The sequence below is a fragment of the Hyalella azteca genome, unplaced genomic scaffold, assembly GCF_000764305.2.
Source record: "Hyalella azteca isolate HAZT.00-mixed unplaced genomic scaffold, Hazt_2.0.2 contig9036, whole genome shotgun sequence".
Lineage (NCBI taxonomy): Eukaryota > Metazoa > Arthropoda > Malacostraca > Amphipoda > Hyalellidae > Hyalella > Hyalella azteca.
In genome coordinates, this window is record NW_025939116.1 from 6,825 (window position 1) to 151,003 (window position 144,179).

The 144,179-nt window shown below is 36.4% G+C and overlaps 2 protein-coding genes across 2 annotated transcripts; both read right to left on the reverse strand.

Moving 5' to 3' along the window:
* Nucleotides 1-11,694: 11,694 nt before the first annotated feature.
* LOC108682427 (transient receptor potential cation channel subfamily A member 1) lies at nucleotides 11,695-40,890 on the reverse strand. The gene is made up of 23 exons (XM_047881874.1): nucleotides 40,734-40,890; nucleotides 40,455-40,488; nucleotides 35,933-36,002; nucleotides 34,130-34,255; nucleotides 33,332-33,541; nucleotides 30,277-30,411; nucleotides 28,917-29,018; nucleotides 27,979-28,161; nucleotides 26,505-26,677; nucleotides 26,056-26,168; nucleotides 25,775-25,941; nucleotides 22,849-23,018; nucleotides 21,106-21,250; nucleotides 20,537-20,644; nucleotides 19,759-20,037; nucleotides 18,984-19,088; nucleotides 17,139-17,302; nucleotides 16,578-16,676; nucleotides 16,012-16,211; nucleotides 15,126-15,247; nucleotides 14,470-14,638; nucleotides 13,414-13,544; nucleotides 11,695-11,778 (listed from the first exon to the last, which is right to left on the reverse strand). The coding sequence occupies exons 1-23, from the start codon at nucleotides 40,888-40,890 to the stop codon at nucleotides 11,695-11,697; spliced, it is 3,246 nt and encodes a 1,081-aa protein (XP_047737830.1).
* Nucleotides 40,891-59,895: 19,005 nt separating this feature from the next.
* On the reverse strand, nucleotides 59,896-119,373 carry LOC108682429 (otoferlin). The gene is made up of 40 exons (XM_018171587.2): nucleotides 119,295-119,373; nucleotides 117,165-117,223; nucleotides 116,512-116,700; nucleotides 113,085-113,953; nucleotides 109,615-109,890; nucleotides 104,354-104,411; nucleotides 102,784-102,915; nucleotides 102,398-102,460; nucleotides 101,214-101,329; nucleotides 99,589-99,618; nucleotides 94,001-94,187; nucleotides 93,085-93,271; nucleotides 92,575-92,789; nucleotides 91,892-92,078; nucleotides 91,482-91,545; nucleotides 91,217-91,337; nucleotides 90,207-90,407; nucleotides 89,700-89,816; nucleotides 88,336-88,488; nucleotides 87,429-87,629; nucleotides 86,886-87,002; nucleotides 85,983-86,117; nucleotides 84,966-85,115; nucleotides 84,051-84,188; nucleotides 83,184-83,345; nucleotides 82,480-82,648; nucleotides 81,452-81,621; nucleotides 79,989-80,150; nucleotides 79,120-79,389; nucleotides 77,503-77,631; nucleotides 76,460-76,549; nucleotides 71,306-71,487; nucleotides 70,528-70,698; nucleotides 70,003-70,007; nucleotides 68,858-68,988; nucleotides 67,860-68,047; nucleotides 66,951-67,149; nucleotides 66,152-66,370; nucleotides 65,485-65,585; nucleotides 59,896-64,341 (listed from the first exon to the last, which is right to left on the reverse strand). The coding sequence occupies exons 1-40, from the start codon at nucleotides 119,371-119,373 to the stop codon at nucleotides 64,161-64,163; spliced, it is 6,573 nt and encodes a 2,190-aa protein (XP_018027076.1). The 3' UTR covers nucleotides 59,896-64,160.
* Between the last annotated feature and the right edge of the window lie 24,806 nt (nucleotides 119,374-144,179).

Sequence of the window (144,179 nt, forward strand, 5' to 3'; positions counted from 1 at the left end):
GTAAGCGATAAATTTTAAAGTCTAAATAAATCAGTCTGTAAATGGGCGTAAAATTCAACCGATTGATTGTAAGATTGCTTTTCAATTTTAACTACATATGTAAAGTGGTTCGCAATATTAGGGCAACATGGGGCAGCGCGCCCTCCCCCCCTTTTTAAACTAAATTTTTGATGAAGTTTTAATTGATACGAGGTGGTTGTTTGTTTTGTTTAAAAGTACAACTAATGAGGAATGTATGATGTGAATTAGACGCCCATAGAGTTATTCAATTTTTAATTAAACACTATTTTGTAAAAAGGGTGAAAATGGGCCCATTGCCTCACCCCTGGGGCAATGGGCCCATGGGCTTGGGTCAAGGCGCCCACCCTTGGTCCCTTTACCACAAATGCATATTTTTTGTTTAAAAATGAAAAAAAACAATACTTTACACTTAAAAATAAGAAAATGTAATAAAAAATATGACATTCACTCATTCATTGACAACTCAAGAACTCATATACTTAACTTGAAAAAATATAATCTTGGCTTAAAAAATCTATCACTGACGCGAAGAAAAATATTTCATTGACATAAAAATATATATCCTTGACTTGAAAAATATATCCTTGCGATAAAAAATTCGTCCTTGACATATGTCTCAAGTTCAAGATCAGTGTGATTATATGTTGCATTTATGCGAACATGCTACCTTGCACGGAGAAATATGTACGGGATATGCAAAACATTCAATATAGAACAAGCGTCTGTCCTCCCCAGCGATCAGATCGGCAAGGTGCTCAGGTGCCCAATGTACTTCACTTCAATAAAATTCCAACAAATTTGTAAAACCATGAATTCAAATGCATTCGCAATTCCTCTAGAGGTTCCGAACGGAACGAATGAAAGTAACGTAGCCTTCACAACATTGAGTTGCATCTTGATACTCGACAAGCACATGGAAACTGCATTGCTTAGCGCTGTGCAACGGTTGTATTCTGTATCCATGGTTGAATTGATACATGGTTGTATTATTTCAACCATGTCTGTACCTATTACTGCACGGAAGCATGACAAACCGATGCGGTACATTTGATCGTTCGTCGACAGAGTGCTGGTTGCTTATTCAAGACCGTAATTGAGAATTAGGGATGAATTAAAAGCCAAATATATATTCTAAAATCGAAAATTAATTGAAAAATAATGAGTGGTGGAAAGTGGTTATTGAGGAGTCAGCTTGATCTCAATATTTAATAGATTTGAGAAAACAGCTCATAAAATACCTACTCGAAAATTATGGATTTCCAATTGCGAAATCTGATGCACATTACCTACTGCATGATGATGTTTGTTATGTTTGCATGTTTGTTAACAAATAACACTGGAGAATGTTAGAGACAAATTTCCGACTCATGAAGAAACACGCACCTCTTGCTCAATATGCGCATTTGTCTGGTATAAACGCTGAAATTTAAATATGACGCAATGAGTAAAAAAACGTGCACATAACGAGTATTAAAAAATCAGTATTTTTTCACATTATAGTCGGCCAAAATTTACCTGTATCTAATTGAGCATATCAGCGCCATTGTATTAATATATACAGGCATCAATGATCCATTTTAAGGAATGATTACATTTTGGAATTTGGAGTCGATCTGAAATTCACATCAGTCGGGAATTGTAGGAAAAAACTGCATTGCTATTCTCTGCGTTGGCGTTTGCACTGAAAAATGAACTCGTTTGCACATTGATGTTCGACGGGCAAAATAGCAGCGAGAGGTTGGCTTCGTTCTATACCCATGTCCGCAGAGCAGCTTCTGCGAACATGGATGCTTTTTAGAGTGGAAAATACCTTCACAGGGATGGGGAATTGGGACTTTGGTTCGAAAACAAAAGTTTGTATATTCATTTAGTGGAACAAACGACTTCAAATACTATTTTTCAATTCAGGTATTAGAAATATCAACTAAATTAGAGCGATGAGAAAGGATTAAAACGTATCAGATTATTAGGAAAATTTGAGACATTCGCAGAAATTCTACATTTCTAATGTATTGTTTTAAATATTTTTAACAATTCATCGTAGTTGGGTTCTTGACTAACCGCAAACTTGATTGAGCTGTGAGATCAACTTTGGAAGAAATCACCTGTATTCTGTATGCATTCCAACTGAAGTATGGACACGAAGGCGGAAGTGTAAATTTACGACGAAGTAAAATCATTTAGCGAGAAATCTCTGGAAAGCAGATGAACCAAGGCTACAATGGTTTGAATTTCAAATTAATAAATACTAAGCTATAGATTCCGTAATAAGAATTCAGGGTTGAAATAAAAAGAGTTTTTAGGGATGAAAAAAAAATTAGACCTCGAAATGAAAGCGTTTATGGACATTGCATGCAGCCTATTTTTCATATGTAAACAACTGAAACTTTGGAATAAATTCAGCATTCAAATATATTTCCGGGGACAAGATATTATGAAAATAAGATTAACAAAGACTGAACGTGATGTGCTTATGGATCCAACCATTAACGATTCCATAATTATTCAGCAATCTTTGATTGATTATTATTATTCAGAACAAACCCTATATGTAGAGGATAAAATCAGGGTGTCTTATAGACTTTTTTACAGATTATAAATTTAGGTACTTTCACATCCTTAAACGAAATATTTTTGAATAAAAATTTAGCATGCGAGCCCACCGAAGTCCCCAAACAAGAATTGTGGAGCATTCTTGGTCTCGTATATACGTACTACATAAAGGCAAAACGTTTAGTTCTCAACATCGAAAATATAACCGCAGCGTGAGCGTTCAATCGGTTCAAAAATTCGTTATAGCCTTGAGAAGCAATTAATTGCTCATGGTGATGCCTCGAATATATCGTTGTTCGCTATATATCGCTACTCTACATTACAACCAAAAATTTACTGCCGGACCTCTGCTCGAACCTTGAATAACATATCGGTTTTTCTGTGACTGGATAATTCAGCCTAAATTATACTGGTGAAAAGAATTTTAAAACGGGCTTCGAAAAGATCCGAGACACTGCAGCACAGTGAGAACAGCATGTAGGCGACGAGGTTCAAATACAGTCAATTGATTCAAAAGAGTCACTGTATGGTTCCATTTCAGGAGGAATATTCTATTAGAATGAAGTCATGCACTGTACGGAGTAGAGTTATTATTTTATGCAAAGCCTTCTTTGCGAGTTTCAGCAAGTGTTTCAGCCTTAAGTTTCAGCCTTAACATAAAACACAAGGCTTTGAGGGAAGAAATTTTTCATATTTAAATATTGGAATCATTAGCAAGACTATAGAACTAAAGTTGATTACTGAGAACGCCTAGAATATAAGGGAACATGTAGTATTTAAGTTAGTCAATAATATCAAGAAGTTTCACCCCAATGATCAATAACTTGTTCGCAGATACATGCGGACTATTTGTTGCGAAACTATAGTCTCAATAATCCAGTATAAATACATAATCAATACCCACTATAGAAAAATATAACTCAGTACTCACGGCAGTGAGTGACAGAGACAGCATTTTCTCATCGACGAAAACGTGAAGGCACGGACGGACAAACAGACTGACGGACGGACAGACGGACATGGCGAGCACAAGAGCGCCTTTTTCCATAAATGAGAAAATGCGCTAAAGAGGATAAATTCCATCTAAATTTTTTTCCCATCAGATATTGAAAAATATCTGCGGATGATTGCCGGCCTCTTATCAACATTGTCAGCTAAGCTGCTAATTGAAGCCAGATTTTTATCTGTGACAAATTTGACTCAGTACATGTTGCGAAACGAAATGGGTCAAAGTTTTTGCTGATTAGAATCAATTAAAATAAAATTATTCAATCTGAAAAATAATTGCTTAGAGATTATCCCTACCCCATTATAAAAGCAACGTAGAAAATCGACGACCAACAGAACAACAGATGTGCCGAATAATTTTGAAGTCATCCCTATATATAACCACAGATTCAGTGTGAACGAAGTTGGTGATGCTGTGTAATAAAATACCTCCTATTTTATTGCCGAACGTTATATCTGCTGCTGAAAGTTATCAGAAGTAGTGAAAAATTAAAATTTGTACTACGACTGTTAATTAGCGTTACTTAAATTGTTCGAGTCTTTGGCGTGCTACACCTCCGCATGACGGTGGCTCTGAAAATTCCATGCAGAGCAATTTGCCTGTAATGAGCACGCTAAATTTTATCACTTCGCACAGTTGAAGAAATGAAAACGCATGAGTTTCGTTGGAATTAATTGTATCGTAAATATATTCATCCCGAGCACGAAATACATACCTCGATGTTTTATTTAGTAAGTAGTAAAGTACTAGTATTTAATTTATTAGTTATTTAATTTATTTATTATTAGTAAATTGTTTAACCTATATTATATTTGTTGAAGTTTGTTTGCAAATGTTTGTGTGCTTGAAGCCCGGGTGAGGATAATGTAGACCCAAATAAACATCGTTATTGGGCATAAACGGGCTGGTTTGTTAGATGCCATGCTTGTGATAGATAATTTGATTGTTGCCACGATAATTACGGGTTGAAAGACTGCTACACGAGACATTTTAAGAATTGAACATAGAATTGATGAGACTCTAATGAGAATTTATTCATGTGCATGTGAAACTTGCTATCGTCTTGACAGCATATGAGCTATTTGAGCAACTTGAATATTGTAATAAACTCGAAAAATTTTTATTTCGAACTATGAAGGTTGCATATCATTTGAAGTGTTAGATCAATCCGGAAATCTTTTAATTTTTCGATGAGTGGCGATATTTTACTCTCTGATCACGTACACACTGCGGCCATGCAGTGCGAGAATCTTAAACTTCCAAGCAATTTTTGTTGAATGAAGAATTTAGGCAGGGATGTAAAAAATGGCAGTGAAAATGCGCAAATTGGCTTTGTGGTAAACTTGCTCTATTGTTTTCCATCCATGTTGCATAAAATACAGAACAACTGACAGCTAGACGGGAGGGAAGATTTCACCTATTTTTTGTCAGTTGATTTCCATTCCAAATTGTTGTCCCTGAATAAACTTGCGAGTTATATAAGGTTAGTAGGAGAAGATAATTAGGAAGAAAAATTATCATAAAAGAACTGAGGCATAATATGCAGTTGCAAGCGTCCAAAGACCAGGTTAACATATACTATGTATTAGGCTATTTTGGTCTGTGGAGGCGTACACAAACATTGACTTGCGAAGATGACAATATTTATCAAGCGAGTATTTATTGACGAATTCAACGCTTTTGTTGTTCTTGGTTTTGAGCCCCAATTGCACGTGGACTGAGTAAGCTTGATTGAATTTTAAGACGACAGAATATATGTCAATATTATCCCAGGTCATCAATCAAACAGTGTCATTACAATGATATTTAAATTCTTAAGGGTGCTTGCGGATACGATGATTATATCATTGGGAGACTGTTCCGAAAGGATGGGTGATACCGAAGCCCCTGCATTAGATGACAATGTAAAAGTATTCATACTTAAACTGTGGACAAGGCATTATACCTGACGAGCTCGAAATTTTAATGTTTCACCTGATAACTTAGCATAACTTTCATAAACATCTCGCCTCATCTCGCATCTCTGTTTTTCGCACAAGTAAACTTGAATAGAACGCAAAATTCTACCAGAGAAAAAGCGGAAAAAGTTAGACGAAATGAGGACGAGAAGTTTCCTGACGTGCGCACCATCACTCCCTTTACTTTTGCCCCTTCTTATGAGCTGTTAATGTTACCCAAAAGTTTTCTGTGCGCGGCGAGCGTCAACTTCTACGAAGCCAATGCCATCTGATTTAATTGTTTACGCAGATTTAACTGCTGCGGCGCAGATGTCAACAAAAATACCTTCACATATAAATAAAATAAAAATTAGAATAGCGAAGCTGAAAATTAAAAATAAAACAAATGTAGAACTTACTGCGTAGCTCCTTTGCTAGTAAACTCAGGGCGCGATAGTAATCTTCAAATTGAAAATTGATTTGACTTCTTAATTGAAAGTTGTCGCCAAAAATTTACCATCGAAAAATTGATAGAAAAATGCTTTTCCGCCAGTATCATAACTGATGAAAGGTACCTATTAGAGGCAAAAAATATATTTATAGCAAGCCAGTAATGTCTTAATTGAATCAATGGTCTCTAACACAAGACGTACTGTACATCACACCAGCGTAACGGCCTCTCAATTGAGGACCGAAGGCAAAAACGAAAAAATTATCGCGACTGAAACATCACCGTTAGGTCTTAATGAATGCATGTGCAAAGTTTCATCGAGCTGCGTTCATTAGTTTGGGAGATATTCTATGTTCACTGAATCCTGGAGACCGTGTGGTGCCCAAGTGGCAACACTGGCAACAGGCAACACTGCATCACATCAAGAGAACCGCTAGCGCTATCTAGACTGAGATTGTAAGACTAGTCGTCACCGGGGTCGGACTTAAGGCCGCCTCCTAGTAGTAGCGTAGCGGTCTTTCAATGTTGTTTGTGCAGGTAATTATTCTGATAGTTATTTATTCTTTTTGTTACAGATTCTGTTTATTGATAGGAAAATTCCCCGATAAAGTCGGTATAGACCTCATCTGAGGTGAGTTCCGTTATCTCCACTTGTTAAAATGCGATTGTTAGCAAACTGATATATTATAATAAGACATCTTTATTTATTTTTAATAAAACTTGTATCCTCTACAGGTCTAAGAAGTAGGAGGAGTAATTAAAACGCAAATAAAAAAATTGTTTCCGTTCTACTCAGAATTCGGTTTAACAGGACTGGAGGCCTTCTCATTTAATTTTTTTCCTCTCTGACCAGCCATCATAAAATGCAAGAGCCAAAGAAAAAACACAATTTAAAACTGAAACAAGTTAAGTAAAAATTGTAAAGTTTCAAAGGGCTGTAAAAACTTTATTTGTTGATTTAGTTTTTAATACCTGCAATGTAAATCTTCGTTTACTAACTGATTGTCCTTCTGTTCTACGATTTAATACTGACGATGGAGCTGGAAGAAACGACGAATCATGATTTAACATGATGTTAAACTTGATCAAAATATTAAATTAATGTTATGTTTTCAGAGCAGTGCATTTTTTCTTTCGAGAACCATTTACCAAGCTACGGTTTATTCGCGTCATGTTCCGATTAGTGGTCCAGACTGAATTGCTGCATGGGACATTTTCCTGTAAATTTTATTATTTGCGCCTTTTTTCAACAGCGTTGGCCGTCAAAAACTGCGTTTACCTGGAAATTTCGGATTTTTTAATGTATAAAAACCTTGACATGTTGGATTATTGCGCTTCATTTGAGTTTTCATTATTGGGAGCAAATAGCAGCAGTTGATTAAACTACTGCAAACCTAATAAAAAAGTTTAAATCCAATGCTCATGAAGTTGGCCAAGACTGGCTTTCCCATCTTGCTCTACTTCAGTGATTCGTATTGGTTGGTCCTACTCCAAAGACTTGCCTTCATTGGACAGTGACCGCCTTGAACCTTTCCATACAAGCAGGTTTTGGATGAGCTGGCAATTATAGCTGTAGTATGTCAAGAGATAGTAATAGCTCTTGTTTTTTTTTAATTTCACAATGTTATTTAGGCAATACAGGGATGAAGATGTTGCATGTTGTCCATCGCAAATAAAAGCCAAGCCTAGTATAGTATGTGTAACGTGTGTTATTTCCAACTCTCATTTTCATTCTTAATAGAAATATAAGTACTTGAAAAATTGATGCAGCTTACGAGAATTTACCGCCATTTTTAGAAAATATTTTCATTTTCTATAACTATTATTGACGATGATTATAGATTCACTGAATGCTTGTTGTGACATTTTCATAGTCGTGTAGCTGTTTTATCTGACTTTGTTTTCTTTTTAGCGCATTTTCTCATTTATGGAAACAATGCATTATTGTGCTAGCCTTGTCCGTCCGTCTGTCCGTCCGTGACTTCACGTTTTCGTCGACGAGAAAATGCGCTCTCTGTCACTCATTGAGTTATATTTTTTAGGAAGTTTCCCCGCATTCGTTATTTTAATGGTCATATATCATTTACAACTTTAGAACTATTGCATATTAGTACTATTGTGCTTTCATTGGTATGTGTATTAAGAGGCATGTTTTTTAAGTAAGGACCGTTATAGAATTGAAAAATGTAGATCAGTACTCACTGCAGTGAGTGACAGAGAGCGCATTTTCTCGTCGACGAAAACGTGAAGTCACGGACGGATAGACGGACGGACGGACATGGCGAGCACAATAGTGCATTTTTTTTCATAAATGAGAAAATACGCTAAAAAGACGTACAAAGATATCGCAGGATTTCTATTTTTACAAGAAAGCCTGTACCTTCATCTACTTTTCTACATCATTTTCGTTAATATTTAGGCACTTGTCATAACGTGGCACCAGTTTTTGAATACCCTCCTGATAAAATTCTGCCGCCTGACTTGGGGGTGAAATTCTGCTGAAATTCAGAATTCTGCCGAAATGAGGTGAAATTCTGCTGAAAAACGTCTGAAATTTCTTCTCCCTGACGAGTCTGGCGGCAGAATTTCAGGCGTTTTTTCAGCAGAATTTCACCTCCATTTCAGCAGAATTCAGAATTTCGGCAGAATTTCACCTCCAAGTCATTTTATCAGGAGGGTATTTAAAAACTGGTGCCACGTTATGACAAGTACCTCAATATTCATGGAAATTATGTAGAGAAGTAGATTAAAGTACAGGCTTTCATGAAAAAATATAATTATTGCGATATCTTTGCACGTCTTTTTTAAATCCCAAAACGGTCCTTACTAAAAAAAACATGCCACGTACAAGGCTACTAAGTCTTGGCCTTCCATTTGGTGTACCTGACTTCCGAATACAGTTATCATGCGTCAGTCCTTGCCCAATGCCCAGTTGCCCTACCTGCTACTAAGCCTAGACTATGAAGCAATTTTAGAGGAAACAGTGGCAGCGGTGTTTACGGATGAAACTATTGGGTACTACCTACAGCCGTAAAATATAAGTTGATCAAAATATCAGTCGCCGCATTCTATTTTCGCAATGTTATTTGCCAACTCATCTGCAATCGATTAGTGTTTGATTGAACATTCGTTTCAGTTTAGTTAACCTTAAAAACTCTTTCTTTTGTTTTTCCATCAGAGAGTTTGAGTCACAGGGCAAACTATGGCAGTTGTTATGCGGAGACTTGAGTCCTGTCTCTTGAGGCATTATACTGTAACTTACAGCCGCACAATACACAATTACTGCGAAATTCACCTAAAGTATACATATTTCTTTCACCTGCATGAATGTATTTGGATATTGAACATTGTTTCAAATTCTGTGTTTAGAGTATTTATATCTGTTGAAGTGTCGTTTGAATCACAGATTACATGTATGTAATCTGTCCTGTCGTTTGAATTACATTACAACATGTTTGAATTACAGATTACATGTATTTAGTTTGAATTACTGATGAATGTAACAATATTAGAAATTATCTTGCACTTTAGTGAGCATTAGAAACATTTATATCGGATTTGTAATCTCGTAATTAGTAAAACGGGGGATCTTCTACACATAAACACTTCTCACTCTCAGGCACCATATTCGCCTTAACCCACGCTGGCCGCTGCCTAGCCAACTTTATTCCAAGCGTTAACTTCAGAACTCTGGCGTGTGCACTCGACTATAAATAACGCTTTGTCTCAAATGTTAACGGCCAAAATTTATCTATCCAATGCTTAGATATCTGATAGGACGTTAGAACGGTGAGATTAATTAAGTAAGAAATTTGAATTTTTATTCATAAGCTCTATCATGCCAAAGTTATCCTATTAAAATAATTTGACTGAGGCCGGATGTTTTGGATGAATTTTGATTAGTGACTGGAAGGTATCATGGTTTCGTCGTGATCAAATCTCGCACTAATGCTCAGGCTTTTGTGAATAATCCAATAAATATTTATGCTTGTAAGCGTGAACTGCATCAAGCGTGAGGTAACAATATTTTATTTTTGATCTCTAAGCAAATTGATCATAATTACTCATTATTTGAAAGAATTAATTGATTTTAATTGCACTTGCCAAAACCATGATAAGCGTTAACACGGTACAAGTTACGTCAGTTCTCGTGTTCATCCATTCAACCAAAAGCTTTTCAATGCGTTTAATTAAACGCATCAAAGTTAATGGGCAAAAAAATGCATCCACCTCAAAACTAATAAATTTATTCGAAAACTATTGATGAAATAAAATCTAAGGCCCTCACGCTTCTGTTAACTCTTTTTTTTAGTATTTGGTGTTGAACTCTGTAGTCAGGAGAAAATTAATTCATGTTAGTTACTAAAATTGATCTACAAAATTTTAAAAGTGACTCTTTTCAGTATTTTTGACAAAAAATGCAGGTAGAACAAATTGGAAAACCAAAAATCACCAAGCAGTTTAGATAAATTAAAATAAAATACAAATTTCACTCAATCAAGTCTACTAAGAAATGAAAAATTTCATATCTCTTATCGATGCCATAAATTATTAGATACTATACAGCGACGGACGTAATCGCTGCCTAAAATAATCTGATTTTCATGTTTGACAATAAATCTAACTTTACAAAATCACATTAGGTGAGTAATTCCAAACATATATTTAACCAAAATACTAGATTCATGTTAAAATTCGCCCACGGTTCAAATAAATTTTTACTATACGATAAAACAACTACAGTTATTTAAGAGATAATAATAATTTTGTGTCATACGAGTTGGAAATTTTTCCAATTTCTAATTTATGAAGACAAATTCTCCCGCTGGTCCACAGAACGATTAAAATAATGAAATTCGCTATTAAAATTCCATTGCTGTTACCACTATTTTTAAATATCTTCCTCGTAAATTCGAGCGATATTTATCTCGATAATCCAGGGCGTGAATCCGGAGCAATTTTACATTCTTATTCTTGGACGCAAAAAAAAAAAAATGTTGTCACGTTTATACAATTTTTTGCCAAGAGGAATCGTCGCGACTGCTAACGTCATATGTTAAGGTAATACCACTCTTAGAATAGGAACAGAGATCTTTCAGTCTCCTTATGAGATCAATGCAAAGAAGTCATTAGTATTATGTAATTATTATCATTAGTATTATGTAAAGGTTATTGTGCTCCTTGTTGACGATCGAAGAAATTTCTATTAGTCGATGTTGTGCCGAGGCTCATAGCCCACGCGGTGCAGATAAATAACCTAAACGCATTGCTGCCGCCCAACTAATTTTACAAAATATTGCTGCAGTGCCGAAGTAAGCTTATTCATTGCCATGCTGGTTCCAACTTTTATATAACTAAGTTTTGTCTAGAAATTGTTGCTATTTCATTCCTCGCATCCAATTCAAAACTCGATGCAGATAAGAGATCTCAATTCTTCTAAATGCTGAACAAGCTCTTGCTACACCTCAGCATAGCGCAAAAAATATCGATACTCTTTGACCCTAAGCAGATTTATCGCTACTTGTCGATGATTAGCAACATTTCCTCACTATTTCTCGTTGGTGAGCCGAGATCTCGCTAGTTTTAGATCCTGATCACGATTTAGCTACTCCTCGATAGTGATTAGTCATACTCAGCTCGCTAGTCTCGCTTCTCCTTGATGCTGAACAGAGATCTTGCTACTCCTCAATTCTGAGTATAGGTATAGCTTTTGATTTTAATACTCAATACTGAACAAAGAAGTCCCTTCTTCTCGATGCTGAGCAATTATCGTCTGTCTCGATCGCTTCGCTGTTGATCTCCATTTTCTGTTTAGCGTCAAAATGCAACATGTTAAAAAACTTCGCTGCTTATTTTTAGCGCATTTTCTAATGTATGAAAAAAAGGCGCTAATGTGCTCGCCATGTCCGTCCGTCCGTCTGTCCGTCTGTCTGTCAGTCCGTGATTTCACGTTTTCGTCGACGAGAAAATGCGCTCTCTGTCACTCACTGCAGTGAGTACTGAGTTATATATATTTTTTGAAGTTGACATTGCATTTTTCCGGCAGCAAATGCGACAGTGATCAAATAATTTTCGATTATTTTGACTTTTATTTAATTTAAAGTTTTTCGAACTTTGGTGGTTCATTGTGAAGGCTACATTTACGATTTTTTAGATAAGTATGATAGAGAGTTTATGAACATAAGACGTATTCAATAAATAGTTTCTGTTCGCTAAATTAATTCAGAATTTATATAATACTTTTTCGGCAGCATTTTATCTGGGCCAAAATTCTCATTGGTCATTATATCACACAAATTTTACAGAGAAAAGCAAAAATGGTTAGGACGTATAAGTGGAAAATGTAAACCATAAAAATATTCTCTACCAAAAATTTCGTTCTACATAGAACAAGGTTCACTGAACTCAAATGAAAAAAGAACATAAATATAATTGGAAAATGATTATTTTTCTAAGTTATTATAGTAAAGGCATTGCAGAAAATACTCTGACCCTTTGCGCTGTATAGGAAATATACCTACTTATAATAAGAACTCTGAACTCGGTGATGCTCAAGAGCATACTTCTCCAACTCGACGAACAAAATTAGGCTTTAAAACCCTAATTATTAAGCAAGTGCCGAATTTCATTTATTCCATTAGGGTAATTCTATCACTATCATTTAGACTTTTTTTCACACAAAGTACTGTGTATAACACCTTCACGGTCGTTTTAAACTAATGTAGGTAGCCTTCGCACCCAATGCGATATACATGCGAAAATAATCAGTTGCTGAGCAGAGGCTAATGAAATAAATAATTCTATACCAGAGTGCCCAATGATGCTCATTCGGAACGATTGAAGCCTAGCACTCTCTTCATGGCCAATATTAACCTGACTGGTAAGAAATTCACTACATATTAAGGTAACCCTAGATAAATCAGCAACGGGAAAACTAAATTTCATTCAACACTCCATAAATGTCAAATGCCTAGCACCATATCTAACCCGTGGAAGTCTAGTAGCTACTTCAAACTATCGTGAGGATCCGGACACGATTTTAGATCTTCCGTGAACAAGGCACGAAAAGAAAAAGAATCGGCGACAGACCACATCACAGGTCTACACTTCAGCGCCGAGATCACTATGTTATGTTATGTTATGTTATGTTATGTTATGTTATGTTATGTTATGTTATGTTATGTTATGTTATGTTAAGACGGACATGGCGAGCACAATAGTGCATTTTTTCCATAAATGAGAAAATGCGCTAATAATTATATTCCAGAGTGCTTAATGATGATCATTGATTACGATTGAAACCTAGTACTCACTTCGTGTCCAATGCTAACCTGATTGGTAATAAATTCACTACATATTAGGTAGCCCTGGATAAATCGGCTACAGGTAAAACTAAATTTCATTAAACACTCAACAAATGTCTAGAAGAAGCGCTGACGCACCTGCATGATGAGCTTGAGTAGCTTGGTCTGCTGGTCGAGCTGCGCCGCGATGGAACGGAAGCGCAGCTGGTGCGACTCCAGCTCCTCCCAGATGTACTCCTCCGAGCAAGAGGGTTCCAGGACATCAAGCTCTGCACAACGAGGATCAGGGTTATTTTAACTCATACTTGGTCGATCACTGTATGATTGAAGGCTGGTTATCTCATAGTTGAACTAGTATAAGGTTGACCCATGGGATGCTCATTTTTGCGGATGTAGTTCGTTGTTCGTCTGTGACGTCAGTGATCTCAGTGACGTCACGGGCATTGACCAATCACCGAAATGCGATGAAACCAGTCAACTAATCCGTCGTGGGAATGACGGGATTGTTTACGTTTCTCGATCTCAGTGACGTAACAGTTAAGCTGAACTGAAAGACGGATGTCCTCGTGGGTCAACCTTATATAGTTCAACCATGGGTTATTTATTGCAGACGGTCTAAACGTTGGATGACCACAAATGCCATGCCGGATTGATTGATGTGTTCGGTTATGGGTGATGAATGCTGGATTGATCTATGATCACTGCCCTGTTTTTGCGACCACAGCCCGATTGATGTGCTGCAAGAGAAACTTTCCAAAACCTAACCAAATAGATTGATTATAAACAACCCGAACAACAAACTTCCATTATATTTTTAAATTCTAGATAAAAATATGCATAGCATAAGGTAGATTTAGAAGTCACTCAGAAATTATTTGGTATTCATCTGAACTGTTTCTTTACCTGCTTATTCTCAATTTCGGTTTTTGTTTATATATAAGTTTTCTAGAGCTACTTCCACACAAATACACGTCACAAGAACACTTCAATTCATCTAAGTACAGGTCCTTAGAACCATTTTTTTTGCTATGGAGACACTGGCAGTTAAAAATTTACCAGTAATTTTATGCATTATCTGAATTGTTATGTTTTAAGCCCATGTTACTCGTGAGCTCTTATCATTCACGTAAGAAAAATTAACCTACAAAACGTAAAACTAATCTGCAAAATTATCTTTATGTGGTTGAAGCAAACCTGCAGAAGTGTCCTTATATGGCATGCAGAAGTTGAGGGCTTGAACAAGGCCTTGCAGGAAGGAAGTTTTGACGCTGTCGTCGTTAGGGTAGACGACGATCTCTTGTTTGTTGACGCGGGATATGAGAAGAGATGGCAGCTTATTTTCTAGGCCGGTGTGCAAATGAACCTGAAGAGGGGGAAACGTCACATTAGTTTTTAGTGGTTGACGCAACTAATCGGGTTTGAAGACTTAGGGAGAAAGGACACTAAACCCTAAACTTGGAAGAATTGATACAAATGAATTTAAACTTAATATGGATCAATGATGAAAGAAAATAAAAGAAAGTAGAAGGGAAAAGTGAAATATAAAATAAAAGATGAAAATATTTTGGAAATCATCGCATAAAGAAGATTTGTAGTACATGATAAACATTACGGTTTCTCAGATGTTAGAAAAATTACCGTTAACGGTATTACCTGCGTTTCTCTTAGCCAATTAAGAGAGTAATGTTTAATTCTTTCAAGGAGACTGAGTGAACATGAACTAGAATGATGTATTTCCCCTTCATTAAATTTAGTAGACATTTAATAGTAAAAAGCCTAAATGATTTTGTTGTTATTATTAAACTGACGAGCAAAATTTAATCTAACAAGTAAAGGTTGACGGCTCTTACTTGCATCGCCACGCGCTTGAGCTGTGCATTCTTTTTGACGCTCTCGATGTCGCCAACCGCCAGACCGATGAGCAGATTCATCAGCAGGATTGGCATGAGGATCATGAACACCACCAGAATCGCTGAAACATAGAAAAATGTTTGAGTTACCAACCCTAGATGACAGCATCCCAAAATATGTTCAGTTTTGAAAGGACTAGCACCATACCTAACCCGGTGGAAGTCTAGTAGCTATTTCAAACTATCGTCAGTCGTGAAAATATCTGGTCAAATAACACGATTTTAGATCTTCTATGAACAAGTCACGAAAAGTTCAAGATTCGGCGACAGGCCACATAAGGCCTACTCTTTAGCGCCGACATCACTATGTTATGTTATGTTAACAACCCTTGAATTCAATAATAAACTAATGAAATATATTTTACTAATTTCGATGATAACTAATGCTGGTTTCCCGCGCCAGGTGCTCTATAGGATCGAGGTAACTAGATTGGACTGGGAATTATTATAATAACAATTATATTAGTCATAAACAGGCATGAATATTGGCTGTCTTATAGCAACAGTTTTTTTTACAAATTTGAAAGTTTAACAGCCATGTTAGGAAGATCAGGTAACATAGCAGCAATTCTGCACACATAAAACTGAAAGTGCATTCCTATAATGATTTTTTTTAAACTAAGCTGGAGCACATTACGAACGAAAACCATTTAGAAGTACCGAATGATGTTACTTTTTGATTACGTAGACTATGGCACTGAACTAAATAAACGAGAAATGCAGGATTGTTTACTTAACGAACCGCCAAGATTTGAAAATCAAACATGATTTTGGTTTGCAAAGAAATTGATACGTAAATTTAGGAAAGCCCGTTTAATTTCCTCACTGAATGTGGTGTTGGGGAAAGGCAGCGATCGCTCGATGTTTGGCTGGGCGCTGGCTTCAAAATACGGGTACACGAATGTGTTAAGGAAGTCGATCTCGCCAAGCATCATTGAGAAGGTCCTCAACATCGACATGGGCACGCTCGAGTACGCCATGTGGTTGCCCTGCAATTCAGCAAAATGAATGGAAAAAAAATTTAAAAAAGAACATAATTTCCCGGGTCGGGTGATTTTTCATCGAGGTGTTGAGTTATTGATGTTCGAACTGTCAGACGTACTTCAATATATGGTGTGGAGGAAACAATTATCACAGGGTCTTGTGATATAAAAGTTTGACATAATCTAAAATTTGGATATAATAGATTTTCATTCATCACAGAGCTAATTGTTAACTGTCGCAATGAATTAAGCATTCTGTTATCGAGCAGTCAAGAAATCTGCTATCACTTTTCCCTTGGATCAAACTTCAACCCTCCATATTACACACCACAGTGTGTAATATTATACATTATCGACTAATTTTTTTCTCCAATTTTTTTTAATGGCCTAAGACTAGAGTAAAAACTAGCCGAATGCAATAATGAGAACTGAGAACACCGCCAGGACCTTCAGCAGAGTGCGCAGGATCTCCAGGAACATCACGATGTAAATTCCGATTCGGTCGAACCTACAAGCGTTGTGAATTGGAGACAAGTTATGAAATAAGACGTTGGAAAATGCAACAGGCGTCAGCTATTAAGATGACTTTACGATGGAAAGTTCATGATGTGAAATAAGTAATTTCTTAAAATACAGTGCACGCAGTGCAGAGAAATCGGAAATTTTATAAATACAAAGTAACACGAGCATATATTGGTGCCACAAGCCAGGCATATATTACGACAAGACATGAGCGTTTGGAAATAAGATTATAATTTAGAAATAGATAGTAAGATATAAAATTATTTGTGGGAAATAAAGTAGATCACGAGTTGAGAATGGTTAGAAACTAAATTGTTGGGGATATTTTAAAAATGATGCTTACACATACCTTAGTACGCATCATTTATTACTTGTGCATCGTTTCGAGTCCAATTTGAGTGTATCTGGATGCGTCATTTACATTGGAAAAGATGCAAGTAATACGTACCTTTGAAAGTAAAGGAGCAGAGTGAACCAGGCAGTGAAGACAGCCATGGCCGCAGAGTTGTATTGATGTGCTCGCCACTCTGTGCCCACGAAGACCGGCAGCACCATACAGATAGCGGACAGGTACAGTATCCACTCGATTAGGTTCATCCCGTCTGCCAGATACTGAAATTTTGATGGAAAAATTTCAGCATGAAACTGCTTGGAGTGTGATTACTTTTTAGCCTTCGAATGGCAAGAGAAGGAACATTTTTTCTTCTTCAACCTAATAACAATACAGCATGTAAAAATACAATACAGCATTACAATAAACAATATACAGCATGTAAAAAGTTGTATAGTTATTTATAAAATTTCAGACAACAGTTAGTTTGCTGGAATATGGGAAATTATATTCAACTCCACAAAAATAATGACTGATTTCCCTTTTCTAAAACGCATACTCATCGCGGTTTACTTTCATTGAAAACATTTTGGTTTGCTAACTATTATTCGGTTGTGATGAAAAGAAGTGATAAATTTTTCAAGATGAACTATATAGGGTGCTGTACTAGGTATTGTGAAACACTAACAATTCTCCGTGAGTAAACAGACGTTTTCACGGCGTTTCAAATGTATTTTAATTAAACTTGGGTTGCATCTCGTCTCTAACACAATCGACGCGTAGGAAGTGATTCGCGTAATAAGAAGAATATTAACTTAATGGAAAACCTCTTTACTCGATGGCATCTCCTGTAAGTGTGCATAGACCATAGACGTCCGCAAGTGACCATAGACGTCCGCAACACTCATTAGTCTCCAGAAAGTTTGCTTAAATGTTGCGATGCCACTAGGAAGTTAGGAACGTGTGGAAAAGAACAAGGAGTGGGCCTGAGTCACCAAAAACAGGAAGGAAAAGTGGAAAGATAGTCGGTGATGTAATGGGAGCATAGCGCGTAAATAGACTGATTGGGGTTGGGGCGGAAGGTGTCGGGAGGCATGGTGGTTTATTACTTACATTTTTTGTATAATAAAAAAAATCTCATTTCTACCCTCTTTATCTTTATTCATTAGGTTTTTTCTTGTAGTTTTTATTGCTCTCTTTGTTTTTAAGGATATGGTAAAGGCGATGTCGCAGTCTGTTGACGACGGTGAGCGAATCACTCGAGACTCAGTTGTAGGTTTGAGGAGTCGGTTGTTGGGTTAATGCTGCTAATATGTTGGGTGATCAGTCTCGCAGATCTCCCATAGTGTATGTGGTTGGGGAGTGTGGGGTTAGTGATTACGTGTACAGGGGTGGAGGTGGGGGTCTTATTGTGCGAGTGATATGGAGACTGAATTCTTAAAAACTGGTGTTGTCTTTTCTTTCTGTGGTTTTTGGGGGGAATATGAGTTGATTGAAGAGCTGTTAAATGGTACACGGAGCAGATATCCATCACTTACTTCCATCATCTGGTAGTGCGCGCGAAATAAGCTACTTCCACCGCATCTTTTGCTTCCATCTTCTTGTAGTGCGCGCGAAATAAACTACCTCCACCGCATCACTTACTTCCATCTTCTGGTAGTGCGCGCAAAATAAGCTACCTCTACCGCATCACTTACTTCCATCTTCTGGTAGTGCGCGCAAAATAAGCTACCTCTACCGCATCACTTACTTCCATGTTCTGGTAGTGCGCGTGAAATAAGCTACCTCCACCGCATCACTTACTTCCATCTTCTGGTAGTGCGCGCAAAATAAGCTACCTCTACCGCATCACTTACTTCCATCTTCTGGTAGTGCGCGCAAAATATGCTACCTCTACCGCATCACTTACTTCCATGTTCTGGTAGTGCGCGTGAAATAAGCTACCTCTACCGCATCACTTACTTCCATCTTCTGGTAGTGTGCATGGAATATTTCTTTAATCAGACCACAGCCGCTGAAGAAGGCAATTAGGATGGCTAGCAGATACCCAAATGTTCCGAACTGATGCTGAAAAAGTTTTTTATTAGTGAAGAAAATGTCCCTGAATTTAACAGTTTAGGGGCATTTAGGACCAAGCTAATGATATATCTAACTCAACAATAAATTGGATTATTATAGATTCTAATATTTTCATTCTCCACTTTCAAAGACAGAAGTGATGAACTTGACTTCTTCACAGTAAAGAATACGCTCAAATATTACACAATAATTTCCGAAAAATCTCTCCTCTCCTGAATATTGAATTACATTAGTGACATCATAACTTCATAAGACTTTCGTTCCTGACGGAGCATCAAAAAAATGCTTTTTATGCAATTTGGAGTGATAATTTCTGAATAAATACTCAACTTAGAGAAGACTTTTAGAGTTTTGTTGAGCTAAATCAAATTTTAAATTGTATGAAATTATGTAACAATCAATACTGTGATTCGTGGAAACTTCCTGTTTTGTATATAGCGCCAAGCAGCCATATGTTGTAGAAAAAGGGCGGGGATATGAGAAATGTTAGTCTGAGGGATTGTCTGAAAAGCATCTTGCAATATCAGTGAACGACACTCTAAAAGTATTGTTGACTGGCTCTACTAAAAAATTGCATCTACATCGATGTAATGAACAAATATTTATTATGTTACAGTTCTCAACACAAATTAATTTTTTTGTGTATGAAACAAAAAACCTTAATTTGTAGACCAGTAGCGATTGCTTCGGCAGGCCCGTCTGTGTGGTTGAGATATCGCGTTGAAGTGGAGGTTGGGTTGAGAGCTTCCAGCAGCTGCTCTTGACACTTTCCTCCTAAGATTCCAGAAGCGAAGATCGTGACAGAAGTCAAGAAAGTGATGTAGATCAGCAGGTAGATCATGTTCACATACATACCGTACGCCTGCCACTTCATTTGCAAGAATTTCTGCGTCAGAGGATGCATTAATAGCTCCACGCGACGACTGTTCACCATTGCCTGTTGATATATAAACCCTCTAGTATACATTATAAAAATGCTACTTTCTTTAGGAAATATGGACAATTGTGTATGAGGAGCCGGTGGTATATATTTATTATACTATATTTTACAATCGTTTGTTAATAAAAAAAACTTCACTGTGTATCATCAGTAATATCAAACTTGAACATTTTTGTTTTATTATAGTAAATTAATTGGTGAGCTAGAACATACTTTCTATTTTTTTCGTTTCTCCCTTTCATTTTATACCTCGCATGAATCAGGATATTCGTTTAGATAATATTATTGTTTTCAGCAAATGAATCGCTTTCGGCATTTTCTTGCTCATTTTCCTGCGCACACATAATTTAGAAAAAATATACATAAACAATAACGCCTATTATACATTTCTTAAATCAAAATATGTATCCAGTGAAAATTCTCCTGCAGAAAAATCTCTAAAACATTCAACAAATATGGGGTCGAGGGCGAAGCTAAAGCCATTATTTGAACTCACGTTGCAGGCAAACAGGGGAGGAGGTCGCCAGTCGGTATCTTTTTTAACCGACCGCATTTGATCGATCTGACCGCAATTGAGTTGCAACGGAGAAAAATTGTAGGTTATCTGAAAATTGGAGAAAAAATATCATCGTCAGCAAATATATCAATGTATCATCAAATATCAATATGGAAAGATAAAAGTCGATTTAATTATGGTAACAAATTTTGATTCAACTACAATTTTTGTTAAATATTTTGTGACCGATAAAAATGTAGCGAGTAATTTCTTCTTTATTTAGAAATGGCTCTGATTTGAGTTTGATTAAAGAAAAATCATATTCGTAAATCGACTCATAAAATCTCTAAAACTCGCAACTAAATTAATAATAATGTTTTTAGCTTGAGAAATAGTAACTGTTATATACCCTCAAGGAAGCATTTCTCATCCAAAGCATTCAAGCCAGAGAGATGATGTGTCTCCTTGAAATTTCATTGCAAGCAAGCAACGCTTAGTCTGATGTCCATTCAGTCACCTGAAGACACAGAAAATTGAACAAATAATATAAAATATCCTGATTAGCTCACGTAGTATCGTTTGGAGTCTTCCTTGAAGTTTGATTTTGTGATGGCTTGGTTCAGCGCAGCTTCGAAGACTTTAGGGAGGGACCTGATCAGCTCCATACTCACGCAGCCGTGAATCTTGCTTCCCATCGGTAAAACCTCCGTAGGTCTTGGAGAAATAAAAAATTTTTACTCTAGAATTGGAATAGATTAGGCAAATAACGGCCCACAAAAAACTTGAGTTGTTGGTAATGTATACAGATTTATTCAACTATAGCTGATCACGCAGCAGTAAATTTTGTTTCCCATCGGTAAAACCTACGTGGGTCTTGGAGAAATGAAATAAAAAATTTGCTCTAAAATTGGAATAGATGAGGCAAATAACGGCCCAAATGAAACTTGAGTTAGGTAAGGTATAGAGATTTATTCGACTATAGCTGACGTGCCGTTTTTACAACTTAATTGAGCGATATTTTCAGAAACGTAAATAAAATGAGCCACCAAAATACTTTCAACCAATATTAATGGATTTTTAAGGTTTGTATGTTTTAAAAATAAATTTGAAATACACATAAACAAAAGTTGAAATAAACACAGAAGACTGAATTGAAGTCATAAAACATATTAAGAGTTTCGATAACCGACATGTTTTCTTCGAGTAGATTAAAATATGAGCAATTCGTGTAATGAAAAAAATTAGCACATATAAAAAATGATTATATTAAAATCAAAACATTCACATTAATTCATTGTCCTCATTATTTTTTTTTTTTCAAGCCTCGAAATTCGGAGTAATTTAAAAGCGAATGAGTTATTTACAGCAAAATAAATATTTCTTTGTTGCACATAGAAACTTTGATGTTTTACTCGAAACCTCAATTATTTAAATCATTAAATTATTAATTTCTAATGAGAAACTGAGAAGTTTGTTAGAGGGAATTTAGAATTTTAAATTAATTTATGATATTGTGATTACGTCCATGATTGAAAGTGTATTCAATAGGAGAACTTTTGCTACATAACAACATTCATCGCTTCCGTTGTAAAGAAGAATTTGGCTGAATATTTTAAATCCTCAATTTAATTTTTTCGAACATCTTGTCTACAAAATCATAGTTATGATAAGATATCGAATACGTAGAACAAACTTAAACGTTCTATTTATTTGAAAAAAAAAACGGTTGTATGGCATTACTTTCTAGAATTGCTTGAATATCAATTAAGTAAGCGCACTAAATTTTCCATCTATAAACCCAATAGGGCAAGAACCTCGCAATCGGCGAAGCAATTATATACCTTCAGTAACGGCATTATTGACCTCAGGACCTGACAAATTGTGAATTATGTGAATTGTAAAATTTTTCTCATAATGGTTAAAGTATAAGTGGCCTTATTTGCAAGGGTTCAGACCGAGCTATCTCGCGCCAGATTAAACTATAAGGCGTTCTGTCGTGATTCTCTAGACTGAAAGATCTAAACGATAGGAAGTTCATGTTAATATATACTGCGAGTAATTTTATGCAGGCAATTTTAATAGAGATTAGGTAATATAATAAAAACTTAATGAATTGTTATCGAAACTTAAAGGATGTTGTTCAGCCTCATATATTGGCAGTCAAAATGGATACTTTACAGGAAGTTTAAAATAGAATCAAAATCCAAGATTATTTTCTAGGTATGGAGTAACTCCTTATATAACAAAAAAGATTATCGTCCGGCATTTTATTTTTATTATATTAATATTTGTAAAAGATAAGAAACACCTACCCGCGCTCATGGGTGACCATCGCGATGGCGACTTCTTCAAGCTTGTACGTGATGGCCACATCGATGGCCGTGGCGCCTTTCTTGTTCTCGTTGAGCAAGCAGCCCAGCGACATGAGCATTGACACGGTTTCCGCTCGACCTTCACGCACTGCCATGTGCAGTGCTGAGTTCTGAACGCCGGTTAAAACGGAGGAGAACATTCTTTAATGTGTCTCTCAATTTGTTAACAGGTTTTCTGAAAGCAAATATGGCTGATATTTTGCGCGTAGACAAGTGAAATGATGGTTACACGAAAGAATCTCTACGAAAATTGAATCTTAAGTCTTTTTAGATTAGTCTTCTAAACAGGTCAGTGGGAAGAAGAATACGAGTTATATTGTCAGTGATCTCTTAGAACATTTTCTTTCCGGAAAGAGGGAATCTAAAAAGTCATTGCTTATAAAATGAAGAAGCCCAGCCCCATTGCTATTGAATAGCAGCACATGCTCAAGCAAATCTCAATTCTAGGATTTCCATAAATTTCACTTTATTGTTTATTGAATAATGTGCATTGGAAACCTCGTATTATTATAATTAAATGCCATTTTAAAACCTTATATTCGAATTTTCAAATCATACAACAAGTCTTAGTCGTAAAAATGAGAAGAACAATAAAAATTAATAATAAGAAATATTCTCTATTTTTCATAAAAAATGCATAAAATAATGAATTCTGCCTAATACACCGATTTCATGTAATTCCTAGAATCTCCTTTTATTTAGACATTCACATGAAAAAGTTAATACGAAGTAACTGAGTATATCATTTATTTTGTCCTGCTGAGTGTTGCTGTGCTCCGTTTACTCTCTATAAAACTTGCGCCAGTGTTAAAATATGATACCCCTCGTGTTCAAAACTCTGTCGCAAATCTTCATAAGCAAGTTATTTCGAGAGAACTACTAAGAGAACTACGCTATAAGGATCTTCCGACGTTGAATGCTGTACCTTTAAATCTGACTGGCGACCGTCACAGTTCAAACCGCTCGGCCCTAGATCTGTGTTTAAAACGACGCCGCGAATCTTTATATATATAAGCAAGTACTTCTGACTATGAGGACTACGCTTTTTACGATCGTCTGACGTTGATTGCTGTGCCTTTAAATCTGATTGTGTGCGACTGTTACTGTTCCGACACCGATCGGCCATCTTGGCTTGTTCGGCCCCTCTTGGTTTGAATCTTAAGGTGGCTGGAGCGGTCGTATCGCCAGGCTCTGTCTTAGCTGGTTTTTCTCGCCACTCACGGGGCTTAATTGACGCAAACTAGTCTAAGTGTGTTTTAGAATGAGAGGACTAAATTGTGAGTATTCGTTTGACGTTCGCTATATTCGGCTTTAAGCTGACTGTAGACGTGCTTCACTGTTTTATGACCAAAGCTGAATCTGGCTGCTATACACGGCATCGTCGGCTACTCGACGAAGCGACTGCTACCCTGCGGTCAGCTGCTGCATTTCTTGATCCATCCGTCAGTGAGAGAGTAGATTTACACATCGTGCCGTCCACCACGCCTTGTATGTCTTATTGTGGATGACGTGCCGTCCGAAATAGACGTCCTGCTGCCACTTATCGAGCAGTTCGCGAAAACGGTGTGCTCTTCATCACTAGTAATAGGCCGTTGCTATGGCGGCAATCATTTGCGCTGAACTCGACGCCTGCGAATGCTGCTGCTGGGCATCGGGCTGTGTTGACCCGTATGCCTCAAAACCTGATTGGCGTTTGTGTTGATCGCGAATGTGTGCAGCCTTTTCGTTTTTTATCGTTTGGCTGCCTCAACCTACGTTCGCTGAATAACAAAAGTGATGAGTTTCTTCACATCTGCCGCTCGCGGTCACTAGATGTCATCTGTCGTCTCCCTGACCGAGACCTGGCACGACGCTGACTAGGCTTGAACCGCGCGTCTTCGCGCTGAAGGACTCCAGGTAGTCGAGAGCGAGCGGACCTGCATGACACCCGACGCACATGCGACAAATTACAGCGGAGTAGCTACCGTAGCCAAAAGGGGCGAGTGCCTTGCCATTCTTGACATGACGCCCGACCCACCACCCTTGAGCTGCTATATGCCATGGCACTCGCGTCTCGTTCACGGGCGTTGGTGCAGTCACCATTTATCGTCCCGAATCGGTCGCTGTGGCGCGTGATTTTCTCCTCGAATTGAGGAAAATTAGTTTACTTGAAATTAACTGCAACTGAAGCTTTACCGATCAGTATTAATGCATCAGTCATATTTAGTCCAGTTATGAACTGGAATGAAGAATGAGATGTCTTTTTTCACAATCGGATTTTTCGTTCAATACAATTATTCCACGATTCAAAATTCGTCGGTTGATTGAACGTGTAATAGCAATTGAGAATCTACGACCACCGCACTACAGTTTGTTTTCTTCCATGGTTTGTAGGACATAATCATAATAGAATTTAAAATTTACGATAATTTTTAATTGTTTGGGGCTTGAATTTTCATTAAACGAATAGAGATTTGGAGCGATTTATTCACACCACGGTGAAGCCAATTTGACATATTCAAATTCTTTGCGTGTGACAATTTTAAAGAAATTCAATAAGTCAAACAAGGCTTTTGTGGAGCACGAGTTAATGCCACATTCTTATTAATCTGATCATAACGAACTTGTTTATGAGCTCTTAACATTTTTCAAGCAACCGGAAGTTGAGCAACTAATAACTTGTAATCCTATGAGTTCTGCATGTCAAAACATTCATAAGAAAATATAACTCAGTACTCACTGCGCTGAGTGACAGAGAGCGCATTTTCTCGGCGACGAAAACTTGTGGTCACGGACGGACGGACAGACAGACATACAGACAGACGGACATGGCGAGCACAATAGTGCATTTTTTTCCATAAATGAGAAAAAGCGCTAAAAATCTCACCCCTTCCCGGTCGGTCTGGTCGAGCATGTGGCCGTGCACCGCCAAGAGGATGTTGATGGTCTCGATGTGCCCTCTCGAGGCGCTTAAATGCAAGGGCGTCCGTCCCTGGTGGTCGCGGTGAAGTAAAGCGCCTTTGCTGATTAGCAACTGCACCAACCTGCTGTGTCCTGCCAATTAGCGAGAGATGAAAGGTTAATATGAAGCTCAAGACAGAATAATTTTTCTACATTTTTTTAATCTACATCGAGTCATGTAATGAAAAGTAGTTAAGGTTGACTTGCCTTCTTCGCTGGCAATGTGCAGAGCAGTCTTGCCGTCTCCGTTGCTTTCGTTAAGAATCAAAAAGCCCTTCGTGGACTCCAGTAGTTGACGCACAGTATTGTAACGCCCGTATCTGATGGGGTAGTTCCTTATTCATAAATTATATTCTTGTATGTCGTATACATAATTTCCGCATCTATGACTTATGTCACCTATCTCTCGAAATGCCATGTTTTTGAATGTTATCCTCAATAAATGTTTTATTTTATGTATTTTAAATATCCTCAACGCATACCATTGAGAAATATTGAGCAGCCAGTTATCCGTATATATACATTTTTCATGCGTTGAACTTCTTTTCTTATTCCATCCCCATTTACAATCATTCTCGATTCTGCTTCTCCAATGACAAATCAAAGTGTAAAAAGCCTTCCTTCACGCCATCAAACACCCCAAGTTCACAACTCACTTGGCGGCGAAATGCAAAGGACTTTCATTTCTGTGGTTTTTGGTGCGCACGGAAGCGCCGAGTTGAATGAGGGACTCCAAAGACTTAATTTGTCCGCTCTTGGAGGCGTAGTGTAGAGGAGAGCAGCCCGATATGTCCTGGTCGTTCAGCAGTTGAGCCAATTTCATGGGGCTCTGAAATTTTCGCATCCATATTAATGATCTTCAATTCTAGATTTTCATACTAGCAAAATGATCTAATTGCGTCTATAATTATTTTCTTAATTCGAATTTGTTCAAGTTTGTGGTTGTCAGGTTAACAAGGATTCTCAGGTGTCTTGGTGAAAATTTCCAGCCTGGTACATAAAGCTGCGACTACCGTGAATATATTCGGGTTTCACGTTTGTTGACTTTGCCATCCAGATTGAAGTGTTACAATGGATAGCTCATGAAGTTCTACACTTCATGATAATTTTTTGAACGAAAAGAAGCCTACAAGCTTCTTGATGGATCCAATTTGATAAATTCGTATTTATTTATGTGTAAATTAAAATTAATAATTTATACACCAATAGAAAGAGAAAGATTAATTTCTTAATCTATTCAAACCTATTCATACTTAACGCTATTAGCATTTTGATGTCCGAAACTTTTTAAATCAATCACCTCATGAGCGTTGGATAGGACGCGGAGGAAATGAAGTTCTGGCTCTACACGACTGGCCCCCGAGATCACCTGATCTCACCCCGTGTTTCTTATGGGGCTACGTCAAGAAAGCTGCTTACGTCCCGCCTCTACCAGCAACTCTGTTTACGTCCCGCCTCTACCAGCAACTCTGTTTACGTCCCGCCTCTACCAGCAACTCTGTTTACGTCCCGCCTCTACCAGCAACTCTGGTTGATCTGAAGAACCGTATCAGTGCTACGGTGCACCCAGTAACAGAAGATATGCTTTCTCGTGTGTGGGACGAGATTGGCTACCGTAAGTGTTTGGCCGTGCAGCACAAGGGGGACATGTTGAACACTTATGAATATGTAAAATATGTTCTCTTTCCTTGGTGTTTGAATTATTCATTTGAATTGATACTTAAATAATTACTAATTTAATATATTGGGTCCATCATTTAGAATAACCATGTATTATGACCTACTTAAGGCAAAAATCTAATTTGTTTGCTAATTAATCACTCGTATCTTTTATAAGGTAAACTTAATTCAAAATTTCATAGAAAAAATTATCCCGCAACAAAATCCGTTTTCGGTACTAGGTTATACAGGGTCCTTCAAAAAAAAGTCCCTGATTTCAATAGGCTTTTGCAAAACTCATACGACACATAAAGAACAATTAATTTCATTTGTGAATAGCTTATTTGATGCCATTTTATATCATTTAGTACACTTTACTTGGTTTTGAAAATTATGTTTGATAAATGATGTCCCCCATTGTTAAGACATTCACGAAGTCTTTCCCTGAAGTTGCCCATAACGGAGTGAAACAATGTCATTGATTGATCCGCCATTCATCACGATGATGTGGAGAATATTTTTGCAGGAGTTATCCCTGATGCCGGGGTCTGCCCCCAACTGCAGCAGCGCCTCCACGGACCTCCAACAGCGCTGCCCGGCGGCGAGGAGTAGAGGAGTTCTGCTCTCGCAGTCGCCGGTGTTGAGGGAAGCGCCCTATACAGAAGAGAACGGAATCTGTGTAATACTCCATCTGAAGTTATTTGTTATTTACAAGGAAGTTTTGACATGACTGGGCAGGGTGGCCCAGTGGTTAAAGTTCAGAGTACTAGGATTGGAGCAGAGCGGCGCTGGTTCGATCCCAGCTCTGTGCGTCAGTTTCTGGTCAGATTCGGCGAGGAGGCAGGGCGGTTAAGCAAAACAAAATTTAAGCAGTGAGTTGCGAGTTCAAGCCCGCAACAAGCTGTGGAGGTTCTGCAATGTTAAGAATCGGCGACAGGCCTCCGGCCTAATAAACGCTGACACCGCTAAATATGACATCAACGATTTGCCTCGGTTTCCCCGCCATTAAGATCGTATAGATTCTAAAAGCAGCGCGACAGTTTCTGCGCAAAGTTTTCATTAGTGATGTCGAATTCGTTTCTCTTTAGCTGAACCGATATTTGCATTATGATTACACATAATAAATAAAATTACACAAGTTAAACTTTCAAAATTAAGAACAGTATATATTTTACAATGTTGGTTTATATATCGGTAGTGGGTGGAAATCGATTCACGATTGGTCACAATCCATTAACGACAATCCATTCATTAAGGAAATCGAAACTTGTTTCAAACGAATGATTTTAAATGATTCAGCACCGGAAACACTTATTATTGCAATTTGATGTACTTGATTTAAACAAAGAACTCATATTTAGGAAAACAGAGTAAGTATTTTGATCAGATGTGATTTTTTAGAATCTCACCTCCATGACGAGATAGCGCACCAAGTCTGGATGGTCGAACATGGCTGAGCAGTGCAAAGGCGTCATGCCACGAGCATCCTTAGTGTTCAGAACTTCAAGTTTCTACAAGATAGTAAACGCAGAGAATTTATTAATGTGTGACCTCTAAAGTAGCAATGACCAAAAATAAGAAAATGGACAACCATGTAGCTGTATTTAAAACTAATGAGATAATTTGCGTTCAAATTTTGAAAAAAATATAACTCGGTACTCACTGCAGTGAATGACAGAGAGCGCATTTTCTCGTCGACGAAAACGTGAAGTCACGGACGGACGGACAGACAGACAGACAGACGGACGGACAGACGGACATGGCGAGCAAAATAGCGCCTTTTTTCCCATAACTGAGAAAATTCACTAAAAACACGAATTGTAATAACTAAATGCTTCTGTCCGAATTAGTTAGAATTTTAATAAGATAAAGCATGTGCATCTTTGATTGAAGTCTTTGCGTGGCAGTTTTTTCGTAAATTTACCATAGTCGGTCTGCCAGCTGGCGACCGCATTTGAATTTTTGTACTGTTTTGTCCTCATTATGTTGCATACAACTGTGAGGCAAAAATTTAAGTTCAGCGGAAACTCTGTTGCACAAAATGAATCGTTCAGAGGTTAATGTGGCTTGTAGGTTAATCTCTGGAATATCCCACAGATAAAGAAATACGTTCAAATGAAACTTGGAACCCTCAATTTTGAACTCAGCCTTGAAAAAGAAAATAATAGATTAACTTGACGAGCGGTTTGAAATGATTTCACTTTTTTACCAACCGGTTGATAAAACAGCTTTGGCCTAGCTTTTGACGAGACAAAAATGAGCGGCTAATTAGCGTAGATTTGCGTAGCTAATCTGTTTCACTTCAAATACATATCTATGATCATATACAGTTATTATGCGAGCGAAGTATTTTAACGTTATTAGAATTAGCATTTCGACATTATGCTTATGGCATGATTAGATTTCAATACTGCTTGCCAAAACTGAATGAACAATAATGAAAATATTCACCATATACTTACAATAACCATATCCATTCACCATATACATTCAGCATATTCCTTCACCATATACCCTTACCATAAACCTTCACCATATACATTCACCATATACATTCACCATATACATTCACCATATACCTTCACCGTAAACCACCATGCACCTTCACCATATACATTTACCATATATGTACCTTCACCATATACCTTCACCATATACCTTCACCATATACGCATTCACCATATACGCATTCACCATATACGCATTCACCATATACATATTCACCATATACACATTCATCATATACACACACCACGTACACCATCTAACCTGTTGTGGCTGCATTGTGAACATGAGCTTGACGATGTCTAGGGCCCCCTGAGCGCAGGCCAAATGCACGGGTGTGTTGCGGTCGTGCTGCTGCATCGAAATGTTAGCTCCGTTCTTCAGGCAGATCTCCACAGCCTTGGAAGAAGTGATTATAAAACTGCAATTATATAAAATTCATATATCGCACTTCAGATGTAGGTTTTAGCCTTCGCGAGAAGGTTTCGCATGACCTAGATGAAAGAACGATAAAAATTTTTGAAAAATTCAAATTTGTCAAATTCAAAAGTTCACATCTAAATTCACAAGATTTTTTGTAGATTAGGTTTCGTTTCATTTTCAGTAAGCATTTACAACATTTTCCATAGACTGAAAAAAGTTCTCAGGAAAAGAACCTTCGTATATGATGGAACCAGGAAAGAAGTTGATGCCGTATTTGAAGAAATCGTCATCTAATTAGGAATTTTTTAGAGCCTCAGCCAGTTAGATTTAACACAAAGTATTATTTGAATAGTATTTGAACACGAAGATCAACTTAAGGTATCTAAGGATACCGTCCAAATTATTGATAAGCATGGAACATATCGTAATGTATAGCCAACATTTCGAGAACATTTCGTCTCGCGAGTCACTATATAATTAAGGTGTAGAGCTGACATGGTGCAGAGCTATTCCATGCGGACAACGTGGAATAGCACCTGTACAACATGTTGTGTAGTTAGTGTATTTAGGAATTTATTTGTAAAACTATCATCTTAAATTTTGTTATCCAATAATCTTGATTCTAATTTATCCGTGTTATTTTGTTATTCATGCGCGTACGAGCGGAATAACTGTCCTCTCTTCTTCGTCACGTAATGCTTACGCTAAACTGTTTCTCACTGCTATGATTAGATTCATCACTATGAGGTTGTTTCTAAATAAAAGTAAGGATTGCGTGAATTGTGACTGAACCAATGGCATCATTCTTATAAAGAAAAACTAAAGTTTGTTGAAGTAAAATGTAAATAATTCGATGTAGTAATTCTCTCGATAATGCAATTTCTCATAAAATTACCAGGAATACCGGCAAAGTTTAACTGCGTCAAAAAAATTAACATGTAGCTCATCGACCAAAGAGAAATTCTGTGTGAAATGAGAAAGACGCCTAATTTTGCTCAATAAAAAATTAACTCGAACAGATAGACAAGAGGGAAAGTTTTAAATTCAATTATTTCTTTTCCCGACTGGACTAAACTTCAATCATAAACTCAAGAAATTAATTCAATTCTACCTTACGAGACAGTTAATTTCTTTCCTAATCTAAACCCATCAAGAAGATTTTAATATATTTCGAGTTTTCTCATCATAAATAATTAAAAAATGAATAATGGAGCAAGACCGTGTCCTTCCTCTTTGTGTTACGTCAGAATATGAAAATGCAGAGTTCCATATTAGAGTTTGCTGCTGTAATAAGTGCTGTAGTTGTTCCGTTTTCGTTCGATGTTCGAGACTGTAAGTTTATAATCACAACCTGAGCTGGTGACAAGCCAGCAACGTGTCAAGTTTAATTGCCAGTTATAGCGATGCTTCGCAAATAACGCGTTAACTTGGTCTGATTGGACCTTAATTGGCATCGATCTAAGAGTTTCTTCCTAACTTTACCTGCAAAAAATGTGCAGAAGCTTCAACGTGAGAAAAATATAGGCAGGTTCAGAAATTTCCAGTTGTGACTAAACTCTTGTATTTTCATTAGTTACCTCACATTCCGAGTGCTCAAAGTGAGAGCACCATGCATCAATGACGCAAATATTCGTTTAGCAATATTACGTATCAATGAATAAATAATATATTTTTGTACCTGAGTTATAAGTTGAAAAGGACTCGAATTGATTTATAACTTTTGACATATCAGGAAAATCGTATTTACCCAATTTATTTATGAGTATGAATTTGTGCAAGAAAGGGTTTTGCAAATTAGCTTGCTGAAAACTTAATTAGTAGTTATTTTACTCCCTATAAAGGACCATATATGACATCACTTTTAAAGTTTTTTCTTCCAAAACTCTTGAACCTTTTTGTTAATATATTTATTCATATCTTATTTGCCAATTTGCTCTTTCGTTAATACGAAGAAAACAGGCATCCTTTAATTTCAATGATGGTTCTCAAAAGTCTTACCTCTAACATATGAAGGTACAACTTGGCTTTGTCGTAATTTTTCTAAAATTAAAATGTCCTCATCTCTACGGAGAAGACTTTAGGTCTTCTTCAAACTTTAAATTAACTTACCTCGAAGTCTTTCCAGTCCTCAACTTCAAACCTTCTTATGTGCAAAAAATGAAAATGGCTGGCTTCGTAAATTCAAGTTTGACTTTAAAAATGCATTTGACAATGATTCTTACAGTGGGATAATTTCATTTGCTGTAATTTATACAACAGTAACTTTCTTTATGATGCATGTTGCTCAGGTATAAGAAACCCGCTTTGGAGCTACTGGGGTGTACGAATGGATAACTTAAATAAATTATGAGCTCATTACATCGATGCATTAAAATTCGTGCGGCATCACTAGAAACGTTCAGCTAGATGCGTAATGGCATTTACTGCTGATATGCGGCAGTGCTGAGGTGTTATGATTTGCCTAAAAACAGAAATGCTGACCTTGAAGACTGAAGTTTGAGTAAATAAATTGACTTCTAGAGCACGTAAATAGATACAAGTTTTTTGTTGTTAGTTCTATGAAATAAATTTCTTCATGTATTACGTGGGCTAAAGGAATATTTTAATAAGCTGTCAGGTCAAAGTTTTTGGGCATAAATATAATTTGTTATTTTCAAAAAGCCGTTGCTTTTGCGGCTCGCCCCATTTCGCTTCCTTAATGCATCACCACTATATTACCTTTACAAGCTTTCATTATATAATCTTATGTATGTTATGTTATGTAATATTATATTGTATTATATTACATAATGTTATACTATATTATGTTATGTTATATAAATTATATTATATTATATTATATTATATTATATTATATTATATTATATTATATTACTTTGATTGTAAGTCAACCCACCTTTATTTCACCTCCATGGACCGCGAGATGTAGAGGCACGTTGCCCTCCAGGTCCGGTAAGATGATCATGTTGGCGCGTTCACATCCTCTTTTTTCCGCCCACGACAGCAGCACCTCAAGCACCTTCACGGATGCATTTTTAGCCGCCAGATGGATTGGGTAGAAGCCGTTGTTGCAAGGCTGGTTGGGACACACCGTGTAGCTTTCGATCTGTCAAGTTTTTGAGATGTTCTTCCTACATTTGTCAATGCGATTTTAAATGCGTTTTAATCCATAAAATGGATAAATAATTTTATTGCTTTCTTATTCAAAGTGAATCAGTATGTGTAATTTTATGGACTATTTGAATAATAACAACAAATTGAAGGGATCCGGAAAAGTTTGGATTTATTTTGCAAATTCCCGTCATACTCATTTGGCAATGCAACACATCTAGGGTATAAGATCAGACTATTCATTTATTTTTTTTCGTTGCATCACAATCCAGCCGGTCACTCAAAAGTCAATACACGATTCATTTGAAAAAATTCTTGATTTAAGGAACATTATATTAACATGATCATTTAGGGAACTTGAGATAATATCTTTTATATAAACTCGTTTTACTTACTTGATGACCTTTAAGTTGATTATTCACGAATGCTCAACTAAATTAAAAAACTCTAGAGTTGCTTATTAGAAGGTAATACATAGTTTCTTTGGCCACTATCTATGAAGATTCTTCAGCTTAATTCTAGCAAAATCTTTACACGAAATTTCTTTGAACTGAATTGCATTAAATAAGGAAATGTCACTAACAAGAATGAGGGCGGCCTCGTCGTGGTCCCTCAGCGCCGTGTGGTGCAGCGCAGTCAAGCCGTTCTCGTCGCCCTTCGTCAGGTCGATCTTATCACGGTGCTTCACGAGCGCCCTCAGCACGTTCACCTGGTCAAAATAAATCCACCAGGATGAATTTAATCCTCGTTTCAACTTGATTTTTTATTTATTTTTTTTATCAAGACCTCGTTCCAACTTGATTGGTCTTGTCCGCCACGATGAATTTAATCCTCGTTTCAACTTGATTTTTTTTATCAAGTCCTCGTTTCAACTTGATTGGTCTTGTCCGCCACGATGAATTTAATCCACGTTTGGTGGATTAAATCTCAACACGTTCACCTGGTCAAAACAAATCCGCCAGGATTACTTTAATCCACGTTTGATGGATTAAATCTCAGCACGTTCACCTGGACAAAAAAAAATCCACCAGGATTAATTTAATCCACGTTTGGTGGATTAAATCTCAACACGTTCACCTGGTCAAAACAAATCCGCCAGGATTAATTTAATCCACGTTTGATGGATTAAATCTCAGCACGTTCCTGGACAAAAGAAATCCACTACGATGAATATTATCTACGTTTGGTGGATTAAATCTCAGCACGTTCACCTGGTCAATAAAAATCCGTCACGATGAATTTTATCCACGTTTGGTGGATTAAATTTAAGACCAACTCGATTGGTCTTGATCAGTTAAAGTTAGTATTGATATTTGAAAAGTTTCTTGCGTTATGTATAAGTTTCAGTAAGCAGGTAAGAAGAAAAATTCTAAACAAATTTAAAAGAGGCTGAAAAAATATGATAATTTTTTTAAGACACAAATAGAGGTATGTGTTAATAAATATTTCATAAGTATTGTAAAAAATTTTAATTTCCTGAAAATAAGGCATGTACGAGCATTGAGACTAGTTAAATGTTGCCTGATTTTTTGATTTGTTGATTTTTTTTGCTAACAACACGATTATTTGATTTGTTGTTAGCAAAAGACTTGATGAAGTTGATATCTCTAGTAAACAACAACATGAAATCAGTGGAGAACCAAGAATATACAGTAAATAACGTTTACGGTATGCTTGAAATGTGCAATTTATACTTTATATTCTGATTCCGTAAGAAAAGATGTAGCAGGATCAACTGAGGGCTCTGAATGCGAGTATTGACACCGTGTTTGAATGAAGCTTTGTAACCGATATAAAGCCGCAAGCAGCCAAGCATAAAAGATCTCTGCAAACCCTGGCACGAGAATATTAACTGCCGACACTAGACAGCAGCCGCCATATTAATCTGTACAGCCGATGCAATGTCGAGGGTCATAACAAACGCCATGTCAATTGACGCTACCAACGCCATATAGAGTCAAGTTACTGGGACACTAAAAAATTGCTTCACCGACGAAATCGTCTTTAACAAAGAAAAATACACTGATATTACGGACGCAATTTCCCAGTCTCAGTGGAATCTCTACGACAATATCGAAGTGATACAACCAGTGCAGTATCACAGAGATATCACCGATGTAGCGTCATAATGTCATCATCCTTGCTGTATTAAAATGCCATCATCATCGCAATAAGAGAATTGACATCACAACCGTAGTATCTGAGTGGCATCAATGCTTTAATACAACAGTGTCATCACCAAGGCAATGACGCAGTGCATGGCATGTGGGGCACTGCGATGTCATGTTAGTGACACAACCGAGCCCTTGTTAAGATCCTTAAGTCCAGGGTTGAATTAATACATTACAATTAATACAATTGGTTCAACTATGGTTAAGTCCGTCACCTTATCGTGGATCACGGAGAGGTGCAGAGGAGTTCTGCTAGAGCCATCGGCTGCATTCACGTCAGCGCCGCTGCCCAGACAACAGAAGGGAATTGTCAGTATATAAATGAAGACTAAAAAAAGACTGCGATCGCGTGAAATGGAAAATTTAGAGACACGATAAGCAAGAATTGAGAAATAAATATAATGTGAAGATACGTAAAAATAAGCAAATTAATAAAAGATTTGAGCTTGGATAAATTACTTATAGCAAATACAACGGGATTCTTAGTTAAGAGAGAAAGTAGGGAGAAATTAAAATCTAAAAAAAGGACAAAAATACGCGTCAGACGAAACTTTGCACTACGTAAAAAAACGAGAAACTGCAAGCGAATAAATAATTTAAAATCAAAATCCTTTTTTAACTTTAAGGATAACCTTTGAACACTGGACCCCTATTTTTCCGAGAGTAGGGAAGCAATTAGATTGAAAAAATTCGTACTCATGGCGTGGGTAACGGAAGATACGAAGCGGGTTCATTTTGATCGAATTACAGCTACATTAAAAAATCGTTAGGTCAGGACGATGTGAAACACTGAACAATGTTCGCTGGTGGAAAAATCGCTAATATTTTGTCCCGGTTTCAGTAAAATATATAATTTGAAATGAAACAGGTTAAACAGCTTTATTAACAGCTGCACATATTGCGATGAAACAGAATTTTCAAGGTTTGCGATTTTACTGGTAATTTAACAGGAAAGTTTCTCTCACTGTGCAGTGTATACGAAAGAAAATTAATTGAAAGATTGAGGACTGAATAGCATCTGCATTTGTAGATGTTATAGTTATTTGCTCGTTTTCGATAACCCGAAACTACCAATATTGAGCCAATTTAAATGCAGTATAATGAACTCTTGACGGAGATCAAGCAATTTTTTCGTTCATTAACTTGATACCACATCTTATTTTAATCACTTCATGTACGTACATTATTGATGGGCTTCCGATAATTTTGAGAGTATTTTATTCTGTCTCGACTCAAACTGGGTTACTCTTTACCAAAAATTTGTCAATAATTTTCAAAATCTTAGTGGCAGGTTAATTGTTTACATTTTGAATAAGTTTTGTGGAAATTTCCTCTATCGTCGATCCGCTAATTCCTTTTCAATGGAATTATTCTAAATATAGTCCGAAATTGGTAACTAATTCATTGGTCGTGAATTTGAACGCTTGCCATCGTAAAACGATATTGATATGATGTTATATAGATTTTTTCTAATTCGCTGAATATAATTCAATCAGAATTTAGATTGAAGAAATATTATAATGGTCACCAATTTTTTCTTCACTTGCGTAAAGCAAGGTGCATAAAGATCTTTTTCAATAACGCAACTTTGAAAAAAATGCTTCTTTTGTTGACAATTGCAGTATAGAGATAGCATTTTTAAATTGTTTAATTTGTACAGTTCTTATTTTATATAAACTAGGTCATCTCCGTGAATGATACACGAATCGCTTCAACACTGAAAGCTACTATGTTTACAGCGGAAAATTTATTTCATGGCGGATGGATTTGTATTGAACTTTTATTACATTGCGTCGTGACCGTAATAATCAAGGTTCGAATCCTGGTCATGGCACCAAAGATATTTTGCGGATGGATATGAATTACGAAGCTTTGAAGATGGTCGCACAAACCAGCACAAACCGCAGATTATGGCACAAACCCGTATGTCAACGTCGGGACTGCGCTACGTTACCGACATCTTGAGACGCTGGCACGAAACCAATGAAGGAATAGACCAAAGTATAAACGCCTCGTTTCCATTGCAATTACGACTGTCAAGCAAAGTTGATTCCGTTCGATCACTGCGGTGTGAGGTCTCTCGATTTGATCCATCACCCCAGTTATATTATACAGTGTGTTCGTTTCTTCATAAATTTTGAAATTTATAAACTGCTTTATACGCTTTTCTCCGCCTGCTGACTCACGCGGACTTATATTGAGTTAGAGTTAGCGACCAATGCGCAAAGCAAAGACGAAAGTCCTCCAATTGCATGAAACACGAGCAGTGTTAAAAAATAGGTTGCTCAAGGACAGGGTTGCTAGCACTGCGTCTATTCATTAGCTTAAACTTCTTGAAAAGCGAACGGCGCACCTACAATAATTCACTTCCTTACGTTCCCGACCAACGATCAGTGCAGCATCAATTAATCGGTTAATTAAAACAGTGAGCAGGGCATTACGTCAAAATACCATGAAATTATTACACCTGCCAAGTATTCATGGGAGCAAGTCATATTTTTCTAATTCAAATTTGAGGACTTCCATCGGGAGGAGACGTGTTAGAAAATTGTACAATCACTTTAAGTCGTGTTCAAATACCGACCGCGATATACTGTAGTATAACGGAAGGCATCGTTTATCAGGAAATTAAAATTTTCGGTCATTCGGATTCCGTTAAAAATCAGCTAATGCAACTGATGCAGTTTTTTACTTTTTTAATGTATAGAAGGTGGTGGTTCTTTCTTCTTTGTACAACACTTCACTTCTTGTTGTTTGTTTGTCTGCTACAAATCTTATAATCGATATTTAAAACACTTCTACCTTTCTATTCAATCTGAAAGTTTGCACTTCTGCGTAAAGTCATAGAAAATGCATGAATCAATTGACAGAATTAAAAAAATGGAAAATTATTTTTTCATTATTAAAAAAAGTGAACAAATAATTTTGTCCGCTACAAATATAATAATCGATATTAAACACACTTCAAGTTGCCCAATCGATTTGAAATTTTGCAAACTTGCGTAAATTCGGAGACAATGCATGAATCAATTGTTAGAATAAAGAATTTTTAACATTTAATTTTTCTCTTTTAAAGGTATGTAAATAAAATTAGAAATTTATTTTACATGTGTAACATCGGAGACGCTGGATTCTTTTGAAGTGTTGTCTTTAAAAATCAATTTTTAAAAGCACGTTATTCACTTTGTTCCGGGCTGCCTGCTCTAGAACTTCAAACGATTACACCTTTGGACACGCTCTAAACTAATTATAAATTTCCCTAGAGGAAAGCTCGCGTAGGGAGTAAGTTTTCGCAGGTGCTTATGTACTCAACATAAAATGTCAATCGCTTAACAACTAAATCGTTTGGGTCCATGGGAGAGACTGTTGCGAGTCAGTTATTGTTTTAATGCCAGGTGGATCTGGCTAGCGAGTACCAAGTGGATTAAGAATCTGGTCCTTAATTCCAATACTTCTCTGCATTAAATATTGAATTTTCTCGTGCAAACAACTAATTGCGATTACATTCAACCGATTAAAAATAGAAACTAGAGAAATTTATATAAAATTTAAAGTCTCTGATTACAAATTTCAATTCCGAGTATCGCCATATATTTACGATAAAACGCGCACACTCTTTCTGAACGTTCGCATTCATAAGGACTTCAGCGGTTGATAATGTGCCTCCATGGAATAGGATTTTTATTTCTTAAGAAGATAAAATTGCGGATTGTTTGGCTCGAGATTAACTTCTTTACTAGATTAGATATACGAGCAAGTCAAAATTATCGGCTATTTGTATGCTAAATGTCAAGCGCGGCTTTGAAGAATATAATATACTCTCTGGGGGTGAAAAAGACGAACGTGTATTTTGACTTGCCACTTTAATGGTCGGGTATTGTGACGAAAACATTTATTAATTAAATGACTGATGCGTTGAAAATTAAACAAAATCTCAAAATGCTAAAAAAATTGTTGCCTGCGTACCCAACTTGTGAACGCGCAAATGTAAATCATAACGAATAAAAAAACTTACCAGAACGTAACGGATGAACAATGAAATGCTACTTCAACGTAATCGATTCTACTTGATGCTCATCCGAATTAAGAGGCGCAGTTACTGAGTAAATATGCTGTAACCATCATCTGTCTAAACAGTAGATATAGCTTTTCTGGTTCTACGTACTAAATAGCTGAGCCCAAGCTGGCTCATTGAATGCATTATTTTAAATATGTTGTAGTGAGCACATGTGACAACTTTTCGTCGTACATTTTAAAAGAAAAGGTAATGTAAAGATGAACTGATAAACTATTTGATCGAAAAATATATCAGATTTCATTAGAATTTATGTTTTCAAAAAATATTTTCTTAATTTTAATTTGAAATATATGTTTGAACTGTTACTTTTTAATTTTTATAATATCTGCTCTATCAGCTTGTAGATCACTGGCATAAAATGATAGTTGTAAATTATTTTTATTCTTCCAAGCAAAAAAACATGTGCCTAAATTAAAATATTAAAACTAAAAAAACTATTCGATTTCAAAAATAATGTAATACTGCTCCTGGCTACGCGAAAATTTTCAACATATTTGGTTGATAATTGTCTTTACTCTAAACTCTCTTATGCGTCATTTATAACAATTGTTGCTATCGGTTAAATGCAACCGTGAAAAATAGGTTCCTCGTGTACGCGATATATAAAAGTAAGTCACGCCTAACTTAACTTAACCTAACCTAACCAAACCTTTCCGAACCTAACCTTGTCGGGCCTGTCAGCTGCCGCATCAGCTGAGGCACCGCATATAGGCCTATAGTGATCGTTCTTTAGTAAAATACTTTTTCCAACAACCTAACCTAATCTAACCTAACCTAAACAAACATAACCTACCCTAACCTTACCTAACCTAACCTAACGTAACCTAACCTACCCTTACGAAACCTAACCTAACCTAACCTACTCAGTTTGTTGGATTTTACGGGTCCATGCAGAGCGCGCACCGCAGCTACATCGACTTCTCTATTTCGCAACTCACCCGCACCGCGGTTGCAGAGGAAGGCTATGGCCTCCTGCTGGCCATAGGCGGCCGCGTGGTGTAGGGGCGTCCACTCCTTTGGGTCCTTGAAGGACACGAGCGATGGGTCCTTTTGATATAAAGTTTCCAGCTCCTCGACCATCCCCATAGCAGCCATCTTTGTTCAGATGATTTAAAGGTTCTACATCAGCTTACCATATTCTTGGATTATATATCAATACATTCAATAAACTTTATTAAAAGAGATGGAGAAGTAGCGTCTTGAGCCCGCGAGTCATTTCTCCATCTTTTATGACTGTACACAATACGAGTGCTGAAAAGAAAGTCACTAATAATTCAATTGTAATATTGAATAAGAAATTGTAAAGTAATAGATAATACGAACCCAATGAATTTTTAACGTTGCTGAAACGGTAAAATTAAAATATTTAGTGTTAGTAGCAAAAACCTTTGAAGCGAGCATTTCCACGGGCAACAATGGTGATGGTGGGTGAAGTTTTAAATTTACGGCCGTGTATAATTTTTTGAAGCGAGCAGTTCCACGGTATAATGCCGTGTATTTTCCACGTGTATAATGCCCATTTTATGGGTATAGCGGCGGGACCTTTGAAGCGAGCAGTTCCACGGGCAGCAATGGCGATGTTGGTAAAATTTCAAATTTACGGCCGTGTATAATTTACGTGTTCCAACTTAACTTATATGTGACAGATGACAAAGAAAGACAGCTACCCATTGTTGAACTTCAGTTGCATCAGCGATCAACACAAAGAACACAGAGTAAACATGGCGTAATTCAAACTTAAATACGTGATTATTATACAACCAAGGTCCATTGCCATCAGATAAGTGCTTTGGTTGAACAATGAACTCAACAGTCACGCGCAATTTTATTTATGGCGTATTGATCGGATAGGCTATGAGGATCAATGGCCAAAAGAAATCCCTGGAAATTCACGACTGGCATTCTAAATATTACAACATATGAAATGATTGAGTTAGCGAAACAGCTTTGAATGATAGGAGATTCCTGCTGCGATTCTTACCTAAAGATTCATGCACTCAATTTTAAATTTCATAATATTAGTTCCATTGTTTAATTCTCACGGTATCAGATGAAATTACTGTCAACAATCTGTCATGACGGAAATAAAATGTGAAAAGTTTGCAAGTAAAAGACACACGGTTAGTACATTAATTAAAATTTATATTTTTATTTCCAGAACTCGTAGTGCATTAATATTAATTTAGAAAAGTTAGTTGTGTCAAAAATAGGCAAGAAAACTGTGCGAATCAATGGATGAGAAATAGTTATGTAATTTTAGTGGTCGAAAAATGTGCGGGAAGAGTAATGTAATGACTGCTGGTAAGAAAAACGGAGGAAAAGGGAGAGTTGAAGAAAATAAGAGAGGAAGTCAACCGTCAAAAATAGTTATTGAAAATAATGATGCAAGAAAGATAGGATGATAGTGAGAAAGTTAACAAAGAACCGATGAGGGAAGAGCAGCAATAACTTCGTCCCAAACGGTGATGCTGAAACCCTGGAATATTCTTCATCGTCTTATTTATTAAAGAAGTTGCACAAAATTATTGCTGCGGCTAAAGAGAGAAGCACGAATAGGAAACAAATAAAACGATATAGAGTTCATTATTTCAGAACACCAGAATTCTAGCTGAACACTTGAATTTAGTTTGTTATGCTTAAAACACTTTCTGTTCCTAACCATTCCGCTTTTGAAAATTAATCAAATAGTTGTTAATTATCGTTAAAAACAGTATCAGTTGATTGAAACAGAACAAATTAGAAATCATAGTGATGTCGGCGCTGAAGAATAGGCCTGATGTGGCATGAGCTTAGAAAGCCAAAACTTTCTAAGTGAGCGTAAAGCTGTCATAATTTCCTCCTCGGTACCTGGAACCAACTCAACTCCCTTATAAATGCAGAATTAAGAAAAAAAGGAGAGAAAGCGGCCTCATTTTATTCCGAATTTGTTCCAGGATCCTGATTGGCTTCTCTTACTTTGGCTAAAAGAAGTTCTGGACAGGAACTGAGGAGAAAGAAATTTAAAAGTTTAACAGAAAAGTTTATGACTTACCTTGTGCATCCTATAAGGGCTGTCGACCATGAGACACACTTCGGCTTCTGGGGGCTCTGACTCCACAGATTTGTTGGATTTCTTTTCGCTGACGTCATCTCCTGCATCCAATGGTTGCTGGAATATTAACATTATTGTTAGTTTCTTAAAGTATCTATACATTCTGATGTGGTAGAGAATGTTTTTAGTGTGATGTAATGGTCTGTGGTTCGTGATATTCGCATAGAGCGCGTCGGATCTCTGCAATCAAAGACATTTACATGGAGAAAATACAACAAAGTTAACCCTAAAATGTGAAAGTAATCGTGGTACAAAAAACTACAATAAATTTTCATGCTTATTAATTGTCTGAAAAATATTAAATCTAATACTCATCGCAGATTCATAGGCTTTTGCTATGTTTGTTTGCCAATTTAACATAAACACGTGCTTGAGACGTCAAATGGTTGGAAAAAATTACGAGATTGATTAATGAGAGGCAAAAAAAGAAGGCCATCGTTAGCTTCCTCCCAACGGCATTTCAATTTCAAAGCGGCATCATCAGGCTGACTGCATATCACGTCCTCGGGGGCCTAAATCCCACGTACCGGAGCAAAATATGTTCCAGGGTTGCCCAACACGCGAATTTTTGGAGAAAAACAAGCAACGAATGTTCAAATTCATTTGTGTATTTCATTCATTGTGTGTATTTTACTTGGTTTATTTACAATTACACAGTTTGTTAAAAGATCAAACAAATGTTGTGCAGTATGTCTCCTAGAGTGAATCGTAAATTATCTTATCCCTTTTATTATATACTCATAAAATCTGAGCGTGAATTTACTATTTTGGTTTGTTTATGTGAAAGGCCGCAAGTTTTTGTGTTTTGTGTTATGCCGTAAGTTTTTTAAAGCAATTCTGGAAAGTTTTCATCGAAGTTAAGGCTGCATTTGAGATTCAAATTTATATGACTAACATCTTATGATTTCGACACTGGAAGATCACATTTCAAATGAAAAAATTATGAGTAAGATGTGGTTGAGGTTTTATTACGAGAAACTAAGTGTCAAGGTAAACGCTTACATTTTTCAGTGTGACCCGTTTTAATTTATTTGTCGAACGGGAGATGAAAACAAATAAACAAAGCATAAGAATTATCAACAAAGTAAAAGAAAATTTTAGATGATAATATTATCGTTCAGATCAATGTGGTAGATATATGAAACTGGAGTTCACTAGTTTCATTCCATTGTTCAATTCAAACTAAACCATCGAAATTGCCCCAAAGTAAACCAAGTTCAGCATCAACACTCAAACATTGCAATTCAGCCAAAATGCAATGATAGATTGCGAGCTGAGAGTGAGAACGTCCCAAAACAAAATCAATTGACATATGTCGTGTATCTCTTGTGGGCGATCAATTCTTCAACGTTCAGCTAGCACCGTTCTGACTACAACAAAGATTATATAGACTTGACTTTGCTAAAGCTGGATCTCAATCTTATATACGTTGTTGTCGCAGGCAAATAAATGAAACGAGTGTGAACTCCTTTAATAATTGCGATGACGCTAACGATACAGAAGGGAAAGGATTCAAGGTCGCTAATTTTTTATCAACTAGGCGATAAATAAAAATGTTGATACAATTTTTTAAGCTGTAATAGCTTGCGTGGCTTCAGATGTCGCAGACAAATTTTCTGCTTACCCCGTTGCAGTGAAGAGTTTTTCTGGTGGCCCAAGCAGTAATTGGAGATCTCAATCTTATATACGTTGTTGTCGCAGGCAAATAAATGAAACGAGTGTGAACTCCTTTAAGCTGTAATAGCTTGCGCGGCTTCAGATGTCGCAGACAATTTTTGTGCTTACCCCGTTGCAGTGAAGAGTTTTTCTGGTGGCCCAAGCAGTAATTGGAGTTTTAAAAGAATGACTTTGATTGTCAGAAGTTAATTTCCTTAGAACATCTTCGATGCTATTAATTTTAAGGAGAACTGGATTCCATTTTGAGGGCATTTTTTCATGTGCAGGCGATTGCACCTGTTGTTATAATAACGTTTTGGACGTACCCTATTCCTAGAAACAAAACCACACTGTATTATTAAAACTAAATGGAACCGTATTGTCCAACACTGTTTGAAGGCATGCCTTCAGACGACAAACTATAAATGTTTAAATAATGTTTTTTTAAAGATACGCGGTTATAGGATATATTTCTTTTAATTTTAACTTTGTATGCGACGTTGCCACACTAAGAGAATATTACAGAGTTCCTTCTTCATTAGTCTGCTATTTGTGACTATGGAGAGCGTAACTTCCATTAGAAGCCATTGAACGTTCTCAATGGGTCTAAATTACTAATGAACAATCTATGGCTCCAAACACTTAGTTTATAAATGTGAAATTTTTTTATTACGTCTCAATATAACCTTTGCAGGATATGAAAGTGAAATATAGAAAGTAGAAAATTTTAAAAATTCATAGACAATCAGGTAGGCATTGCTATTTGATGGACCTTGATATTCATTATCTAAGTTAATTTATCCGTAAAAGCAAATGTTTAGGTCATTTCCTTTTCAGAATTAATTGATAACGGTAAAAGCAATTATTAATCAATGCTTCAAATTAATTAAGAAATTCATTGTCGACTATGGGGCCTTTAATCTCACAATAATACTCAGCGGTTGAGAGATGAAAACAATGGAGTGACCGAGCATCCAATCTGATTAATTATTAAGTTCGTTAGTGAAGTTACTAAATGTATTTCTATTAGGAGTCCTTTTATGCATTTCCGTGACGACGCGCAGAACAGCCTGAAGGGATATTTAAACATAACCCACGAAATACTTCATAAAAATCGACTTAATTATATAATACTGCTTTATGAATTTATTATTTTGTCTGAATAAAAATTTGAAGCAAGTGAATAATTAGTTGAACACCAAAAACATCTTACCGTTGCTCGAATATTATTTATATTGTCACGAAAAACAACAAATTCAGCATGTAAAAAAATCAATGAGTGGAAATAAATTATATTCATGATCGCGCTGTTATTTATGTCAAAATTACACAAAAATTTAATAATTTTCAATGTATTTGTTAACGAGACAGCGCGACAGCATATTTATATTTATGATCAAAAATAGTTTTTAGCAATAGCGCTTCCAGGGGTTGCTTCTAAAATCTAAAAAATACGATCATCAAAACTGATTAAATAGTTTCACGTATTCCTTGCTTCATCCTGAGGCATCTTAAGCATTCAAATGAAGTTAGAATACACAATCTCACTTGATTGTTAAATGACTGATAAACTGTATAATGCAAAATTATAATTAACAAAAATGTTTTCTCTAATTCAAATTGAAAGTCAGCACAGTATTCGCGGTCACAAATAGCCGAGGTAGAAGCAATTAAGATGGGTTTGGTGACCTGCGAATCCACTTGAACTGTTACTAAGAATTGTTCGACGAGGAAAATTTTATCATTTAGTTTTCACTCCACAACTTGTTTGCTTTACTGAGAAGAAAATGATTTTACTGAAAAACTAACTGAGAGTAAAACTGAAAATATGACAGAATTTATTGAAAGTATTCACTGAAAATTTTACTGAGAATAAAATAATTTGCTTTCACTTCACCACTTCTTTGCTTTGCTGAAAAGAAAAATTGTACCGTTTCTTTAATTTTTGATTATAGTTTGGAAGTTTTTAGCCGTGGAGCGTGCCGGAGAATTTAAACATTTCCTTTCACATTTCGAGGAAAAGGCGATCTGAGTTTTTATTGTAATTTCACTACTAAATAAGGTCATGTTAACATAATTTTCAAGTTATTGGACCTCGATTATTCCCACTTCTTAATAATTTGGGTATAAATAACAGTTCCCCGCAGCAATCAGTGGTTGTCTCCAGTTCAGGAACAAGTGTCGCCTCGGATCTGGCGACCGCACCACGCTGTGGAGCGCACCACGCTGTGGAGCGCACCACGCGACGCTCCAAACCTAAAAGGCAGATTAATCGCCACGCCCTGGAGCCGCGAGCCTGCGTCACGCAATTGTTTGTTCTACGCCCACCGTCCGAGCTGTGTACTTGCGTCCATAAACTTCAGGGCGTGTTTCATTAACCGATCTTCAAGCTACACATCTTTCTTTCTCTTCTTCTTAACCTTGCTATTCGATTTCCTTCCCCTCCTCCCATCACGCTAAGTCTACCCCCAATTTACTCCAGCTATGTCGTTCATGCCTGAAAAATTAATTTTTCTTCTCAGCCGTGTTTTCCTGTCTAACTGAAGCCCAGTTTCTTGAATCTTTTCCTTCCCCTCACATTATTCGTTTGCTATCTCGTAATACGCTTCGTCCTGCGTCAGCTTTCATTTTCTATACTTTATTGACGGTTCTTCCAGCGTTGCGATATTACAGGCCACAACGTGTACTGCAATCCAAATTAACAGGACCTTAGTCTTCTAGTTAAACAGTATTATCTTCTAGCGCTATGTAACCGTACAGTTATGCATCAGTTATAAAGTCCTATTCTCATTGTTGACTTCTAATCGTTTCTAAAAAATATCAATCGTTGGAATTTCACAAAATCAAAAAATGTTACATAATCTGTTTCAGAATTGTTCGATCATTCTTCCATTTGCATTTCACTTCGTATCGTAAGACTATTCATAATTTCAAAGCCTTTGTTCAGTGATTGTATTACCACGACAGCTATCAAAACTTAGTGATGGTATTACCATGACAGTTATCAAGTCTCTCGAAATGAATCGCCTGCATGCCCTCGATAAATATTATGATGATGACTTCAATTTCGCCAGAACAAGTTTTGCTTCCCGAGAAGGTTATGCAATCCGGAAATTATTTAGAACGATGACTTTAATCGTGATTGTTGTATATTTATAGATAAAAGTGTCATCGTGCGATATTTTTGGACTCGTAGAAATTGTTCCATTGGAGATCTGACAGTTTTCTTTCCGATTTTAGTTTAAATGAGTTCAATAAATGACACGTTGCGTCCGACTGGTGAGCTTTGGTAATCAGTCTCTTGCATCAACCGGAACAAAGAAATTCATTACCGCAGTGTGTATACGCATAACGTAAAATCATAGGCGGGATGCCTCGGTTAGTATTTTTTGGAGGATTATCAACGGCCCGTCACAATTCAGCCAAACAAAATGGGCCGGTGATGTTTGATCAACGCCGCCCGTTTCTTGATTATCAACAGAATGCAAAGGAAATTGGTCCATTAATGCATGGCTTCCTTCTGTCCAAAACGCTAATTAGCAGACGAAAAAGTGCACTCCAGTTACAGATTCATTTTCGTTGAGCTAGTCTAACATGTGCGGCACTTATTTTTAAAGCATATTTTCATATACCTGGTGTGTACACATATATGTAACGAAGTCCCATGTCCAATTTTTGACTCCCGAATTGTGCGAGTTCTTATTTTGGCAAAATTCCCGACCCCTGAAGAACAAGAAGCAGTGCTGGCTCGTCTATATAGGGTAACATGGGGCAGCGAGCCCACTGCGGGTCATGGGCCCATAGCGGGTTTCTCGCTAAGTATGGCAGATATTGGTCCGTGTTCTCTACCGCCGGTCGACAGTTTCACTGGGATGAACTGTACGGATTTTCATTTTGCTAAGTGTTTGCGTTATTAAGATATTTGTGGATAGCTGTTTCAGCCCAGATAAAGTTTTTTTTGCTGCCAAATAAAACTGTTATCGATTACTGTAGATGAAGCTTTTGAAATTACTGTGAATTATATTTTGAGAGTAATATCTATAGGGATAATTTTGAGATCAAGTTTAGACTATTCTCTTTTAAAATAAAATGTTGACACGATATAAATTGAAAGGATACCTAGTGGGGGCAACGGGCCCACGCGTGTCACGGGGCAAAGCGCCCATGGGGAAGTCTTGTGTTATACATCATTAGATTTGTCTCAATGACCTTTTCAAAACTATGACTAGCTTTTGAATTACCAATCACATTTCATACCGCATTTTTTTTATTTGCCGCCTCAAGGCATCAGGTTAAGTTTCTAGTTATGCGTATTTATGACCCCTTATCGAGTTATTGACTCTTACCTTGCCAAAAGTTGATTTGAGTCAACACCAATGAGCCAAAAGTTGATGAGTTTTTATGGTGTTAGCTGAAATCACGATTAAGTACGAATTCTCTGCACATAATATCTGGATTATGGGCAAAACTGGAACGAAGTTTTTTTCTGATCAACTAAATATATTTTTTCTAGTCAAGAATACATTTTTTTCATGTCAGGACGAATTTTTTATCGCAAGGATATATTTTTCAAGTCAAGGATATATTTTTGTCAATGAAATATTTTTCTTCACGTAAGTGATAGATTTTTTAAGCCAAGGGCATATTTTTTTCATGTTAAGGATATGATTTTTTGAGTTGTTAATAAATGAATGAATGTTAAATTTTTAAGACATTTTTTCTTATTTTTAACTGTAAAGTGTTGTTTTATCATTTTTAAACGAAAATTATGCAATTACGGTAAAGGGACCAAGGGTGGGCGCCTTGCCCCAAGCCCATGGGCCCTTTGCCCCAGGGGTGGGGCAATGGGCCCATTTTGACACTTTTTACAAAATAGTGTTTCATAAAAAATTGAATAACTCTATAGGCGCCTAATTCACATCATACATTCCTCATTAGTTGCACCTTTAAACAAAACAAAGAACCACCTCGTATCAATTAAAACTTCATCAAAAATTTAGTTTAAAAAAAAGGGGGGGGGGGCGCGCTGCCCCATGTTGCCCTATTTATAAGACCGAGCAGCAGCTCTCGTTTGGTTTAGATTACCGTACATTACTTGAGATTTTAACTCGCCTTACCAGCTCTTGGTTAAGCCTTAAAACTCGCGCCTGCTTACCAGTTCCAGTGATTACTCATGTTTTCATATTTTTTACTAGTAACTCTGGTATTAATACTCTGGTATTTTAACTAGTAAATCTGGAAAATTTATACTTCAATTTTGGGGGCGTATATACTTTGATTTGGGGCTTGTTGTACTTTAATTTCGGGCTTGCGTTTTTCACCTCTTCTGAACGCCTTGGCTCTCCCGCCAACGGGACAGTAAGTCTCCTGAATTAAAACCCCAAATCAAAGTAAATTCTCGTTGCGAAGATATAAGAGCAATTCAAATAGTATATTTCTCCAGTAGTTTTGGGAAGCTTAATTCGTTTGGCTCCAGTAGCTTTTGGAAACTTAATTCACGCTTTAAGTGTTAACTTTAATTCCTCTTCCCTTAATTGTCAAAGTATAAGCCTTTATTTATGATGAACTTTAAATCTCGGAACTATGGCGACTTTTCAATTAATGAAGAGTCGTGGCTTCAGATGACTGAAGTGTGGCCGCAATTATTTACTGTGTATTATTTTTACTTGCGATCTTGCAAGTATGTGTCGCCTCTGAAGGTCCTCCACTGAGGATGTGCACTTATTTTTACTAAAATAAGGTGAACTGATTTCTTCAACTGATCGCCGTCCTGCTTGCCAACCTGGCCCTTTATTTCGTTCTAATTGTCACTTGCCTTGCATTATAATCTGTGAACTTCAGAGCAGGTAACACCATACAACGATTATATATGATTTAATTACTTGAATCATCCTCGATTTGTTTTGATGGCTTTGAAAGATTAGCACCTGCTTGTGCAACTCTAGAAGAGGTCTACCTCCAGCGTTGGGAATAATTCCCAACAATTAAACCGAACATTTATAATTGACAACGTAAAATCAATGACTACTAAAAGTAAGACTGGAATTCATGAGCCATGTACATTGTATAATGTACAGCCCAGTTCTCAAAACTAATGCCTATAACACCAAACAAAAAACTGCTGCCTGACACTAAATTCAAATTTTTTTCAAAATGCCTAACATAACAAAAAAAATAATCTTGAAGCTGCTTTTAACAGGCCATAAATTTGCTGACGATTGTCCAACTATTATTCCCGACTGCGTATATACGAAGAACTCATGGAAGACTGACTTAGTAAACTTGCACCTAGGAAAAATCCAAGTTTAGGCGAGGTACATTCGAGCATTGCAACGAAACTTGAACCCTTTCCGGCCAATCAGTTTTCCCCAAGTTACGTCAAAGCTCTGTTGTGATAGGCCACTCGATAGAAGCTCCCTCAGCTTGTGGACCACTCAAAGCTCTTGCTTTTACTCTACTGGGTAACTGTACCCCATCTGACAGCAGCCTTTGTGAAGAAGTTCAATTGTTCACTGATTGCCTTTGTTCCACGGCTATTTGTTCATGGACTTTGTAGGTAAGATTCAGATGTGAAGGTGGAATTTGATCATCCAGATTGTAGAATCAATTCCTAACTAATAGTTTAGCACGTATTTTTTCATGCTGGTACAAAAAAATAGAATAAATTTTTGATTATTACTTGCTGAAAACCATTCTTATTAAAATCCAAATGATATGTGGACTCGCACGGCTTGCTTGTAAAAACATAATTTGAAATTTGTACTTAGGTTATTATATTGCCTGCTATTTTTTTCGTTACATATTTTAAATTCTAAGCGTGCGGCAACACAAAAGTGGTATGAACGTAAAAGTGTGAAACAGACTGGAAACAAAAGATTTGACGCAGTTGATACCATAGGCAAATAATCTGAACGATGTTTTTGTTCTCAAACGACGAGATTAATTACTAAAAATATACTCTTTGGCGCAAAATAATCCCTCCAGCGCAGGGCGACGTAAAATAATGGAAGAGCCAAAAAACTGTGATACGAGAGGCCGGCCTTTGTCTGCACGAGTTAGCAAGTAATCGACCTTTCCACCCGCCATGTTTGTCAACAAACAGTTTCTTAATGGACAAGTTGGTTCTATGATGCTGACGTCGAGACAGGACTGAGTGCTTAGCGGCAGTCATGGAACAGTTGATCTAAGATAACGCAGGGAGAATCGACAATATGTAATAGCACGAAACTCGTTGTCGAGTAACTACTGAAATGAATCAAAGAGAAATTCTGGAGTTAATAGGAACAATTAAGTGCATTCAAGCATAAAAGGAACACTTCGTTCGTTTTGAATATCTTCAATTGAATTATGAAGAGCAAGGAAATCGATGATTGTTATCTAAATCACCAAATCATGCACACTGCCGCTTAGTTTTATTAAATAAGATATTTTTATCATTCCCTGAAATCATCATATTATTTGGGGGGGGGGGAATTTACAGCTCCAAACATTGATCGGTAACTCGGAAAATAAATAAACGGTTGAGCAATGATATATTTAGACCTTCGATTATGGCTGTTATATGAAGCTGTTATGTTAATCATTCTACAATATATAAATTAGAAATAGTTCCAGGTCCATCATGTTCAAGCAAAAAAAAAAAAACGTAATAGAATGCAGTCGCAATTGCGTGCAAGTCAAAAATAATGAAAGCGTTTAAAAAAAATTAGTTGCAATTCATATAACGGCGAACATCATGAAAATGCCATTACTGAAACGTGCAATCCAATCATTAATATAATTTAGAATAAGCAAATTCCTGCAAAACAAATATTCCTATAACTGATAAGTCTATTTACAATTAAAATTAAAATAATTGTACCTATGCTCAACAAATTTCTCTTTATTCTATCCTATGACACTCATGACTTGATGATTTACTACTAAATTTTATGAGTACTCACTTTCTCTGACATTGGATGTGCAGCTTCATCCTCATTCAAGACTTGGTGATTTACCTGTACATTTCATCAGTACTCACTTTCTCTGCCATGGGATGTGCAGCTTCATCCTCATTTAAGACTTAATAATTTACTACTAAATTTTATGAGTACTCACTTTCTCTGCCATTGGATGTGCAGCTTCATCCTCATTCAAGCCGCGCTCGTGATGATGGTTGTGGAACCTCACGGGTCGGCGCCACGCTGCCAGAGATCTCACTAGTGTCCAGCTCGGCATGCCTACTATGCTTGTTAATTATTTACCTTTGTTACAATAATATAACAATGTTATCTTTAATGTTACCTTTACAACTTTTTAAAAAGTTGTAAAAAGGTTACAACTTGTAACCTTTTTACTTTTTTTTAATGTAACCTTTACAATAATGTTTTAATGTTACCTTTGTTACAATAATTTTACCTTATCTATTCAATAATTAATGAACACCGGGATGAATGAGGGGTAATTATGATTTTATTACTTATCATTTTTACGATTCTTTTTGAGAATTTGTATTAAATTAAAGGGTTGATCTAATATAAGAACTATGTAAGTACTTATTAAGTGAGTGGGAGCGATCAATTGCAGTCTACGTAAGACTTCACGAAATAGTATACTGTGATATTTCGTTTAGTAAGTAAAGTAGAAGTGAAATTGAAACTGGATGTTCAGATCGAGTTGAGAAATATTATAAGGGCGTTGAAGTCTATATGGGAATTTTTGAAGGCTTGTGGGATTTAAAATATTTTACTTTCACTATCGCTATAAAACCTTTACTTTAAAACCTTTTTCACTTTACTTTCACTATCGCTATAAAACCTCAACTGCTTGTAACCATCGCATACTTATATGTTTAATCTGGAATCAGGATTTACTCTGTAGAACTATTCCAGATTTTATCCGTCATATTATGAGCATAAATAATATTTATTTATGACTCAACACGAATATATACACAATATTGAAGATTGAAAAATTGGAATTAATTATGAGATGCTCGACAATCATTTCAAAAATATTTTATTTAATATCTTTCTTCAATTTAGTTTCATCTTTCCTCAACATCAAAACAGAAAAGTTCCGATGAATTTGCATGGTAAACAGATATTTTAAACATAACTCACTAAATTTATAAAAAGAAACAGTTATCAATGTAGACAAACATGCAGACCCAGCGTTCAGTTCTTTTTTTGAATGGAATTTCAGATTGAAGGTAAACAAATTGTTTACGAAAGGAACACTTTTCTCGTGCACTCACAGTTTACAGATTTCATTCATCTTGCCAAGAACTCGAATGACGTCATTAGCCTTATACAGTAAAAATAACTTGTATTTATATAAGTATTGATTCATCCGAAAATGGTAGAACGTATTTTCAACCTACTAGTGTGATTTTTTATTGAAACCTTTTTCATGAGAAATATTAACCAAAGTTACAGGTTGAATCGCAAGTGTTACTTATTTTCTTGCTCAATCTCAAACTTAAATTGAAAAAAACTTTCTCTCATATCATTATTATTGGCAATGACATTTTGAGAGATGAGAAAATTTTTAAACATTGAGAAAATATTCAGTTGCAAGTGATGAAATTTTCGCTTTTTCCCTTGTTTCCTTCGATGACTCTGGTAATTCTAATTTCATTCTTTGCAAATTCAATTCAATTTCACCTCCATCGAAGCAGTGAAAAATATTAGTTTCAATTATTACTCCTGATATGGGGTAAACTATTTCATTATTGCTACATGCAACAATCGTTCGCATTCAAAACTTCCCATTAATGGTCAATAAAGAATTTTAATTTTTATCCAGCACGAATCAAAGCCGAAATCGCACCAACGTGAACTGCGGAGCCAGGTCCAAAAAATCACCAAAAACGGTCTAGGATGCCGCCGTTTGCCTAGGAATAGATCACGTAATTGGCTTAGCGAGCGCGACACTGCGACCCATTCGTCGTGTCCCACATGACACACTGACAACGTTCCAATCTTGCGTCAGCTTTGTCACTGCCTCCTAAAGTGGCAATTGCAATCCAGCGCCAGGCGATATCATCCACATTCATTTCGTCGAGTAACAATACTTTGATAATTTTACACGATCTATCGATTGAAATCGATCTCTGATGTGTCGTTGTGAGTTAATTTAAAGCGACCTACCAATTGATACTTCAAAACATATATTCATTCATGATTGTTGAAAATGATGTTCAATTTTAACCTTTTTAACATTCTTGAGGTTATGTTAAAGCGTGTCATGTGGGTTCACAAACAAATTATATAACATTGAGTTGGTTAACACAAAAAAAACAATTAAACTACGACATTGAGCAGCAGTATATCCTGCCACCTGAGACAAGCTCGCAACCAAACCAGGTCTCAAAGTATTAAAATCGAGCAACTTCATATCAAGATCCGCGATGAGTTCAACAGGCTCTGTGACACTCTTGACAACAACGTCAATCTCAACGAGACCGTCACTCGCACTGTGCTGGAGGAACCCACCAGCATCGTCATCTAGCAGTGGCCCGACATACATATCGTCCGACCGGCGATAGCTGAAGCCCTTATCTTTACGCATTAGACGCCAGCTATCCATCTTCTGGATTTGCTAAGACTTGAGAATGTTTCGTAGTTATTTTCATGGTTCCAAATTTTCTTATTGAATCATATTTACGTGTAGCATATATGTACATATTTTTACCAAAATTTCTTTATTCAATGGTTCCTACAACTTGATAATGATTCGTGCTGCATTCGAAATGTCATTGATAAATGAAATGACTTTGTTAAACCTGCACTTTGATCAACCAACGTCATCTGAAGAATATTGCTCGATCCTGAAAATGAAAATCAGTGAATTTTCTGGTCATAAACCACCCGTGTTTGAACAAATTAAAGTTAACGTTACAATATCGATAATCACATACAAAGTTTAATACTGGTTGTAAAAATAAGTTTTTGATTATTTAATTTATTATTGATCGGAATAAAGGTTGAATATTTGTTTAACATGACCAATATTCAACCGCTTCGATCAACCGCTCGATCGATCTACTTTCGACGCAAGAACAAATTTCTTAAGCTGGGGTCCTGTGCAAAAATTCTGGAACATTTATTAAATATATTATTCATTTGCATAAAACTTGTTTTTCTCTGCAATAGTCACAATTTTCTTTGGCTGTTGCCGTATTTTAAACTTCAACCGATTATACTTTGATATGGGAGTTTTGTCGATGGGTGATGCTCTAGAGGTCGAAAACGATAAAATCATGTAATGTTCAAGCGACAGAATTATGGGACTATAGCTTAAAGAACAAAATCTGAGATCAAACGTTCCCTCTGTAATCACAACACAATTTTCGGTTTTGCCAATTACCGTGGCGAAGCTGTTGCGGTTCATAAGCGATCCAAATCAAGTTGTGCTAACTTACTTCCAAACTTTCTTCCAAAATTTTTTGAACACTAAACACGGGACTGAACACATGAAAAATCAGGACGGGTAAATTGGGAATCACATGCTTTACTTGCCGTCTTCATATGACCCGAACCAAGTGCTCACTGTAATGTTCACAAGTCTTACTGAGCAGGAACAATGTATTCATCAATCGATTGCAAACGAAGCAACTTGTCTCGATCAAATCGTCCTTGGTTCTGAGATACGAGATTGGTCGAAGCTCAATTTATATCCTCGGTTCATTTCCGCAGTGCAAAAAACATGTCATGCAATGCCAAACCTCCCTTCCATTGTCCACTGCCGAAAGATCGCGAAATTACGCTGGTAAAAATTCGGCGTTGCGGCATGTGACGAGGACGCTTTTGATGTGTCAAAGCTTCAGCTGAAAACAAATTGCCTTGGGCTTGAAAATTTTCTGGAAAAACAAAAATTATATCGAAATAAATTGCAACGGTTTGGAATTGGAAGTATGTGTTTACAGTGAAGAAGTTCAGGAGATGGAAAAATATGTTGAAGATGTAAGATTGGTGTTGGTAAATTGATACAGCATTGAAGAGCCTTTATATACCAATGATATACGATCTGTAGGCAGTAAAATTCGCTCCAATGATCAAGAAATTCATGATGAGTGAATAAGAGAAGTAAATTTCTCCCTATTATGTTACTTTTATTTTTATATGCGTTGAAATAATATAAAACAATTTGAAATTTTGAAACTGACACTGAATGAATACAGTGAGAAAAATGAGTGAGGAAAAGTACTTTCATTCATGCTTATTTCTACCCAAATACCTATAACGCTCCCTCCTTTTAATTCAGTGTATCATTTTAGAATTAAATGAAAGGATACATAATTTAATTTATATTAATTTATTTGTATCAATTTTCAATGGGTTAGTCATTTGTGCTGATTACGGCAGATTTTTATAACGCATTAGTGAAGAAACGAGTGATGGACAAATGACAGACCTAATCCAGCAAATTTCGTTTCGTGTTGCTGTGGCTGCATACATTTTTTGTACTATTCATAATAAAGTTTAAACTTCGCTATTTGGTTTCACGGAAGTCGAACTTGGGCAATCAAAACCGCATAACCTAATCGACGTCTTTGTCTAAAATTTGCATCAAAAACACATATTGATCAAGTTCTTCCGATGATGGCTTCTCTCACGCGTCGTCGCGACAGAATGATTGCCAGTCTTTGTCGCATTTGGAGATAAAAAATAATGGAGAGGTTCACACAGAAGCATCATTACGATTTTGTGACAAATTCGTTGGCCCCCATGTAATCTTTGTCATTCGTCAGTCGTTGGTAATCAACGTCGGTCGACTGTGCATTGTGCCCAACTTCATTCCCTAACAGCCTACTTAACTACAGGAGAAAGACTACAAATATTTTATGGATCAACTCCACCTTGAAATTTTTTGTACGTTTTTTTTTGTTGCCAATGTTTGTTAGTAAGAGTTTTTCTCTCCGTAAGGTTCCTTCGTGACATTGACCCTTGAAATGAAAGATGATATCGACGTTATTTTCGGTTTGTACTCGTATTGTATGACGCGAGCCTCAAGTGAATGCACATAAAGTGATGAAATTCTTCCGAATGAATCGAATTTTCTGCTAGGACCATCCAAATTGTGGCAGCTACAGTGTCCGAAATGGCTAAACGACCACCCGTTTTTTTCTGAATATTTTTTATTGCATTGAGAATACTGGATTTTAATTAAATGAGATTAAAATACGTTTAAAAACGGTTCCAACGCTATACGAAAAAAACTTTTTTTTCAAAATATACAAAGAAGAAATTATGGAAATTAGAAAAACCTAGGTGGAAATGGTTACAAGATCATGATGGGTTTATCTTCATTTTAGTATCTTTCTGTTATATTTTCATATTAAAAAGTACAGCAACATGAAGAATATCCTGATTTTCGCCATTTAGGGTACTTCTTGTGTACTTTTGGTGTAGTTCAGTGTCCTCATTTATATTTTTTCGAAGTAAACAAAATGCCAAAAGGGAGAAGACTCTCAGAGGCTGAGAAGGCGCAGATATTGGCCTTTGCGAAATACGGTAGAAGCCAACGGGAAAGCGCAAAGGAAATAAAACGCTCAAAAACCGTTGTACAATCATAATTTTCCAATGCGGGCGGCTAAGGATGAAAAAACACGCTGGACCAACCCCAAAATTAACCGACAGGGATCTTAGGCGACTATTTTCAGAGGCGTCTAAAACTGGCGCTACATCTTTTTCTATAAAATTGGCCACTGGAGTGTATGTGACAGCACGACGCATCCGTCAGATATTGCATGACTCGAAGAAATTCAAGTACATGAAGCGGAAAAATGCCCCTATGCTTAAACAAAAAACATGTTATCAACATACTAAAACTGGCTGAATAAAATGTAGTTTTCGGCGAGGGATTATCTTCAGCGATGAAAAAAAATCACTCTTGATGGTCCAGATGGAGGGCATGCTATTGGTACCACCTGGACCGTGAGCCTGAATTCTTTTACAAGCAGCAATCTGGTGTTGGATCGGTCTTGGTGTGGAGGGCGCTCAGCCGAAAGGGGAAAATCAACTCCAGCTATTTTACAAGAGAGACAAGATTCCGAGGCATAGCACACGCTATTTCACCATCTTCTCCCTTTTGCCGATGGAAACATGAGGGATCATTTGTTTTCCAGCAAGGCAAAGCTTCGATTCACACTTCAAAGTCAGCAAACAAGTGGTTCCAAGAGCAGAATATTATCCTGTTGGCTTGGCTAGTGCTCAGCAATGACCTCAATCCCACTTAAAACTATGGGGCATCATGGCGAGAGATGTTTACCAAAATGAGCGCCAGTTCCAATCTGTGAGTGACCTGAGCACGGCTATCCTTCGTTCCTAGGATAAAATTCCTCAACAGACTCTGGATTATTTGATAAATCGCATGGGGAGAAGATATATTAAGGTAATTAAGGCAAAAGGAGGTAAATTTTCCTATAAAACGAGTGTATGGGATCCAAAAACGGAAAACCCTTTCTTGATCTATTATAACCATCTCCACTTAGGTTTTTCTAATTTTCATAATATCTTCAGATATATTTTGAATTTTTTTTTCGTATAGCGTTGGAACCGTTTTTAAACGTAGTTTAACCTCGTATAATTAGAATCCAGTATTTTTCATGCAATAAAAATATGCAGATAAAACGGGTGGTCGTATAGCCATTTCCGACTCTATATTGCAAGATGAGATGCTATCAAGCTCATTGGAATCTAAAGAAGTCATCGTTCCGGGTATATGGTCAAGGGATTTATGTAAGGGGCATCACGGCGAGGGATGTTTACCAAAATGAGCGCCAGTTCCAATCTGTAGGTGACCTGAGCACGGCTATCCTTCGTTGCTTGGATAAAATTCCTCAAAAAATTCTGGATTATTCGGTAAATTGCATGGGGAGAAGATACATTGAGGTAATTAAGGCAAAAGGAGGTAAATTTTCCTATAAAACGAGTGTATGGGATCCAAAACGGAAAAAACTTTCTTGGTCTCTTATAACCATTTCCACCTAGGTTTTCTAATTTTCATAATATCTTCATATATATTTTGAAATTTTTTTCGTATAGCGTTGAAATAGTTTTAAGACGTAGTTTAACCTCGTATAATTAGAATCCATTATTTTTTTATGCAATAAAAAATATGCAGATAAAACGGGTGGTCGTATAGCCATTTCCGCCTCTATATTGCAAGATGAGATGCTATCAAGCTCATTGGAATCTAAAGAAGTCATCGTTCCGGGTATATGGTCAAGGGATTTATGTATCTAAACAAATTGCGACGTTTAACTGCTATTCAGCTCGAATTCATGAAGATGTCTTTGATTTGCAAGTGCAACATGTTAACAGTATATAATTAAGCAATCAATTCCAGTAGGTGAATAAAATTTTAAAAAGAAATAGCATATATATTGAAATATAATGCGTATATATTAGAATGAGGAATCATGATAGAAAAGTAATTACACGAGAACTTTTCGATTATTTCTAATCAAAATATTAAATGATTTGCGAACCGAAGTGAAAGAGCTACAAGAAATGATATTGATTTTTCAATTTCAGAAAAAGAAATTACTTCAGTTTATTTATTTCGTGATTCCCGTTCATTACACAGTCATTTAAATTAACTGGATATTGGGATTAATTTAAAACAATTAGATTCTGTGAAACTAATTACCGGCAAATGTTTTATTCTCAACTATTGGGTGCGATGATGAAAAAGTGAAACATTCATCCAAGTTTAATATTTTTGAGAATTTTTGAGAGAGAAGTTCAGCGGTTACTTTGAGAATTTCTGCTATTACTGGGAAAACCTGCTATAGAAAATTCATTGAACGAGAAAATCTAATTGATTTCACTTCTATGAGAGTCCAAAAAAAGAGGAAAGCTACGAACTATTCGTATGAATATGAATGGCATGCAATATATTGATTAGAATGCAAATAGTTATTGTGTCGGTCATACCCAACGTGTAGTAAAAATATTTAACAGTATTAACATTCTAGAACATCGTATATATCGAATACAAATTTGGTGACTGGAATAATGACTATACGAGTAACATTTGATATGGAGAATCACACGTAGATCACAATCAGTATATCAATATCAGAGAAGTTATGCTATACACTGAAATGTGAGAAAAACTTAAACATTCTCATGTGCTTTGTCAAGAATGAGACTTTATGATATGAATTTAATACACTCAACGATCTACTTATAAGTCTATGCCTGGGTTTAGTCTCTCGTGATGACAATGAGAATAAGCGACACATAAGCCATAGAAAAAGGTTAAGTTCAATTCTCACAATGATTTTCTCGCCTGCAAAAACTAGCATTTTCCTACAGCAACACAAAAAAATGCATTCCGATCTGTTATCTTTTTAATTTAAGTCCATGACTCATGATTTTTTTGTCAGCAAAAACTAACATTTGCTGACAAAACCATAAATGTATTAAATAAATTCTATGCTTTTAAGAAATGAAATCAGATCTGTTTAATTTTTTATTTAATTTCCTAACAAGAATTAATAATTCTTCCTCGGCAATATGTTAATTGTAACGTGAGATACTCTACAGCCGAAAGTTAAAATTTCTTATTGGGCCGCAAAAATTTCCAATCCACACTAAAACGTTGCATCAAATTCGCTCTGGATGAAATGGCACAAAATTTCATAATAACTAGATTCTTAACAAATAATTTTAGGAATTAAAAAGTGTAAATAAGCCTCTCACTCACAGCAATAATTTAAGTGCTTTAAGCAATTTACTCATTTTTCACACGTTTACTATGTACACGTACGAGATTGCAATAAAAAGCACTCACTCGGACAGCACACAGAGCGTTCCAAGGAAAAACAGATCTGATTAAATCGATTCCGAAGGTGCAGAGCATCTGAAAATATATTGCGAAAACAAGATCATTGAAAAAAAAACGTAGAGCGGTGGGAATTCACACCACACGACAGGTGAATGCACGAACTACAAGACTATATGTACGAATATACAAGGTAATGATTGTATACCAGGGGAGTATTGTGACGTTCAAACGTTCTCAAAATGAACTAAGAAGACGTTTCAAATAAAAATATCACAAGTGATGAATGTATAGAAGAGGCTATGATAGGTAAAAAATACATTTATGCTATTGTGCTTATTATTATCATGAAAATGCGAACGTAATTACGTAAAACGACATTGAAAATATATCGTATTTGTAATTTAATTACAAATCAAAATTAATTTTCGAAGCTCTGTCGAGAACCGCCGAAGAATAAATTCGTAATGAATATATGCAATAAAAACGCATTGCCCGCCCTTGTAGGCTAGAGCTCATCAATTTGTTTTCAAGGTCCTCCAGAGACACAAATATTTGTAAACAACATTGAAAAACAAGATTTATTCGCAGATGAAGCTGATAAAAATAACACCACTCTGTAACATCATCAACAATAAAAGCCTCTAAATGTCAACAAAGAACGGTGCATCATATCAACGAGGATATCTGCGTCCGACTCAGAACAATGCATATTAAAATTAAATATTACATTGCGAATATTGACATGTTTTCACAATAGTAACCTATACGCTTATAAATTATGTAAAGCTCTCTGTGGTGGAGTCGTACCTGAACAGGTCCTTTAAGCTTTTTTAGAAATTATCTATTGCCACCAATAACATATGAGTCGTCATTTTGTAAGTTCTTTAATTCATTTAATTCAGGGCTTCTAAATACAATCAACAAAAGATACAAAACCTCAGATACAAGTGATTTTAAACAGTATACAGACCTCAAATACATTAGTTAATTATACGACCAGTGTTGACCTTCACATCCCATATTATGAGCAAACTGAATTTACGATTATTACAAAACGATGAATTTACGATTGTTACAATGTTAATAAAATTTTGTGGCACTAGACCGAATCAAAGAATGAACTTCAATATAATATTTTAGATTCTCTCCCAGAAAGAAAGCGAGGGCTTGAGATAAAAAGATATATTAAATAATATTTGAAGAGAAATTTCGACTTTTTAGTGGATTATTTTTCTTTGTTTTGCACATTCGAGCTCATGGAAACAAATGAATAAAAGCCTCAACGAAGAATTGAAAATTCAAGCCACACGTCAGCTTAATTTCAATACCAGGAACAAAATAAACTGGACCTTCATTGACTCTTCTTTCTTTACGCGAAATTAGCCACAAGTATTCAATGTCGCTGCCCAACGCATCTGATACCGATAGAAGTATTTGTTTTCTCACCTTACAAATTAAACTTAATGAATTGAAAGGTCAAACATGAAAAGGAAATAAATATTTTAAAAAATTTCCCTCCGCATTTTTGATTTTCGACAGGGCAACAAATAAAAGAAGACATAGGCTCTAACAAATGTCAAGGGCACATTGTGATATGACACACTTCCTTCCTGTAAATTTTAATTTATCAAGGAAAATTTTTTGAGATTTTATGGTTCCAATATTTTCCCTGCGATTGCATCTATTAATGAAGCTCTGGGAGTCAAATCTAATAAACTCTTACACCTTCAGTTCACATACTTCTTGCATCAAGTCGTAAAAATGTGGACTTTGGATTTAAGTTCGTGGTCTCGTGTTGACTTGCATTCCTTCTGTCGCTGAAGAGTCTTTTTTGTAGACGGAAAATGTATTGCCACTGAAATTGTACGGCTCTGATTCTACGTACATTGCTGGTAGAAACTACAATACGGAAAAAAATGATTTCAAAAATACATTTATTAATTATTTAATCGAGTAAACAAACGGGTTGTTTCTCAAGTTTAATGTACGCCGCAAGACTTAGAGACACGGCTGTAGTTCAGGTGTAATAGCGTTACTTCGATGTAACTTCGTGAGCTTTTAATGATCTGCTGATAATTTTCCGCCAAGGAAACCTGTTATAACGCAGATCAAACGAGACATTTTCCCAACATTATCTTCACCTTTAAAACCCAAACTTTATCCGCTCGACATCTGGAGATGATTCCTAAAAAAAACTGTAGCATTTCTCAATTTCCTAATATATACCTTTGAATAAACCTACTATACCACCATCGCATTATATATTTAGCGAGTTCTGCTCGTTAAATTACATTGAACTTGATATGAGACGGGTTCTGATAAGCGTACTCAAGACTAGATGCATAAGATTTTATTACGTTAAAATTTTTATATTTTACCTGGACTGAAAATCTGTTGGATCACCATTTGAAGTCTCCTGTGCTACGGAAATTTTCATACATCAAGTTTGACAGGATACTTTGATGTCGTCCGGCGACAAAAGGCCGCGTCAACTTTACTTAATCAATTTAGAAATTTGTAACACTTTCTAGAGCACTTCACAGTCTGATTTTTGACCACGCCAAGGATTTTAGGAGATCTTACTAAAGTTAAGTGACTTAACCAAACTTTTTCTGTGATAAATAACCGGCGATTTTTCAAGCTCGTCAGCTTGTAACCCTCAAAATTGTCTCACATGAAATCAGCCAGTTATCACTCGTAAATGCATAAAATTCAAAATTCTCTATTTAAAATTAGTTTTACATCGTGGAGCCGACGACACAAAAGATGGGATGGGAACAATTAATAGCAAGTTCATTTTTCCCAATACAGTTACAGTGGTCACGTTGTAATTACAGCTCTAAACACCCATGATTTTTTTAACTGTGAAACCAGGTATTGAGTAGAAAAATAGCACCAGGAAAGCAGCCAGCGCCAGCACGAGTAACATCTTGAGTATTAGCCACTTGTAGTTGTGCCAGATGATGTAGCGGATGCTCTTCAGTGGGTTCAGGAACCACATGAACGAGGCGTCCGGACGACTGCAATATTATAAAATTGCCAATGATTTTTAAAGTTCAAAACAATGGCAGCTGAGCAACAATTTTTAAATCATCCTTCATGAGTCATTCATATAAGTGACTAAGCATAACATATAAGCGACCAAGCATAATTGAATGGGAACAATTTTTTTTATTTCTAATAGAAAGCAGGAAAAATATTAATAACGGAAAAGAAATAATATACGTTTAAAAATTACTTTTTAAAGATAAAACTTCCAAAGAATCCAGTGTCTCCAATCTTACAGATGTAAAATGAATTTCTCATTTAATTTTCGGATATTAAAAAAATTAATTTTGCATTTTTTTTCATATATAAAATTTTTTTAATATATAATTTTTTTCAAATTAGTTATTCTGTTAATTGATTCATGCATTACCTCTGATTTCACACAAGTGTGAAAAATTTCATATCAATTAGACAGGTAAAAGTGTGTCAAATATCAGTTATAAGATTTGTAGCTGACAAAATTATTTTTTCCATTTTCTAATATTGAAAAAAAAAAATTAATTTTTAAAATCATTTATTTTGACATTTGATTCATGCATTGTCTCCAACTTTACACATGTGTGCTAAATTTCAGATCAATGGGATAAGTAGAAGTATATTAAATTTCGATTACAAAATTTGTAGCAGACAAACAAACAAACAAACAACAAGAAGTGAAGTTAAAGAGAAGTGTTGTAAAAGGGAAAGTCTACCTGGCATGAATTAATTATTGGTCCACGACAACTGCTTAAAAACTTCAGATTGGCAAAAATATTTCGAATATACAAAAACTTTCTATAACTTGATATTATAATTTGGTGGAATATTTCAATCACTAAAATATTCATGATTCACAGTTTAACTAAGAAATTAAGAAGCCCTCTAATGGCTGAAAGTTGACCAAATTTTATTCTCTTGTATGATAAAATTTGTGATGAAAAACTTCAAAATCTGAGCAACAAATTACCGCTATATGGTCACAGAAACTAATATTTGACGAATGAAGTAAATACACAATATTATTTCTGGTAATCCACTAAGAAATACGAATTTGTGGAAGTTGAAAGTCAGGTGAGACATGATTAAATTGAATGAAACATTTGAATAATTATATAGAATAAGAGAATAAGTCTTACTTGGGTTTCTCCAGAGGGTCTGGCTCGTTGCGGCCTAAGCCAGCGGGAATTTTCTCAGCCTCGTCTCTGGTGAGCAGCTGAATCTCTGCTTCAACTTTTCCCTGAAAATAAATGTTAATTTTTTTGCCATTTAGCAGGATTGGTATTCTACTGCTTGCTTTGAACTATTCTTCAATAAAATGACCTCCAAAATAATGAAATTTATTAAAGAATTTAATAAATAGATTTAAAATAAAATATGGAAGCTTGAGTTGTTTAATATTTCTCGTATGACCTGGCACTAATTTCCTTCCGTTGAAAAAATATATGCCTTGTTCGAATAAAATTTCAAAGGATACTCGGCAGAAGTCTTTCAACATATTCTAGTATTTTCATTTCATACAAAATTTCACCCTATTCTGAAATAGCAGCTAACGATCAAAATTCTTCTTGAATGCGAATATTTTCCTTAAGTCAGTTTCTCCTCAATGCTTTTATAGCGCGCCTGTTATCTGGATTACGATAAATTTGACCAAATCCTATCATATGGCTATCATTACGAACGTATGTGGTCCATGTTAAAGCCGATAAAATTTCTTCGATGAAAAATTAGAATCACAACCATATCTGGCTTTAAAGATACAGTAATTAGTCAGCGGTGGACAGACATTTGTGATATAATTCTTACAGTGAGTTCCATTTCCTCGTTCTCCTTCTTGATGTAGAATGGCCACCATCCCTTAACTCTTCGCTGCTTGAAGATGCTGATCATAGGGACGGAGCCGTCAGTCTTAAGCATGCTTAGCGTGCATTGCTTAGAACTCTTAGCACCTCGTGGGAAACGGTTCAGGTCCAGCGTAATCGCCCCTAAGAAGTCGTCTGCTGAGAAATGATCTGCATCCCAAACCTGTGCAGTAGATTATATTTTCTGAGTAATAAGCACAAATTATAAATCGTTCAGCTCCTGAATGAGTTCCGATATTAATTTATAATTTTTTCATAAGGGAGAATTTCCCAGCTTGCTCTGCGTTGCCTTGGGGAATAAAGCAATAACTGTTATCCAATATATTTCAATCGACATTTTTCAGTCCACCCGACCAAATGATGCTTTGGCGCACGATAACTTCATCACAAAGTAACGAATATGGGGCAAATGTCTTAAATCAATACTCGAATTAAGGAAGTACACATGAGAACACAGAGAAATTCTAATCTGTCGTCAAAATCACCATGGGAGAACTCACAGGAGAAAAAATAGGAAAGAGAGCCATAACGAACAGGAATATCATTTGTTGATGCCACTAAAACAACAGCATTTTCATAGTGTAGGCGATCGCCTCTGCTAGCAGAGGCTGGACATAGGCTATGCATGTCCTGTGTGTAGTAGTCCTTGCTATAAGCAAAGACAGTCTTTTTTGCGTTTTTTTATGTCTGGTCATGAAGTATTTACAATAATGCTGCAACAAAATTGTTAACTATCAAAATACCTGAAGTTCAAGTCTGGCAGGAATTTTGCACTCAGTTTCATCCAAAGAGAAGAATGTTTCTTTCCTGCTGATGACAATTTTTTCTTCTGCCACTAGATAGTCGAAGGGGAAGATGAAGCGCCAGTTGAAGTTGCCCTCGCCGGTCAGGGAGCGGTAGTGAATATCCGTGCACTGCGCGTCCTCGGTGCCTCTCAGCCACCTGAGGGAAAAACGTGAAAAGAACATATCAGTTCTGTGTAGTGTTGAAGTTTATAAACCATCTCTGAACCCTAATATACAAGCGGAAACTAATCTACAGGATGGCAACGCGTCGCATTAGTATGCATTTTATTTTCGTCAAGCGTAGACCACCAAAACCCTATTCTCCGCGGCCAGAACATAATATACGTTCTGGGTAACCTTGTGTTACACTATAACCAGCGTCGCTCTGTCGGATTACTTGTAAAAACAAAAGGCGTGTACAGCACACGGAACAATTGAATATCCCGGAAAAGTATGAGTAAAATTCATAATTTAAGTTGACCTTGACATCTTCAAATAGAAAGTAAAACCAAAATATTATTCATGAGAGAAAACCTGAAAACGACAATAGGCTCATTCCTGGAACAATCGAATGAATTGTGAATTCGAATAACTTATGAAAATTATGAATTAATGGACAATATTGCTAAGCCAATAATTGCTCGAAATTATTCACGTATTGAGTGAATTTTGCACTCTGAACATTGAACATGATTCTATATTCGGTGCTAAACAATTGAGAACATTGCCTCTCATAATTTCCAAACTTCTACATTACGAAGCTAACGAAGTTCTGCTCAAAGGAAGAGAAATCGTTTTTCTCTGAACCTTGAGCAGCAATTGTGCTTCTGAGTCCAATTGATTTTAATTCTAGAACACTAATCTCACCCTTTAACGTAAATGTCGGACATTTTTTCGCCGGTAAAGAAGGCGTCGTCCTCCAGAACAACGTCGTCCGTGTTCCAGACGATGAGGCGAAGCTCGTAGCTTTTGGGCTTCCTCGGCGTGATGTCGATGGGCGGTCCGGGGAGAGGCATGTCCATCGGGAACATGTCCACCCACATCTCCAGCTTTCCCTGTAACAAGTATTACAATAAAAATATAACTCAGTACTCACTGCAGTGAGTGACAGAGAGCGCATTTTCTCGTCAACGAAAACGTGGTCACGGACGGAGAGACAGACGGATAGACAGATGGACATGGCGAGCACAATAGTGCATTTTTTCCATAAATGAGAAAATGCGCTAAAAACATCATATTGAGAAATTTTTTACGTGAAAGTCGTTCTAGTACAATCAGAATATAATATTGGAAAATATAGAAGTCGTTCACGTAAAATAATTGAGTTGAATGGTCCAAAATTGATGTCCAAAATATTTATTTGATCTTTTATAAAAGAATTATTCTTAGTTCATTTTGATTCATAAGTTAGAGAAATCATTTTATGTATAAATGTAAATTATCTTTCTCAGTCGTTGAAATTTTTCCTTTACAACGCTCGCGGAAATAGCAAAGAATAAATTCGTTATTTACACAATTCTATCACAATTACAAATCCGGTCATCGGCTCCTTGATATTGAGCTTCACACCTGAAGCTGCTTTCCCATTTGTGTTAATGAGAACCTGACAATTTTCAGACCAGCAGCAACTTTTTGACTTGCTACTTTATGAATTTAATTAATGTAAACCGTCGAAAACAATTTTTTAGACTTAAAAAAAATTAATTCGGTTCTGAAATCGGGCTTCAGACCTGCCCAATGTCAGGTTTGTCTGGGTTGTAAACAACCTTCTAACTTGATACTTTATGAATCTGATTAATTTAAACCGTCTAAAGCAGTTTTTTAGAAGCGACAAATTAAATTCGGTTCTGAAATTAGATTCAGACCTGCTCAATGCCAGGTTTGTCGGGGTTGTAGAGTATCCTGGTCTCGATGTGCTCCGGCACCAGACGACACCCAACCTTTGGCACTTCTTCCCATCTGTGCAGCACCGCCAGTGCCAGCTGCTCCTCAGAAACTGTACAAATAACGATAACTATAAAATATTTTACAGAAAAGCTTCAGGAAATAATTGAATTACAAACTGATGTTTTGCTAAAGCGATATATAATTATTCATCGAAATGCAAATTGTCTAGATTTATTGCATAATTTCAATAAAATTAAGGTGATAAATTTAATTCTTGTAATGGGACCCAAATGAATTCAGAAATCTACTGTTTTCTGAAAGCATAATTCGAACATATATAGAGAAAAGAAGTTAGTGAAGGAAGTTGTTTAGTTTAGTGATAATTTTTCCATCAGGAATTGAATTCATTTAAAAAATTACGTACCTGATGAAGTGGCAGAAATGAAAAACACGCCAATCAGTAAAAAGTATAACTCAGTACTCACTGCAGTGAGTGACAGAGAGCGCATTTTTTCGTCGACGAAAACGTGATGTCACGGACGGACAGACAAACGGACAGACGGACGGACATGGTGAGCACAATGGTGTTTTTTACCAAAAATGAGAAAATTCGCTAAAAATATTCAGCTAAAAAATTTTCCGTTGAAAATTCACGATTGGACATCACTTAAGTTTAGTTATCATAATAAGAGGAACTTATACGTTCCGCGTAGACGAGAAAAATTATTAATTAGAATCTATTTCTGTCGGGTTAACATTTGCTTAATTCATGTAACATAATATGACCGGAATTATTTATATTAATCACTATATTTATATTAATCCCGTACATGTTCAGGATTTGTGGCACCCGAGGTTTATTGTTCATTTCGTCAAATTATCTTTACAAATCTCTTGGTATTTCTCAAGTAAAGCGATGTTGAGCAATGGTTGAACCATTGAGGTCCAAATAAACTGGGTCAAGCACTCTAAATATATTCCCAGTGATGAGTAAAATATTCAGAAAGATAGCGAAGCTTCAGCCAAACTCCTTTGGAAACCATACAAGCTACAGGTTAATTAACTAATTTGTTTCGATTAATTTCCAATCATTGGAAGAGAAATTAAGTGTAAATTTTCATACCAGAGCTGCGATTTGAGATGATTGCGTGATCCCACACAAACACGTAAAGCAAATATATATATCCTTAAGAAATAAATTGTTTCTCATCCATGTGTCTGAACCCTATGTCCTTATCAATCTAAAGCAGAAATCATGGTTTTGAAATTTCTAACAAAAGTAGAAATTCCAACACTAATCCGATATTTATATGCAGAGCGTCAAAATTTCAATGACAAATTTAGTAGTCAGATGTGACAGCCTAATAAATAAGAAGGAAATAACTCTCATTCAACTCATGAATTTATATCGCTTATGCGATCAAATCTGATTTTTCATTGCAATTCCCAGTGACAGTAACGACTACTATGCAACATCATTGTCCAAATTGTGAGCTTGTCTTGATAGTAACAGATCAATTATCATTCTCAATTATCAATCCTTAATCATCATTACCATACATCTGATTTATAATATCCTGTCATTCTTAATGTTTTTCCTTTCTAATTCAAGAAATCAAGCGATCAGTATAAGCACTTTTTAACTCACAGCTCGTAACGCTTCTGCAGGCCGCAGGTCGCGCGGTGTCTCGAGTAGAACCTGTTCTCCAAGTCAATTCTGGTCTCACCGATGATGTCGTCTGAACCAACCAAGTCCCAGTCCAGAATATTTATGGTAAGCATCGAGTCTTGGGGAAAAGTGGCTTCCACTTCAAAGCATCTGAATACACACAAATCAATGTTATGTTTTTAAGTTTTTAAATTCCGGGTTGAATTGACTTCGATCATGATTTCTTGCATACATTGCTGCATATCAATATATAATCAATCATGATGTGATATTAGGAAAGTTATTGTATATTTTGAATGGTACATTCTATGGTATTTCTTTACTCAGTCGTGAAACGACTGAGTCTCTGACAAATGGCTGAGTACTATTTATCTGATAAAGTCAAAAACTTGTATAAAATTTCTACCATGATGAAGAGTATGCACGCATTTCCGGCTCAGTATTGCAACAGCAACATATTCAATGAGTGTAATTCAACTCTCATTACAGACCCTCGTATGCTTTCGCTCACCACGATAACAGCTTTGCATCTTTATATATATTTTAGCTTGATAAAATTTGAACGATAAAGGCGTTGATTTTTGTTAATCGGCGACATACTGGCGTCAAGAAACTATAAATTGACTCATTTAGGTTCACTCATTTCGGAGAATCGGTGTAAATAACTTCATTAAATGTACACAACACGTCATTATTGGCAATAAATGTATACGCTGAGAAACACTCGTGCCTAGGTTTTGCCACTCTATTGACTCACTTCCCGAAGACAGGATTGAGCTGCTTTGAAATGTAATTCTCTTTGTCAGAGATCTTCTTGCTTCCCAACTGCACGACGATGTACGGGTCAGCCTTGCCGTTGAGGTCCATAGGATGCAAATCGAGAGCTTTGACGATGTAGACTCGAACCAGCACGTGGATAGGCTCGTTCGACGGTAAGCCCTGCTCGACAAATGTTAGGTAAGAGAAATAAAATAATCAAAGTTGCGAAAAGGGCGAAGAATTTTGTTCCTATGGATAAATAAAACGGGCTCGATCGACGGATTTTTTTCCGGGATATCCGCCATAATAGCAATCGTTAAGCAATCAATGATACTTTAGTCAGCTGTTAACCTGCTTCTAAATGATTCATTAATTTTACTACATTTATTCTGTTGTAAACATTGACAGTGAAACAGAAATCCACAAATATTTTCAATATATCAGTCATATTCCTTGTTTACAGGATTGTTAGGAGTAATTAAGGATCACTTGCTCGCTATGCGAACTTAATTAAAACATTATTTGTTATGAAATCGCACAATTATTGTTATATTTAGTATAATCATTTATTCTCCAAGCAACAATAATTGATGAAGATTTTTTCAGCCGAACAAATTGAGTGATTAATTCGAACACAATTCTACGGGCAGCTTCCATATATATATGGGTTGGGAACCAAAAGGTGACAGTGAATATGGCGGTAATAGCTGCTAGAGAAATAATGGTGATTAGCTGGGCAGACATCAAATATATCGGTAGTCTGAATATTTCTTCAGTATTATAGCATGCGCCACATCAATAGCTAACTCAAATTTACATTGATTATTTGTTTGCCATAAATATGTTCGTTGAAGACATTGAGTTGAGTGGAATTAAGTAAAAATTTGCATGACTACATGCAACGTATTCATGACAGCGTAATTACATGCAAGTTCCACATCCATATCAACATCTACACATTTAATGACTCGCTGAAAAAATTAGCAATGATATCAAAATGAAAGAACATTAAAAATGACAACAAATTTTTGAAAGCCTAAATAATGTATCAATAGAAAAAAATTACTTTCGTTGTCAATCAAAGCACGAGGTAAAACAGAATAAATTGCACATTTATCCGATAAGAAAGAATCCAGGAAATGCAAGTAATATTTTGGACAAAAATTCATGTAATGCTTAAATAAGACTCAAATCAGCGCTCATATATTGCACAATTGCAAACATATTTGAACTCTCTGAGCAAGAGAGTTTATATGTGTCCCAGGACATACTGTATGATCGATATCGTTCGCTATACAAGCGTTTATCAATCAATTTATATTATTGAACTATTTTTAGCACATTTTCTCATTTATGGAAGAAATGCACTATTGTGCTCGCCATGTCCGTCTGTCCGTCCGTCCGTGACCTCAAGTTTTCGTCGACGNGTAATATTTGGACAAAAATTCATGTAATGCTTAAATAAGACTCAAATCAGCACTCATATATTACACTCTTGCAAACATATTTTATCAATCAATTTAAAATATTGAATTATTTTTATTTATATGATATATGCTGCGGTCATATTGACTGTACTCTAGCTTGCACCCCTTAGCATGGGAATAAGAATTGCACTAATAAAATCATCCATAATTTACAGTCTCATCCAGGAAATGATTGGAAAAGGTTCTGGAGCCTGGTTCGAAATTTAGTCCGATATTCCAGCCTATAAAACGAAATCAGTGCTTCTCTCAAGTAGATTCAAATAATATAATACGTATTAATATGATAATATAATATTTCATTTAAAATTAATTAGTTGCAGGAAATGATGTGTAGCACAATGTAACATCGACGGATCGTAATATTCATTGAAGGGAACACTAATGATGCCTTATAACTTCCCTGCATGTGCTGTCTTGACAGTCCCAAAAGTTACCGATTATTTTGAGATTTTTTGCGCATTTTCTCATTTATGGAAAAAAGGCGCTATATATTGTGCTCTTCATGTCCGTCTGTCTGTCTGCTCGTCCGTCCGTGACTTCACGTTTTCGTCGACGAGAAAATGCGCTCTCTGTCACCCACTGCAGTGAGTATTGAGTTATATTTTTTATATATATGCTAGAAAAATCCTTCGCATATCTCGTTGATATGAAAGTAATAAGCATAATTGGTTATAAACAAGCAAACATTAAACATGAACCGCAGACAATTTTTATAGTATGAGCCAAGGAATATTTAAAGTAATTTAAAAAGAAAATTTTAGCTTGGTTGAAGGATGCCATTCAGAGGATTTTTATCGAGAAAAAAAATATTATATAATCTGTTACAGCTCATGTTTGGTTCAGGTATAAAACACTCTTTGCATTCAATAGGCAGCCAACATCACCGTTATAGAAATTATAATGCATATATACCACAACAGTGGCCGTAAAGGTTAACATATTTTGTTCCAGTAAATTTTGAGAGTTTTTTCAATTATATGTGTACAGAAATCTTTTGATAATATATTTATTTCTGGTTAATCAGTCATCTATTACTGCAAAATTCAGTAGATTTCTATCATCGCGGTATTCGTGCACTCAGCGATACGTTTAAATTTATAGCTACTCTTTTTAGAAACATTTTCAAATTTTCTACAAGTATCGAACGTAAAGTTTTATTTCTTTCGAGCATAGATCTCTTGTTCCCCCCAAAATTTTGATGCTGCCCGAATCCGAAATAGTAATAGAACGTAATTCGGACTCCTGAAGTACGTAAATCAGCCGCTCTCTATCCACCTCGGCTCAGGGTTTGAAAGGCATTTTCTGGGCAGCTTATAAGCTCGGCATGAAAAGGTTCGGCCGAGCCTTCTTATACTCTCTGGTGATAATAAGGTACTCCCATCATGATTTAATCTTGAAGGCATTTTCAAATATAAGGGACTCCTGAAGTACGTAAATCAGCCGCTCTCTATCCACCTCGGCTCAGGGTTTGAAAGGCATTTTCTGGGCAGCTTACAAGCTCGGCATGAAAAGGTTCGGCCGAGCCTTCTTATACTCTCTGGTGATAATAAGGTACTCCCATCATGATTTAATCTTGAAGGCATTTTCAAATATAAGGGAAACTTAAACATATTATAAAGTCAGAAAAAAGATTCTGATCAGAGGGGGGTTTCTATTGGGAGGCCAAGCAGACCGAGAATGACGGTAAGCCGAGTTTAGCGACTCTTGGGCGGAAGTCTAAGCAGTACCCGAATTTTGCTGAAATTTCTAAAATTATCCGTAAAATTTTCCGCTATCTGATCCACGCTAAAAATTACTGCACATATCTATGACTGTACGAGAAACTTAATAATAACGAAATATTAGCATATTCAAAGCTAGGAAACATTATCTATCACATTTCTGAACTGATCATGTCGCAGAGAATTAAATGTGGAATCTTTAATTCTAACTATATTCCGAGCATTATGTGACTGAGAGTTAAACAAGCATATCACGCCGATGAATATACGAGTACCTGTCATGAGAGTCCCGGCCAGATGAAGAATAGCATCAACATTAACACTGACTGAGAAAGCTTTATGGAAGCATTCTAGCAAAAAGAGTCAAATCCCAAACTATTGGGTCAAGGTAAATTGGTGGTGTTGTACGATAATAAATGTTGGTTACGCGTCTGCCAATGTGACAAGATTAAATCGAACAACGGTTCATTATTGGCTGGGGATTTGCTGGGCTTTCCTCCTGTACGAGACTCGTTTATACGTAGTGGAGCAAGTCAGTAAAGCCATGCTTTCGTATTGGAAATTATATAGGCGAAATCTCTGTAAAGTTTCCCTCTAAAATAAAAACCTTGCGCTTATCGTTCAATCTTAATTTAAATAATGAAGATATGTTTCATGCAAAAATCTAACATAATCTCAAAATAATTTCAGAAGCATAAGTGAAAAATTCGTTTTATCAGAGCATCGGTCACGTCTCTCTCTCGAATCCATTAACTAATAAATGTGATTTTAACCAAACATAGATGAGTTTGATAAAAAAGTATGAATAGGGGCTATAATTGCCACTACATTCAAAATCATTTGCCATATTCTGAGAAAACGTCAACAAATATATCTATTCTGAAGTATAATGTTTCATACCTCATATGGATATAAAACTGTTATGGATAAATTATGGATTACGGATTAATTACTTTCATCAATTACTTTCATCAATTAATTACATACATCAATCGACGAAATAATTATTTATAGCTGATATTGAAAGAATCTGATATGCGTACGTAGTGTCTTCTTGGAAGAGATCTTGGCTGATAGATATTTTTACTTCAGAGGAGACTAGCAGTTCGTGAGGGACATTTTAAGCTATAAAGAAGCATTCATGGTTACAGATCTATTCAGGTAAAAAATGAAGTCGTTTGAGAATTATTATAGATTCTCCTTGAAATACTTCACTTCGACACGCAAGGAGTTATCACTTTTTTCCCGTATCTAATTTGAAATAATTGGAGATATGATCAATTGGGACTCAGAAGCCAATAAGATGGGAGTTCTAGGTAGGATTAGCATAGATGAACAAGCAAAGCAAATACGTTCTACCACAGCAAGAAGAAATAAGACAAATAACCTGAGACTCCAGAAGAGTGAGTGCACCTCCCTGTGAAGAGCAGGCAACCACGTGAAAAGAAAGATCAGGGTACCGCAAACCATCAATAATTCGCGTTCAGTTTCATCTCAGACTTATTTACGAAATCTTCTTACTGGTTAATTTTAGCACCTCATTGGTACTAGGCACCAAATTTGCACATTGGAAAAATCTAATTGAATGGCCTGTGTTTAAAAAGGTTTATTGAAGTTTATTGTTGAACGGCTTCTGAGGTGTGAAAAGAGTGAAGGTCAAAAACCGTTGATCTCAACAGCTTTTTTCAGCCTAACATTCTCACCAACACATATTTTTTCTTCAATCTCTCTATAAAAACTTTGAAGAACCATTCTATTAGTGAACTGATGATAAAATTCAAGCAGGATGAAAAAAAGGTACAAGAATATTTGAAAATGACGGCGAAAAATACAACAAGATGTGAAGAAATTGGATCAGAAAGAAACATTTATACTAATAAGATTCATTCACAGGGTATTATGAAACCTGTAAGAAAGGTGAATAACTCAACAATGAAAGGTCACCTGGAAGAAACCCTGGCGTGGATCGCCTCCCATGATGGAGGTGTCTTGTAGGTCTTTGGGTAGTGGCCATCGGTACAGCTTCAGTGACCCCTGGTCGATGTAATGCAATATTTCAATTTATGAAACACGCATGAACTTGTAATTCTTGCTAGAAAGTGAAAACGTTTATCATCAGAAAAAAAGGTGTCGCGACTTTGAAACAATGCATATTTTTGGTTAATACAGTAATAATTGGAAATTTGTCCTTGCAAATTTGTCTGGGCTCTGTAAATTCGACCCGTTTTCCCAGAGCCCAGTAGAAATTTTTTGTTTTTCAATCCGCTCTTTATAATTTCTAAGATTGTTTAAATTTGTATGAAATTGTTCCGTGAAATAATATCATGTTATAAGACGCTATCTCTTGAAACTGTCACATCATAGACCAAGGCATAGTGCAGAGACAAAAATAACTGCTCGAGATACGGCTTCAAATGACCGCTGGTAATATAATACTATACATTCATGATACAGAAAACAATAACAATGCGCTATCTTAATAACCACCTGAATTATCTTTTGAAAATATTTCCCTTCGTTACAGTTTTTTCACCGTTAGTGTCAGCACATGCAAAGTTACGCTATAAAATTTTGCAACCGTGACTCCGAGAAGTCGCTGAAGTTACTTTCAACTGAAAATTATATTTCTTATTGCCTGAGTAAAATTATTTTGCCAGTTGCCTGAGTTCTAACTTAAAATTGAAATGCCGAATGTATGATCACCTGGTTTTCCTGCATAGAAAATAAGAACAGTCATGAGTCTCCTAAATCGATCACGCCAATTCAACAGCTCCACTCGTTCAATTATTACAATGCCAAATGCGGAGGATAATCACTGCTAACTTCCTTTAACTACACGTGATTAAATTGTTAGATTAAAATATAAACTGTTCAGTGAAGTGATACATTCTCTTATCGAAACTATGTTCAGTCAATTGAGAAACAAATCAATTTCTTAGCTTCGAGGCGACCAATCTCATGAAGGATAACAAATTGTATGAATTTACTTTGAATTTCCCGACGACCCTTGACTCGTCCTCGACCTCGTCGCCAGTCTTCTTGCCGCGGTAGAGCTCGAAGGTGTGAAGCCACTCGCGGAACCCGGAGAACTCTGCCTCCAGTTCCCCGGCCAAAACCTGCGAAATCTTATACATCAATGNTTGCTCTATAGTCAATACAACATATACATCATTGCTCTATTGCTCTATACATCATATACATCAATGCTCTGTTGCTCTATACATCATATACATCAATGCTCTATTGCTCTATAGTCAATACAACATATACATCATTGCTCTATTGCTCTATACATCAAATACATCAATGCTCTGTTGCTCTATACATCATATACATCAATGCTCTCAACACCAGCGAAATCAATTATTTCAATGTACTATTCATTCCACAATATTAATTGTACAGCTGATATGCCTCGCCGACGGCAAATTTCGACTGTAAGAACGTTTAGTCCATAGCTTAACATTAGAGCATGAGGTGGTTAAAAATGAAAACGATTAATATGTTTTTGGCTGAAGAAACTATTAATATGGGGTTGGGTGCTTAGAACTCATCCTATAACGCAATCTCCTAAGCCACGGATAATCGGGTATGCTTTAGATAAAGTAGCACAACCGGCAAACCAATAGATGCCTATATAATCATTAAATTTTTTAATTCCAAATGAATTTTAATCTATTTCTTCTTCATTCAGAACAGACAAGATTAGAAATTTCTAACAAAGAATAATACCGAGGTAACTAAGTTATTAATACCTATACTTTCATGATAGCCAGTATTGGCTATGAAGGCAAGCTGATTAGTGCAATGCTGCAATTATTCTGCAATGCTGATTAGTGAAATGAGCTTCCTGATATTTTATTCAGAACAATCCCAATTCGGTTACTTCAAACCGCTTATTTTACTGATTGCATTACTCGTCAGCATTTTTTAATCAAGACTTAATATCATCTTGAAAACTTTTGATTACAAGAGTTCGTGGATTTTATGGTTTGCAGTGTGGCATTGCGCTTAGTTTAAAAAAAATTATATGTTAATCCAATACAACGTTGCATCGACTGTTTCTAAGCAGCTTTGGTGTTAATTAAAATACCGTCTTTTAATTTCCTTGATGCATGTGCATTACCTCAGTACCAGCAGGACAAATTAAAACTTGTGCCAAACATCAATTAAGTCTTCTATTGATGTCTAGAATGGCTTCTAACATCAATTAAGCCTTTCATTAATTGAGCCATTTGCGCCAGTATTCATTTATTGATTGAATCTTTCAACAGTCCAAAGACCTTACGAACCATCACCAGGCTGTTCTCTTAAATCTAACAGACTCTTTATGTGCGATGCTCAAACAGTCATATACTTTTACCAAAAGCATCGCTGCCTATCAATATTAAAAGGCTTAGTCTCTGTTTATGATTTGTCATATGAGATAATTCACATAATACCGTTTTTACACTATTTACTAGACGGGATCAGCTTTCAATGTAAAGTCAAAGTTGACTATGAATTAATCCTACGCATTAAAAATGACAGTAACATTGGGAGGCATGTGTCGTTTCGCGTTTTTCTATAAAATATCATCCAATGATAAAAAATCGAAGTCTGACCTTAGTGCAGGCGATGTTTTTGATCTGCTTCCTCCTGTGGGCTTTAGGGCTGAGTTTATGAGCCAGTTTGGCGGCGCTGAGAGACCCGCCCTTGCCGCTATGTGTCTTGCGGTAGCTGTGGCTGTGATGGTCGCCGCCGCGCTCCGAGTGATACGCTAGGCGGGAGTCCGTGGTGGCCGCTCCTGCGACGACGCTGTGGTAGTGTGAACCGGACTGGTTGAGTTCCTCAAGCCGGCGCTCCGCTTGTTCTTCGATGTGTTTCTCTGCTTCCTGCGTTCAAATTACAAACGTGATTCTAGGAGACGAATGCAAAATTAACTTGATAGATATACTAGTTATTGACCAAAAGTCAAAGCTTGATAGTTCAGATTGAGTCATAAGACAAAGCTGTTAAAAATAAAATTTAGTCGACCAACGACAAAAACATTTAATTATACGTTCGCTAAGTTTCAAAATGGTACGGAAACAATATGCATGCATAGAATGGTACGGAAACAATAATCCAGCAATAGAGATGGCTGTTTATATTTTAAAGAGTAAGGATTTAACCTTAAATCCAGCGGTTTTTCTAGTATCTTGTACAAAACTGCACACTTAATTCTAACTGCTTGTCTTCTGCACCTCCACTAAAACGTAAAATAAAATTACGGTTTACACATACAAATGATAAATACATCACAAAAATTCAAAATAATCATATCAGCTCCTCCAGAGCCGCGAAAAGTAAGTATTTGCATCGCATCCCTCTAACCATTCGTAGTATTAAAATATCAAATTATTATACAATATTAGGGAAAATATTTTGTATTAGGGGAAGATATTCGGAAATAGCACGATAAATAATCGTGAAAGTCGTGAGAAATTGTAACCTGAGCAGCGGCATCGAGGGAGGCGAAATATTTGGTCCACCAGTCCCTGTTCTCCTCATCATCTTCGTCGACGTCGAGGCTGAGTTGCTTCTTCTTGTTCGCTTCCGTCTTCTCTTTCTTACTGATGCTTCCTCTCATCAGGCTGTTCGTTCCGGGCTGAGACTGAGCGAAACACGAAAATTTGGGGCATAGAAAAAATAAAACACTTGTATGTCACTTCAGTTGCTAAGAAGAAAACTAGTATGTCTCTTCTGTCGATAAGAAGAAAACTAGTATGTCTCTTCAGTCGATAAGAAGAAAACTAGTATGTCTCTTCAATCGATATGGAGAAAATTAGTTAGTTACATCAGTCGATAAGAAGAAAAGTAGTATGTCACTTCAGTTAATACGGAGAAAATTAGTTAATTACACCAGTCGAAAAGGAGAATGGTATATGGTCACTTCAGTCCAGACAACAAAATTTTTAACTTCACTTTACTGTATTCAAGCTTACTTTCAGGTTCACTAATGGGATCGAATGAATGACGTGCTCGAGAAACAATGGTTTTCTTTTTACTGGATAATCCCTCATTCCGTAAGACTGATATGCACTGTGAATTTGCTCTTAGCAAATAACTTTCGTTAGTAAATCAAAGTTTAAGTGTTTTTGCTTCGTGATGTCTAAACCTTGTCATTTTTTTTATTCCAGAATAAAGATGACGTGTAGTACTCGAACATTTTATTAAAATACGTAAACAATCCAAGCCATTGAAAATTAATGCAACAATCCAAGCCAACCTTCTTCCGAAAGCGTGAACTTGTATGATTTATTGCCTTGTGGAATAATGCATTGAAGGAAATCCATAAGCAAAGAAATTTTTAAGGAAATTCGAGAAATTTTCATTAAATACGTATCATATTCGTATACCGTTTTGAATGTAACTGATTGGTGCGACAAATTTACCAAGAAAACAGCAAAACCTAATTTAGATGGTGTTAGAAATCATGATATGTAAAAACTAAGCTGCTAGTATTTACAATTTAAAACGAAATATGAACGGTGTATAAACAATGGCGAACTGTACCAGTGATTCCAGGATCCAAGCTCCAAGCCGGAATCACCGGACGAGTCTGATTACCGTCTGTCCTACTAATCTGCTTGAAATGGTTACAAGATCGACTTCTCCTGTTGCTTTGCTTTCGAATTGTCTAACCGGTCATAATTTATCTGTAAGTGTAATTTTAACAATTGGTAGATTCGAATTATTGAATTTAAAACTCATTTTTGAGCAGGTGTACGAAACATTCCATATAAAAATTTGGTGACTTTTTAGAGGGCGTTTAGATTCCTGAGTAATTTCAATTAAGTTTATTAGGCCATATCCCTCCTAGTATATAGAAGGCAGTAATAGTCTTAACTCATGAATTGTTCCATTGAACCGAGTTATGCATCACATTATTATATTCTGCGGGAATAGTCTCACGTAGTCAATGGTGATGATGGTTTCTTTATCCAGAAGCGGAGAGGTTTCGGTGAGTCCTGCGTTATGTACGAACTCACAGGGCAATGTTCCCGACTTTCCCCTCACGATTTTGACAAAAGGCTTTCCCTTTGCACTTAACTCGACGTTGTTGGGTAGACTTTCACAGCCCTCTGCGAAGAATTTCAAAGTCAGTATAACAACAACGGCAGATATCAAAATACAGTGTATGTATATTCGCGATACCATCAGAAGTTCATATGATTATTGCACACAAAATTATTGCAAGAACCGAAGTTAGAAGTTCATCACAGGAGAAAATGTTTTTGAAAAATTTATAATTTTGTAATATTGCACGCTAAATGCTGGTTCATTTATGCAAGAATGTGTGATCTGACAGCGAGCTTAGAGCTGGAGGGAGAGATAACGAAACTGAAATCAGATGCGATGTGCTTCATCAGTTATATCTTCGATATCTCGGTATGTATTTTCAAAAATAAATATTGTAAGTTTTCTTCGTCAAAAATGAATGTAGTCTGACGGCAGCCGAACATTGTTATAATTATTTCGAGTAAAATGTTTCTTATTGGGCACAGAGAGATCCATATAGATTTATACTATCATAAGCCACACAATTCATTTAATTTTTAAACGTTTATTAAGAGTGTAGGTTTTAAGATAAAAATGTACTAGATCGCTATAATTTATTATTTCAATTGCCATTTAAGTGGGATACTCCCTATGCACTTTGGGAGTGTGTGTCATTTCCCAGCAATGGCATACATTTTACAAAATATTTTGCCAACGCGGTCGAAATTCTTTCGATTCTGCAACAAGCGAAAATGCATCCAGAAACACTTAAGGTTTCGATGTTGGTTCACTGATTGGTTTATGCTTCGATTCTGCAACAAGCGAAAATGCATCCAGAAACACTTAAGGTTTCGATGTTGGTTCACTGATTGGTTTATGCTTCGATTCTGCAACAAGCAAAAATGCATCCAGAAATACTCAAGATGTCGATGTTGGCGCACCGATTGGTTTGTGCGGTCGCTTGTCCTCAGCGGCGGTGGCGGGGCACCAAGTGTAGCGATGCAGGTTGCTGATGATGTGTGTACCCACGAGCGTGAACCGTCCGAAGCTCCTACAATCCACCACCCGAATCGTGATCGGCGGACAGTACAGTTCCTGCTCCGGCAACTCCTGAGAAATAAAGATTGTTTAGAACACAAAATTGTCGTTGATAATATTACATTACCTTATTACCTTGCATTTTAGTTGACAGAAACGATGATGGAGGATACATTCAAATGCAGTGGTCATGCAATTAAAATGTAAATAAAATGATGATAAACTTGGATAATCATTTTCAGTAAATCAGATTTTTGAGCTAGTGAGTTGATTAAATTTCACAATAAATTTGGCCTCTAAAATTCGCTGCCACATTAATTCACGAAGAAAGTGACTATGACCATCACTGGACGTTGATGAACTTTGTTGAGCGTTAAGAAACTGATAACTCATCGCATCGACAAAATTGAAGGATCATAATTCACGGGATAACGACCTTTTAATTGTATAAGCTAACAGGAGGTCGATGCTCTTTGTTTTAATGTTCTTGATGGAACAATTATTAACCTAATGCGGCTTCATGTTCCAAGTAATACTGAACCAATATTATAATATTTGTATGACTCGGTACTAAGTTTCCATCCATCCAACTCAAAGCACAACTCACCAGGTCGATGAACTTGACGGGGTTCGTGAAGTTTGGGTTGCGTCTGGCGCTGCTGATCACTCCGGACTGGACGATGTGGCCGGCAATCTCCACGTCCACTCGAGGCCTGTCCACCGTCAGCAGGTGGATGCGGCGCAAGTCTCGCAGTCCCCAGAACAAAACCTGAGGTAAATCAAAATAATTTTACAAAGTAAACATGAGTCGTAGCATAAAGAAAAAAAACGGAACCAAATCCCAATCCAGAATCAATGCAATTTATTTAAGAATCAATATCCGGAACATTGTGAGTAGGTACTTCTTGTTTAACGATTAAATTCTAGGATGAAAACTAATTTTAAAAATCTACAAAAATATTTGGGGGCGATCAATATGTTAGAAATATTTTCGATAGATACTGAAGTATGATGGTACTTGCAAGTTAACGTCGTGACTAACAGAGTATTAGCCATCCATGCACCAGGTTGGGTAACAGGGTGACAAATGAGAATGATGAGAAAGCGCTAGAAGTCTTTCATTTGAAACCATTTATTCATGTACACGACTGGCGCTTATTTGACTGACATAGTCACCCGACTGGCACAGCAACCAAGACTGGTTCAGTTACCTCAGCAACCGTGAGTGGCTCAGCAACCGTGATTGACTCAGTCACCAGACTGGCAGTTATTTGGCTGACATAGTCACCAGACTGGCACAGCAACCATGACTCGCTCAGTCACCAGACTGGCACAGCAACCCTGATTGGCTCAGTCACCAGACTGGCACTTATTTGGCTGACAAAGTCACCCGACTGGCACAACAACCATGGCTGGATCAGTCTCCAGACTGGCACAACCTCCTCATGAATTTTTCCCCAGGTAGGTGACGTACCTCTAGCCTGTAGTGAGCCAGGGTGGGTCGGATGCCGCGTGGTACGGGCAGCAGAGGTCCAGCCTGCGGATCTCTGGGCTGGTCTTCCTTCGCCTCTGGCAGTGGGATGACGTCACCTCGAGCATCACCGTCCCCAAACTGGAGGAGGATGAGGAGTGAGTGATTGTAGTGGATAAAGATGGTGAATTGTGGATGAGATGATGAGGGAGTTGATCAGAAAAACGGATTAGAAAGACAGCAGTGATAAAGGAAGCTAAAATCAGATTTATAGCCCGGATAAAAAAAAGATAGATTACAGGAAAAAGAAAAACACAAATTGAATAGATAACATAAATAAGAAAAACTTCAGGTTACTTGGGTTTTCATTTCATGACAGGGATTGGTGGCCTCGGCTGTTAGATTTCACAGGTTCAGAAGCAAGTTTTGATTTTGAAGCCTTTTGCCAATTATTTTTTAGTCCTCCATCGAGAAATTAAATCTTAAAATTGATCAAATACTACAGTGCAAGTGAGCTAATTGATGGTTTTGAGAGAGATTTGTACACCCAATGGAGTATTTATGCAAAATAACATAGAAGACAATTGGATAACCACTGAGCTTTGTTTGTCTTCAGTCCAGGTTAGAATGGACTAAATGTTGTTATCTATAGATAACAACTTAAAATAGATAAAATCTAGCAGTGCAAGTGAGCTAATTTAAAATTTTGAGAGAGATTTTCGTCACCTACATAATAAACTTCCATAAGGAAGTAGATTTAATTTCATACTACCCGACACAGTTTTAATTTTATACTGCCACAATCCGTCACCTACATAAGAAACTTTCATAAGGAAGTAGATTTAATTTCATACTCCCCGACACAGTTTTAATTTTATACTGCCACAATCCGTCGCCTACGTAAGAAACTTTCGTCACCTGGAGGAGTTCAAAGGCCGCGAGCAGCTCCCCAGCAGTGTCGCTGCCGCGGTGTAGGTCGTACCACTCAAGACGAGGCTTGACGTACCCGTCCTCCTTGAGCTTCATGTTGGGGCGCGCCAGCGTCCGCCCTATGAACTCCGACTTGCCCTGCGTGTACAAGATACTTTTGCGTCGTTTCCATTGAGATCGTTGAGGGCAGTTATGAATAATTTTATTGTTTATTAGTGAGTCATTATTCAACATTTCATTCTATTTGATTTCGATGTTGTGTTTACTTTAATCTTAATAGACTGGTGAAACATAAGGAGAGTTTTCTGATGATACGACACGAATAAATTCTCAATGCGTTGCAATATGTTAACAATATTTATTCAAGGAAATTTTATTTACTAATACATAATATTAATTTCATTACATAACCTTTTTAATAATATTTGCATATGTCAAATAAGTCGAGTGTTAAACTGGTAATGTTTTATCACCTATTAAGGAGCTTTTAAAAATTGTCGAAATTATTGAGTAAAAAATCTCAGTTAGTAGATATAAGCTGTTGGAGGAAGAAAATTATTTTCAACGTGAATTATTTTTAATATGAAATGATTATAACAAATAATTCGAAAATTATGAGTCGTGCTACATTGAGAGTGAAAATATAATTGAGCCGTTAATCTTCTAGAACAAAGGAAAGGCCGAACACGTCTGGGTGTTGGAACTACAATGTAATATTTTGTGCAGCAAATGCGAAGTATATGTCTTTCATGTTTCATAATGCTATAAACTCAGTCGCGTGTCGAAAATTCAAATGATGAAGGACTTCAAAAAAGACATTTGACAATATCACAAGGCAATATCAAAAGGAGAAGAAAACTCTTATTTAGAGCACAATAAAAATTATGAAAATCGTGTGCATTGCTTCTTCACAGTGTCAAACATAAATAGTGATTCCATGAAATTTTCCTAATTCAAGTTATAAATAATTTTTTTGCCCAATATAGTTCTACGGTTGAAACTCACCACTTTGTCCTGATCAAAAATTTCGACCACCACCATCGGAGGCTCTTTTTTAATTTCTTCTTTGACTCCATACACAATAACCTCGTCGAAGATAAGCAACTCGTCCCACGTGGGACTGAGAGTCTCATCAATAACCTGCCATAGAGCGAGAGAACAAATATTTCATTTGTGAATTTGAGTCTCGTCAATAACCTCTCATCGAGTGAGAGAACAAATATTTCATTTGTGAATTTGAGCCTCGTCATTAACCTGTCATTGCGCGAAAAAATAGAAATTTCATTTGTGAATTTGAGTCTCATCAATAACCTGTCATAGAGCGAAAGAACAAATATTTCATTTGTGAATTTGAGTCTCATCAATAACCTGTCATAGAGCGAGAGAACAAATATTTCATTTGTGAATTTGAGCCTCGTCATTAACCTGTCATTGCGCGAAAAAATAGAAATTTCATTTGTGAATTTGAGCCTCATCAATAACCTGTCACAGAGCGAGAGAACAAATATTTCATTTCTGAATTCATTATGCCGTGTGGGACTAAAACGGTCTAATCGTTCTAAGTGACGAGAGATAAGCAAACCATAATTTTAATTTTGGGCATAAATTTACTCAGACATAAACAGAGCGCTTACTCGGGAAAAGGATTGTTGGCCGTAAATCTTTTCAAATACAAAAAAGGCCTCATGAATTTTATGGTAACAATTATATTAATACATATCATAACTATAGAACCATGAAGTAGTAGCACAAGATGCGGAAAATTGTATACCACAATATCCTTAATATTGATAATAATATCCTTAATAATTATTCTGTTTGTTAAAAAATGTAAGAAGATGCGCAGTATGAAGCAAAATTCGAAAAAAGATACCTCATCATAACCAAATTTTCTGGTGAAATCCCGACCTGAGTAACTCTGCAGTGCTCGCCGAAGATTATACGTGCGAAGGGATCAGAGAGCCCTGATGCATCTGAGCCTATCAGCGACCTCGCTTGGTATACGTGAGCTCGCAGCTGGAAGGTCTGAGACACAGAAAAAATGGAGCGGAAAATTATTAAATATTTTGTAATACGAAGCAACAGTTTTGTGTTAAATTTAATAGTTTGAGGTTTTAATTCTTGATTCATGTCCGAATAAATTAAATAAGTATTTATGCAGTCAGGAAATGGCACAAGTCAATTTTTAAAAGGATTATAATTATCAGAGTTCAGTATTCGAAACCCCTAAATTACAATAAATAAAATTGAGTAAAATGTTATCTGCTGAGATTGATTACAATGGATGAACGAAAAAGAAACTTTTCCACATCACTCAGATTTAATTGTTGCGAATTTTTTGTAATAAAAAATTCTTTTCCTGAAATAAAATTTATTTCTTTAGTTCCGCCACTAAGCATTATACTTTTTGCAGCATCTCTTAAATATTGAACACCGAGCTGGAACCCAAACCTGCTTAGCAGAGTAATGCAGGGAAGTTGGTGGCAGAGTTAGCGGACGCTCAATGTTCCGGAACTCGTAGCACATCTCGTAGCCCCGCGGGATGCCCGGCAGCAAATGCTTCTTGTGTTTGGCCAGACCGAGCCACAGGTAGACCTGCAGCTTCGCTTGGATAGCCCAGCCTCCAGGGCCTGACGACCTGCGGCCTGGCAGCTGCCCAGCATCAAGGAAATAATATTATTCGACATATAACGAGAAAAGTAAAGGCGAACACTTTTATTAATTGACAAGGAAATAATAAATATTGTACATGTCATGGGAATGGTGGAGGCAGACACCTCTATTAATTGAAATTTGAAATTTTAAGCTTCGTATAGTCTTGATTTTTATCTCGGAATTTTAATGCAATAAAACCATAATATATATTAGTTGAGCTCAGTCACGAGACGTAGTCGTATAAATGCAAAACCATCCAGTCGAGTCGTTCACTGCTCCTAGATGAACGATCACCTTCTTTTTAATCAATTTGCCTGTGTAATATCATCTAATCCCAAACATTAGCGTAATGATCAATGATATTGTACAATACAATGTAGACAGAGAAAATAATTCGTTGAAGGAAGTAAGAATGCCATGGACAGTATCACAATCGCCATTGTCATAAAAGATAATATGATCTGTCTCTTATACACATCTAGATGTGTATAAGAGACAGGTACATAAGANAATCTGTCAAACATAATCGATCATGAAGTAAAGAATTATGAGTCCCCGTAAGGGAATAATCTGTCAAACATAATCTATCATGAATTAAAGAATTATGAGTCCCCGTAAGGGAATAATCTGTCAAACATAATCGATCATGAAGTAAAGAACTGTGAGTCCCCAAAAGGGAATAACATTTAAGTCAAGTACGGACCTTAAGAAAGACGGTGCGCAGCAGCCCGCACTGCTTGCCACGCTCGACCTGCGTGGGGCCGTGGATGAGGTGGCGAGCGGGCAGCCGTTGGTACGCCACACGCTTGCCGCCACTCAACATCCACACGAACACGTCGGGCAGACTATGCTGCGGCTGCCGGGTTGAGGAATTAGAGTTATATGCGTAAACTTAAATTTCATCTATTAATTGACGATATAAATAAAAGACTTTAACGACTGGAGAATTAATTAGAAGTAGTCGTGTAAGTATTTGAAGTCTAATATGACTATTTTGACTATGCACTGGTTATACATTGAGTTAATTTTCGATTTTTTTGTAAGAGGATCGTTTTAAAAAGATTCATCAGTTCATAAACTAATTATATGATTTCTATTTCGTGTAATAGAAGAGTAAAATTACCAATTGTTTTGTGTGCACAGCTTGAATTTTATTTTATATTCAAGGATCTGTTTTGAAAAATGTGCATAGAATTATATCCTTCAGAACTAAAAATATTGAGATCTGGTTCTGGAAATAATTTCTTTGCGCATAAGTCAGTGACGTGATTTGACGGGAAGTAAATAATTGAATTTAAATTCCTCAATCTATTGATAAATTATTTAATCTTAAAGTAAATTTTATATCAGTAGGACATTCTACCGAAAACTTACGTAGAGAGGTTACGTACGTTTTATATGTACAATTAAATTTAAAAGATAGAAATTCATAATAACCAATGACTTCATTACAATTATTGGAACAATTATGTTAATGTTTGCAAGTCATTAAGTACGATCTTTAAAAAGTATCACAAAACTTTCCTACACAATTTTTAGATTTGAGAATGAGACCATGAATGATTCAGGATAAATCAAACTTCCATCAAAGTAATGAATCTATAACAAACATGACATTGCTCCCAACAAAAAAGCTGATACGCAAATGAATCATGAAATTTTCATGCTCATATTTTTACTAGAGTCCGAAATTTTAGGATGCCGAGCAAAATGCTGAAATTTACCAACATATCCATTTCGACCTTACTGATTTTTTAAATTGCAAAGCGTTCAAACCATCGAAGTTTACTTTAAGAGTATTCGACAATTATTGTCATGCAAACTAATTATAAGCATTTCGATACTTGAAATCAAGTTATCATTGAATGCTTTACCAATTAATAGTGAACAATGAAAACAATTATTGTTTAATTGATACGTCCATTGAATTCATCGCAAATGTTACAAAAATTCATAGCAATGACTATGACACCTTCTAGAAAATTAAATTCAAGCGTAAAAAATCATATTCAATCCTCTTCTACTCAGTTGTATGCCACATCAATGGAATTCATTGCGTTCACTCACGTCTTCGACGAGTTGCTTGATGCGCGCGAGGAAGCCCAGCGTCGCCTTGTAGCGATCTCTGAGTGAGTGCTTCGTGATCGTCGCTCTCGTCTGGCGGGCTGACGAGTGAATGCACTCCTGTCAAGCAATAATCACAAACGAATAATATTTTAAACCATGTACTCAAAATATTTGGTAGTAATCAAATTGTTTGCCGCTTCTCTGCTATTGGGAAGAATGCTCGATCATTCAACGTTCATAGAAGGCAAAGACTAATTATACGCAGTTTTGTATTTTTGCGAGGTATCACGTCGTACTCAAGTATCGTACGTAGCAACAAATTATCTTTCAATTTTATTCATGGTAAATTATTCAAATCGCCTATTTTTATATCATTTAATAACTAAATATTAAAGTCAGTTATAATCATGCAACAACACAAACTATTAAAGCAATCAAAGCGATTGGCATGCCATGCTTTTAAATATAATTTCCATTTATCCTTGATATAAGAAATGTTATACAAACAATTTCTCTGATGCAGAGTTTGAAACGCTCCTTGTCCAGCCTCGTCCTGCCTCCAGTTGAGCCGCTGCACGAAGCAGACTTCGTGAAGTCCAGATACTCATCACAGCTCTCCATCAGCCGCTCCAGCACAGCGCGCAGCTTGCGCTCAGGCTGACCTTCATCCTCATCCAGCACTGACTGGAAATCAGTCAGCCCTTCTTCCTGAGTTGACAGAATTGAAAAAAAGTTTCAGATAGGCAATAATTTCAAATTATTGTAATAGTTTATGAACAGAAGTATGGAAGAGATCAGTCATGACTAGTTCAAGAGTCGACATAGAGTAACAGTAAACATGATAGATAAATCTTTTTAGGCTTACACCTTTTTTCATGAAGTGAGAAAGATATTTAATAGATAAAGATATCGAATAAAAGAAATAAATATTGAACAAAATAAAAGCTTTGGACCTCGAATTTGGCTACTAAATACAAACAGTCGAAGATGAAATGAAAAAACAGTCACCCGCTAATTAAAATACTCAAATAAAAATACACGGAAGAGTGAAGTGATTTTTATCATATTATCTATAAAAACATCAAATTCAGTAAATAAACCTTCTCGGTGATTACATTCGGTCAAAATAAATGCCTTCGAAAGCTCTCATGCTTGAACGGCAAGTGAACAAAAGTGGTTTTCAGTTGAGAAATTCAATTCACTTCAAAAGCCGCTATTCCGCTGTAATTAATGTCTATTAGCCCTCCAATTAAACAATTTGGCTAGATGAGCGGATAAAATAATGATATTAGATGGTAATCGAGTGAAGAATGGAAGAGGACATTTATAAACAATTGTACAGTAATTTCTCATTTATATGAGATTAGTTAGACAGAATCATCTTACGGGAAAAGTCTTCGGAGTTTAAACCAAACATTTAACTACCTTTTTGGATGTAGACTCAGTTTGTATATGAGCAAATAAGATGGTTATGTTCCAGTAAATATATCCTATTGAATAAAATCAACTTCACGCACGAGGGTGGAAGCAACTCTGGATAGCGCGTTGGAGTTGAAGAGCCGGCGTCTGTGGTCTTGCCATAGCGACCGCACAAACAAGCAAGGCTTGTCGTCCCAGTAGGGCAGGAAATAATATATCCTGAAGATGGATAAATAAAATTATGGTAAAATTATACGATTTGTTGATTAAACAGTAATGAACATTTGGGTTTTGATTGGATAATGCATGGTACTGTGTTTGTGATCGTTTACTCGTCTTGATTGGATCAGCAATACGCCTTACTTGTCGTTGGTCATTGGTTTCATCGGGGGTGTGGTTGACTGCCACATCGAAGACTCGGCGATCACTGACTCTGGGCCTGTATAAAATCGCAAATAAGTATACACGGAGTTCTATTAAATTAGTAAGCCACTGATGAGTAAATGAAATTCGTGAGAACATAGTTACACAATGCTATTATTTTCTTAACAAAACTCTTGATATCCCGTTTCATGAAATTGTTCAATCTCTTCTCTGAAATAAGTCAACAGGACAGTTTTGCTGTGAAAATATGAAAACAGCAGAAATAATTGAGAATGCATGAGTGATAGAAATTTATTTTCATTTTCTATTATTATAACGGTATAAAAACTCGATATCTGCATTTGAATGGCATAAAATGCATTATGTTTCGATGAATAACGACGACGAACCCGATTCTTCTTCGCTCTCGTCGTCGCCGCTTGAGTGCCGCATGGCAGCGTAGCCGTCGAAGGAGTTGCCGGCGTTGCCGATGGAGATTTCGAAGCTGACTTGCTTGTCTGCCACGCGCTTCTCGATCATCGTGGCCTCGTGCACACAAGCGAACAGCAAGAACTCTTCGTTCTTGCCGTAGTTTGACTGTACAAAATGATCAAATTATTGCACGAGTAGTTATTTAAATAGATATAGCGAACGAATTTCTCCAATGTAACTTTTTAGAACATTCACAATGTAAATACTGAAATTAAATCTTTCCGGTGACGAAAAATGCACAGTTCTTCGCACAACGGATCGTGTCAGAAAATGCGGTTGGTTAACAGCTACAAACTGGTCACACTTTTAATTTTTTAGTTAAACATCAAACTCCCAAATGATTTACACGTTTTAACACTGATCCTAGTAATATTTCCATATGGAAAAATATAAATATATTTTAATGTCTTTTATTGTATTTTGGTACCTTGTTATCAGTTTCTATTCGCTTATCGTCTCGTTTGGCCATCCTTAATTCGAACTAGTAGATTTTAGTAGGACCAATAAAACCTCATTGAAAGTATTTCAATACTTTACCTCAAATTACTATTTGTTTCGTAGCATCCCCACCATTATCAAATCAGTGTTATAATTAAATTACCTCCTGAATTGGCATGGTGTTTTCAACTTCAACTTCAGACGGAGCGACATCGAGGTGGTCGGTGATCTGACATCGCACGCTCAGCAGGAGGCGCCCTCTGTACGCGATGCCCTCGCCCATGCCTGCGTTGAGAGCGGCATGCTCGTCCATCACGCTGCCGTCTCGCGTCGAGCCGTACAGGTAGACGTAAGCTGGGCCAAACGTAGGAAGGAAACCTGAACAGAAACAGATAAATATGGATTTCATTTATCAAGGCATGGATTTTTTTTCATTACAAAAAAATCCAGAAAACTTTAAATCTAAAATGGTATTATGTATTTGGAGGATCTACGTGCCACAATGAATAAGGATTATTGGTCAGGGCGCTCGTATGTCATTGCCAATTTTCAGGCTTGAAATTTTGCTTCTCTGGAACAAATTTTAAATGTCAAAATAATGAAAATATACATTAGTTCTTGACCATCGCGAATAATAAAACATACTTTCAGTTTTAAAATACTATTCACTAGCCTCTGTCGCCGTCGTTGGAGAACTGTGTGAGGTCCAGAAAATGCGTGCCGATGACTGTGTCGTTGACAGCGTCGTTGTCTCGGAGCTGAACTTTGACGCGTTGACAGAGAGGAGGGAACATTTCTGAGAACACCACCTGTTCGTTCCAACTCGGGCACGCTGTGTTCTTCTTTACAGATGTTCGGCCCTGGACACATAATGCCCGTAATTTTTCTCTCGTTAAACTTGTCGGAAAAATTAATTTTATCAAGAGCAGATGAGAGAAAGACTTATTAAATTAGCCACTACTGCAAGCAGTTCAGCAAATAACGCTTTTTTCTGTACAGCAAACCCACTAGTAACATATTTTTTCGATTTTTTCCATGCCTAAGCAAAGAAACATTCTGTAATTCAGTTACTTCTTAAATTATGATATGTGACCATTAATCACAGCCGTCTTATATTGTAACATTTTTCTTTCACATTCCGCTACGACGCGGAACATGATAATAATTCAACGAATTTGAAACATGATAATGTAATATATATTTATGAACGAAAAAATGCATCGTACAACTGTTCTGGCTGGACAAACATACGAACATTTGTACAACTATGAAAACCCATTCTACTGTATTGAAAAATGGAAGGATCTTCGCTTATCAAAAACATCCAACTTTCACGCGAAGATTCATCTCAGCCGTATATGGAACTAAGAACATTTTTCAATTAATCTTTAATAATTTAAAATAGAGCTTACTGCATTTTGATACCTTGTCCCTTGTTAATTTTGTTACTTTTTGGGTGATTTTATCCGTAAATTCCGTAAATACGTAAAAAATAGTAAATTAGCAAACCCAAAATCACATGGTAGCACTGAAATAATTTTGGCTAATATAATTATGCCAATACCTAATGATAGAACGGAGACACTCACCGACAGCCCGGCGAAAGACACCTGTACGTAAGGGTCCACTAGGTCCTTCGAGTCCCCGGTAAAAGCTTTTTTGACGTTCGCCATAATTGAAGAGTTGATTTTGGGAAGCCCGTCGGCGCGGTAAATGCGGACGATGAACTTGGCTCGCTGGCGCTCGGCCGGCACCCCGTCCGGCAGGAGGAGGTTCCTGAGTTTGTGAAGCGGTATTCACTGACGGCATGCGCGATCATAACTCATGAATTAAGTTTATGATTAAATCAAGAATGCTGGAAGAAATCATAAAGATAATAACTGCAGCCCGAAAAATTTAATGATTAAAAATTTGAAACGAATAATTTTCATGAGAAGGAAATTTTAGAAGTTAAGTTAACAATATTTAGTTTAACATCTTGAGAAGTGAGTGAAGAATAGGTTCAAATTCCATTGACTCGTATTGAACGTTTAGACATCTTGCCAGCTTGGGAGATATTCCCCCTAGAATAAGAATAGAATGAGAATTCGAATGAATATATCCAAGATGCCCACAAAGAAGTAATTCCAATGCGGGATTCCAAAGTAATACGAGTTCCAAATGATTCGTGCGAATTCGTCTGAGACAATGGATTGATGGATTGGAATCATCGTTCCAGTAAGCAATTAGTCAAATAAAACAATTGGTAAATTGAAAGTCGCAGGATATTCCATTGCTTTAACGTTTAACTTGCGAGGATAGTGAGGAAGTTACCGAGGTCGGCTGGGAAACATTTTCTGATATAAATAATTTGAAAGAAGGAAAACAGAAATAAATGTATAAGAATGTAAAAATTTTATGGCAAAAATTACTGGGAAGTTGTGAGATGAGGTATAAATAAAAGGGCGTTTGCCTTATGTGCTTCAACTAGTGGTAGCTGGTATTACTCAATGAAATCAAGCAATAATATAAATTTATATAAGAAAAAATATAAGTAATAACGTCAGAGAAATGCGCTCTATGGAGTGCGCAAATATCACTGAGGCATTGTGCTCGTTATACTTCTCTGCGTGTGAAGCAAAAATTAGCGACATGATTGAGAATATATCAACAGAAAGATTAAAATAAAGTACTGGTTAGACTGAAATATATGATAAAATGTTAGCCGATCACACTGTTATTCTGAGATTTAATTTATGAACATACCTCGATCATATCTTACCTCGATATTTTACAATAATTCATGAAGCATGGAACAAATTCTACTTCAACGACATTCCATTTCATACAAGTGAATAGGTTCATGGGAAGTACTCAAATATAGTGTCACATGCTGGGTAACCTTGCTGTCATTTATGCCTGTCATTTAATTAGCGACTTAATTTAGATACCATTTCCGTGCAATTAAGTTAATCAACCATGTAGAACATGCAACGCAAGCCATATGTGGCTGTAAATCAATTAAAAATGTTTACGTTAGATCTTCAGTAAATTGTGAAAGACGAGTTTTTTTCGGAGAAACAACTAATGAAAAACGACCACATTTAACACAATTCGTTCTATTGGTTATCTATAAAAAAATCTCCCTTTGTCATCAGTTCTAAATGAACTTCTTACGAAAAAGAACTTGCCTTTAAAAACAATCAAAAATCAGGCCGCAACTTGCAAGACATTCACATCTTTGCGTTCAATCGTCATATGTTCGGGCACAACTATAGCGTCGGTTGTACACGTATGTTAAGATTCCAGAGCAGTAAATAGCTCAGGAATTGGCCCCAGTTTGGTAATAAATTCACGCTTTGCGCTTCCCTATGGGTGCATGAAAGCGCCAAACTTTTCAGTGTAATGCCATAAGACGCATGTCCCATGTAATGCAAGCAAACGCTTCAAAGATCGATGCTTCTCGTCCGGCAGGGTTTGGCAGACATTTGCTGTGAGAAGCCGTACGAAGTCACGAAAAGTTCAAAAATCGGCAACAGGCCATGGGCCTATTTCTTCAACGCCGACACTTCTATTCTAAGTGTCTCAGATTTCCTAACAAAGTTGTCTTCTTGTGCTCACTAGTTTGAACTTGAAGTATCAAACTTTTCCTGACATGTGTATTTCACACAGCTAAAAAGAATGTATTTAAAAATCCAACTCTATTAAGTGAGGCGTGACTCGAATTTTTTTAAGCATCTGAACTTCGATTGCTTAAGAAAGCTATAGTATCAACTGACAATCTAAACGTTGTTGAACGAGAGGCTGTGCGAGATCAAGTCGGTCGAAGAGATATTAAAAAAAACTTTTTGCCAGCTGAATGCAGTTGCACGTCAAGAGAGAGACAAGGAACGCCATGGAAATATGAAGATATTGTGAAAACGTGGCAACAGCAACGACACATAAACACAATAAAACATCGGAGGCAACTGAATCTGAGACAGTGAGTGACGTAGCAATGGGGCAGTGACAATGCAACGATGCAGTCGAAATGCAATGGAGGCTGGGGCAATGCAATATGGCACCTGCAGTCCCAGTGAAAGTAATGACTTTGAAATATGACTGTAACAATGCAATGGGACTGTGACAATAAAAAAAGGGGAAGTGATAATGCATTGGGGTAGTAACAATGGAATAAGGGGCAGTGGTAATGCATTAGGGTAGTAACAATGGAATGGGGAAGTGGTAATGCATAGGGGTAGTACAATGGAATGAGACAGCGATAATGCCAGGGAGACAATATATATGATGGGAGAGAAAATGAAAACGTGAGAATGAAACAATAATGCACTTGAGGAAACGGCAATGCAAGTCTTAAAAATGATAGGAAACCACCAAAGGGACGACTGAAATTGCGTAAAGAGAGGCAGTGTTACGGCGTAGCAGAAATGGCAACGTACCCATCGGGTGTGGCCCTGAGGGTGGCAGGGAGAACATTATCAGGGATTTTTACAAAAGATCATTAAGAAGCAGGTATTTAAAAATAATATAAGCAATATTTTACGGATAAATTCGATTGAGTTTAAAGTCGAGTTAAATAAATCAGAGAGATCCAAGTCAAACAATGTAGCTACTTTCTGCGAGTTCTACGGCTTAGCGGGAATATAAAAGTAAAGAACATTTATACACAATCGACGATACGAATTTACTGCAAATTGTATCCGTTATTTAATAACATTAGTTACATTTTTTATATTAATAAATAAGTATTAATTATTTCAAGTAGATAAACCAACATACACTAAATCCATGAAGTTCATAAACACATATCAGAGTTGCATGTTTCTATTCGAGTAAATGTTTCGTTACATTAGTTTAAAGTATTTAGTACACAAATTCAACGAAAATGATCAACAAAATCAGGATGCAACGTGCAACATTAATCGAAACACTTTTTCTCCATGTTGGGCATGGAAAAACATCAAATGGAACGACGTATTTTCAAATTTCGGTGTATGCCCGGCTTCAGATATTAATAAGCGTTTATTCACACTGCTCATTGAATCAATGAAGTAAATTTTACAAGAACGGATTTTTTTTCGTCTGATTACAAAATAAATGTTTCTAGTATAAAAACAGGTTCTTCAATTTCTCTGTTTTCATTGATATTCTATCGAGACTTCTGTGAATAACAGAAAAACTGCAATAATCTTAGATTATTGTTTTATTCTATCAATAGAAACTTGTCGTCTCATCGAAGTCTTAATTCTAGAATACGTACTATATCATCATGACATTAGTATTATATCAAAGATTTATAATAAGTGAATGAACTGATTTGCTGATATGATTAATCTATTATTAATATCCGTAAAACAAATACGTCAGCTTCAGAGGATTTCTAAGAAGATTTAACAACGAATTTTCTGTTATTTAAAGCAATATTTCAAATATTATTGCATTGTCACTCAAATCTCTGTCCCCGCTTTACGTACGGTGTGCTGATAGCACCGCTGCCTTATGATCAAAAGAATAAATTTAGAGCTGGGCTTTACAGTTTTGACGGTCGAGCTTTGAGCTTGATCTTTTAGCGCGAGATTGCAAATGGATTCTCCATCGACGTGAATGTGTGAGCTTCAAATTCAAGGTGAATTAATGTGAAAAACAAAATTGTTTGTGTCAGTGCTCCGTGGAGATAAATAAGTGTTGAAATATTTGAATCTTTTTAAACTTCGTGTTTCTTCTGTTAGGCTTGGTTGCATACGGAATACATCGTTGATCGAAGACATGGATTAAACTTGTGTTTACCGGGTGATTGTTAGGCAAAACGGCCGTGAACAAAACCCCATCGCATCTAATTCCCAGGATCTATTTGACAAGCTTATTGAGGCCAGCCACTTCAATAAAATTCTTTTCTAACTAAATCGTGGTAAAAAATAGTGTTCTCGAATATTATAGTTCATGCGTCCATTCTTTTTTTTTTTTGTTCAACCCATAGACGCCGTTCAAAAATTTACTCGCTGAAGCTAATTTATGAATTCAATTCATTAAAGAAATTCAATATTAAGTTCGTAAATCGAGCGCAATTAAGTTCATGTCCTAATCTGAATTTCATCTTGTCTACCTTAATTAAACATAAATTTTTTTTAACTGGAGGCTAGTACTAATTTCTATAGAAGTTGTGGAAAATCAGGAAACTAACTTCGTATCTATAATAGGCTAATAGTATTTTTGCCATAGAGCTGCGACAAATTCTTTCCGAAAAGATGTGCACAAAGAATCCTGCAACACTTTTCTTGAATGAAATATCGTTACTCACATTGGAATGCAACAGCTATTCTATATTTCATAAAAAATTTAGAACACTGCATCTACTGGCATGTGAGACTCAAATTTATTGCGTCATATTCATCATGGCTATTAACATGAATAGCTTCAAATAAGAATGATCCAATCACATAGCGGATTTAATCATGGGAATAATACAGTTGTATGATTTGATTTGATTTCAGATCTGAGCTCAATTACTGAGCTGATTTTAAATAACCTAGATTACACCTGAAGAATAACCTCAGAACTAATCAATAGTGATCATTATTTGTATGCGTAGAAACTAAGAAAAGCATTTATGCCTAAAGAAATAAATAATGTATGACAAAAATTTTCCAAATCCATTTCAAAATAGAGTGATGACATTTCAAAATTAGATCCAGCGATAATGTTTATGATGCTTAATATTTTCATTTAACCTAAAAACTTGCCGCGCAGCCTCCCAAAATAATATTCATTTGTTCTTGGATCTCAGCGAGGGCTTCATTAATAAATCTATAATATTATTGTAGCTCATCAGTTGAAATGGAATGCTGGAATATAAAATGGTTAAAATTCCTCTCATATTCACTGAAAAAATTTTAATTTTGTCTGCACTTCTTCTTATTAATATAGGTTGTCATAAGTGTTCCTTTAAGCAGGTTTCATTGAAGACCAGAGAATTCGTATTATTGACAATTTTTTCAATAGATTATATCATATTTCAATAGATCATTTTTTCATTAAAACGAATTCTCTGGTCTTCAATGAAACCTGCTTAAAGGAACTTCATCTTATGAAGACATATGGCTATGAAATTATTCCATATTAAAATTGACATCCGAAGAACATATTCAATAGCAGCATTCTATTGGTTTAACTTTCGAACAATTTATAAACTGACACTGACCCTTCGATGTCGTCCTCGTCCTTATCAGACCTAGCAGTGAGTGACAGAGCGCATTTTCTCGTCGACGAAAACATGAAATCACGGACGGGCAGACAGACGGACGGACGGACATGGCGAGCACAATGGTGCATTTTTTCCATAAATGAGAAAATGCGCTAAAAATTATGTAAAAAATTAATATAATTGATAGTCGTATCCTGCATAATTACTTTACCAAAAAAATATTATAAGAGGTATAATAAATCACCAATACACTAGTAAAGCAGGTCTCAAAGTGTCATGTAAAGTGCATATTACGTGAAAATAATGCAATCGTCGCTATGGTAGAAACGCAGTTTTGGTGCATACACTATTGGAAGGGAAAATGTACTCAGCCGAATTGTTCGAAAATCACCTTTTGAAATGAATTATCTAGCGGGTCTGTTAAAATACTTATTGAGTGTAGTAAACGGTTCATGCGGCGTAGTGTAATATTTTGACTATTTGATAGGAACAAAATCTACCATTATTCGAGAGAGAAACATTACGGCAAGCATTGAGTAATTTGCGCACCAAGAAGTTTAAGGTGAGTGCGGATTTCGGGGAAGCAATAGTGCCTAAAATATATGACGAGTGAGATCATTTAGGTTTGTGCTATGATTTACCATCAGACGATTTTCTCATATTTCAATGATACACTGGAATTTTTGTCCAAATCAATCGATTGTTTCAAATAAATCATTCAGTTTAAATTTACTAATATTGATCGGAGAGTATGGTATTGTTCTTATAATGAGAACATAATTATATACTTTAAAATTTTTAGCCGTTTCTAGTTAGAAAAGTATCAAAGTATATAATTTTAGGCTTGCGATTAGTGTCGTTGAAGATTATTTGACATGGATGCCATCAAAAATTCTTCAAGCTATGAATCAAAGAATGGAGCAAGTGTTGCAAGATTATTTTTTCAAATAAATTTGTTAAGAATAATCGAATCCTAATAATTCCGGAATTTGAAATGATTGCTGAGTAAGATGATACTGAAATGTACCTTGTTCGTCATTCACGCTGTAGTTTAGGCGCTTTCCTTTTCCAAAGTTTGTAGATCAACATTCTCCTGATACCACAATGGATTACGTTTAGAATATGTAATGATATTGACAACGAAAAAATTATGTTGAAAAGCTTTTTCGTGGAGACTTCAAATCATGGTGACCATTTAATCGGGACAGGGTTTCGTTTCTTTTTCATTGGGTTTTTCGATCGCTGATAAGAGCGAAACTACATACAAGAAAAGCAAAGCAAAATCAAGCGCCTAGAAGTGCACGGTACACCAGTTAAACCTGAGCAGAAAATCAACGGCTCATCATCGCTGTCCGACTGTCTTTCAAACACAAGCCCCGAATAGCAGCAGGTATTTAACTTTATGCTAATCAGAACAAATTATCACCGAATGACATCAGCAAATGTTCAATTGAAAGTTAAATTTAAAGAATCAAAATATTGAATCAGCGGTTAATCATGGTCTGACGATAGTCTTTGTTTGATGGCGTAGGAAAATGCACCGATGATTTTCGACGCTTGAGTTTAGACCAGAAGCGTAAAGCTCGTGTAGCAAAGTGGTTCGTCATACCGAACATACGAACTTATTAATATTCTCATATCGAATTGTTATACCAGGAGCCCTGTGTACTGTTGCCAGGTCCAGCTTGAAGCTTCCTATAAACTCGCCCTTCGAAAAGAACTTCTTGGAGTGTAATGCCTGAAAATTTCGATCCTTTTTAGGGTAAAATTACATGATATAGAGCAAAAAATCTAACAATTTTGATGGAAAAAAGATTTTGTAGACAAATACTACACAGTCAGTCATAAATTCAGCCCTTTTTTAGGGAATGAACTGAAAATTTGAACTATATAAGTAACCTGTAGCAAGTAGAATGAAAGAAGAACTTGATTTTTTAGGAAGAGGATATTCAAGTAGAGATATAGTGGAAAAACTACATGGAAAATAAATTTTGAACAAAAGACAAATGAAATTTTCGACACGATGGAAAATATTCTATAATGAACTTGAGTAAAAGCCTGAACTCCGGCAGATTTTCAAAAGGTCCGGCAATATACAACAATAAATTAATGAGCAACTACAACAACTCTAGGTCTTGCATGAAGTGAGCTGCAAGCACATAACGAGAAAAAGCCAAGGTACCTATATATTTTCTGAGTCAAATATACCAAAAAATACATAGAATGTATTGCATGGTTATAGAAATAGGTTCGTTTCCATATCAGGTTCACGGAAACATTTCAAATAGTTTTCTACATTGGGGATGTTGCTCTATGAACATGTATGTTTCGAATAAAATGCAATATTCAACATTTAAAAAAAATTAACATACAACCTTTTGTTGTTTTGTACGGACATCGATTGAAGAAAAATGCAATTATGAACAAATAAATAATTTCCAAGTAGGAATAAATTTGAGATTAAAATGAATTTGCTTTATAGGATAATGATCGATAATCACCTCCGAAATGATTAGTTGGACGTGAAAATTTCACCTTCGAAATGACATTGGACATTGGACCATCGAGACGCAGTCTCGGTGACTGATAATTAGAAACTAATTAATTTGTTTTTAGTAAACCCGGTCGTTTACTAGGCACTCAAAAATTGCGTTACAGTGGATACTGATATCACATATTGACTTCTCCAATTCCAATTATTGAATTATTTTAAAGATTTCCAAAAGCAGGTGGGTTTTAATCATAACTTGCTTTGACGAAAATACTCCATCTAAAATTTTTTCATAAGGTCGCTGCATGCACTTACCGTAAGCGTAATGATTTTGTCGAAGAGCATAGCGGGCGCCATGTGGAAATCAAACACGAAGTACTGCCAGAGAAATTGAAGTACAAAAGTATATTAAATTTATGTATGGGTGATATCAATTAGGGTTCATTAAAGCATACTGCACCATGAAAACTACATACCTTTTCAAATTAACATTAGTTAAAAATCTGACGGTTTGCGCTCTTCATTTACTGACTACGAACTTCTAATTTATCAATTTAATATATGTTCCAAAGACGAAGATATCGCTGGTAATAAATGAGACAATATTTACAATAAAATTCCCTGAAAATGAAAATAACGATCACGGTTTAAAGTTCCCGAGTAGCCGCCATGCATTCATTACATGCGGGTTGAGTGCTCACTTCGTTGTAGTAAGGGCAGTTAGTGGACTCCTTGACGGAGGTGTATTTCTTGACGTCGCCGATCTGTACACACACCACCGGGTCCATGTTCAGGCCTGCGAGCTGTCGTGCCTCAATCACCGTAATGCAAACCTGTTCAATTAATTTCCAAATGATTACAGCAAACTTGTTAACAAGCATTTAATACGTTGCGAAAAAAATATTGCCTCAATTACCGTAATGCAAACCTGTTCAATTAATTTCCAAATGATTACTACAAACTTGTTAACAAGCATTTAATACGTTGCAAAAAAATTATTGCCACAATCACCGTAATGCAAACCTGTTCAATTAATTTCCAAATGATTACAGCAAACTTGTTAACAAGCATTTAATACGTTGCAAAAAAAATATTGCCTCAATTACCGTAATGCAAACCTGTTCAATTAATTTCCAAATGATTACTACAAACTTGTTAGCAAGCATTTAATACGTTGCAAAAAAATTATTGCCACAATCACCGTAATGCAAACCTGTTCAATTAATTTCCAAATGATTACTACAAACTTGTTAACAAGCATTTAATACGTTGCGAAAAAAAATTTCCTCAATCACCGTAATGCAAACCTGTTGAATTTATTTTAAAATGATTACAGCAAACTTGTCAGTAAGCAAAAAAATACGTTGCAAAAAAAGTTGTTATATGCCTGTTAGTAACAATGGTTCGGTGAGAACTGAATTCATTCATTGAGTGTCATGAATTAGTCAAAAATTTATTGTGTATATAGGGCAAAACAATTTATTTGACGCTTATTAAAAATTTGTCAGTATTTCAGCCACCGTTCTATACTGTATATACTCATGTATAAATTATAAAATAAAATACAAGCAAACTTTGCTTGAAATTCAGCTATTAATGTCTTGGTCACACTGAATACAGCCGGTTCTTGAAAACCTATTTATTTATTCTCAAGTTATACATTCATTCAAGATGATAATTTTGGAGCAACGCACGTTCATCACCATCACTGTATGTCCCAACATCACGATCTATTCATGATCTCATTTAATGCCATGAGAAGATTGCAATTAAAACGTTGTCGGGTCAAAACTTGGTTGGAATTTCTTTGATATTTATAACTTGGTTCACTCACAATAATGAACGGTTAGGGCGTAGAATGATGGTACTGCAAATTATAAATAAAAGTATTTGTGCTCAGGGTTCATGTGCAGAAAAGGCAAATAAAAAAATGTTTATAGCTGTTTTGATACTGCATCTTTCATTCATTCACATGAAATTAGTGCGAAGTAAAGCGGTAAAAAGTGAATTAATTCATCACGTATGGGCAATTTAGCGACTATAATTATTAATAAATACGCAGTTGAAGTTATGTTGCGAGTCCGTAACTTGACATAAGTTAATAATTAAGATAGAAGAATCAAACGTATAGTAAAAAATGCATTATACATGATTTTGGAACTCGACAGCAGTTTCTAGCAAAACCAAAGTGTTACCAGGTAAATTTTACATTATGATTATCTATCGTAATATTTTCTCGTGATATATTCCATAAAGTCTTCATAAATTCACCTGAAAGTCTTGGGCTTTTAGCTCAGCAGGTGTGGCGTTGACGGTGTCTGATCGATGTCTGTTCGGGAACAAGGGAAATTCAGTAGATTATTTTTTTTAATTCAATGAATTAGAGTTGCTCATAAAACGAAACCAATAAATTTTATTTGATATTAATTTTTATGGAGACCCTACGGACAAATGGTATTGAAACAACGTTAATTCGTTGAACAGCTAATATACAATGCAATTTAAACCCCAAATAGCTGGTAGAGAGAGAATATTTTCTTTTAAGATTAATAGCTCTTCGTCTGACGTGCATCCTCTACCTAATTAAAGCAAAAAATTTTCTGCAGGACATGTGTAAAGAAACGCGAAACAGATTTTTAAAAGTTTTCATAATATACTTTCATTTTCTACCTCAGAATAATATTTTGCATCAAGAAGTATAGAGTTCAATGAAAAATATAAAAAACTTATTTAAAATTACTTACATAAAATTAATTTATTCAATATATTTCCTAGTAAAGCATTATTTCTGCTCTCTCGCTGTAGAAACACGTATGTCTCTTAATTTACTCATATATATTCAGACAGTTGTTTCAATTTTTCTATATATTCATAATATTTCACTAGAATATTAAAAAATTTTCATAAAACGTTTCGATCATTCCCGTAGATATTTAAATTGCCACTTAAAAATTCATCGTAGATATTTAAATTGCCACTTGAAAATTCATCGTAGATATTTAAATTGCCACTTGAAAATTCATCAAGTAATTCGCAAATACATTCTATAATTGCCAACTGCTGAGATTCTAGCGCCGTCAGAACGAGTTCATGTAATCACAATCACATATTCATGTAATCACAATCACATATTCATTTCATTTAACTTGCATATCCCTATGTTTCCGGGAAGATGTTATTATCGAGACACAGAGCAAGCAACAGTCAAGCTCTATATTGAATTGCAAAGCTATAACAGCGGGGAATAAATAAATTGATAATGAGGATTACATGTAATAATAATAGACAGGTACAATTTGCGCCTCATTAAGTGTGAAGAAAACTATGTCAAAAGACAAGTAATTTAATAAGTTATTTTTGAGTAGACAAATTTCCAACTGAACGATAATTTTTCTTTAAAAATCCGGCAATATTAACGTAGGTAGAATTAGGATAAGCTTAAAAATTATGTGCCATACCGCGACGAATTTTCTCGATGCAATCGTTCACTACGCTTGTCTAAAGCTTGGAGGAGATAACTAATAGAGCTAACGCAGGGTAATTGAGGACTTGATGTATTTGCAAACAACGATAAGAGATCAAACGAGACGCTCATTAAACGAGGCAAACTGATAGCAAACTGGGTCGATTATTCACACGCGATCAAAAGAGGCATCGTAATTAAGGAAAATATTGCCATATCCAAACAAGCATCGAATGCACTCGATATCAACACATCATGCAATTACCATCTATAGCGTGCACCCACTGATTAATAATGCTATTTATTGACGTGTGCCTGATAAGAACTTTTATAAACTTAACTTAAATATAAGGAGTAATATTGCCAAGTTTGTAATCGAGTATAATCTAATTATTATTAATTTTTCATTAATTTCAAAATTACGGTCGAGACTGCAATAAAAACGAATCTAAAAATAAAACGATACATCTTCACGCTTAAATAGAGAAATTAGAAAGTAAATAGTAGTCCATTACAGTTTTTCCAACTACATGATGCGACCGGGAAAAGTTATCGACTCGAGTTTCCTGCAACTTAAAAGTAATACCAAACATCATTATAATAATTTCAATTAAAAAAGTTGCAGAATATTGCGAATCGAGTGTACATTGCTAGAAATCTGCCCAATAACTTTTCACTGATTTAAGTTCAGTCGAAAATATCCTTGGGAAAATTTGACGAAGTCGAAGTTAGGGAGGCAAACATTTTGCCGAATTTTTTAAGATTCCATCTAAAATTGAGGGAAAGGGAATTAGAATCGAGAGCCTCCAGCTTTTGTCATCATAATTACCTACAAAAAAATAGTAAGTAGGAGAGAAGGAGATAATTGCATTTAGATTTCAGTAAGAGAAAGAGTTCCTTAAAACCAGTTTTTCGTTTAATAAGACACACAACTCGTTTTATAAAAAAATGCTGCTGTGATGAAACGCGAAACTGATCTACACACAGTACGATTGAGTTGATTCTCACGAACTAACTAAAGCTATTTCATGCCAAAATCATTAAAGTGAAACCAAGAGCCATGTAAGGTTATGAGTTCTTTACACAAGCAAGGGAAGCAACATGCATCTCAAATTGACCGATGCATACTGAACCTAGATTGAATTTTATTTCAATTCCACAACAATAAACAGGAAAATTCGGAAACGCCTCGCACGAATTCTTACCCAAAATTGGATAAAGAAAACCGATACCCATGACTGGAGCCAAAATGCACTTGGGTCGCTCAACATACACCGTAGGAAATTGTCTTGCAAGAGTCAGCTAGGCTCCTTTTCACAGGATCGCGTTACGGTATCTTGCGCTCCTTGTGATCGTATAAAGGAAAGGCTGCGCATTTCCTGGTCTCAGTGAAAAAAGGCTGAGTGGTCTTTAATCGCAGTAAGAAAAGGCTACGTATCTTTTAATCGCTGTAAGAAAGTGTTGCGGGTCCTTTGGTTGGTTTCAGAAAAGACTACGCGTTTTCTGATCGCAGTAAAGAAAAGGTTATGCGACTTTTGATCGCTCCTATAAATGGCTACGCGTTTTCTGATCGCAGTTAAGAAAAGGCTACGGGTCCTCTGTTCATATAAGAAAATGCAACGCGTCCTTTGATCGCTATAAGAAAATGCTATATGCCCTTAGATCGCTTCAATTGGAAAGGCCACACGTCCTTTTATCGAAATCAGAAACCGCTACGCCCTTTTTTTGATCCCCAGAAGAAAAGGCTATACGAGTCGCATGTAAGCATAAAAAAAGGGTTACAGGTCCTATCTTATTGTCGATGTAAGGCTGAGATACTCGCATTAATTGCGAACGTGCCAAAAAATTTCTCGCCTCTCGTAAAGATGGTAGATGTATGACCACGGTACATGGAAGCTTAGAACCCTTATCATCAGCTAGGCCTGCTATGGTAAGGGAATACAGCACACTTTGATCGTCGTGAGGCAATCCTACAAGACGTTGAAAAATGTTCAGCTGGTTTTGTCAGTGAAAAGATGTTGCGTGCGTTTTGTGTGTAAGCTGATGTTGTGTGCGGCAAGTGAGTGAGAGAATGATGCACGTGTTTAGCGAGTGAGTGAAATACGTGTGAGTGGCCATGAATGTCTACTGAAGACTCCTAACTGTCAACGCTACTTATAGACGCTCATGAGCTAAACGGCGAACAGCCTTGCAGCAGCGTAGTTTGTAATCGGTATTTAATACAACACTCCTCATATAGCTATAAGTGAAAATCTTCATATATGCCTCCACTTGATCCTGGCACAGCGTATTAGTGAAAAACATTCCGTCAGTTATGGTTCCACCTCTGGATTTTCATTTAATTTTTTATTCGTATAAATCCGAGAGTTCATGAGGTTCAATATATAACAAAAATTATTTTTCATTATTGCGAGCATTGTTTGCATTTACAAATTCAGATAGTATGCCTTAAAGAATTGAAAATTTCTATGGAGGAAATTATATTGTATATCACAAACCCTTGTATTGCTAAGTTTATTGAAGCATTTATTGCTAAATTCAAAAAATCTGCATCGACTGAAAGCACGTGGAGATTAAATGAGACGCCATAAATTTAATAAATTTTTGGCTTCGATTACTTTTATATAGTCACTTCAAACGTCGAATTCATCGGGAATTTAAAATTTATGTGTAACTGTAATTTTGTTTCGATCACTTTATGATAATAAAATCTGACTGCAATCATGGTTTTGGATAAAACTGACCACGAAAAAACGTGCACCTAGAAAAGGTCTTGTATTTGTGAAATTCTGTTTGTTGTACCAGTGACCTGGATTCCCATAGCACGGCAACCTGTAATCCACCGATAATTTCGTCCGTGTAAGAGCAGGCACTGCCGGCCGTAACCGATCCCATCGAATATTGGCTGACCCACAAACACCAAATTGTTTAAAATTGACGGTGTAACGTCCGCCTTTAAATTTCCGCTACAGATTGATTTAAAGCTGAAAAGTACATAAATTTTCTTCCCCGAAAACTGATTATTATTGTGAGCAGTTTATTTTAAAGCGAAGTACTGCAAGTGCACAGCATGCATCATACGTTCCATAAATCCCATTCTTACATATTTTCTTAAATAAAAAGCATCTGAAATTTCAGGGGCTCATTAAACCGGTCAAAAGCCTAAGCTAATAGTACGGAAGTGGAGTGAGTGAGGCAGAAATTAAAATCTGACTGTCAGCTCTCGCCGCTAACGAGCGTTTTGATCTTCAGGAAGGGAATCGGGTACAGAATCCTGCTATATATGAGACAAATAAAGAAAACTTTGCTCCTAAATTATTCAAGCAATGCCACTAAATAACACTTTTTTCCTAAATTTGAAAATATTGATGCTCGGCGCTGTAGAATTTATTTGAAGCCGACAGAGAAAATTGCATCGCTTTTTAGGGATGTCGGTGTAAAAATAAAACCGAACTTGAAGATGCTACTATAAAGTTTTTTGGTATTTGTGTTACAAGTTTCCGCAATGCACCTCATAAAATAGGCTCTTTATGAGCGGGATGTGGAACTTTAAATATTGCGAGAGAATAAGGTTCAAAGCAACGTTCTTTTGCTGAAGAACGACAGAGCATTGCCCAGCCTACACTCAAGCCATCATATAGGCGAACGCCGCAGTTCACGAATGATGCTCATCCATTCACTAAAATATTCTTAATATTGACACTATTATTTCCTGAAATGCTCAGTCGTGAAATTTTTACCGATTTCAATAGTGCATTGCACCCATAATCTGTAACGTAGAGTAGGCACTTTGTATGGGTGGTAATTTTATAATGATGTTTAGCGAGCATCGTTGACTGACGCGATCGAAAAATTAAAGACAGAGAGATCGGGAGAGTGAAATTACCACACAACGCCATTTACTCTAAATACACACACACACACACACACACACACACATGTTTAATAAATTCCCAAATCCCGTTTTACTTCAGAATCTTAATATAAAATTAATCCTGCAGAGAAATGAGTTACTTCTTATTAATTGTGATTTTTCTTTTCACGCTTATCATTGCTTGTTTGCAATTACCTTTTAGCGGGCTGGGTGGCATGTGCAGACGCCGACGAATCGTTCTCAGACTGCGTCGAGCAGACCGAGTGCGGCCTGCTAGGCGGCTGCTGGTGAGCGCTCGCCCCATCAGTCAAGCCAGGCTCGGCCCGCCTGTGAGCAGACACTGCAGTCACCCCCGCAGAGTGCAGGGGTAACTTATCCTCCTCGTCTGTGGTGTTGCCGGCACTCTTGCTGCGTTGCCGCCCCAGACGAACCAGTGAACGTACGGCCTTCATGCCCGTGCTGAAGCCGCGACTGTTGGACGCGAGGTTCGTATTAGAGAAAAGCGATTATTCCTCGAGATTACATGAGCAAAATCATCACTGGGCCAAAGCCAAGACTGTTTGACATGAGATTCGTGTAAAAAAAATTAGAGATGCGAAAAGATTAGATTTCTCGAGTTACAGAAGAAAATACCTCTTGCCTGCGATTGATGGACGTGAGATTTGTGTCAAGAGTCAGACAGTCTAAACATGATTTGAACCTTCATGCTCTGAAACCGCGGCTGTTAGAGGAGAGTACGGACTCCTTGCGCATAGATATATCCATAAAATGCATCGTGAGTGGTAACAGAAAAAAAGAATTAGTTGCAATCTTAAGAAGATCGGCTATCATTGAAGATTACTTGATTAATGGAAATTTGTGAGAAAATCAGGATATGTGTGATGCTTTGTCTGATAGGAGGCTAGTCAGTGCATTGCCCACCTATTCTCCTGTTATTTATTGCACGGCCTCAATATAACGTTATTTTCTTCGTTTAATATGTTTTGCCCTAAAACAATTCATTTATATTGGCAATGTTATTTGAAGACAGAAGCAATTGAGGGTAGTTCGTATTATTTATTGGGTGTGTTCAGCAAAGAACGATCCTCTGTATAATTAAAAGGATAGTCCCGACTGGAGCTACTTCGCTGTTGCTCTTGTGCATCAAAGTGTGAGCAAGGTCTTGGCTTCCATTGGTTAACGAACGATCAGGGGCAGCTGTAACGCTTGCACGGAGCGCGTTCGGATGACACTGCCGCGACAACCAGGTGTGCTGTTGCTACCAGCGGTAAATTTTAATATTTGCCTACTAAATATGCAGATATAATAGTGAATTTAAAGATAAATAAAACCCACCGATTAAGTAATTCGATTAACACCGAAAAAAAGTACCTAAAGGGATTGGTCCACTTAAGAGGCAAGTAGCCAAAATTAGACAAATGACGATGACAGACTAGTAAGGACGATAATGATAATAAGAAACCAAGGCTAGCCAAATTAAAAGTTTCAAAGTGCTAGTATTGTCATGCAATTAGTAATACAATTTAATTTAATTGGCCAGGCTATTAATAACGAAGTGAATAGCATGCGGAAGAAGATAATTGTTGTGTTACTGTCCACTTCGTTTAAATTTAAAGACCACGCAAGAAACGCGGGAAATTTAATGTAGAATTTCTAATTTGCAAAAATGCAAAATTTAATTTCTACCATTTAATCAAATTTGATTCTGTTTAATTTCTTCCAATATACGTAATTTCCTTTGAAACTCTGAATTCAATAGTACATTAGTATCGGTTGCGGCATTTTAAAGTCAAATTTGTCCGAGACTTCAGCCCTCTTCACGATATACGAAGAGCTTATTGTTTTGAATATCGGGACTGCGATAACTGCGTTAAGATAACAATGATGCACATAAAGCATTTTCATTTTATTCGATCACAGGCAAGCAACAAGAGCTGCCGGTGCTTTGAAACAAATAACAGCACAAAATTTGGGAGTAAGTGCAGTACTGCTTAGACTTTCAACTACCGAAATATCCTTGAAATCTAGTGATGCCAAATATTATTAAGCACTGATTACCAAAATATCTGTCTCCAAATACGATCTATCTCAGCAATGCAATGAAGATTCTTCCAGTAGCGAAGTCATTCAGGAGAGGATGCATTGCTTTGAGATCATAGGCTGAGCTTGCGAATTTGAACGCAGCAGCGACTATAGCTGGCCTTCTAGCCCAATTTGACGACACGACGCCCCAGAGAACACAGGCACTAAAACGTTATTGTCTCGACGAATTTCAACCCCCGAAATGTCCAGGACCAATAACGGTCAGTGAGAACGTAACATATATTGCGTATATTGCCGCTTTAAAAGCCAGAGATTGTCCATGTAAAATAAAGGAATGGTTTTCTTCGATTATGCAGCCTCAAGTCATTGTGAGCAAAACGAGTAAAACAATTTAGCTCAGGAAGTTAAAATCTAGCGACAAATTCCCCAAAGTGAAGGAAGATTCTGCTGGCTTCAATTGTAGTAGTCAAGTCGGATTGTGTTTGACAAGCTCTCTGTCTTGACTTGGGAAAATCTTATCAGATTTTAAATGTGCATGGTTTATTAGGCAAATTTAGACGACAAACAAGGGCCAAAGAAGGCTACACGGCCAATGGGAAGGCTATACCCGGCCAGAGAAGAGTTATGCAGGCAGAGGTGGGGCACTTAATTAATTTCAACAGCAAGCAATTTCTTGCAGCCCACTCCACATAAGCAGCGAATTGGCCCACTCAACAAGTTCATGCAGCCAATCTCACTCGGAAACTAACATTCGGTGAGCGAGATCGCGCGACCGATGATATTACAGTTGTTACGGCCACTATGAAACACACAGTCAGTAACTTCAACTGATAAACTTCTTATGGCCAGCGAGATTAAACGGCCAGTGAGTGTAAGCTCATGGATGTAAGCGTGCATCAGGTGGCCCAAATGAGGGCGGATGAACGATAATCAGAGGCGGCGATCCATCGTGGCCTGGGACTGCTATGTCCCAAACAAATACTAAGGATACTAACGAATGCCTCACGTGGCCAGTGCATGAGTGTACGCTCATGGACTCCTCACAGGGCCAGTGAGTGTACGCTCATGGACTCCTCACAGGGCCAGTGAGTGTACGCTCATGGACTCCTCACAGGGCCAGTGCGTGCACACTCATGGACTCCTCACACGGCCAGTGAGTGTACGCTCATGGTCTCCTCACGGGGCCAGTGAGTGAGGCAGTCTGCCTCACAAGGCAGACCGCTGGCCAGGTGCAGCCTGATGAGTCCTGCAGCTTCCCTTGCTACATCCCCTTTAACGACCACACGAGCGCTGGCTTAATCGCGCAGCACGGAAATACGAAGAAAAAGTTCCGTCTTGCTCTTCCTGTCTTGATTGGCCCCCGTTCAAATTACTCTGCAGGGTGCTTGTCGCGTCACAGAACAAGACGTGGCGCTTTGGCCATAAAAGTATTCTGCGCATGGCATATTGTCATTGACTAAAAGATAAAATAATACAAAAAATACTGGAGAAATTCAAAATCGCAAACCGTACACTTTTGATGCTCCTAATGTTAAGGTTCTAGGCACCACGAAAGAGGGCTATTTGCTGAATCAGTTACTCACTGGTCGTTCACTCTTCATCTCTCATGTGAATTTACTCACCTTTTTCTCGGAGTGTCTGGTGAAGATTCTTTGCTTCTGTTCTTATTAGCATTGGCTGATATTCTCTCCTGCATGCTCATCGACTTCTCAAGGTTTGCAATGTTCTGCTCGACATTTAGTAGCATTTGCTTTTCATCCTGATCGCTGTCACCAGCCCGAGGTCCGCTTGTTCTTTGTGACTGAGAAGCACCGATTTCATCAACAACACGAAGCACGGCGGGCTCCCCGGCCTCAGGTCGATCGTAAACGGGGATATGAAAGTCTCTTTGGTCGTCGCTAGAATCGTTCTCGTCTTCCCCCAACAAAGTTTGGTTCTGAGGAGGCTCAACTCCTTGAGACAAAACTTGCCCACCAGTTGCTGGTGTGGCAGCAACAGGTTGACCTTCTATGGTACTACTTCTTCCGTAGGCGCCAAGTTTCTTTTTTTCCGTGCCAGAGTCACGTCTGCTTCTTCGACTCAATGAATCTTCTTTTGATGAATGACCTCGTTCGGGTGTATGAACAGAATGGCGCTTTCCGGCTTCGCTTGAAATGCTCTTTTTGCCCGCATCAGTCACCGACGATCTTTTCTTTTCACTAGCGAATGATGATATTTTCTTAGTTGTCGAGCTCAAGAAACTGGAATTTGTCTTGCCTTGAATAAGACTCTCCTTTTCGTTCTCTCTCCCGAAACTATCAATGCTGGAGTCTCTTGTCCGTCTTCCTTCGGCACATTCGCTGCCCTGGCGACTCAAGCGACCTGCTCTTTCGCCCTCCCCTTCGTCGTCGGGACCACGGGTCTTTGATGCGCTTCTTGAGGCTTCGGCTCTCCGCGCCACTTCAGCTTTGCTCAAGGGAGGGGTGTAGCGAGCTTCGAATGCTAGTCTTGTCTGGGAACAACGTAAACTAATTATTGATAACTGTACGAATGATATAATTAAAACATCTTTAAATTTGATTTGGACAAAGACAATGAAAAGTACTTTGTCAATGAAATACAAAATTTTGGTTTAGACAAAGTCAATGAAAAATACTTAGTTGTCCTCCAAACTGTTCATCACTGCGTGGCTGCAGATCTTTGAAACGTTCAGATGAATTGAAGCAAAACACCCGTTGCTACTTTAGTATAGAAGATAATTAATTACTTGAGCCATACTTCACCCCTGATCAAGTCATAGACTATAAATATTAAAACTAACTGAAACGTGCAGAAATTCCGCGTAGAACCGAAGTCAGAAAGACTCAACATCGGCAAAACGGGCTTCTGGAAAATAAAAACCGAGTTAATCTGCACACACTAAGTTAGAGTGCAAGCAACGCTGTGAACTCGTTAAGTTTCAAAATCATCAAACGTGTCAGCGCAATCCCGCATGATCAAATAGTTAAAAAAACATCCTAGTGCTTTGCGATAGACTCCAAATATGTAACTGTTCAGTCTTTGAATCACAATCCAAAACAATGACAGGCATGAACACCATGTAGTTTAGGCGAGAAGCAAATAAGCAAACGCCTTGCCACGTTCGACAAGATTCACTGGGCGTCGGTGCGCCGTCAGCCCTGAGGGATGGCGCGGGCTAATTGACGACACAGGATGTGTGCCCGACAATCTGTCCGACCTGCTTTTTGCACCGGGAGCAAATAATCTTGAAATGAAGCAGCTGGTGTTTTACTTAAATCTTATTCTTTTTTTCAACGTTATTAAAAGCATTTAAGGTGAATTTGCATCTGCACATTTTTTCCCCCTTTACACTGTTCGTTCTGCTCATGTAGTCGGTAATTTTCACTAAAACTTCATGTTCGGCGTAGGCAGTTTGACCAAAGGCTCATTCATTGACGGCAGTTACTGTTTAGTTTATTTTATCATTGGAAGTTCATCACGGATTCTTCATGTACATAATTTTATGAAAGTAGAAGTTCGACTGTTTTGCGAAACTTCAATTTTAAAGAGATTTGCAAAATACTTGGATTCACTTCTTTGATTTCTTACTCTGAAGACGTTTTTAAATATAAATGTGCATGGTATCTGACATCAATCACAGTGACATTTTTATTATACGTGGTCAGGTGTTACATTGAAGCAGAAGAATTTACGCTAAATTCTGCGAAATGCAAAATTTGATTATATTCAGAAATTAATAATAATTGCTTGCTCCTAATTTGTAAAAATTTGCTCCTAATTTGTTCGTAAATTCATATTTCTTCATGTGAAAAAGTACAACGAAGTTAAACATAAATTACTCCAACGTCAAATACCAAAATAATTGATCACGGCGCCAATTAAAAAAAAAGACTTATCCCTAAAATTCAAAACAAGCCTGAAAAATTACACGGCCGGAAGAGACAGTGTAGATCGCCAGTCGAATAATTAAAAGTATAAAAACTTGTTTCGCTGTTCCTGACAGTAATTAATGAACCGTATAATTCATGGCGCTGGAATCGAATGAATCTTTTACGATTTGGAAACGGTTGAGATTCTAAAGACAATTTAATTACGTTGCTTGATAAATTGGCTGATTCTAATTAATTTAGCATTTTAATTCGAATATAAACAATAATTCAACTTGCAGTTTAATTTATACAAAAACAGTAAATCTGATGCATTAAATTTACATTATCGGTATATCAGATATTTTATATCTGTATATCAGGTATATGAATATTTTATACCTACACCTGATGTGCGCATGCCCGCAGCGGAGACTTGAAATGTATTTTGATCCTATTGCTGTTACATCATGACAAATTGTCCGGCCAGCCGCTCTTGTTTTTTTTAAGTACACCTATGATTTTTTGAAGTACAGTAAAAAATAACGATAAATACTGATATATAATTAATTTTTGCTGAAAAATATATATCTTCAAAGCTCACTTTATAATAATGGTTTGCGAAAAAGTACTTCGTATATCATATAAAATTTACTGTAGACCTTCCGTTTAATTTGAATAGTTTGGAGTAATCCGAAAAAGTAGCTAAGCCGACTAACTTATCTACCCAAGGCATGTTATCAAATGCAACTTAGATTTAGGTAATAATGTCGGAAAACTTTGGAGACCGGAAGTTTGTCGTGTGTTTTTTATTTAGTTTCTAGCTACGACTGCAATCAAGATATTCTATGTATGAGTTACTTGGACTAAAGTTGATGTACAGCATCCTATAGACAGAAGATTATTTCATTTGATGTTATTTGCCTGAGAACAGTTTATATGTGTCCAAAATACACAAGAAGATTTAAAAACCTTCGGAATCAAGCCTCCCTAACATGGGTGTCGGCACCCATGAAATAGGGGCCGGCTAGGATTCGGGAAGTACGTAAATCAATCGCTCCATGTCACCTTCGGCTTAGGGTTTGAAAGGCAGCCTCTGGGCCGCTTGTGAGCTCTGTGTGACTCGGCTCGGCCAACTCTTTTCATACTCTCAGGCGACTATTAAGCTAGGCCGCTTACTCACCTTGATAACTTTGTTGTTGGAGTCGGTCATGTGATCGGTGATGGCGATATGGCCCTCAGAGACAAGTCTGTGCAGCACAAGACCATAGGACGCTGCGACTTTATTGCTGAAGTATCGGCTGTAGATCTGCAGCTGAATCTCCACCACCTCTGATGGGTCCAGAGGCCGACCCATGGGCCACTCCAGCACCTGGTGAGTGCAGGGCCGAGGATTAAGGTAAATAAATTTACTCGCACATGTATTGAGGTAGGTACATATTTTAGAAACAAGTTCTGCAGTTTGAATCGAACAGATAGAAAAACATTAGATGTTAAGTTTTTATATTGGCTACAACTATTCTTTTCATTTGGTATAAGCCTGAAACTAAAGTTGTGGTAATATAAATATCGGCTAAGCGAGATCGATATTAGGTTTATTAGTGACGCATCCAAAGTTAGTGCTGATATTATTGACTTATCGCAAAATCTATCAAATTGACTGCCGCTACTAATAAAATTCATCAAAAAGTAGGTGCCCGATGCTAAGATTAATTAAAGAATTGGAGCCGAAGGAGCAAAATTTATAATTGTAGATACATCAAAATTGTTGTACTAAAAATCAGTGCGTAAAAACCAGTGCACTGCAACAAACGTTCACCACAGTCGGTTGCCTACCTCGTCGAATAGCACGTCATCGCTTTCTTCTTCCACAACTCGAGTGAAGAGCGATACTCCTGTAACGTAAGAATAACTCGCTTTAAATAACAATTATATTATTTTATTCCATTGTTCCGCTAACGATTTCTGAAGGTTGAGATCAAGTGTGTTTCAGAACTAAAATACAGATCAAAAAGTTGAGCTTGGATAATTTTTTGGATGAAGACTCGTGTCTTTTGAATCAATAACCAAATATAAGAAATGCTCATGAATCATTCATACCCAGAAACAACTGAAAATAATTAATTTTTTATCCTTGAGTAGAGTGAAACCGGCCTTGAAAAGCGTATTAATTTTTTTTGTCGCACGCCACTAAGTTTGATGGATTGACACTGTCAATCTAGTGGATTGACACTGGATTGACATTACTGGATGGATAACCTCGCAGTAATGGTATACTATATTATATATAACCATACTGCTTGCACGGCACACTTCAGAAAGAATCAAGAGACTTGAGATAAATATCGATTAGACGTCAATAAACGGGCAATAACAAAGACTATACTTTTATACAATTCAGGAACTAAAATCTTTAGCTGTTATATTCATCGTGCTACTTTTTTAAGATATATCATATATAAATTCTTGATATTGCAAGTTTCCTTGGTTACGAGGTGGTCAATGCATTTATCTTGCGGAAACTATCCTACTCAGAATGATTTTACTTATTCCTCGCAATTCCATCAAGCTAACTGGCAGTCAAATGACCTCGTGATGGTCACTTTATCCTCAATAGCTGTCAAATAATACCAAGGCTATCACTCTCGCTTCATTGACTCGCATAAACCAGCTGGGTATCCCATCTGCCTTACTGTCTGTCCAATAAACGGTCCTTCTATCTTCATCACTGTGGCTGTTGAACAGAACACGTGCCTAGACATGCAGTTCCCCAAGTCGACTAACTCGCTATTATCTTATGGCTTCCTTATAGTAAACTTATAGAAGTAAACTCGTGTAATTATGAGGTCGAAACAAACACATTTATTTCACTGTTATTTCTTGCCTATGAAATTATGAACAGATAACAGCTATGAAATTTTTGAGCTGATGATTCAACGCGTCAGGCTTCGAAAGTTAAACTCAAGACACGCCTGGCATGGCAGAGCTGACCGTACGACATGGGATATTAAGCTGAAATTCCCATGTATGATATATAAAAGTTTCTTAAAATAAGTTATAAAATATGTCTATTAATCGCAAGTTCTGAAGCAGTATTAAGGGTAATACATTCCTCTTTTTTTGTGAATGGAATTTGTCTCTCACTACCTCGCTTTTGTCTCTTATCTAACTTATTCACTGACGCAATCATTTTGCTGTGTCATTCATACCTGCAAAATCTTCCCTCGGTGCACGAAACTTTTTATTATATTTCACAATTATATGAATTTTACGAAAAATTTATGAATGATGTGAAACTATAACGTCGTTACAATTTGCTTTGATAGCTTCTTAAGAGACTAAGGCCAGTAAGTATCGATTCAATTACATTAAATTTCTGCCTTTAAATCACTGATTTCTTCTATTGATACTTCTATTGGATACAATTTTAATTTCTTTCGTGTAATTATGCGCTAATTTGTCCGGCTGCAAACAATACAATTGAATATCATTTGCAGTGCGGTAAATCATGACAGCCATCACGTGTGTCAACCAAGCAATGAGTTTGATTCTCTGCTCGGCTGGGAAGCGCCAGTGCGGCTTCAAGAGCTGAACGCTTGCGTGTCATTCCATGCAATTGCTTCCGGCCGTATGTGACAAGAATGCCACCGCATTTATAGACTTGAAACTTTCAGGTATAAAATTCACCTCCCTCCCATTCCCACACAGCGTCAGTCAACACACATGAATATATGTAAAAATTTAGAATTTTAGCAATTAAATCATTGAGATACAAGAACGTCGTATTAGTATGACATAATTTCAGATCAAATAACACCAATTTGAGAACCTAAAACATGTAATATTCCTCAATATTATTTGGTTCACAATTCACGTACGCAAATATGAGGAGCAAAATTAATTATCTGTAATTTTAATGTTAATGGATCATAAGAATACAACAAATATATGTACTAATATACTCACCTCTGAATGTGACTTTTGCGACTTTGTCGCCTTTCAGGGGCACCCTGGCGAACTGGCGGACAAAAATCTGAAGTGACATGACGGCGACCAATTTTTATGGACTGACAAGATTCGGCCAATCGTCCAGCGGAATCTGAAGAGGTGCTTCTTCAAATCAACCTCTTCGAAGCTGAAGAGATTCGAGATGAAGGGATTGAATAGGCTGCTTCGACTTGCATTTAAGCTCTTCCGTGGACTTCCGTAACCTGTACTTCGCGAAGCCTCTCATTTTGATCAGATTTTGGACTAAATTCTAACTCGGAGTGCACATTTTGGGAGTTGTGAGGACAATTTCCACGCACAATATTTCAGTGCCTGCATCCATTGTTGGCTGAGGTCGGAGAGGCTGGGCTCATAATGTTGTTAATTTAAACCAAATGAAAATAGATTGTGAAACACTAAAGCTGCAGATACCTCCGATCAAAGTTTTTTAATTTGATTTGTAATAATTTTGCACTCTATTACGCTTTAATTATTGCTTCCACGTCAGCCTCTGCAGCCTCTGAGGAAAAAAATTGAGAAAAATCGTGCATTATGGTTCATCATTACAATAAATTTCACGTCTGTTGATGTTATTGGTGCACTCTTCACATCCCAGGTTACATAATACATTCTGAAACATTATTATACATCTGGCACGGCGTTGCTAAGTAACTCCATGTTCAGAGAGAATAATTGCCTAGCTCAACGCTCAAAATATGCTTCCGCATGCGCGCAAATATTTTTGAAAGATATGCATCCTCGAATCTATATTTGATAGGTTTATTGATTTTAACTAAGTTGCTAAGAAACTCCATGTTCAGAGAGAATAATTGCCTAGCTCTACGCTTGAAATATGCTTCCGCATGCGCGCAAATATTTTTGAAAGATATGCATCCTCGAATCTATATTTGATAGGTTTATTGATTTTAACTACCACGAGTATTTGCATCTATTTTTAATAAATGCTTTCTATTTTTAAAAATTTTAAAAAACTTTCGTATATAACTGTATCTATATATTTTAGAGTTATATCGATTGAAGCTTTCATGTGCACTTGTATTTATTTAAATAAACGTGTATCGGTAGACGCTCAGATGCACATACCTGTATCAGTTTCAGCAATGAACGGCGATTGAAGCTTTCATGCATGTTTGTATGCCTTTTTCAAGTATATCAATAAATAAATGATATCAAATCAATATATCACGATATTTAGCCGGGCATTCACATATAATGGAAAGCATCAGGAGGTATTTCATCAGAACCATAAAGTTTGCCCTTCACGTTACTCGACTGAATGACTTCTCGTTTATCAGAAGCGACACGTCGACCTAGAAAGACACGACGACTTCAAGTGCCTAATAGAAATATAATATAATATAATGCCTAATATAATAATATTTATTTTTAATTTGGAAATATGATGTACAAATGAGATTATTACAAAATATAAGGTTCAATAATATTATATATCTCCGGACGATTAACATTGATTTTGTTCATTTTATGCTGAATATGAGTAGAAGAATGGAAAAAAATGAAATCAAATTTGAAGAAAATAGGAAAATTTTGCATACATAAATAAAATACTCTTTTAATTTACCGCTGAGGAATAGTCCATGGTAGGAATGACATTTTAACATTTGTGAAAATTTGAAAATTGTTATTTTATCTATAAGTGTACGATTGTGCAAAAATAACACCAATTTTCACAAAATATAGAAATTGTATTAATGTTTTAGCGAATAATAATTTTTCTACTATTTTCCTGTATTATTGTATACAAAACTACCCGTAAAACGTGTCCATAACAAATGGTAAAGACGAATCCTTTTTCTTAAAAAGGTAAACGCGGAATTGAAGCGAAGAGAATAGGTATGGAAACAGACAAAATATCATCCGAAATTACAAGGAACTACGAATGTTAATAAAAGATGCAACTTATGAGTTGCTAACGAAAACGATATCAGACGAAACACGAAAATTCGTTCACTTGGCATATGTGGCAGTTACGTAGGTAAATAAAAGCATTCTTTAAGAAATTACGCATCAGAATTACAATTGAGATGAGTGGAGAAAAATTTTTGAAATGCCAGATATTTAGTTATTCAATTAATTATTTATTTATTTCCAAATAATTGCGAATCTTAAATTGTGTTATTATCGACCAATTATTATCGACATGAAATCAACGTCGGTAATATTTTCCTCGTACGACATTAAGAAAATGCACATCAATTTTTGCTATTCTATGTTGCCTTTGATCTTCAAGCGCTACAATAAAATCTTAGTAGGCATGAAAATTAATATCAACGCAGACGGATTACTTCGATATCAAATCACTATATATAATAGTTGTACGTAAAATATTACCTAAATTGTAAAATATATGGTGTATTGAAAGGTTCTAAAATCCTTATTGTTTCTTGAACAAACCGGTGCTTGGATTGGTTTTATAAAGTCGTGCGGGACTGGAAGTGCCTAAGTCTTCTAGCTAAAACGTTTTCCAATACAAATCTCTCCAAGCAGCAAACATCCTGCAAGCCTTCTCAACGGCACGAGTTTGCTAAGCGATGCACTATATAACGGGTCGCACCAGCGATGGTTTGTAACTGCCGATCACTCTATTTTCTAGTTGATCGATGTTTCCACGTCATTCATATTATTGGCTTACACTGCAATAAAGTGTAAGAATATTTACACTGCGAATTATCTAATATAGCACCAAATTTTCCACGGCTGTAATTATTGGAATACAAAATATAAATACTTCCTGTTAACATTCAGGGATTACAAGCAATTAGCTCGATCTGCTTGGAAAATTTAGACTTTTTTCTCATTTAGGAACGGATTAACTATGAAGAAATCCTATAAGATCGATTCAGAGGGAACCATCTGAGACCCTAACCTGGTAAAGTATAGAGGCTTCAGCCCAGCAGCGAGGTAAAGGAAGGGATCCATTTTTTAGCAGAAAAGTTACGCTGTTTGAAGCTGATGCATTTTCTTACTGTTGGGACGAAATCCATGCAGGGTGATGGGTTCAAGCGACTAATGCAAAGCATAGAATCCAAGTAAACTTTTTAATTTCGCAACTTCAATTTTATTAGTTAACTTTTTGTGTACTTTTTTCTGTACTTTTTTTGTGTGTACATTTTATTCAGTAGACTATACTAAATGCTAGCAGGCTTCCTTCCGAACTTTTCTAATAGTACAATGTCCGCCTTTCGTTCCGTCTCTTTCAAACAAGGACATTGACGCAAAACTGGCGCTCCCGAAACAATTTACCAACTTCACTCTAATTACATGCTTTACAAGTTTGACATGCAAGCCAAAAACTCGACTGTATGTGTGTTACCATGATCTGACAATGGAAATTTATAATGTTAAATTTAATAACAAATTAATCCAATGACAGAGTGGAAGGGACTACGAGGGCAATCTTGTAACGAGATCTGAAAAAATATAACTCAGTACTCACTACAGTGAATGACAGAGAGCGCATTTTTTCGTTCGTCCGTGACGTGAAGTCACGAACGGACGTGACGAGCACAATAGCGCTTTTTTTCCATAAATGAGAAAATGCGCTAAAAATTAAAAAAAAATGGTAATAATATTTTGAATCTCTCAAGTGACAAAGACACGCTCAAAAAAAGAAAAGCAGAGCAGGCAACGGGATATGAGAAATGTGCCCCGAGAACTTTATGAATCAACCTGAACTTTGTGTGGCATCTCAGACAAGTTTTGATTGGCTGAGTAAACTCTGACAAAAGCAGACGAGTGTGTCTTGTTCTCAGAGGCAGGCAGCATCGCCTCCTCGAGGTTTTAGTTAATGCAGTGCAAAATGGATATAAACTACGAAGGGAGTCAGGAGAAACAATGCTTGAAAATTTTTATTTCCTCTACATATTATTTTATCTTACTAATTGGGATAAAAAGAATTGGGTTATTGGTAATCTTGGTAATATTGGTACTTGTTTGGGACGTAGCAGTCCCAGACCACGATGGATCACCGCCTCTGATTATATCGTTCATCCGCCCTCATTTGGGCCACCAGGTTCCAGGTAAAGGGTTTTGGAATTTTATTCCTTTTTACTTTAGGTATTCCATTTCAAATAATATTTTTGTTTTCGCATGCAACAACCGTCCAGATAAATGCCTGCACTCAAACGCCACAAATAAGATATCAAGCAATCACTTACGTTAAAGTGCGGAGGATTTCCGCGGTTATAGGAGAGCGGTATAACATATTTACGGTCATGACCGATTACCTGCAATTATATAGATAAAAAACAAATAAACTGCTATCTTAGACCGCCAAATAATATTCAGACGGCGTAGGTTGTATGGAGAAAACGTGACTCTCAGTATATCATACGGGTTTATTGAAGCCGCTTACTTTGTAGCTAAACGGCTTTGAAAAATTCTGAAATTGCCCAATGCCCGGTTATTCACCCATAAATTGAAAAAAAAAACGAAAGAAGAAAATAGCGTCCTACCCTAGGAAATCGTGATAAATATTTTTTTAATCAAGGAGATAATACATAACTTATACCCTGAGCTTAAAATAATGTAAATCAAATTATTTTTATTGTGTTAAAAAGTTTCCACAAATGGTAAATTTCAGAAAAAAACTACCATTTCCAGGTGGTCATAAAAAAATAAGGTCTTCAAGATCAAAAAAAGAACGAGTTGTGAGAAATTCAGTGGAGGTCAAGAGTATAAGTTCATACAATATTTGATATTCCGTCATAAAGTTTGCTACTGCAAAGCAATATACTAGGGTAGATTGCGTTGTTCACGTATTAAATTGGTTAGTCCCCAATAGAATAGCAACGATCCACCGTACGTGTTCCTTCATGGCGCTCGTTCTCTTATATTACACTTTTACTGGTAGTAATTCAATTAGACTTTTCCTTTAATTCATTTATTACTAACTATTAACTAATGACGCATAATGTGCGCACCTCCCGTGTGAAAACTGTCTCTCTTATCCAATATTGGTACTCAGAACTGCAACCACTGGGCCACCCTGCCCTCGATCATAGCATAGCAATGATCCACCGTGTTCCTTCATGGCACTCGTTCTCTTATATTACATTTTTACTGGTAGTGATTCAATTAGACTTTTCCTTTAATTCATTTATTACTAACTATTAACTAATGACGCACAAAGTACGCACCTCCCATGTGGAAACTGGCTCTCAAACCACCAGTCACCATGCTATATTAAAGCTGTAGATTATTTTGGATACGTCCTTTGAAGAGTTTGTGTGTCTGCAGTCCAATATTGCTTGAGAACGCAGTACGTTGCATGTTTCATCATTACATCAGCTGTAAATGGCCGGCAACCATAAAATACCACATCATCACCAATGCACAACCTCCAACTGAGAATAGTGCTTCAGTGACAAAGCACGCGTATTATAAATTGTTTACAGCGGCAAGTGCAGAGTTAGGCGCCGTGCACTATACGCCAGTGACGCAGTGACGTTTAATTTGCGCAATCTGCGATGAAGAAGAATTTTTCATGTGATGCCTTCATGGAGTGTCTGGGAGATAGCGTCAATCTTTTGTGAATTTTTAGGTAGTCCAGCGTCACAAATTTGATTAAGCTTTTGATTACTTTATAATTTTTGGTGACGCGGCAGAGAAACATAACCGTCAAGTACCTGGGATGAGGTTATTGGTGCTATTATTTACATATAAATTATAATTAAATTCACAGCCTTTTAGGGAACTATTACATTTTATTTAAAAATATTTAAATGGTTTTTTAACTAATTCCTTGCAGAGACGCATCCTATTACATTCTCCGCGAATGATGATAAAATTATTACAGAGATTCTGAGATTATTATTACTGAGATTAGAGAAATTACTGAGAAAATTATTACTGATATTATTGGAAGTTAGAAGAAAATTAGAAAATATCAAATCGGGAAGGCGAATTCTAGCTCCAGTGAACTATTTTATTAATGCTTGTATGACCACACATTAATAACAAGACTTGCAAGAGAAACAAATAGTTCCTTAATATCTGGCGTTAATATCAGCGGCAATAAAAAAAAATTCCATTCATGACCATGAGTATAATTAATAGTCTAATCAAAGCAATATCATAATATCACATTATATTGATATAAATCTCAAGGATAATAATTATTAAATGTTAAGTAACTGCTCCTTTAGAGGAACTTACCCGACATTACCACGTTACTTTTCATCGTAATTTTTCACTTTCGGCCAAACAGCGATTCGAATAAAACATTAATTAACATACGCCGTGGACCAGAGTTTGGCGAGCAAATATTGACCAGCGCAACATGGAGCTTTGGCAGCCGTATGATGAAGCCCGTAAAAACCAAGTCTGGGTGTTTTTTTCGACAGCTGCTGGTCGGATACATTGATATTAAATTCTTGAACTGGGTTTGCAATGTGTTCAAGGTATGAATGTTCAAGGTTCATGTCTAGGTTTGCAACTGTAGACATGAAGAGTACGGGGGGGCTAAATACCGTGGGTTAATCTCAACTCATATTTAACTGCTCTGCAGTGGAACATCAAATCTCTGGTCTGTGCTTCGATAATTAATGACTCAATTAATCTGAAGGCGATTAGTCTGAATCTGATGATACATTTAATCATTATTGATAAGGCAATATATTTACACTTTATCGAAAAGTTATTCTCATACCTGCAGGTGGTGATCAGTAATTAAATATAAAACACTATCGTGAGATCGGCACGCTTCAACTGGTCGCGGAGCTCTTCACTTAACTGAAGCGCACTTCAGCTAACCGAGATTTAGCGCAACACGAGGACGTTAAGGCTTTGGTTGGGCGTTTCTCACTCATGAAGCTCGTTGAAGACGAAGAGATGTGTTGACCTGAGCCAATGCAGTGACCTTGCCTCTACGTACATGAAGGTTAAATCGATTCAGCCAAATTCACTCGATCTGGCATGAGTCCAAGCGCTGCATGTGGTGTGCTTGAGTCTGCTACACTGACTCTATCTCTGCTTGATCTTTTAGTGAGTGTTAGAGTTGAGACATTGTGTCGGCCTTTTAAACAATGTTGGTAACACAAACTGCTCAAGAGTTAAAATAACGTAATCAACGCTAAAAATGCGGTTGTGAGAACTTACTTATTCTTCCGATATCCGCAAAAAATTTAAATTTCCCTTCATTTCAATAATATTCTGGAATTTACAACCCAGAATATGAGAGGAAAAATTTTATGACAGAACCATGAAAATTCGAAACTAAAGAAAATATAGCGGTCCTCGTTTTACATTTTCACGCGTGATCGAGCTCGAATAACTTCGATTCGGTATGCATTCCAATGTGAGTCTCAGCGAAAATTTTCCATTCCTATGCGGAATGGATCATAACCGCTGTGTGAGTTTTAAATAATATCGAAGTCTTATAAAGAATAAAATAAAAAATGAGAATATATTAACCGGTATCATGACGTGTAGCGTGTACTCTTATTGCTGTAGATCATCCCAAATATGGGTCGGCATTCAATTGTTTTTAGGAGTAACCCAGTCTGGTAAGAATGCTTTTATAGGTTTAAGGGTAGAGCTGGTCTGCTTTGTACCTGAGTGTCATACGACATGTAATGACGTAAAATAATCGTTACCGAAAAATATAAAGTACGAGCTTTGGTATTCGTAATCTTAGGAAATAAGGAAAGGAAGCTCATTCATTTATAACTACAGCTCATTTTTAGGGCGATGCCATTTACATTATGATGGTTTGAGCAGGAAACCGAAAATCCACCGGAATCGCATGCACCGGATCCGGTGGAAATCCACCGTAACCGGAATAGCCATAATATTTCACCACCAAATTTCAGGTGCTAATGTTTAATTAATTGGATCGACTTTATAATTTCTTCAATCCACGTCGACTTATGACACCGGAAATTTGCCATAAGTGGTTCCTGAAAACAATTTAAGCTCATTGGCAACTTAATTATTAATATTATATTTTATTATGCACAGAACATTTTCCGTAAAAAGTTTTAGATACTCGGCCTCGGAAATTTTGTCCTGAAGATCAGGATATACCATAAATTCAATCAAGAAATAATGTTTCTATAAAGTATAAATTTTTACATAATTTATAAGTTTTCTAACGAGAGAAGTTATCTATTTTGACAAAAATTAACGTTTGAACTTCAAAATAATTTCATAGGTTTTTCTGCCTGGTCATTTTGAAGAAAACATTAGCTTGAACTTGTTATCTCAATAATTAAAAGAAATATTAACGGTGCCTAATATTTTTATAGGTGTTTTGAAAAATTGCTATCAAAAAGCTGAGTCATCTGGTTCGTTAACAACATTTATATATAATGTAACGTTTGAAATTTTATTCAATGGAAATGAATAATTGAGTGATTCGCGCATGGTGGAAGTTGCAAGAAATTGGGTTGATGTTTGAAAGTCATGATAGAACTCTGGGTGAACTGTGTTCACACTTTCACTGCACACTATAAATAACTATGTAAAGCTAATTTTCAAAACATAAAATAACCCCAAGTCTGATGGTGAATCATAAATGAACCGGGATAATTTACATGTTTTAAAAAATGTTTAATACAAAATGAAACACTTCATTATCGAATTTTACTTCTCTTCAACGTATTAACTTCGACCGAGGAGTAAATCTGCCATTTCACTTGACACAAAATTTAAACCTATAATTTTAAATTAAGTTAGTATTAAAAAAGAAAGTCAATCGCATTGATGGAATTAGATATTATTGCGCAATGACTTGCGTAATGCCCGTTGATTTTTTTACTTATACTAACATGTGTCAGACTCGCCCGATAAAGTTTTAAAACATTAAAGAGGGACCTAGGCAGGGCGCGAGCTGTCTGACGTGCGCTCGAAACAAAAGGAGATTAGAGCGGCTTAGTACTGTGACACAGAGACTAAAATAACGTCCATTATTTGAGCCAGACTTGAAAAGTCGTTCTAGACAAAAGACTTTATCGCCCTTCAGTCAGCAGAAACAGTGTAATGGAAGGCATTACGTCTGATCCCGGTCTAGGGCTGCGAAAACTGTGGAAACATTGGAAGAATGCAGCACGAAATCTTTCTCGAAATTGATCTGAGAGGTAACGCGATGCATCGTAATTTCAACGTGAAATTACGCGTAGGTCTCCAATTGGTATACTTCAACATAATCGTACCTGCAATTTTCAATATTACCTAGGTCTGCAATCCACTTATTATAGATTGATATAAAATTTATCGCAAGACGTCATTGATATATGAGTTATCAGAGCTCTTAATCAACGTGTCATAATTTCACAGGGTTCTACCAGTCAGCTGTTTCTTTCTATTCCTCTGGAGAATAGATCACGGTAGTTTCAACACTTATTTATTTAATGAGCATCAAAAATCAGCATTACATCCAACAGTACATATAGGTCAAGGAAGGCGCTCTGAAGAGAGACACTTCAGAAGTGACAGAGGAGTCTTATGGTCAACAGGACATGAAATACCACCCTCGTGGTAAGCTCCAATCCACTCTCCTACTAACTATCCATATCATTCTGGATACCCGCTATTTTGTAACATAAATGATTAAATCCTTACACAACGAAACAATCATTAAACAACCAATGGTATGATTGCATACAATATTGAATATAATCTTAGTAGCATTTATTTATCCGAGTACTAATTAAGTGTATGGATTAACTATATAAAAACAACCAATGGTATGATTGCATACAATATTGAATATAATCTTAGTAGCATTTATTTATCCGAGTACTAATTAAGTGTATGGATTACCTATATAATTTCAGGAAGTGCTTCACCTTATGCACTATATGTTATGGCACTATAGCGGTTACTCTAAGCAACTCGAAGTCTCTAAAAAACATATAAATGTGCTCAGGTTATTGATCCATGCGTGCATGCTGTCCTCTCGCTGTGTCGTCCGGTCATAACAGCTACGCTTTCAACGAAATGGAGAATATATTTCAATGGAATAAAAATTTACCTCAAATTTTAATATTTTTTTTTATCGCGTGTTGCATGAATTTAATGCCAGAAAAAATATTTAGTACCTTCAACAGTTCAATGAAAAAAGTTTGATGAGCGCTCACGCTCGATGATACAGGAGATAGCATCTATTTTCAACGTAGGAACTCATTTGCGCTAAATGGTACTGACTATTTATAAAAGCATTAATGTCATGGCGGTTGTGGGCTGCTAGATTACTGTCAGTCCAGCGGTTAATATCGCCGTAGACAATTATTTAGCCGAACCTCATTACACGTGGCGCGGTTCAAGTTATAGAATCCAGTGAACCTATATCTTTTCGACATCTAACATTACTGGAATGAAAAATAAACGTAGAAACATCAACCACACATTGAGAACACTTTTCAAACGATAAATGACTAATTAACTGGTAAACGGAAGAATCTGCTACCTTAACAGCTTTTAACAAAACGGCAACAATTCTTGGCGTACGAAAGACGCTGGACAGCGTTCAGGAGAAGTTCGCATTCCGCATACGCTCCGTAGTTCAAACTTCATGTCGGCGTTTCTCTCATTAAAGCAGCCACACGAGAATACCTCTGTCATCTCTAATGAGGAGAACGCGGAACTCGAAGCTTTCAGGCTTAATTGATCCCTCGGTAAGTTAGTCCAGCTACTGGCGCTCGTTCCAGAACAATGAAGGAAAGATATCACATCTCTTCATTTAATTCTTTTGAGTCATTAATCAAAATTTTTAAATTTTCCAATAAAAACCTTAGAGAAATAACATTTTTTTTCAAGTTAGCCTCGGATTATTGAATTTGTGTTATATTTGAGATATTTTAAGTAGAATTGACAAAAATATAATAAAAGAAAAAATAAGTGTGATGCGCATTACTTTTTAACCTCACTCACTTTGCCAACACTTAATTCCATCGCTTTCAACCATACTTCTCGCGATTCCTTACGTTGGCATTTATTAGCCCGAAACATTCGAAATATTTTACAGGCACATAATTTTTTTTGTGACTGACATTCAATTTCATGAAATTAATATGAGGCATTAGTATTTCTTCATTGATCGTAAACTTGAATTTTGCTTCGCAGCGGTCGCTAATGATAATTCTAAATTGGTTCTTCTGTTCAGCGAACTTGATTCGAATTAGCAATCCATGACGATCTATCGGACGTAGGACTAACTGCAGCTTAAGTAGTTCCGAGAATCCACCAGCCAATCGAGTTGATCATTCAATCATTTAGAGCTGATGATGTCTTCCCTTACAATGCGGATAATAGGATTCCCGGCCGTGATAAGATTCAAACCCTGAGTCCGGACGCATGTCTCCAGCATCCGCGGCGGAGGAAGAAAGCGAGGCGTCGATCATACACGACCCGACCTTATGTTCCTGTCTCCTTTAATTCACTCGAAATAAGGAGACTGGGAATACCTCGTCGAAAAATATTGTCTTCTTGCTCGTCTCAAGGGATGATCGGTACGGTGTCCAGTATTCGAGTATATTGATGAAAAAGCATAAAATCTCGATCAAAGGTATCCATAGCCTTCTCACGATACCTAAAAAATTTAATTTTGTGAAGTTTTTTGCTATTTTTGTAGTGAATTACATCAACAAAGTGGCAACATTCGTAGGCTGCATGATGGTACAAACTGAAACGAACGGTCTGGTAGTGCCTTGTTATTTTTTGTCCTTACTTTTTAAGAAATTGGACACTGAATGCGGTGTCCAATTACATGCGGCCAATACAATCAAGATACATGCGGCCAATACAATCAAGAAATCAAATAATTGTGTGAGGATACCGACAATAATATTTCGAAACGTTTACTCAAATCTCTTTCATGCCGAATGAGAGCAACACGATTAGTTCGTTGTACGTTATTTAGACTTTAGAGTAACATAAAGACCGCGGATGGGCTCCTGGTTTCTATATTGAAATCATAGTGGCAAATCAAAGAGTTTTTAGACTGTTCTTTAAGTTCAATTTTGTGTCCTATAAGTAGACCAGGTGAAGTGTCATGGATACAAGCATTATCATACATTAGATATTGGTTAAATCTTGACTAGATTAAGAAATTAAAAATTAACTGATTCTTGAAATAGCTGGTTTGTCGATGTGGTTGAAATTAAGTACGTGTTTATTTAGAAAGAATATGATAGTACCACTTGAATATGAGAATGTGATAGTACTAATTAAATATGAGAATATGATAGTACTCATTTAATATGTGAATATGATAGTACTCATTGAATATGAGAATATGATAATACTCATTTAATAGGTGAATATGATGGTACTCATTGAATATGAGAATATGATAGTACAAATATGATAGCACTCACTGAATATGAGAATATGATAGTACTCACTGAATATGAGAATATGATAGTACTCACTGAATATGAAAATATGATAGCACTCACTGAATATGAGAATATGATAGTACTCATTGAGTATGAGAATATGATAGTACTCATTGAATATAAGAATATGATAGTACTCATTGAATATAAGAATATGATAGTACTCATTGAATATAAGAATATGATAGTACTCATTGAGTATGAGAATATGATAGTACTCATTGAATATATGAATATGATTGTACTCATTGAATTTGAAAATATGATAGTACTCATTGAATATGAGAATATGATGGTACTCATTTAATATGAGAATATGATAGTACTCATTGAATATGAGAATATGATAGTGCTCATTGAGTATGAGAATATTATAGTACTCATTGAATGTGAGAATATTATAGTACTCATTGAATATGAGAATATTATAGTACTCATTGAATATGAGAATATGATAGTACTCATTGAATATGAGAATATTATAGTACTCATTGAATATGAGAATATGATAGTACTAGTTGAATATTAGAATACGATAGTACTCATTGAATATGAGAATATGATAGTACTTATTCACGTCTGCTGGCTCGATGGCAAAAATGCGGAAGAAAATAATTTTATTTACGCCGGATGAGTTTCTGATAAATCTCAATAGTCGAGAAAAAGCTATTTGAATTTTTCTTGAGTAGCGCAATGTAGGGATCAACATCCTCTTAAATTTCTCGAAAAATCAACGCTTTTGATTAATTTCCGGGTGCCTTGGGCGTCAAGTTCAGCGCCATCAATTGCCTATGAATAAAATGGATGTACTTTACTATCAGGTTAGCAAGTTTATACATGTGATCTGTTGATAACTATAACAAAGGTCATCGGCGTTTCCTAATGATATTTAATTTACATACAATAGTTTTTATATACACCGTCTGAGACATGCATAGAACCTACTGTCTGAGTCATGCGATTTAATGTCATTTTTTTTATTTATTCATACTTTATTATTAATTGATAATGCCATTACACACATTGCAGGATTGTGATATACCGTATATATAATTAGAGCATATTTGCTACTTTTTACAATGCTGCTGGTAAAATGCAATAACCGCGAGGTTCATACATGTTACTTTCATGCTCATCTTGCCCATTCCTCGCCTGCTAATCTCATTGAGTGCAATGATGAGAAAAAGTTTGGTCGTTTTGGTCGTTTTTCTCAGCTTCAGCCGAACGCGATGCAGAACTACAGTATAAAGGACTCAAGCCATAGCGGCTGCCCAACAGTTCACCAGCTTCTGGTTGCAGTCACATTTGCTCAACTATAGGTATAAATAAATGTGATAGGATAACACATTAGCTTCAGACATTAGCTCTCTTTAAAGGCTGACGAAATTTTTTTTCGTTAATCGGAGATTTTGTCACTCAATTTATTCATTTCATGTAATTCAATGCTCGTTATAATTGTTCTTTCGCCGACATCTTTCTTCGAAAAAGCAAAGTTTATTAATTCCAAGCACATGCCGGCAAGTTTTGGATAGGTACTTAACTTGTTGCTTATTTTACAGATGTTTTCCAAATAAGTATTAAATTCCTTGAAATTTTTTGTACTTCATACACATTTGATGTTTTGAAGTTACTAATAATTCTGGAGAAGCATAGTTAAGAGAATTAATGGACTCCACGCCACTTTGATGTGATGTATCACGTAAATTTTGGTGATTGGGTGATTAGCCTCATAATTGCTTTATAATTGCACGATAAGTTTGTGCACAAGCCATCGCCTCATGTGCCATACAACGGCTGCTACATATGGAGCTGCCCTCAAAAATGATCATTAATTATTTTCATCATCACCTGGAAAGACGTACACCGGCTACACCGGTTAACGTATTAACACATGTTCCTTAAATCGCTACCGTCGCGATCTAAATTTGTCACGGAATACCAGCTAATTGATCGCCAATGAAATATTAGAATATTGGAAATGACATGAATATTATATAATATACATATATATTGGAATTGACATATGGAAATATTAGAATTGACTGGAAAATTTCCATGATTTTGCTCAAAATGATGTAAATCACATCACAGCTCTTATAGCCGACATATCTTGCGAATTAAAAAGTTCTCAAAAGTTTATGCGTCACTAATGTTAAGCTCACGAGCAGCTTATTTACCTTTTATTGAAGTATGATAGAAACACGCAACTAAAGCCTAAACACTTGAGGATAAGTTAAACACTTAATATGAAGTTGAAGAGAATCTTAGTAGAAGTCTATCTATCTAAATTAAGAGCTTGTTTTAATAAATTAAGAACATTTTTAGCAAAATATTCACATTGAATTATTTTATTAAGGACGAGTGGGCGTCCTACACTGTCTTTGCGCACTACACTGTCAAAATTCGCTCTTCACTGTCATATAGTATGATTATATGACATCTTATTAAAAAAATAAAGAAACTCAGATGTATTTAGTGTCAAAATATATCCTGCAACGCAGAGGTTTGGAAGGCACAATATTATTCATGTTCAGAGAAGCCAAAGTCATGGCGTTACAGACACATGACTCAGAGGGTCTGAGAACAAACATTATTGATACGCCATGCGAAAGCGACCGAGAAGTTGCATTATTAAGAAGCCACATGCGACTTTTAAAGAGTGTGTGGGGTGTTGTGCTGGGGGGGAAGCCGCGTTCTCCCTGGAAGGTCAAAAGTCAAGACAGGACGGAAGCTGTTCAGGAAGGAACAGTCGACGCCAGGATGCAGGAGCAGTCGTGTACACGTGGAAAAGTCCATGAGAGCGTGTCCCTGGTGATGTGGGTTAGAGAAAGGTTAATGGTGAATTAGTTATTTGCTTCCAAAACATTCTTAAACATCAAAACGCGTTCAAGAACAGACTAGATAAAGCTATGGAGATATATATGTTCAGACTTAAAATGCCTAGCTCCATATCAAACGCGGTGGAAGTCTAGTAAATACTATATTTCAAACCATCGACAGTTTGGAAAAGATCCGGTATAAGGACCTGTTTTTAGATCTCCTATGGACAAGTCACGAAAAGTCCAAGAATCGATTTCAGGCCACATCAGGCCTATTCTTCAGCGCCGACTTCACCATTATATGCTATGCTATGCTATGAACAAATAATATTTAATGTTGCTGATTGACTCTCATTTCTTAGATCCTGCAGCACAGCCCTATACTTGCCTTTAACTCTCGGAAACCCCTTGTGCCAGTTAGGTTCGGCTTATCTATCATCAAATGCAACTAAAATTCCATCGCGTTATCACATAAGACGAAATCATAAAATATTTCGAAGATTTTGACGCGATTTTTACTAAAATATCAATGGCATATAACTCGTTAATATTATCAATTATTATTCAAAAAAATGTGGTTCATTTTCAAACTTTGCAAATAGCCGAGTGGTTGAGATGAGGTCGGAACTACGAACCATTGCCTCCACATTGAGCCATAGCGAGAATTTTTGCAAATTTGAACAGAAGCCAAACATTTTCTTCTGTTCAATATTTTCTGTCTAATACTGAAAAGCACGAGGGGGCTTCACAGTAAATCCTTCTGGCATTTGCTACAATTAAGGCTTGACCTAATCTCAGGCAAAGGAAAAACCCATGAGGTCTGTGCTTCTTGCTTCTTACTGTATGAACTTAATTACCAAAAATTGTCTTGCCTTGCTGGTAAAATTCGAAAAAAATGTAGAAATTAGAGAAGCGTTCAAGTTCTAAATTCATGATTAGTAAAGGTTTCAGATGGAAAGTCGGCCTGACCAAGGCTAGTCAGCTCTCCTTCAGAGCAGCGCGATCGAGAGGGAGGCAAACTGCGACCGCGCAAATCTCGGCTCTGCTTACAATAATTAAGGGATATACTTGCTTGAACATAAGGCGCACTTAGTGGCAACATATCAATATCCTCTAATTGAGACAATTCATAAAATTAGACTATCAAGAGTTGTTATTTCAGATTAATTTAAAACTAAATTTCGATTGCAAGAGTCAGAGATTTTACACGTAACTTACTATTTTTTAATGCCACTAGGAGAGAGAGTTGAGAATGTAAACTAAGAAATAATGATAAGTTATAGGTTCTATTCTGACTCGATCTACATGAAATTAAGATATGCATTTTAATTTTTATTTTGGCGCCTGAGGCTTGGTAGATGGTACTTTTACCTCCGTCATGCGAAGTAAGAAGTTTGTCATTACTCTAAGCTCGCGGTCAATTCATGTAAAACCGAGTGCTTCTCGAGAAAACTTAAGGAAAAATCGGACTGCTCGCCGTACCAAATAGTGAAAAATGTGTATGTTCTTTTCATTCATGTCGGAACTCATGGACCGTATTTACTTTATAATCCCGTCCCATAATCATCTCCACCTGAACGGAGATATTTCAAGCTGAACTGAACCTCAAAATGGCAATGAACACAAGCCATAGCATGAATGAATTTAGTGTTATTATTACGATAGGCGTGCCGAGCTCATAATATTTTTTTTTTATGCCTGAGGAGTGGTAGATGGTACTTAAGCCTCCGTCGTGCGAAGTAAGAAGCTTGTCAAGTTGTCGTTACTTTAAGCTCGCGGTCAATTCGTGTAAAACCGAGTGCTTCTCGAAAAAACGTAGGGAAAAATCTGACTGTTCACCGTACCGAATAGTGAAAAATGTGTATGTTCTTTTCATCCATGTCGGAATTCACGGACCGTATTTACTTTATAATCCCATAATCATTTCCATCTGAACGGATATATTTCAGGCTGAACTGAACCTCAAAATGGCAATGAACACAAGCCATAGCATGAATGAATTTAGTGTTATTATTACGATAGGCGTGCCGAGCTCTTCAGTGGCAAAATGTGGTAATTTCAGCCTCTTATGAAGGCTCGTTTGTATGGAGAAAAACCTGCGCAAAATGCCTTGCTGCGCCGCAGTGAGTTGAGGTGCTTGTACCTTTGCCCCATTACGGCCAATATAACAGCATTTGTTTCCTGCATGGAACTTTTACAATATAATACGAAATGCTTAATTAAACTTGCTTCATAAACACTGCTAGTTTAAATGATAACAAGAATACAATCAACATATGGATAAGTGCAGCTTGTGACAAACATATTGAGCAGAAAACAAATAGATATTTTTGTGTATAAATAAATCGGCTGAGTAATTGTTAGTAGAAGTGGCGATTAATTAATAGTATTCGCTCATGTCCGATCTAAATTTAATGCTTTTAGACGACGTGAGGATATTTGCCCATCTATCGAGCGTTGGGAGCGGTAAAAGAGAAAAATTTCATGCGCCAGTAAAAAGTTCAGCCAGAAAAATTCCACTTTAGTTTGATTTATAAAAATTTCTTCAGATTATCATATACATTTTGCCTTTCATATTATGTAAATGGTGTTTATTTAGCGGAGTAGCGGAATGTTTTTTTTTTTTGTTATCTGGAGATGGCTGTCCCGTCTTTTTTGCATATCATCACTATAGCAACCAACTTGAAGTTCCCGAGCTACCAATGAAAGTTTTGTTCCGACAACGTCAATTATGACAAATAGGAAACAAATTTGTTCCAATAAGTTTGATCTACCATTTTCTTTTTTCTAACTAAAATATGCAAACTAAAGCTACTTCTATAATGATAAAATCATTGTAGTGTAAATTCAATCGGGTATTATTGCCAAATGACTCCTGCATTACAGCTAAGGACAATGATGGATGACGATTAACTACGTGGGTAGATACGGGCAGAAAATGATCGCAAATAGGATTCAGCTTAACTCAAAAAGTCTAGTATTTAGCAAATTACTTACTTATCTTGCGAAAATCATTTACAACTTAAATTAATCGTTCGAGACTTCAAATTTTACTGAATAGATATAAGCATTCAGCAATTAAAACGCAATACCGCAGAAAATTCACTAAAAATATCGTTAAGCTACTCGCTAGAAGAATTGCAAGAACTACACGGCGGAAAGGCCTTCCGGGAGACCTTATAGGTCACATGGAAATAACTAAATCAATTGATGGTATTTCGGTGATCCAAATAACATAAACTTACGGATTCTGGAAAATAAATCGTATCCCGAGAGATGGCCTTCGGAGTGGCCATGTAAGCCGATGCTCTGTTCCGAAGGCAGGCAAGAAGGATAGGGCAAATATGTTATGAATTATCATATGTTTTGTGGGGAGAAATCTGATGAGAATGATTTTGATGTTATTAAGCATTTTTGTAGAAATAACATAAAATCATGAGTAAAGCCCGCCATGATTGTTATTTCAAAGAAATGTATAATATCTTGGAAAATTATAATCGTTGCAGTTTTAAAACGTTATCATTAAAAAGCTGGAGCTGGCCTCCCTAGCGGTAACATTTGCATATAAAAAAATGCAGCACGAAAATGTGTTTGAATACTTGGCTGGCAGTAATCTTCTGGCTCCTGCAAATAGTGTAATTTTTTTTAGACCAAAAACAATGCAGCTAACATAATTTAAATACATAAAGTTCCTTAATTTGAATGGAATATCACCATAAGATCCGCGAAGTAGCTACTACACCGCAATTCGTGTGAAATATTTTACAGGTTGCAAAACAAGACGAACGGAGCGAAATATTTCTTCTATTTGACTTTTCAATTTCCCTTCAACTCAAACAAGTTCTCATAAACAAGCAAATGAGAAATGGGAAACGAATGACACTTAACGGTAAAGAATGTAGTTTTACTTTCGGTGGAGTGCAGAAATGCAGGTGAAAATTAGAATAAAGTTCGTTTATTCTTAAGCTTGCAGAATATCAACAGCTTAGCGATGAAGCCAATTCAAAAACTTCGGCAGAATTCCAATAATGGCGAATGCAATCTCAATCCTCTGCAATACATTGCATAAGTTCTATAAGTTCAAAGCAAGACTCAACTCGGTTCCTCTAAGGATCCAACGCTATCAACTTTAACCATTCAACTGCGGGCGATCGTGAACGAACTTGGTGATATAATTTCTAATATTCCAAGCACATAATTTAACTGAACTTTACGCGTTGAATTTAAGTGTACACTTATGAAAGGTTTTGCATAATCACCAAGAGTCCAAACTTCAACATGATGGTAGGTCAACATCAAATAAGTCTTTTGTTTTCTTACTGGTGGCAACAATGTCGTTCAGTCAGGCATAAAGTTCGAACTTGATGTTCACTATTATTCTATGCATTTTAATAAGATCTGCTAACGAAATGCGTGATTAAAATTTGATGCAAATGGCTGTCTGTTGCAGTATATAATTAATTTATGCTTCATATTTGTTTTCTAAGAAATCGTGTACATTAGGAAATGATGTAATCCTCAGTAATTCTTGAACTGGAATGAATAATGCTGCTCTTGAACACTCAAAACTTAGCCACCTAATAACTGTGATACCCTAAATGAATAGTATTTATTCGCGTTCTTTTTTTAAATCACTTTAAAGTTCGATCTCTTTTTAACTCGAAAATTATGAATTCCATCACAACGAAAATTTGTTCATTAAAAGTTCAAGGGGACGAGTCCGGAAATATAAAGACCGTATCATTGGTTCAGAAAACAACATCGAGGAGCTCAGGACGCACGGAAAACTTGCATCTTTTGTTTGCTGCGGTACGATGCTATCGACAGGCCCATTGTTGAGGAAACCGCCCGCAGAAATGCGGTGGTGGCAACCAAAGAAATATGGCCCAACTTTTTGGATGCTTTGTTTATTTACCTTCGTGAATTTACTTCTCAAGCTTTCTACATGAATTATTAAAAAAGTCCTGAATGATGATGTATTCTAAGATTGACTTCCGTGTATATGTAAATAATAAATTTTTATGACGTATGACTTCGAGGCCAAAAAAGTAGCATATAAATAAATTTCAAAATAAACAAATCTTTCAGAGAAATATTATGGTTAAGGCGAAACAATTCTTTCGAGTCACTCATCTCACTATCACAGTCATCAGAGCAACTTCTTTTCCTGCGTGTGTGAAAAAATCTTGCATTTCAATGAGTAATTTATTTAGCATTTCATACTCAATATTATTAAAGGTTAAAAGAGGCGTGTTCGTTGCTTTAAAACTGCGCACGATTAAGTGGTCACTGAAGAAGAACCGTAAATAGTGTGTCCGATACGGCATTTAAGAGCCTCGTATATTTTGCGCATTATAGGCGGATTGCGTACGGAATTGCCATCTCTATAATGTTTTCACAAATGAGGGCTTCCGGTAACGATGCAACGGCCCAGCTACTCAGGACCTTATACGCATTGTTCGCTGATTAATAAAAACCAAAACAAATTCAAGTTATAAACGAAGTTTAAAATCTAGGGTATTTCTAAGCGAAAAATAGTAATTTTCTCCCCTTATTATCACGGCTTAATTTTTTTTGCACAAAGCTACGAAATGGAAGTGGATGATCCCCGCTCTACTCCTCTATATTTTAAGAAACCGCTGGAAATTTCGTACTCCTGTTTTATTATATAAAAATTAATTAAGTCAAAGAGCTAATTTTTCTAGTGGTATGATAGAACTACAGATCACATGTCAATACTTTTTATATAAAACAGAAGAAAGTTATTTTGTTTTAAATTCGCCAACGTCCCTGTCACGTTATAAAATATTTCCCTCGTAAACTGAATTCAATCGACTGGAAGAAGCCTTCAATTTCCATTAGGGTCGAAACAAAGGAATTCGAGCGTGAAAATCAGATGAGTGTATAAAAATTCAATGCCGCGTCTGAGTAAGTCAAGACAAGCGAAACTACTGTTCAAGACATCCTCAAGATCATTATTGCCAGCATCTTAGTGAAATAAAATTATGTGGGCTATAGCGTACCATGTACCTTAAAATTGTATTAAATGAGCTGCATGTGCCATAATCTGCGACAGCTGCATTATAAATCAGCATTTGTGTTTCGCGGGACCAGAATTCGATCGTGTTTTTACGTATTAACTATTACTTGACCAAAGTCATTACTGCGCCAAATATACTACATGATAAACATGTTTTTCAATGCATAACATGCTTTCGGTAATATATTGACGTTCGTTAAATTTGATCGTGATAAATTAAAGATGATTACATTCATTGTTAAAATTCTTTCACTGCTGCCACGGAAATCAGAAAACATCAATAATTTTAATTGTTTTCAGTAGGACGGATAAAATTTTCGCTCGTGTAATTTGTTCCTCTGGGAGAATTTCTGGTCGAGACACTTGTGATAACATCGCATGAAGGTATTAATTAAATTTATGCACGTTTTGCATAAGCTATGTCAGATGAACGCAAAGAACGTGCATCACACATTCAATATTCATGAAAAATCCATTGCGGGAATAAATAAAGTGTGATGGCAATGCGGCTTCATTTAATTTTATAACATAAAGGAAATTACGTTGATTAATAAGCGGCCAACTACCGATCTCCGACTTTCCACCGATTAGTCGCCGATAATGCACTCAAGAACAGCAGGCACAGCGTCTATAGTGTATCAGCGCGAATCACCTAACATGTAAAGCAAATCAGATCCTAGCAGGAAAAAAGAACCCTGCAATTCAGTTAGGAACTCAACCGTAAACAAGCTGAATCATTTGCCTTGAAACATATTAATTCAGGGGAATGTGGAAACGGCTCAGTGAAATATCATAAAAGCAATCGTAATTATCATTCAATTATGATTATAAATACCTGATTTTTGTTTTTCATCCCTACAACTTGGAGGAAAATTCTTTATAAAGGCAGTCTTCTGCCACTGTATTATGGTAACGGTCACGAATATTTATAGATTTATATGCAAAACGGCTTTCTGGGTGAAAAATGGCGGCTTTTCTAGAACATCCGTCTTTTCCAGTAAGCCTCGCCTCAGTTGCTCTGAAAGTTCTAAAACTTAGCCTTCAATTTTTAAATATTACTTCTCAATCGGCATGCGATGATGCAATCTAGTAGAGAATTTCAGGAAATTTTTTATGACGGTAAAAAATATGCTCTCTCTCGTGCTCCTGCTTGGGATATTATGAAATACGATTCCAGGAAAAAGTCGCACAAGAATTCAACAGTTTGAGGAGAACAGTTGAGTAAGAGTGAAGTTAGAAAATATGTTTGAATAGATAGGTTTGTTCGTCAACTCTGGAAACAAAAATTGGTCAGTCATATTTATAGAGTGACATATTTATAGAAGTCAGTCAATAGCCAGTCAGGATTAGTAACATTACCGGACAAGGGTTAGAAAAAACTGTACTATCCTGAGGTTAGAAAAAAACGGACAAAATCGCGTCCGGTTATATACTCTGTAATTAGTTTGTACTTAAAACCTGGACGCAAAAATGAATTCATTTATTTTAATGAAATGAATGAAAAATAAATGAACTACACCACCGGACATTAAAAAACGCCAACCTCATTAGGTTAGGCCGGTTAGAGTTAGGGTTAGGTTTGCATGAAACTCTTCTTTACGTTGCTAGACGAGAACTGTAAAAATCCTTGTTGTGGTCTTTAAGGTCGTAGAGGACATTAAATGAACACACGGTTTTGTAGATGCTTAATTATTGACCGGTTTCTGGAAATCAATAAAAAACCATAGCATAAGAAATAAATCGAAAATTCCATATATAATGACAATATTCATATTCTTAACAAATCAGTAAAATAAGCAAGAAAATCTTGCCAAATTACTGGCGGTTCGGCACGTGCATATAGCTCAGTGACAGAAAAATAGCGAATAATGGAGCTTGTACAGGTAAATTGTGTGATATAAGTTGGCTCAGTAGTGGTACGGAACGTGGAGCTTCAACACCGGCCGCAAATTAGCTAATCGTAGATTCAAATTTACTAATCTTTATATCTAAATACACAAGTTGTATTCAAATTTACATTTATACAATTAAAATTTCAATGTTTACACAACAAACATTCTATTCGTGACGCATCTTAATGCGTAGCTAAAAATTAAACTCTTTCCCAATGTTACAGGTTCTACTCAAACTCATACAGGTTCTACACGATTTGTGTTATCCACTGATCGGACCGTTGAAAGCCTATCCGAGCCAGTGCAACGATTCGCGGAAGCGTTATCTTTGGCTTTTGGTAATGATAATAAATACAAAAGCTATTGAGATTTGATCGTATTATTTATTGAATATGTACAGGGAGTTACGATCCTAAGAGGAAAAAATTGTCTATCTAAACTGAAGCAGTTTGGCTGTTACTCTTCAGTTTCGCTTATTATGCACTTTATTTGTATTATGTACTCTTCATATGTATTATGTTCAACAAAGTTTCACTATTCAATGCTTCTCTTAGCTTAAAATTAATGTTGCTACAATCGACACGTCGTTAATATATCATTATTATTTGCTAAATCTGCCTTTTGATCTACCAATGTCATCTAAAGAATTATTCGACTCCTTGAAAATTATAATGCATTATCTGGTCATTTATTGTACGCGTATAAGGGGGAGGTATACTTTTTTCGGATCTGGCTTTTCTGATATTTAGTATCATCATTAAGCTGACATTCTGCCCTATCCAACGATACCACTGCGATCCCTGTACGTGAATTTATACGTACATGACGGCTCTTTATATGGGGATGGGTGGGGGAGTTCCTTCACCAATCAGATACAAGGTAATTAGCTGCTGAGCATTTTAAATATAGTGTCTGATTGAGTTGCGCTTTAGTTACTCCTTTAGTCTCATCTTAAAACTGACATTCTGAGCTATCCAACGATACCACTGCGATCCCTGTACGTGAATTTATACGTGCACGGCTGCTCTTTAAAGGTAGGCGAGGAAGGGGAGTTCCTTCAGTAATTAGATGGGAGAAAATTCGCTGGCCAACACTAGATATATGATGTTTTGTGGCATCAAGGCTCAGTCACCCTCCTCGCTTCGTGCGGAGAGGTGTACTGCAAGTCGCTGCTACCATCCTTGAGTGGAAGGAAGCTGCAGAAGCCCGTAGTTTGGTATCCATGCTACATTGAGTGCCTATTTCGAGGCGCGCGGGACTTTGTCGCGCTGTCCTGAAAAGTTTAACTTATTGTCACGGAAAACCTATCGCCTCCTAGAGTTTTGAAGCTACAGCAATGAGACATATACCATTCGATTCGTAAAGACCATACCTATCAAGTAACGAAGCTCTTTTTTTAAATTTGTGCATAGTTTGGATTCAAAATGGGGGAAAGGGGGGGAAATGCGAAGAAAAAATGGAAAAATGCGTGTAAAAAAAACTAAGGCAAAAATCGAGAATCGGTCTTCGTTAATCGATTGGTATGGTCTTTACGCATCGCATGATATGCGTCTCTATAATGTAGCTTGGAAACCCTAGGAGGAAATAGATTTCTACAGTACCCCCTGTTTTGTCCGTTTTCTATGAATTTCACGTTTTCTATCAATTTTTACGAAAAATCACACGAACAAAATGTGATTCTTTTGCGGTTCTACATATATGTGTGAAGTTTCGGAAAGATCTGTCCGTAAACA

Coding starts and splice junctions, on each gene's coding strand:
- LOC108682427 (XM_047881874.1), bottom strand. CDS start 40,890: ATGGCTGCTATGGGGATGGTCGAGGAGCTGGAAACTTTATATCAAAAG. Junction 40,489..40,733: donor CCTCTGCAACCGCGGTGCGG/GTGAGTTGCGAA, acceptor GCGGTGCCTCAG/CTGATGCGGCAGCTGACAGG. Junction 36,003..40,454: donor GACAGGCCCGACAAGGTTAG/GTTCGGAAAGGT, acceptor TTGTCTGGGCAG/CGGCGCTGACGTGAATGCAG.
- LOC108682429 (XM_018171587.2), bottom strand. CDS start 119,373: ATGTCACTTCAGATTTTTGTCCGCCAGTTCGCCAGGGTGCCCCTGAAA. Junction 109,891..113,084: donor CCAGACACTCCGAGAAAAAG/GTGAGTAAATTC, acceptor CGCGTCCAACAG/TCGCGGCTTCAGCACGGGCA. Junction 81,622..82,479: donor GCGACCGCACAAACCAATCG/GTGCGCCAACAT, acceptor AATTCTTCGCAG/AGGGCTGTGAAAGTCTACCC.